General features: G+C 40.2%; 1 protein-coding gene and 1 non-coding gene across 2 annotated transcripts; both read right to left on the bottom strand.

Moving 5' to 3' along the window:
• Positions 1 to 3,089: 3,089 nt before the first annotated feature.
• LANCL2 (LanC like glutathione S-transferase 2) lies at positions 3,090 to 52,539 on the bottom strand. The gene is made up of 9 exons (XM_055301266.1): positions 52,143 to 52,539; positions 42,595 to 42,712; positions 20,444 to 20,651; positions 19,465 to 19,612; positions 18,010 to 18,156; positions 16,011 to 16,193; positions 8,225 to 8,401; positions 7,892 to 7,964; positions 3,090 to 5,738 (listed from the first exon to the last, which is right to left on the bottom strand). Exons 1-9 carry the CDS (start codon positions 52,344 to 52,346, stop codon positions 5,635 to 5,637), a joined length of 1,362 nt encoding a protein of 453 aa, XP_055157241.1. The 5' UTR covers positions 52,347 to 52,539; the 3' UTR covers positions 3,090 to 5,634.
• On the bottom strand, positions 32,435 to 32,540 carry LOC129494456 (U6 spliceosomal RNA). The gene has a single exon (XR_008661350.1). It is a non-coding gene; the product is annotated as a U6 spliceosomal RNA (small nuclear RNA).
• Positions 52,540 to 104,834: the final 52,295 nt, after the last annotated feature.

Here is a 104,834-nt window from a genome sequence, read left to right as displayed (position 1 = left end):
TTCGCTGAGAAGACTGAAGAAGTCGGACGAGGACTTCCACAGCTGCCACCACCTGCCACCCACGCACCAGCACCTGTGCTCCCCGTGGCCAAGCTCCTGTCCACAGGTACTGCGCTCAGGCACTCCCACCTCGTCCACCTCCTAAGGACATCACTCCAGTGCTGCCCCCGGTCTGTCCAGGGGCACTTTAAAAAAAAAAATCTACTCAATTATTCATACTCATCCACTCACAAAAATGCTATTATTTTTCTGAACTTAAAAGTTTTTTCTTGATCTTATTTCTCTAACCAACTATGGCCCCATTTCTTTCTTTTACAACAAAACTTCTTATTTATCTTAATTTTATTTATGAGAGAGAGAGAGAGAGAGAGAGAGAGAAAGAATGAGCCCAAGCAGGGGGGAGAGGGAGAAGCAGGCACCCCGCTGAGCAGGAAGCCCAACACAGGGCTCGACCCCAGGACCCTGAGATCATGACCTGAGCTGAAGGCAGACACTTGACCGACTGAGCCACCCAGGCACCCCTACAATAAAACTTCTTCAAAGTACTGTCTACACCGCTGACAAATTCACCAGTGACCTCTAACTAACGAGTTGCCTTGTTCCTTCTCCCCCTCCCCCCTCCCTGTTCCCCACAGCTGATACAGAATTTGAGAACTTCCTCTGTGAAGAAATGGTTTGAAAGGCCAGCCTATCCCTTCTGGGGACTGTGGGGAGTATTTACTTGGTTATGACGTGTGATGGCATTGCTCAGGACACGTTTTATTCTCTTATGGGCAATACTTTAAAGACTGGTGTGAACTCCCCATTGACATGTGATGGGCACTGCTCTGGTGGATGATCCTGTGAAGGCCACCACGGCCGACCGGGGACAGAACGGAAAGATCTCTGTGGGTCACTGAACAAAGAATAGGCCAGAGAAGTGGAAGACCCAATCTCTCTCAACTCTCAGAGTTTTTTTGTAGGCCTGAGATTGTGGCTTGGTTACTCCTTGCTCCTATGGTACCTCCTCCCCTTGGAAGACCTTGGGGCAGGGAGGTGTGCACTGCACGCGCACGCACACACACGGACACACACGCACACACGCACGCACGCGCATAGGTGGCCGGAAGCTCCAGGCTGCCAGGGGCAGCAGTGACACTGCATTGTCATGAAGCGCGGGATTCTGGAGCTGCACAGACCTGGGTTTCATTCCACTACCTCGGGGAGTGAGCCTGTTTCCTCGTGTAAAGCTACTACAGCTTCCTTCCCCCCGCCCCCCAGAGCACTTACATGTGACCACATTCTCAACTTAGCTCATTTTAACCCTCCCACCAACCAAATGAAGCTATCCTGATTATTGTCCTGATTTCCTGGGGAAAAAACACAAGAAACAACCTTGAGGCTCAGGAAATTTGTCTGAGTTCACACAAGTGATTGAATCAGAGGTAAACACAGGCGTTCAGGTTCGTAACCTCCACTACCTAAGCCCCTTGATGGTGGGGCTCGGCCTCTTCTTCACGCCAGAGGGCGCCACACTGCAAGGCTGGGTGGGCACTTACCTGGAAGCTTCACCCGGGAGGCTTACTGCCCCCGCCCCACCATTCAGAGGAGCTCTGTGGTGTCCCGCAAAGGGGGGGCCTCCTGTGCATCTGACCGCTCAAGGCTACTCACTCCCGACAGGTGTTCAGCAAGCAGGACTGTGAACTCAGAGGACTGTGCCCACGAGCGTCCGTCAGGTCACTCTCAGCACCTGGCACAATGCCTGGCACCCTGTAGGTGTGCGACAAACCTGTGCTGAACGAAGGATTCAAGCCTCCCATCTCCAAGTAGCGTTTGTGTACAGATCCCCAGCCCTCTGGGATCACTGCTGCTTCCAGTGACCTGACTCCGGGGAGTCAGTCTTGGTGAAACGGGGCCTCGAAGGAGCCTGCAACCTTGCTCTGATCGGGAAGGGCAATGATGCGACACTGACTTCCGGGGCCATGGGCCAGATGACTAGCAGGCTGATGGGCATCAGGAGGGGACAGTGATTTTGAATATTGACATCTGCTCTCCTTAAGTCAACATGCTATGGAAAAATTGAGACCTGCGGGTGGCATCTTCCACTGTGATTGGGGTTATCCGATGCCCTTGCCGGGCCAATCTTCCACAGCGTCCGTGTTTCGAAGCCCAGCTTGCAGACATGCTTTACTCCAGAACCTGAGTTCTCACCCTTTGGAGTCCAAGACCACGTCGAAGCTCTGAAGAAACTAGGAACCCTCTCTCCAGGTAAATATTCATAGGCAGATGCATATAAACCGTCACACACAATCCAGTGGGCTCCTGGCTCCCCCAAACTACCGTGGCCCCATCCCCACGGCAACCCAGCTGCAGGCTGGACTTGAGGCCCATGAAAGGGCCCCTCCAAACTGCAGCAGAGCCGGGGATGGAGGAAGGGCCGTCTGTCAAAACGTTTAGGGAACCTGACTCAGGTCAGATCACTGCTTTTGTGAATTCGGCAAATGAAGAAATAGATGCTAACAGCAGTACAGTTACACGGAGACCCCCCCACACCCCCGGCCTGGAGGTGGAGGGCAGGAGGCCGGAGCTGAGGACAGGACAGAGAAAGGGGCCCTGCTGCTCCTGTCCTCGTCACGTGCTGCTGCTCAAGGGCTCGCCCAGGTTTCAGTTCTTACTTTCGGGGGGCGGGGGGCACCTAGGGGAGGGGTAGTGGGTGCAAGGCGGAGTAGGACCACTGGCGAGAACTGTCTGGGTCTGTCCTCCATCCCAGCGCTAACCCTGGGCCAGGCTGTCCGCCTTCCCACAGCGCTGTGTGCCACCTCCAGCGGCGTGGTCGCCACGTGTCACCAGAAGGCCCATACTCTGCACCAGCTGAGCCTGTGCTGCTCTTACCATCACTGTCCAGCTTTCAGGGAGCCTTGGGGTTCACAGGGGCCGCACGTGCAGAGACCTTCAGTTACGGTTCCACTGAACGATCAGGACGTCGTAAGGACGGCAGCTGCCCTGTGTTTAAGTGGAGAATGAAATCTTCGCAACCGTGACGGATGCCCCTGGACAAACCTCACTCACATGCGCACAGAGGTGAGAACAAACGAGGAGCCCGCAAGTCATCATCGCAAAACTCTTTACTAACAAGACCAAAGAACCCCACACACTTTTTTGTGGCCATCGGCCTTTTTTTTTTCTTTCAAATTTTAAAATGGGATTGTGCATACATTTATTTTTAAAATTAAGACACATTTTGGAGGTCACAGACAAGTCAAGGGATCATCACTGTGAGAGGTTTCGAGATCTGAATTCCAAACACTTAGAACCGTGAGCCTAGCCGTCTGCTCCTTGAAGGGGCTGCCGTTTTCTGCCCTGCCTTCGGGGACAGACGCTGGGCCTGTCCTGCCGCAGCCACGGGGCAGGCGCTAGGAAGCGGGCCTTGGCACATTCGTCAGAAGGAGGCCTAACGCTTACTTGTCATACGTGGTGAGAGGCTCAGGGAAGTGGGTCACCTGCTGTTTCCGGTCTGGAGACACGTGTCCAGGATCAGGGCTTCCGCGCTCCGGGTGGGGCAGGTTGTACGGGGTGCGTCGGGGCGCACCCCATGTAGTCCCACCGGCTTCCCCTACGGAAGGAATGAGGTTGGGGCAAAGCTCTCAGCTGCAGCCCCAAGGCAGGCAAGGCCTTGGAGGTGGGCTGGCGTGTGTGCGTGGTTTGGGTGAGGCAGGTGCGGAGGGAGGGAGCAGTGCTGTTTGGCTGGGCCCTGGGGTCGGGTGAGCACTCCTGCCTGACAGCCCCCCTCAACACATTCAGGACGACGGGGGTGGGCTGCCCGAGAAGCACAGGAGCAGGTGCCGGGGCAGGCTAACAGGTGACCATGAGCGTTTATGCTCTGGAAGCCATCAGCCTACCTTGAGAGAAGGCAATCATCTTAGGAACAGTGTCTGGGGGCTGCCTGGGGGCCCAGCGGTTGAGCGGCTGCCTTTGCCCAGGGCATGATCCCGGGAGCCCAAGACTGGGTCCCGCATCGGGCTCCCTGCAGGGAGCCCGCGTCTCTGCCTCTTTCTTTGTGGGTCTCTCATGAATAAATAAAATCCTTAAAAAATAAAAAAACAAAAACAAAAACCCCAGTGTCTGCAATGAAGGGATCGTGAGGCATCATTTAGAGATGGAAGGTCACATGTTAGGGTGCCGGCCCCACAGACAGGGCTCAGCAGCAGCCTACGGATTGCATACGCGTGAGAAGATTTGTCTTTTACATCGATTTTCTTGCTCCTTTATGAAAGGAGTGGAAACAAGGGCTGACACATGATTAGACTGTCCCTCCTAGACAGGGACCACACTGCCAGAGAAGCCTGTCTGGGCTCCTAGGACCCATGCCTTAGCTCCCAAGAGGAAAAGCACATGGAAAGTCCTAGGCCACTTGTATCGTGATGACAAAATTTTCTAAAAAGTGAAATCCCCATGAGGGTGTGCTTACCCAAATTAATGTCCATCTTTTTACATAAAACATGTCAGACCCACAACTTTCTGGGTTCACGTTTTCCCTATGTATAAATGCAGACTAATCCCGTTTTGGCTTAATAGGTTTCAACAAACGTGAGATTTCAATCACCCAAAAGTAGACCAAAAAAACGACTGTATTCCTCCCAAATTTATAGTGTGATAACTCAGGAAACTTTGCAGTATGTTTAATTGTAGGGACGTGGGAACAGTTGACTATCTGCTTATCGCCATCTGGAATTGAATCCACTGAACTTATAATAAGTTATGATGTTGATAAAATTGAGGTGCTGTCCATTTTAATACCATAAACCAAATGTAGAATTCCAATGCTTCATCACTGCTGCTTGACTTACAATGTGGCCAGGAAAGGGCTTCCCTTGAACGTTCTCTGCCACCAAGCCCACTGCCCAGGGCGCTGGGACCGAAGGAGCCCTGGGAGCCCCACACAGGGGCCCGACACTTGTGCGAAGGACAGGGAGCCCCGGGAGAGCTGCCCTGCATGCCTGGTGGTCTCTTAAAAACACTAAGGGTGAACACAAGACACAAAGTGGGAGCGTTCAACTACCCTGTGCAACGGCCCAACCCGCACCCCCAGCCATTCCAGCAAAAGCCCTCTTATCTGTTCTGTTTCTTTTCAGCTTTTGGAACGGTCTCTGCCTTGTGCTTGTCTGAACGGTACTCACAGGAGCGCTGACAAAGTATCACCAGGACATCACCTTCGAGAAGCTTTCTGACAGGTAAGAGAGACACCATCTGACTAGTCGCTGCCAATACACAAGACACCTCACTTTAGGTATTATGTACAGAGAAGGGGTTGCCGCCGTGCTCTCGCGTACGGCCAGCTCAGGGCTCACGGCAAGAGCAGGGCTTTCTGTTTGGAACAACTTACACCTACAGACAACAAACACCAAGAAACATGCAAATGCTGCGGAAGGCTGGGTGTGAAGAATTCGTATTTTACACCAGTGAGGGGACACTGCTACAAAACGTTGATGGGATGGTTTCTGTCGTCCATGCTCGAACACGAGGGTCTCTGCAACACAGGGGCCCGGGAAGGTGTGTGCTTCTCCTTTTTCCTTCTTCAGGATTCACAGTTGGTTCTGTGTCAGGCACTGAGCAATCTGGCTTCTGGTCCGAACAGGTGTCTTAGGGGGGGTCACTTTATATCTTTCTGTCCCTCTGTGGAGGAGCAAGTTCAAAGGCCGGGAACCGTGAGGTCTCTGGTGCCAGGATGTCGGAGAGAAAGTGAATGGCACCGGCCATGCCTGCAACGTAAATGTGGATCCTCTTACTAAAGGGCACACAAGGATGGTCGGAAACACACTGACCTTCAATCATTCCTGTACCAGGGGCTGTGACGCTGATGGAAAAGGTGCTGAGGACTTTACGAATGACTTCATAAAAAAAAAAAAAAAAACAAACAGAAAATGGAACGAAGAAATTCTGATATTAGCACCCAGCAGATAACAGTAAATTTTCTTCCCTGTCTTATTTTTTTAAAAAAATCTGGGCTTTAATCTCCTAACAGAATGGCTCCCTAAATAGTTATGGGTGCTGCTATCCCTATTTCAACAAGAAACCTTCCTTTCTCAAAGCTTTATTCTTAGTCCACACAAAAGGCTGCATTTTGTATCTTCTTTAGATTTTAAGAATGCTACTTTAATTTTTGAGAAAGTTTGAGTTTTCATTCCAGTGTAGTTAACATACACCGTTAGCTCCAGGTACAATTCAGTGATGTGACACTTCATACATTACTCAGCGCTTGTCAAGTGGACCCTTCATCCCCAGCACCTGTTTCCCCCGCTCCTGCCCCTCCCTCTGGTGACCAGCATGTGTTCTCTATAGTTAAGAGTCTGTTTCTTGGTTTTTCTTTTTTCCCTTTGTTTTTTTTTCTGTTTCTTAAATTCCACATAGGAGTGAAATCACATGGTGTCTTTCTCTGACTGACTTACTCTGCTTCAGCAGAATTCACTTAGCTCCATCTATGTTGTTACAAATGTTAAGATTTCATTCTTTTTATGGTTGAATAGTATTCGATTATTCACACACACACACGAATGCTACTTTAAAATAAACTTTGTTTTTGGGGCGCCTGGGTGGATCAATAGGTTAAGCATCTGACTTCAGCTCAGGTCATGGTCTCAGAGTCCAGGGATCAAGCCCTGTGTTGAGCTGTGTTCAGTGGGGACTCTGCTTGTCTCTGCCCCTCCTCCTGCTCATGTGCTCATTCTCTCTCAAATAAATAAAATCTTAAAAAAAAAAAAAAAAGAAAATGAACTTTGTTTTCATCAAATCCCCATCTCAGGTCACTGCAGTCTGCATTAAGATCGGGCTTTAGAAACTGACCTACAGGAGGGTGGGCGAGGAAGCCTGTGAGCTGGCTCCAGCCTGCAGGCCTCTCATCTCCCTTTTCAATCAGAACAATTCTTCCCTTACTGGATTTTTGTTTATACTTTTTCTTTTCTTTTCTTTTTTTAAAAAAACCCTTGAAAAAAAAATTTTTAAGACTTAATTTATTCATGAGAGACACAGAGAGAGAAGGCAGAGACACACAGGCAGAGAGAGAAACGGGCTCCATGCAGGGAGCCCGATGTGGGACTCGATCCTGGGTCTCATGATCATGCGCTGGGCTGAAGGTGGCACTAAACTGCTGAGCCACCCGGGCTGCCCTATACTTTTTCTTTTGATGTAAAATTTACATGCAATGAGACACACAAGTCTTCAGGGGACTCCTCTGAGTTTTGACAAATACATACACTTGTGTAAAACAAACTCCTCTCAAGAGATAGGGAATATTTCCATCACCTCCCCCCAGAAGTTCCTGTGTGTTCCTCTGTAGCCTGCCTCCACCGCCATCCCCAGCAAGGATTAGTTTGGCTTGTTTCAGAATGTCCTTCGAATGGAACCCCATGATACACAGCCTGTTGTGTCTGGCTTCTTCCCTCAAAGATTTTGCAATTCATTCATATTTTGTGTGTGTCACTAGCTGTTTTCCTATATTTTGGTTGTTCCCAAAGTTCCCTATAACTTTTTGTTTGAAGAAAAGGTTCTAGTAGCTTAAGAAATCTGAAAACCACTGACTCATTAGAACCTATTAGAAATAGACAATGACTCATGACACCCTAGAGTGGTCTATGCTGAAATGACCTTTGTTTTCTTCTTTTGGTGGGGTGGAGCACGCATCCTCCACGAAAAGATTTAGAAATATTTGAAGGGCACTAACAGGTCCACAATATAGGTAAGGCAGAGAGACTCCATATAAGTTTCAGCAATAAACTACCTCGTTCACAGTTATTTTACAGTTGTGAAGTTATTACTCAAGTAAGAGCAGACGTAATTGACCCAGTGCCGAGAGACACAGAAGGACCAAATTCACTCAGGCAGAGAGTTAAACCTGGTGTTTTCTGCTCACTCTTACCTTCAAAGAGAGAATAGGGTCTGTCAGGAATGCGGCACCCGTGTGCTCCATATTCTAGACACCACTCTGCAAACTAAGAAGAAACATATTTAAGAGCAGAGATTTCACCTGGTGAAGAGGCAACAACGAATTCACCAAGAACCCAAGGAAGAAGATTCCTGAGCACCAGAGAGGGATCAACATGGCAAAGACAGGCCAGGGGTATGGCTGTGCCAAGAGACACAGGGGAGACCACAGAGGTGGGAAAAACAGATTAAGAGGAGAGAAGCTGTATTTTTGGATTTTGTGCATGCTCTGGAGTATTCAAAAGTTGGCTGGATAAAGACTCCTTACTTTGCAAGCTCGGTAGAGATACTTTTTATCCTGCGTGAGATGGTACAGGGACAGGAAAGAATAGCCATTCCCAGCTGTTCCGTGGCAGATCCCATAGCCCTTCCGAAGCAAACCTCGCTGCCAAATGACATCGCTACACTCCATGGCATCTTTCAAGTATTTCTCCTCCTTAAAGACCTGGGCAATGAAAAGCAAAGCAGTGTTAAAAAGAGGTTTTTAGGGACTTCAGGGACACCTGGGTGGCTCAGTGGATGAGCATCTGCCTTTGGCTCAGGGTGTGATCCCAGAGTCCCGGGATCGAGTCCCTGCATGGAGCCTGCTTCTCCCTCTGCCTATGTCTTTGCCTCTCTCTGTGTCTCATGAAAAAATACAATCTTTTTTTTTTTTTTTTTTTAAAAAAAAAGAGGTTTTCAGTGATGAGTTAGCAAATAGTTTCCCTTTCTGGTGAGTAAATGATACAACATTAAGAAACCTGAAATAGTTCCGGGGGTAAAACAAAAACTACCAGCAACACCACAGTACAGCACCTTACAATCTGCCCATCTCTTCTCCTTGTCCTCTTTGTTCAAGGTTTTGCAAGAGCAATTCTAAAATTCAGTTAAAAAATTAAAACAAGGGCGCCTGGGTGGCTCAGTCAGTTGAATGTCTGCCTTCGGCTCAGGTCATGATCTGGGGCCTGGGGTCAAGCCCCACATCAGGCTCCCCGCCCAGGGGAGAATCTGCTTCTCCTTCTGCCTACTGCTCTGCCTGCTTGTGCGCTCTTGTTCTCTCTTTCTCTGTCAAATAAAAAAATAAAATCTTAAAAAAAAAAATGAAAACAAAAGCTACCAGAAACTCTTTGGTTAAGATGTTACATCACAAATAACCATTCTGTGCTTCCTAGAGCAATATAACCTGTAGTGCTAAAACCTCTGCTTCTGGTCAACTTCTGAAGTCAACTGAGGGATTGATGATTCCGCAATATCCTGTCACCTAGGTCAAGAATCCTCCATATCCTGGGGCAGCCACATTATCAGTAAGACCCTGAGGGCCTGGCACTCTCCGGGTTGGGAGTTGTGTCATAATCCATCCCAGGGAAACCTGCACGCCGCCTCCTGCAGTTCCTGGAGCAGACTTGCTGGGCTGCAGGACTCACTGGCACTGCCTCCACTCAGTGCTTTACATGCAGAGACACAAATGAGCTCAGTGAAGACAACTACCTGGCAGGAGGAAGCGGCTTTCGCCTCCTCAAATTCCCTTTTAAATTTTCTTCTCTTTCTCCTCACATTTCATTTATTCTGTGTCTCTAGTCCTTCCTTCAGAATCTATCAGTAATCTCTACTTGCTTCCCTCATTCCATGCTAGTGTAAGTCAGTTTTGGACAATGAATTTGAGGCAAAAAGGTCACCAGAGATGATCTCCTTGGGGGTAACAAACAGGATTCATCTACCTGTGACTGATTAGTAGTGGCCAAAAAAAGAAAAAAAAAGGGATGAACTATGTGAATCAGTGTCTGCAGAGGGCAGGAGAAGGGGAAAGAGAGAGACATTTGCGTTTTACCCACTATTCCTGATGCAGAATCTATTCACCAGGGTGGGAAGCAACACTCTTAACTCATGAAAGCAACTGAGATGGGGACTCTGGGGTCAGAGCACCTGAGATTGAATCTCAGCTCTGTCACCTTTTAACTATGTGACCTGGCCCTGGACAAGTCGCTCAAGCTCTTATATCTCAGTGTTCTCAACTATAAGAGGATACTACTAGTTCTTCATCTCAGTGGCTTGTTATGAGTATTGATGACATCAAATCAATCAAATGGGGGAAAATAAAAATCTTTTCAATAAACAATGTAGGAACAATCAGATATCCTGATTAAAAAAAAAGAATCTCTCTTCTTACCTCACATATACCAACCTAATATATAAAATATACATATAATATACAAAACTTATTCAGAGTTCTGAATCTAAAACCATGCAGTGTGAAGAATATTAACTGTATAACCTGGGAGTGAGTAAAATTTTGTGACATATAAAGGGAAATCTCATTAAGATGGAGGTGGGAGGTTAGAAGGGAAAGCCCACCACTCTAGTCAATTCCAGAAAGACTTGTCAATTATAGACCCCAAGAGAAGAGGAAACAGAACAGAATTACCGATTATAGGCTCCAATAGGGAAAAAGGCCCACTGCATCTCCTACTAGTCGATTTGACTACCCCCTGCAACTCTGCCAATGAGAAACTGTCATGACCCTGAACTTTTTTCCAATGGACTTACATTCAAAACAATCTCTCCCCCCTTCCTCCTTCTCCATAAAATAAGGTTCGTCTCCTTTGTTTGTTGGATTTGCCTATGGTTTTGTCATAGTTTGTTTATCCCAAAATGTACTTCTCTGCTATTCTCGAAGAAAACTGTTTTGCTGGTAAAATAACTGGCTGTTTTATTATTTAGGCTAACAGCTTCTTAGACAAGATACTGAAAGAAATTACCATTAAAAACTTGATAAAACATAGACTTTATCAGAATTAAGAACTCTACCCATCGGAAGATACCATAAAGATTATAATTTGCCAAAACATATATGCAAAACAGATACCTCACAACTTAATAATAAAAAGATAAAAGAATAAAACAACATGGGTAAAAGAAATGAACAAACGTTCAACAAAGGAAGACATATAAATGACCCATGAACAGAAGCAAAATTGCTACCCATTAAAAACTACAATGAAATATCCACCAGAATAAAGTTAAAAAGCCTTTCAGTATCAAGTGCTGTCAAAGATATGAACTCTCTTACATTGCGGATAGAATGTAAAAGGTACAACAACTGTTACTCTTTAAAAAGTAAAAGCAGTTTCTTACAGTTAGTCTCTGATCCAGCAATTCCACTCCTAGATTTTGGCCCAAAAGAAATGAAAATGCACGTCTACAAAAAGACCTGTACAAGAATGTTCATAGCAGCTTATTCGTAAGAGTAAAAAATGAGAAACAACTGGAAAACAAATTGCTAGAGTGTGGTAGATTTATATAAAAGTGATGCTTAAACTTATTAGGAAGGCATCAAATCTGGAGGAAGAGGGGAAGAAAGCATAATTTGAAAGAATCTCTCCAGCTGATCCTGATATGCACTCCTAGAAAGACAGTCCATGCTTCAAATAATCAACTTACAAATGAGCTTTGGGAACACAGTTTATATGAAAACGTTTTCTGACATATGGTGAACGGCTAACCATCAGGGAGCATTTCTAATACAGCTCTCCTCTGGGGTTTTCAGCTTGGGCGTGTAGGTACAGGCGTGGGGAAGGCATGGTGGCTTCAGACATTAGCACAGAATCAAAAGATTACATCAGTAGCACTGTGGTTTGTCCGACATGGTTCTCCTGGGCAAGTAGGTTTGTAAATACCTTCCCAAACACAATTTTCACTTGACCAATGTTAGCATTTGTTTATAGTGCCTGAAGCCACAAAACCTGCTAATGCCAGAGGGCCCATAGTGTGCAGTTAGAAGAAGGTAGAATTTGTTATCATTACCTGTAGTTTACTGTCAGATAATCAAGAACTGCTCAGCAAAATAGCTTCCAGCCATACGGTCCGCAATGGACCTTGTTAGAAAATCATTTGCAATTGATAAAAGTCCTAAAATAGCATAGACTATTATTAAAACCTTGACATTTTTTCAAGGATCATTTAAAATCCCATATAATATTAAATGAACAAATAATATATGTTCGTACAAAGTAGAGTACACCTAACTACACGAATGATTAGCTATAGGAAGGGAAAACAAATTAAGTGAACCTAGACTCAATTTGCAGTTTTCTTTGTGAAGGATATTAGCATTCTTCCAAATACCTGAAAACCTATGCTTTCATAAAGATTCTTGAAGTACTCATGAGTTCACATGCCAGCAAGAGAAACTGTTGAAAACTTACTACATAAAATGTAAGTACTTTGTAATTCTGAGAGAGCTTCAATGAATGCAGATGCTTGTAATTTGAGTTAACAATACCCTGAGAGTTGGGACGCCTGGATGGCTCAGTGGTTGAGTGTCTGCCTTGAGCTCAGGGCGTGATCCCGGGGTCCTGGGATGGAGTCCTGCATTGGGCTCCTTGCAGGGAGCCTGCTTCTACCTCTGCCTGTGTCCCTGCCTCTTTCTGTGTCTCTCATGAATAAATAAAATCTTTAAACAAACAAACATAAAAAACCTCAATAACTTGAGAGAAAATGGAGCCTTGAGCTGTGTTTCTCTAGCTTTGCATTTCCACCTCTCCACCCACCAACCCTGCTCTGTTTCTGCCCGCACCAACCCTCTGCCTTGGTCAAACACGAATCTCACACTTCACTCACACCTCTGATTGTAAAACTATGCCATATATGCCCTTTCATTTTTTTTTTAAAGACTTTATTCATTCATTCATGAGAGACACAGAGAGAGAGGCAGAGACACAGGCAGAGGGAGAAGCCGGCTCCATGCAGGGAGCCCGATGTGGGACTCGATCCCAGGGCCTCAGGATCATGCCCCGGGCTGAAGGCAGGCACCAAACCACTGAGCCACCCAGGGATCCCCCATATATGCCTTTCCAAATTAAAATTGATGCCTTCTGCCCCCAGGGATTCTGGTGTTCCTTGCCTTCCTCATGTTTGAGAATCTGGATGTAAATGGACAGAACTGAGCTTTACTGGTCTTAGTATGTCTTTGTTCCATGCTTTCTAGGAGAGAACTTTCTGTTTTGGAGTGAACAGAGCAGGGACAGAGGTTCAAATGATATTCTGAGCCAAAGCTGGACAGGCAGCAGCTGGTCTGAGACATCTGTGGCATTGCTAATAGCAGAGCTCTGCTATGTTTGCTCCCGGCCTGACTAGCAGTGGTAGAAACAGATGGCAGTGCAGGTCAGCAGGCTAGTAGAAATGGACCTCCTTACACTGATGGCCCCACTGGAAGCCCCGGCTCCTGATTACCTGCTTACCACTGGCTCAGGGGTAGGGGTGGGGGAGACCCTCAGAAGGCAAGACTATTAGTCATGCAGGGTGCCTCCTTGTATTGCTTATCCTCTTCAGTGTGAAAGACAAAAATGAATCTGACAAAAGTTTTTACTTTTTATCAGTTATACAATCTTTTTTGAGTATCAAAGGGTCCTTTTTTGTCAACAGTACATTCCTATTATGGTTGGATATTTATGATATTATAGATTTATCTCTGTCGCTGAAATTACAACAATCACTCTAAAGCCTCTAAAAAGGGAGGCAGCAATTTGAACAGAATTCTCTTAATTTAAAAACTTAGGTGCTGTTAGGATGAATCATAAAGTTCTTCTGATTTGCAAAGAGTTTATTTCACTGTGTTTTGTTCTAACCGAATATCATAACTTTCTGAGTTATTTTCTTAAATGCTCATGCCTTTTATATTTGAATACTTTAGGTGTTACTGTTGTGGGGGGGGGGTGTGAAAAATTCTAAGAAATTAGCCTAAATCATGAGTGGTAATTCCCCACAATTTTTCTAAATAATTTATTATGGTTAGTCACAAAGGGAAAATAAAATTGATTCAGAAACTTTTGTTATTTCCAAGTAGAAATATGAATTCTGCTTCATTAATTCTGTCTATTTCTACAAAACAAAGAGACTTTGCCAAGACACTAATCATTCATTGTGGTTACTGTTAGGTACTACTGGGCAGAGGACTTGAAAAGACATTCTTGCAAAGAAGACCTACATACAGATGGCTAACAGGCAATGAGAAGACATTCAACGTCACTAATCACCAAGGAAATACAAATCAAAACTATAATGAAGTATCATCTCACACCTGTCAGAATGGCTAAACTCAGAAAGACAAGAAATCATAAGTGTTGGAGAGGATATGGAAAAAAGAAACCCTTGTGCATGATTGATGGGAACGTAAATTGGTTCAGCCACTGTGGAAAACAGTATGGAGGTTCCTCAAAAATTTAAAAATAGAGATAAGCATGTGGTCCAATAATTCCACTACTGGGTATTGACCCAAAGACAACATAAACACTAATTCAAAAGGATATATGCACCTCTGTTTACTGCAGCATTATTTATAATAGCTGAGATATGGAAGCAACTTAAATTTCCATTGACAGATGAATGGATAAGATGTGGTGTGTGTGTTTATATATATATATATATATATATATATATATATATATATTACTCAGCCATAAAAAAAGATGAGATCATGCTATTTGGGAAAACATGGATGGAGCAAGCAGATATTATGCTAAGTGAAATAAGTCAGACTGAGAAAGGGGCAAATAGCGTTAAGATTTCCCCCATATGTATTATCTAAAAAAGAAAAATGAATAAACAAACAAAAAGTAGAATCATACCTGTAAATACAGAGAACAAATTGACGGTTTTGGGAGATGGGCAAAATAGGTGAAGAGGAGTGGGTGGCACCGGCTTCCAGTTGTGGAATGAGTAAGTCATGGGAATAAAAGACACAGTGTAAGGAATGTAGTCAATGACACTGTGATAGCCTTGCATGGTGACAGACGGTGGCTACATTTGGGAGCACAGCATAACACAGAAGTTTGTGGAATCACTACACCGTATGCCTGAAACTAATAAAACACTGTGTGTTTAAAAATTTTTTTTAAGATTTTATTCATTTGGGAGCTGGAGTATACAAGTGGGGTGGGGGAAGGGCAGAGGGAGGGGTTGAGAAGCAGACTCCCTGCTGAGCACAGAGCCCAAGGATCATTAACTGAGTTGAAGGCCGACACTTAACTGACTGAGCCGCCCGAGGTGGGCTCAAATAAGAAATTTAAAAAATAAAATGTGGTAGTTTTCTTTTTTTTTTAATAAATTAATTTTTATTGGTGTTCAATTTACCAACATACAGAATAACACCCAGTGCTCATCCCGACTAGAGTCCCCCTCAGTGCCTGTCACCCATTCACCCCCACTCCCCGCCCTCCTCCCCCTCCACCACCCCTAGTTCATTTCCCAGAGTTAGAAGTCTTTATGTTCTGTCTCCCTTTCTGATATTTCAAATGTGGTAGTTTTCTAAAAAAACTTGAAAACATGTTTTCTCTTTACACATTCATTTTTTTCCAAGAAAGGATAAAAAAACTTAAATGTTACAGAATATAACAATAAGCCGTTTATAATTTCAACTCCTATGTAACATGTTAAGAAAACACTTAAAAACACATGAAAAAAACCCAGAAGCATTGTTTGCTTTCAACTTACAAGGTTAATTCTTAGTCCAGAAGAAAAATCAAAGTATTCTTAATATTGTGTCTAAATATTATCTTGAGACTACCAAAATTAATCAGTAAAGGTACTGCCTATTTTTCTATAACCCTTCATATGTGTAAAACTTTAAACATCACACTTATCCCTTATGAGTGATTTTATAACAATTTTAAACCCAAATTTAAAAGGCCCTGAATAAGCATCATCATCCAATAATAAAGTCTTGACTCAAGCAAGAAAATAAAATGATCTGAAGTCAAAAAAGCATTTGGTTATAAGAGTGCCTCTGCCTTATCGGACAGTCATACTCTGAATAAAATCATCACTATGCTGTCACCCAGGTTTTCTTTTACACATGAATATAATTCCCACTAACACACACACACACATACACTTACACTTACAGCTCCAACCACAGGGGTGATAAAGCGAAACAGGGAGACTTTGTTTTGTAAAAACATGAATTCTAGAAGGTTTTTAGTTTGCAATCAAATGTGCTGGCCAGGATCAAACTGCAAACCTAGTAGAGGAAAAAGTGGATTTCTAAACATAAAATGCTTATGATACGTGGAAGTTCTGACCTTGTAAGCTTGCATAAGCATGTGGATGACACCTGGGGCACCGTGACACCAGTGGACCAAGCGATCTGTTTCGTTGCTTAATGATGACGGATAATTCCCAGATCGGAATCTTTTGTGGCGCACATAATCAATACTAGGCTTCACCATTTCTGTCAAGGTTTCTTGGTCCACTTTTGCTGCTGGCTTTAAATAAATAAATAAAAACAGAACAATGAATTTATTTTTTCTTAAGTTTTTTTTTTAAGCCTTTGTATTATAGTTAATATAACAAAGCATCAATTACCTGGGCTACTTGAGAAGCATATAAAATTCAAATTAATTCAATTATCTGGGTATTTAAGACTTGGGCAGGCCTTTTTTTGTTTCAGCTTTTTTTGATGCTGAAGATAGAGACTGAAGGGCATCTGCTGGAGAACTGCCTTGCTCAGCGCAGGTCAGGAATTGCTCCGTCCCACTGCCAGGAGGCTGCACTGTGGACGGGCCCTAAGTGCTCAGCAGGGAAGAAGCTCGAATGAGTCTGCTCCAGCACACTACTGTCTAGTGGTCGCTACAAGAAAACTGACACTGATTTATATAGAGAATTTTGACTAAATAATACTTCCACGTTCTTCACTTTATTTTTTTTTAAATATTTTTAATTTTTTTTTAATTTATTTATGACAGTCACAGAGAGAGAGAGAGAGAGAGAGAGAGAGAGAGAGAGAGAGAGGCAGAGACACAGGCAGAGGGAGAAGCAGGCTCCATGCACCGGGAGCCCGACGTGGGATTCGATTCCGGGTCTCCAGGATCGTGCCCTGGGCCAAAGACTGGCGCCAAACCACTGCGCCACCCAGGGATCCCCGTTCTTCACTTTAAAAACAGATAAATGGGACAACCTCATGGGCGTTTCTCTCAGGGAAACCCCTAATATCTAACAAAATTAATGTCAACACCTACATCTAAACTAGGTTACATCTCACTGGTGTGGTTTCCGTATAGTTATGTTCCCCTAACATTATCATTTAAAAAGAAAGTTTCGAAAGCTAGTGGTAAAACATTTTCCTGGGGAAATAGAAAACACACACAAACCAACTTTCCAGAATAACAATGCTATTTCTAAATGAGATAAAGAATTCTAGTTACTTTGGAAACGTGTCTGCACTATAAGGAAAATGTCACAAATTGGAATATATTGTTTTACTGTCTACAACAATAAATAAAGACAACTAAGTACCAGAAAAGGGCACATTAGTCCTGTTTAGATATGAATTTCCTTTACTGACAGAATAGGTTTAAGAAGGGAATTTGAAATAAAAATTTTAAAAAGGAATATATGGGTTTTTAGTAAAAAAAGATCTAAATTCTAATCCATGCTTCTTGACCAGCTTTGTGATTCTGAACATTAACTACTCTGTTGTGGGTGTGGCAGATAAAGAAAGGTATAATTGAAAAAAAAAAAAAGTAGGCTACACATGTACAGAGCAGAGGAGGGAACCGCAGGCTACAAGGCTGGAAGCAGGGTGACGCGGTATTCGGGGTGGAGTCTATCTGCCGCACAGAACAGCAAAGACTCAACCCAGTAGATGTCAAGTATGATTAAGAGACGAGTATACGCACAACAATAAACTAGTAAAAATTTAGAATACAACTGATAGCAAGTTGGGGGTACCTGGATATGGAAAGTCTCTGCCCCTGTCTGGATTCTGGAGGCCCTTCTGCTCCCTGAAGGTTCCCCTCTATCCAGAGAGTAACTACTTCAATGAGCAGAAAAACATGGACAAAGAAAAATGTAGGCAACAGACACCTAACCCAGTACAAAGCTGCGTGTGAAATGTGCTCTGAGCACCTCCCTGCTTGGGGTTCATGAAGCAGAGCTAATAAGCATCTATGATTCGATGTAGGATCCTTAGTTTATTCCAGCCTGCTTGACTTATACTAAAATTTCAGTCCCCATTTCCTATTTGGTCAAACACTTCATGCTGCAGTCACTGTATTAGTATTTCAGAGCATTTGTACTTACCTGCATTAACATGTAGTAGATTCCAGCCATGCCATGGGCTGCTCCTACATACTGCTTCCTGTGCCACTGATACAGCAGCGGACAGCGCTCGGCCTTCCTTTCTTCCCTTGACAGAGTCTTGCCTGATTCAATAATAGCACAGACCACCTATGGAGATAATGAGACCGTGTCAATCTGGACACCATCCTGCTTTCATCTAATACTAACAATTCTATATAGATTACCTAATTTAAAAATCCTTAAAGCAGCCAGTAGCCACCACTGTTACTGTTAGTTTACAAACTAGTAAATAAAGGCAGAGAGAAATCAGAAGACAATCTCGGAGTAGAAAAAGAAATTAGGAAGTCAAATTAAAAGTTTTTTGTATGGGATCCCTGGGTGGCGCAGCAGTTCGGCGCCTGCCTTTGGCCCAGGGTGCGATCCTGGAGACTCGGGATCGAATCCCACGTCGGGCTCCCGGTACATGGAGCCTGCTTCTCCCTCTGCCTGTGTCTCTGCCTCCCTCTCTCTCTCTCTCTCTCTCTCTCTCTCTGTGACTATCATAAATAAATAAAATTTTTTAAAAAAAGTTTTTTGTATGAACAGTTTACTGGAATATAGAAAAACTTCCTTATAAAAATCAGACAGAGTTGCCTTGTCACTGCAACGCTTCCTCCAAGACTGGTCGTACATCTTCTAGGAGAGGCTGGAGGAACTGGCCTTATTTATGAAAGGCTAATGAAATGAGGTCTATCGAGGAAAGCGGATTTTAGTTAAATCAAAAGAATATCATATCTGTAATGACTATGTAGCAAAGACACAAATTGTTTCCTCCTATCCTTTCTCTCTTCATACTTCGGTAACCACGCTCCAAGTTCTAGCTGGGCATCGGGCTTCTTCGCTACAAACAGACACAGTACTTTGACTAAGTTCTGGAAATAGGATGTGAGCAGAAGCGAAGCAGACAACTAACTTCTGGATCACAGCCTTAAAAAAAGAAGGTGCTTATCCTCTATGTCCCCCCCAGTCTTGAGCGGAAAGGTGCTCAATTAGCTTTAGTCTTGCAGATAAGGGCATGCCCCTAGGATATGGGAGAGAACGAGAGAAGAACCCAGATCCTTAGGCATATTCACTGGGACAGCCTACCAATTCAGATACTTTATGAAAGAGAACTAAATATTCAATCTTTTTGAAGCTGCTGTTGTTTGGTTCTAGTTAAAACGGGTGAATTAACAGGCTGAGAGGACAGATTTTTATTTTTTATTATTTTGTTCTATTTTTTTTGAGGACAGATTTTTAAAGAACATTCCTAGAAAGGAAAAAAAAAAAGGGAGCTATTTATTGATTTTATGAGCTACCTTAAGAAATCACTCGTTCCCACCTAGATGCAGAGTCCAGCCACTAACATAGCTCTGTGCTAACAAACGGGTTGGAATGATAGGGATGGCCCCACAGTTGGCGGCAGCCCCACAGTACCTCTTTAATAGCTGACTCACACACCGTGCCTGGACCAATCTCCGTGTTCAGGTAGAGTAAGGCATACAGATAACCTGCCCGTCCATAAAGCAGCTCATCGGGAAGGTCTGAATCGCGGCACACGATGGTTCTCTGGAGCTGTAAAAGTCTACCCAACAAGAAAAATTCTGTTTTCCCAGAGAATGTCTGAAACACCTCTTCCTAAAGCTGTTGGTAACCTAACACTTTAGAAATTACCTGTTATTTGTTTTTAATTTAGAACTGACTTCAAGAAATACAAACAAAACCCAAACAACAAAAACCTATGACACTAGTTTCTTTCTCAGATGTCACATTAATAATACACCCTACTGTTCAAAATATCTATCTTTATATCAGTCTAAAGCATGTAAGAGATGATATTCAATTTTGAAACCCAGAATTAGAAGGAAGTGAATTAAAATTTAAAAGAAAACAGTACTAAAATGTAGTAAATACTTGGGAAATAGCTCGAGTCGCTCTGTCTTCCAGGCAACATCAACTGAGCAGCATGTGCCAGATACTCCGCCAAACCAAGGGAGTAGGCCCTGATTTCTACCCCTTAAAAAAAGAATGTAAACCAATGGGTGCAATACAAATTTTATACTTTCTAATTGTTCTAAAACAATAGAGCCTAAAAATAACTTGGTTATGGTACTGAATCTAAAGCATATGAGCTAATTTTCACGTGACGAAGGCAACCAAAAGTTACTTAGGGAAAAGATTAGAGTAACATCATGTTTATTTGTTCCAAAATTAAGGCCGACACAAGCTTGGATAGAAAGGGAGGCATATGATCTTATCATTATGTTTAAGGTTAATATACAAACCTCTTCACTTCTCAGAAAAACCTGTTTGCAACAGCAGATGAATTAAAAAATAAGTTCCTTTTTCAATGTCTTTCTACATAAGACCTTGAATAGAGAATTTAGACAAAATACTTCCAGTTTTAAAAACTCACTTTGTGATGCATTCCTGGGACTCGCAATCGCTTTTGAGTTTATGATATACCACAGCTCCTACAGCAAGGGGTCCAGCATCTCCACAGAGGAAAGTGACCCTGCGGCCGTTCAGATTCCGAAGTGTTCTCTTCACGTAATCCAGGGATCGGAGCAGGTAAGTCTGGTCGCATGTAACCCGGTACAACTGTAGGTACAAAAGAGCTATGCCTGCAAAATTCCCCCACCCCCAAACAAAAGCATTATTACCTTTCTTTTTCACTTTCAGGGCATTATTTTATGATCCTATGAAAAACTTAACCTAAACCCTATGTTTCTGAAGGAGCACCATCAAATAAATTACGTATGGTACAACTTTTAAAAACAGAAGGAAAAAAAAGAAAAAGAAAAAAAAACCCCTCAGGGTAGAAAAAGCTTAAACCATTTAAATTAAATCCATCACCTTGCCAACGGCTCTGATACAGTGACTCAGTACTTCCTAGACAAGGTAAAACTTAACACTTCCCACGCATTCCCATTTTCTGTACATTCAGTTCAAGATTTTATTCCTTCTCTGGATTGTAAACTAACTTGGATCCTTTTCCTTTTACTTCTCATATAATCATTTCCTCCTATCTTATCCAAGTTAAATAATTACTTTCTAAGTTTTACACCCTCTTTCTAATTTTTATATATTTCTCACAATTTTTCAATTTTTTTTAGTGACTAACCTATCCAAATGACCAACCAACCAGTGAGTCAACTCACTGCCTATGGAAATGCCATATGAGGCAGAGCAGGATAACAAACACACAAGGCAGTTTATCACCTATGCAACCTTCCTATCTCAAAGATTTTATTTATTTTTTATTTAGGGAGAGAAAAGACTCTGAAGACTCCGAGCTGAGTGTGAGCCCGACAGAGGGCTTGATCTCAAGACCCTAAGATCATGACCTGAGCTGAAACCAAGCGCCGGAGGCTTAACTGACTGAGCCATCTAGGCACCCCGCAACCTTCCTATTTTGAAGAACAAATCTGGACACCTAAGTGAACCAGAGAGATCTTTTTCCAAAAATCTACAGAGGATGACCTATATGGATTCTGAAAGAAGCCTATTATTCCTGGACTCCAGTTACTATGATGGTTACGTAAAAAATCCATCTGTATAAATATAAACTTAATAAAATATAAAGTATTGAAGGAAATGTTATGATGGTGAGAAGCGCAAACAGAACGTTTATTCATGTTTGAACTGGGATTCTCTAATATTATGTTGTCTAATATCCTACTCTCACTTCTATTATTTTTCATTTTGCTTTTTATTTTGTTTTGTTTCATTTGAGTATAATTGGCACACAACATTAGTTTCACATGTACAACATAGCATGTTGTACAACTGGTGAACAAGTCTGTGTTCTGCTACACATTTTGCTTTTTAAATTTCTCTAAATAGGTAGCTTCTTTTTTCATTAATTCTCCATTTCAGGGTATCCTCTTTCCCTTTCAGATGCTTAACATCTCTATCTCTCTCCATACATTTGGAAAGTCCTTTTTGCATTATCCATTTCCTGGAAGTTGTTAAGTCAGACAGATATAAAAGTACGCATTTGTAAGCCTTGGAAAAGTATCCTTCCATATGAATTACTATGGGCTCTTGTATTTGTTTTTGTATTCAAAAAATTCAAATTATATACATATAGAAAGCAAGTCAGGGGTGCCTAGGTGGCTCAGTTGGTTAAGCAGCTGCCTTCAGCCTAGGTCATGATCCCAGGGTCATGCACCCTGTGGGAAGCCTGCTTTCACTCTGCTTCTCCTCCTTGCTCCTGCTCTCTCAAATAAGTAAATAAAAATTTAAAAGTTTAAAAAAAGTAAGTTAAATACCTACAAATTTCAAATGTAGTCATTATAAAAGGTTTACAAATAAGTACTTCATGATTGACTCAGAAATCCCTAAAAAATAGAATGATGATGTGGGCAGCCTATGAACCTTAAAACCTATCGTTATGTATGTATCAAATCTTAGATATTTTAATTACCACATTAATTTTATAGAGGGAGCAAAGGCAGAGGGGAAGATAAGGAATATTAAGCAGGCTCCACATCCAGCACAGGGCCCAATGTGGGGCTTGATCTCACAACCCCGAGACTATGACCTGAGCCAAAAACAAGAGTTGGACACTTACTGACTGAACCATTCAGGCGCCCTATTTATTTTTTTAATGTTACAGTCAGGTCTTTTTTTTTTTTTTAATTAATTTGTTTATAAGTAATCTCCACACTCAACATGGGGCTCGAATTCTCAATCCTGAGATCAAGAGTCACATGCTCTTAGAACTGAGCCAGCAAGATGCTCCAATGCTCAAGTATTTTAAAGCAAATGATAGGCAAAATATTTTTTTGAAAGATTTTATTTATTCATGAGAGACACACACAAAGAGAGGCAGAGACACAGGCAGAGGGAGAAGCAGGCTCCATGCAGGGAGTCTGACGGAGGACTCGATCTTGGGTCTTTAGGATCAGGCCCTGGGCTGAAGGCGGCGCTAAACCATTGGGCCACTGGGGCTGCCCCAGCAAAATATTTTTATAAAAACTCATCCTAACATTTCACCTTTAAATACTTCAGTATGATTATCTAAAATATATAAACCTATTTCTATAAGTCAAAATAGCACTATAACTATCGAATGAATAATTGATAAGTGAAACTGAGCTTTGATTTTTTTTTTTTAAGTAAATCTTTGTCAGTTTTGGTACCACTATCATCCTTGCTTCATAAAAGTAACAGGAACTATTCCTTATTTTCCTAACCTCTGAAACAGTTTATTTTTTTATTTTCTTAAAGATTTTATTTATTCACAAGAGACACAGAGAGAGAGAATCAGAGACATAGAGAGAGGGAGAAACAGGCTCCCTGTGGGGAGCCTGGTGCAGGACCAAATCCCAGGACCCCGGAATCATTCCCTGAGCCAAAGGCAACCACTCAACCACTAAGCCACCAAGGCATCCCTGCCTGAAACAATTTAAAAGTAGCAAAGAAAAAAAGTAACACTGAGAGTTCCTGTTGTCAATTATTATTAAAAATTTTTTTAATTCAGTATAGCTAAGGTACAGTGTTATATTTGTTTCAGGTATACAAAACAGTGAGTCAACAATTTTATACATTACTCAGTGCTCATCACAAGTGCACTCCTTAATCTCTATCATCTGTTTCACCTACCCTCCCCCACCCACTTCCCTTCTGGACACATCATCTTTATTCATCAGTCAATGGACATTTGGGCTCTTTCCATAGTTTGGCTATTGTTGATATAGTGCTGCTACCAACATTGGGGGGTGCGTACTCCTTCAAATCTGTATTTTTGTATCGTTTGGGTAAATACCTAGTAGTACAATGGCTGGATCATAGGATAGCTCTATTTTTAACTTTTTGAGTATGGAGGATCCTCCATACTGTTTTCCAGAGTGGCTGCAACAGTTTGCATTCCCATCAACAGTGTAAGAAGATTCCCCTTTCTCCACATCCTTGCTAACATCTGTTGTTCCCTGAGTTATTTTAGCCATTCTGACTGCTGGGAGGTGGTATCTCATTGTGGTTCTGATTTGTATTTCCCTGATGCCGAGTGATGTTGAGCATTTTTACATGGGTCTGTTGGCCATCTGGATGTCTGCTGTGGATGTCTCTTCATGTCTTCCACCCATTTTTAATCGGATAATTTATTTGGTGTTGAGTTGCATAAGTTCTTGATAAATTCTATTCCTTTACAAGTAAGTTGTTTGCAAATATCTCCCACTCAGTACATTGTCTTTTAGTTTTGCTGTTTCCTTTGCCTGTAAAAGTTTTTTATTTTGATGTAGTCCCACAAAAAAAAGTGGCACGAGCATTTTCTGTTCTTTTAAAGAAATTGTCTCTTTTAATTAGTTTATTGTTTGTTTTCCCCTAGTTTTACTGAGGTATAATTGACAAAATTGTAGATACATGTGTACAAAAGGGCGATTTGATAGACTTATTCATGAAAACATTACCATAATCAGGCTGACACGTCTATTACTTCACATATCATTTTTTAAATGTGTGTGATGCGACCACCTAAGATCTACTCTCTTAGGGCAGTTCACCGGTTTAGCGCCATCTTCAGCCCAGGGTGTGATCCTGGACTTCCGGGGTTGAGTCCCACGTCAGGCTCTGTGCATGGAGCCTGCTTCTCCCTCTGTCTGTGTCTCTGCCTCTCTCTCTCTCTCATGAATAAATAAAATCTTTTTTTTTTGTTTTTTTAATTTTTTTTAAATTTTTATTTATTTATGATAGTCACACAGAGAGAGAGGCAGAGACATAGACAGAGGGAGAAGCAGGCTCCATGCACCGGGAGCCCGACGTGGGACTCGATCCCGGATCCCAGGATCGCGCCCTGGGCCAAAGGCAGGCGCCAAACCGCTGCGCCACCCAGGGATCCCCAATAAATAAAATCTTAAGAAAAAAAAGATCTACTCTCTTAGCAAATTTTAAGTATACAATACAGTATTATGAACTATAGTCACAATGCTGTACATTAGATCTAAAGAACTGGTATATCTTGTAACTGAAGGCTTGTACTCTATCTCTCCCATTTTTCCCACTCCACAACTCCTGGTAACCATGATTCAACTCTGTTTCTATGAGTTCAATTTTGTTTTTGTTTTTAGAATTCATATTTTTGTGAGATCATAGTCTGGTTTATTGCACATAGCATAATGTCCTCTAGACCCATTTTTGTTGTCACCAATGACAGGATTTTGTTTATTATTCATGTTAACATAGACAGAAATATATAAAAATACCACAACTTCTTTATTCATTCAACCATCATTGAATATTAAGGTTGTTTCCATATCTTGGCTATTGTGAATAATGCTGCAATGAACATAGGGGTGCATATATCTTTGTAAGTTAAGTTTTACTTCTTTGGAAAAAACCCAGAAGTGGAATTGCTGTATCATCTGGTAGTTCTATTTTAAACTTTTTACGTTTACATTTCCACCAAGAGTGTACTAGGGTTCCCCTTTCTCTGCATCCTTGCCAACATTGGCCATCTCTTCTATTTTTGATAAAAACCACCCTAGGGGATCCCTGGGTAGCTCAGCGGTTTAGCCCATGCCTTCGGCCTGAGGCGTGATCCTGGAGTCCTGGGATCGAGTCCCACATCGGGCTCCCTGCATGGAGCCTGCTTCTCCCTCTGCCTGTGTCTCTGCCTCTCTCTCACACATCTCTGTGTTTCTCATGAATAGATAAATAAAATCTTAAAAAATAAAAATAAAAACCACCCTAAAAGGATTAAGGTGATATCTCATTACGGTCTTGATTTGCATTTCTTGATTAGTTAGTGATGTTGAATATCTTTTCATGTATGTGTTAGCCATATGTATGCCTTCTTTGGGAAAATATCCAATTGGGTTGTTGGATATTTCTTACATATTTTGGATACTGACCTTTGAGCATAAATGTTTTGCAAATATGTTTTACCTTCTTTGGGAAAATATCCACTCACGTTGTTGGATATTTCTCATATATTTTGGATACTGACCCTTTAGCATAAATATGTTTTGCAAGTATTTTCTCCCATTCTATGAGCTACCTTTTTTGTTTTTTTTGTTTGTTTGTTTTGTTTTTTCCTACCTTTTTTGTTAACTGCTTTCTTGCTGTTCAGAACTTTTTAGTCTGATGTAGTCTCCCCTTGACTACTTTTTCTTTTGTTGCCTATGCTTTTGGTGTCATATACAAATAATCATTGCCAAAACCCAGGTCAAGGAGCTTTACCTCTATGTATTCTTTTAGGAGTTTCGTTGTTTCAGATGTTACATTTCAAGTCTCTGATCCATTTTGAGTTAATTTTTGAGAGTGGTGTAGGATAGGGGTCCAGTTTTATTCTTTTGCATGTAACTCTCCAATTTTCCCAAAATGATTTGGTGAAGAGATGACTTTTTCCCCACTGTGTGTTCTATTGCCTTTGTCAAGGATTATTAACCATTTATGCATGGATTTATTTCTGGGCTCTCTATTCTGTCCCATTTCAACTATTTTTCTGTTTTCATCCCACTACCATATTGTTTTGATTACTATACCTTTACTATATATTCTGAAATCAGAATTGTGATGTCTCCAGCTTTGTTCTTTCTCAAGACTGCTATTCTACTCTGGTTCTTTTGTAGTTTCATGCAAACTTTAGGAATTTTTTTCGATTTCTGTGAAAAATATCATAATTTTAAAACATTTTTATTTGAATTCAGTTCATTAACATATTATGTATTATTGGTTTCAGAGGTAGAGGTCAATGATTCTGTCTTATATAATACCTAATGCTAATTATATCACATGCCCTCCTTAATGCCCATCACCCAGTTACCCTGTCCCCCTCACCCCTCTCCCCTCCAGCGACCCTCAGTTTGTTTCCTATGATTAAGAATCTTATGGTTTCTCTGATTTTGTCTTGTTTCATTTTTTCTTCTCTTCCCCTACGATCCTCTGTTTTGTTTCTTAAATTCCACATAAGAGTGAGATCCATATGATAATTGTCTTTCTCTGATTGAATTTTCACTTAACATAATATCCTCTAGGTCCATCCATGTCATTGCAAATGGCAAGATGATTGATTGATTGATTGATTGATTTCTTCTCTTGTTTAATGGCTGGTAGTAGTCCATTGTGAATATTATATATATATAATATATACCACATCTTCATCTTCTTTATCTATTCATCTGTCGATGGACATCTGGGCTCTTTCTATGGTTTGGCTGCTGTGGACACTGCTGCTATAAACAGAGGAGTACAGGTGCCCTTCTGATCACTGTATTTGTATCTTTGGGGTAAATATCCAGTAGTGCAATTGCTGGGTTATAGGGTAGCCCTATATTCAACTTCTTGAGGAATCTCCAAACTGTTCTCCAGAGTGGCTGAACCAGCTTGCATTCCCACCAAGAATGCATAGGGTTCCCCTTTCTCCACATCCTTGCCAACATCTGTTGTTACCTGACTTGTTAATTTTAGTCATTCTGACTGCTGTGAGGTGGTGTCCCATGTGGTTTAGACTTATATTTCCCTGATGCCAAGTGATGTTGAGCATCTTTTCATGTGTCTGCTGACGATTTGTATGACTTCTTTGGAGAAATATCTGTTCATGTCTTCTGTCCATTTCTTAACTGGATTATTTGTTTTTTGGGTGTTGAATTTGATAGGTTCTTTATAGATTCTGGATACTAGCCCTTTATCTGATGTGTCATTTGCAAATATTTTCTCCCATCCTATAGGCTGCCTTTTGGTTTTGTTAACTTTCCTTTGCTGTGGAAAAGCTTTTTCTCTTGATGAAGTCCCAATGTTTCATTTTTGCCTTTGTTTCCCTTGCCTTTGGAGACATGTCCAGCAAGAAGCTGCTGAGAGTGAGGTCGAAGAGGTTGCCTCCTGTGTTCTCCTCTAGGATTTTGATGAATTCCTATCTCATATTTAGATCTTTCATCCATTTTGAGTCTATTTTTGTGTATGCTGTGAGGAAATGGTCCAGCTTCATTCTTCTGCATGTGGCTGTTCAATTTTCCCAACGCCATTTGCTAAAGAGACTTCTTCCATTGAATATTCTTTCCTGCTTTGTCGAAGATTCGTGGAACATGGCATTGAGGGTCCATTTCTGGGTTCTCTCTTCTGTTCCATTAATCTGTGTGTCTGTTTTTGTGCCAGTAGTATACTGTCTTGGTGATTACAGCTTTGTAATAGAGCTTGAAGTCTGGAATTGTGATGCTACCAGTTTTGGTTTTCTTTTTTAACATTCCTTTGGCTATTCAGGATCCTTTCTGGTTCCATACAAATTTTAGGATTATTTTTTCCAACTTTGTGAAATAAGTGGATGGAATTTTGATAGGGATTGCACTGAACATAAAGATTGCTCTAGGTAGCACAGACATTTTAACAATATTTGTTCTTCCAATCCATAAGCATGGAACGCTTTTCCATTTCTTTGTGTCCTCCTCAATTTCCTTCAGGAGTATTCTACAGTTTTCTGAGTATAGATCTTTTGCCTCTTTGGTTAGATTATTCCTAGGTATCTTATGGTTTGGGGTGCAATTGCAAATGGGACTGATTCCTTAATTTCTCTTTCTTCTGTCTCATTGTTAGTGTATAGAAATGAAACTGATTTCTTTGCATTGATTTGATATCCTGCCGCTTTGCTTAATTGCTGCATGAATTCTATCAATTTTGAGGTCGAGTCTTTTGGGTATTCCACATAGAGTATCACGTCATCTGCAAAAAGTGAGAATTTGACCTCTTTGCCAATTCGGATGCCTTTTATTTCTTTTTATTGTCTGATTGCTGAGGCTAGGACTTCTACTACTATGTTGGACAACAGTGGTGAAAGTGGACATCCCTGCTGTGTTTCTGCTTAGGGGAAAAGCTCTCAGTTTTTCCCCATTGACAATGATATTTGCTGTGGGCTTTTTGTACATGGCTTTTATGATATGGAGATATGTTCCCTCTATCCCTATACTGTGAAGGGTTTTAATCAAGAAAGGATGTCGTACTTTGTCAAATGCCTTTTCAGTGAGGTCTTCCACCTCATTGATTAAATTTATTCCTAAAAAAAAATAATAAATATAAATTTATTCCTAAAGATTTTTCTTTGATGCTATTATAAATGGAATTTTTTTTTTAGTTTCTTTCTCCAGTTTATTCTTAGTCTACAGAAACACAACTGATTTTTGCATATTAATTTTGTACCAAATTTGTTCATCACTTCTAACAACTTTTTGTTAGGATCTTTAGGGTGTTCTCTTATATAAGATCATGTTACCCTGCAAACAGAAAAATTTCACTTTTTCTTTCTGATTTGGATGGCTTTCTTTTTCTTGCCTAATTACTCTGGGTGCATGTATATATTTGTTATTTCTTCTTGATGAAGTAACTTTGGGGGGGAAAATGCCTGCTGTCAGCCCTGCTAAGGATTCTGAGGCTTTATCACAGCTTCCCTACAAATATGCCTACTCCGAACTTCTTGTTCCCTCTTAGGGGTGAATTCTTAGAACTGTACGCCTTCTCGTAATTCCATAAAGCCAGGCTATGTGCGGAGTCTCCTGTTTGCTCTCGCTAAAGAGCGCTGAATGCTCAAGTTTGTATGCTGTCTTCCAGTTCTACAGGGTTGAGCTGGCTTTCTACTTATTCTCAGTAACTGCCCACAAAGACTCGCACTCATTGCTCTCAGAGGCACACGCAACTATGGGGTGGAGTATCATGTGGGTAAGGAGAATAATGCTAGAAATGCTTGTGGTCAGCTGGAGGGATTCAAAGGCCAAGTGTCCCCAGCAGCTTGTGGTCAGGTTTCCTTTTTTTTTTTTTTTTTTTTTTTTTTTTTTTTTTTTTTTTTTTTTTTTTTTATGATAGGCACACAGCGAGAGAGAGAGAGGCAGAGACATACGCAGAGGGAGAAGCAGGCTCCATGCACCGGGAGCCTGATGTGGGATTCGATCCTGGGTCTCCAGGATCGCGCCCTGGGCCAAAGGCAGGCGCCAAACTGCTGCGCCACCCAGGGGTCCCCGTGGTCAGGTTTCCTAATGGAGTCTGTGAAGTGGTAAGACCTGTGTAACTTGAGTTTTGAGCACTGGCAGTTAAGCGTAACAGTGCAGAATCTCCCTGCCCCTCAGTCATGGAGATCATCCCCGTATTCTGAAAGAGTAGGAAAGAAGTGGGTGTCTTTGACAACATCCTTTATAGCTGGGGAAGTTGGAAACTCACTCACATGCTCTCACTTTACCCTGTGGGAAAAACTGCAGGCCAAGTTTGTCTCTTTTGGCACAGAGCTGTACCATCTTGGAGATGCAGTGACATAGGTGAAATGAAACTTTTCTGCTTACCCTCTTCACTCTTTCCAATCTCAGATTTTTTTTTGTCCTCCCAATGGTGTACTGAACTTCTCTACTGGATTCCTGGGTCCCATAAAGGTACTCACAAAAACTTATCAAAATCAGTGTTCTTTGGGGGGAAAGACGGTAGATTGCTGAATTGCTGATGCCATTCTCCTTGGATTTACTGTTCTTTCAAGGTTTGGTAAAATTTCCCAGTGAAATTTTGAGGGTAGATCTTTAACAATATTCTCAAGTTTTTATTTGGAAGTTTGTCTATTTTGATGTTCCATCTCTTCTAGGGTGAGGTTTGGTAGATTATGTATTCTCAAAGAATTATTCATTTTATTTACATTGTAAAATAAATTTATATACAGTGAAATGGAGTGTGGCTTCTAAATTTCCTGTTTCAATAGTTTCTCCGTCTCATTAATAGTGTTTCTGTGCCTTCCTCCCCTATCTGCAAACTTCTGTTTGGAACTTAATTACATAATTAAAAATAATCAATGTCACTATAAGCTTATGCTGGTTTCCCCAATCATATCTTGGCTATGGATTCCTCTACTGTGGGACTGGAATAGTATTTTTCCTTTTTTTTTTTTTTTTTTTTTTGGCGGAAAGGGCCAGATAGCAACTTTATATTAAAGTCCCCATTCAGGGATCCCTGGGTGGCGCAGCGGTTTAGCGCCTGCCTTTGGCCCAGGGCGCGATCCTGGAGACCCAGGATCGAATCCCACGTCGGGCTCCCGGTGCATGGAGCCTGCTTCTCCATCTGCCTGTGTCTCTGCCTCTCTCTCTGTCTCTCTGTGACTATTGTAAATAAATAAAAATTCAAAAAAAAAATAAAGTCCCCATTCAGGGCAGCCTGGGTGGCTCAGTGGTTTAGTGCCGCCTTCAGCCTGGGGCATGATCCTGGGGTCCTGGGGCTGAGTCTCACGTCGAGCTCCCTGAATGGAGCCTGCTTCTTCCTCTGCCTGTGTCTCTGCCTCTCTCATGAATAAATAAATAAAATCTTTAAAAAAATATAGAGTCCCCATCGTCTCATTGCATGCTCTTCTGTTTATTTCAAAATTCTTAATATAAATATATGCTAGAAGTAAGTGAGAGCTCTGGTTGCTCCACATTTTCACGAGGAATTGGTATTGTCAGTGTTTTGGATTTTGTCAATTCCCTAACAACATACGATGTTGACTACCTTGCATCTGTATTATCTTCTTTGGTGGGGGTCTTTTCAGGTATGTTGTGTATTTTTCAATAGGGGTTTTTTTCTTATTGAATTTTAAGAGTTCTTTGTATTTGTTCCATAAAACAGATTAAGTCTTTGCAAATATTTTTCTTTTAAAAAACTGTATTTATTTGAGACAGAGCACGAGCAAGAAAGAGAAAGAAAGCATGAGCAGGGAAGAGGGACAGAGAGAGGGAGAAGCAGGTTCCCCACTGAGCAGGGAGCTCAATGTGGGGCTTGATCCCAAGATCTGGGATCATGATCTGAGCCAAAGACAGATGCTTAACCAACAGAGCCACCCAGGCGCCCTACAAACATTTTCTTCTAATCTGTGACTTATCTTCCCATTCTCTTGACCTTATCTTTCACAGAGCAGTTTTTAATTTTAACATAGGCCAGATTACCATTTATTTCTTTGACTAATCGTGCCTTTGGTGTCATATGTAAAAAGTCATTACCATACCTAAGGGCATCTAGGCTTTCTTCTAGGTTATCTTCTAGTTTTATAGTTTTCCATTTTATATCTAGGCCTATGATCCACTTTATTACTTTTGAAAGGTGTCTAAATTAATTTTATTGCACGTGCATGCCCAATTTTCCAGCATCTTCCATTGTATTGCTTAACTCCATTGTCAAAAACCAATGGAGCATCTATAGCAGACTAGATTTAAGTGAGTCTATTTCTGGGCTCCCTATTCTATTCTCTCCATCTATTGGTCTGTTCTTGCACCAGTACCACACTGTTTTGATTACCACAATTTTATAATATAATTATTATACACATATGTGCACAAGCAGGGGGAGCAGCAGTGGGAGAGGGAGAAGCAGATTCCCCGCTGAACAGGGAGCCTGACCTGGAGCTTGATCCCAGGACCTGAGCCAAAGGCAGATGCCTAACTTACAGGTGCCCCTGTGTTGTGTTTTGTTTTGTTTTTTAATGGAACACTTCACGATTTGTGTGTCATCCTTGCAGAGGGACCATGCTAATCTTCTCTGTATACTTCCAATTTTAGTATATGTGCTGCCAAAACAAGCATAAATGGTATTGTGTTTTTAATTTCAAATCAAACTTACTCATTGCTGTTACATAGAAAAGTGACTTATTTTCCTGCTTATTAACTGATATTTTTGTTATTTCTGATTTTTGACATAGAAAGATCATGTCATCCACAAAGACAGTTTTATTTCTTCCTTCCCAATCTATATAACTTAAAAGCAAAAGACAAAAAAGTCTTTACTACAAGGGAAAACCCATAAGGCTAATAGGAGACTGTTCAACAGAAACATGGCAAGCCAGATAGGAGTGGAATGATACATTCCAAGTGTTGAAGGGAAAAAATATGCAAGGAGCTCGATGCGGGACTCAATCAGGTGATCAGGCCCTGGGCTAAAGGCAGCGCTAAACCGCTGAGCCACCCCAGCTGCCCCTAGACCCTTTTAACAGTAAGACCAAAACACACCCAGGATCTAGTTTTTTTGTTTCTGTTTTATCTTTTTTTCTTTCTGTTTCTTTTTTTTTTTCTTTCTTCTTTATTTTATGGACAAAACGACAAGATGGATAAATTCACTCCAAAGGAAAGAAAGTAGAACTCATGGCCAAGGGCTTAATCAATAAAGATAGAAGTAAGATGTCTGAACTAGAATTTAAAACAATGATTATGGGATGCCTGGGTGGCTAGTGGTTGAGCATCTGCCTTTGCCCCAGGGTGTGATCCTAGAGTCCAGGGATTGAGTCCCATATGGGGCTCCCTGTGTGGAGCCCGCTTCTCCCTCTGCCTGTGTCTCTGCCTCTCTCTGTGTGTCTCTCATGAATAAATAAATAAAATCTTAAAAATAAATAAATAAAATTTAAAAAACCCAATGATTATAAGGATACTAGCTAGGCTTGAAAAAAGCATAGAAGACACTAGAGAATCCTTTATTACAGACATAAAAGAACTAAAATCTAGTCAGGTCGAAATTAAAAATGCTATAACCAGGCTGCAATCCCAAATGGAGGTCATAAAAATGAGGATGGATGAAGCACAGGAATAATACTGATATAGATGATAAAATTATGAAAAATAATGAAGCTGAAAAAAAACAGGGAAAGAAAGGTAGTGGACCACCGAAAGTAGACTTAGGGAACTCAGCAGCGGATAAAAATGTAATAACATTTGTATGATAGTAGTCCCAGAAGATGAAGAGAGAGAAAAGGGGGCAGAATGTTCATTCAAACAATTGATAGCTGAAAACTTCCCTAACTGAGGGAATGACACTGATATCAAAATCCAAGAAGCACAGAAAACTCCCATGAAATTCAACAAAAGCTGACCATCAACAAGGCATATCATAGTCAAATTCACAAAATACACAAACAAGGAAAGAATCCTGGAAGCAACAAGGGAAAAAAAAGTTCTCTATCTACAAGGGGAGACGGATCAGGTTCATAGCAAATCTATCCACAAACAGGAGTGAATGTAAATGTATAACCCTATTCCGAATGGGAAAAATATGCAGCCAAGAAGAAGTCCTTATCCAGCAAGGCTATCATTCAGAATGGAAGGAGAGATAAAGACTTTTTCCCAGACAATCAAAAACTAATGGAGTTTGTGATCTCTAAAACAGCCCTGCAAGGAATTTTAAGGGGAATTCTTTTGAGTGGAAAAAACCAAAACCAAAACAAACAAACAAACAAACAAAAAAAAAACAAAAACAAGAAAAACTAGAAAGGATGTAGAGTATCACCAGAAACACCAACTTCACAGGTAACACAACACAATGGCACTAAATTCATCTTCCAATAATCACTCTGAATGTAGTAAGTGGACTTAATACTCCAATCAAAAGACACAGGACATCAGAATGAATAATAAAAAAAAGATCTCTTTATAAGCTGCCTACAAGAGACTTATTTTAGAACTAAAGAATCCTGCAGATGGAAAGAGGAGATGGAGAAATCATCTATCATGCTAAAGGATATCAGAAAGAAGCTGGGAGTGGCCAAACAAAAAGAAATAAAAGGCATTCAAATTACAAGGAAGGATAAAGCTTCCACTCTTTGCAGATGACATGATGTTCCATGTAGAAAATCCGAAAAACACCACCAAAAAATTGCTAGAATACGTGAATGCATCAAAGTTGCAGAATATGAAGTCAATATGCAGAAATCTACTGTATTTCTATACATCAATAATTAAGAAGCAGAAAAAAAACCCAAAGAATCATCCCATTTGCCCTGAAAACAATAAGAAACCTATCAACAAACCTAACTAAAGAGATGAAAGATATGTACTCTAAAAAATGATAGATTGCTTATGAAACAAATTGAGGAGGACACAAAGAAGGAAAAGGTTTCCATGGTCATGTATTGGAAGAACAAACACTTTTAACATGTCTGTGCTACCCAAAGTAATCTACACATTTAATGCAATCCCTATCAAAACACCATCAGCATTTTTCAGAGAGCTAGTACAAACAGTGCTGAAATGGATGTGGAACCAGAAAGGGCCCTGAATAGCCAAAGCAATTCTTAAAAAGAAAAACAAAACTAGAGGCATCATGTATTCCAGATTTCAAACTATACTACAATGCTGTAGACATTAAGATGGTACGGTAGTGGCACAAAAACATAGAGATACATAGATCAATGGGACAGAAGGGATCAGCTGGCTAGAGATGGGTGCTGGGTATTAAAGAGGGCAATTGTGATGATCGCTGGCTGTTGTATGTAAATGATGAATCACTGAAATCTACTCTAGAAACCAATATTGCACTCTATGTTAACTAAAATTGAAATTAAAAAAAGAGAAAGGGACTATATAATCATATATAAGGGGGACAATCCAATAAGAAGATATAACAATTGTAAATATTTATAAACTCAATATGGGAGCACTCAAATATATAAAACAATTAATAATAAACATAAAGGAGCTAATTGATAATAATACAATAATAGTAGGAAACTTTAACACCACACATACATCAATGGACAGATGATCTAAACAGAAAATCAAACAGAATTCAATGGCTTTGAATGATACACTGGGCCAGATGGATTTAACAGATATATTCAGAACACTGCATCCTAAATCAGAATACTCTGGTGCACACAGAACAGTCTCCAGAACAGATCGTGCATTAGGTCACACAATAAGCTTCAAGAAACACAAAAAGACTGAAGTCATACTATGCCTCTTTTCTCACCACAACACTATGATATTAGAGGTGAACCACAAGAAACTATCTGCAATGGCCATAAATACACAGAGGTTAAACATGCTACTAAGCAATGAATAAGGTGAACCAGTTAATCAAAGAAGATATTTAAAAATACATGGAATCAAATGAAAGTGAAAGCAAAACAGTCCAAAACCGTTGGGATGCAGCAAAAGCTGTCCTAAGAGAGAAGTATATGGCAATATAAGTCTACCTTAAAAAGGTAGAAAAACCTCAAAGAAACAACCTAACTTAACTGAAGGAAGTAGAAAAAGAACAACAAAGCCTAAAGCCAGCAGAAGGAAGGAAATAATAAAGATTTGAGCAGAAATAAATTATATAGAAATTCAAGAAACCAATAGGACAGATCAATGAAACCAGGAGCTGGTTCTTAGAAAATATTAATAAAATTGATAAACCCCTAGCCAGACTTATCAAAAAGAAAAGAGAAAGGACCCATATTAATAAAATCAGAAATGAGACAGGAGAAACAACAATGAATACCACATAAATACAAACTATTTTGAAAAACAGACAATCTGGAAGAAATGGATGAATTTCCAGGAACATATAAACTATCAAAACCCAAACAGGAGGAAATAGAACAATTTGAACAGACCAATAACCGGCAAAGAAGTTGAATCAGTGATCAAAAATCTTCTAAAAAGACTAGGACCAGATGGTTTCAAAGGAGAATTCTACTAAACTTTTAAAGAAAAGTTAATACTTATTTTTCTCAAACTATTCCAAACAATAGAAATGGAAGGAAAACTTCCAACTTCATTCTATGAGGCCAGCAATACCCTGCTACTAAAACCAGATAAGGATTCCACTACAAAAGAGAACTACAGGCCAATATCCCTGATGAACATGGATGCAAAAATTCTCAATAGAATAATAGCCAACTTAATCCAACCAAACATTAAAAAAATCATTCATCATCATCAAGTGGGATTTATTCCTGGGTTGTAAGGTAGTTGAATATTCACAAACCAATCAGCATGATAACATCACATTAATAAAAGAAAGGATAAGAACCGTAAGATCCTCTTAATAGATGCAAAAAAAGCATTTGACAAAGTACAGCCATTCATGATAAAAACTCTCCAGATAACAGGTTTAGAGGAAACATATCTCAATGTAATAAAGGCCATCTATGGAAAACTTACTGCAAACATCATCCATAATGGGGAAAAACTGAGAACTTCCTCTTAATGATCAGGAATAAGGCAAGGATGTCCACTCTCACCACTGTTATTTAACAGAGTACTGGAAGTCTTTGCCACTGCAATGGACAACAAAAAGAAATAAAAGGCATCCAAATCGGCAAGGGAGAAGTCTAACTTTCCCTGTTTTTATTTTATTTTTTTTTTAAGATTTTATTTATTTATTCATGAAAGACACAGAGAGAGAGACAGAGACAGAAGCAGGCTCCATGCAGAGAGCCGGACGCGGGACTCGATCCCAGGTCTCCAGGATCACACCCTGGGCTGAAGGCGGAGCTAAATCGCTGAGCCACCCAGGGATTCCCACTTTCCCTGTTTTTAGATGACACGATAATCTAGATAGAAAATCCGAAAGACCACCAGAAATTTGCTTGAACTGATACATGAATTCAGTAAAGTCGCAGGACACAAAATCAATGTACAGAAATCTGTTGCATTTCAATACACCAGTAATGAAGCAGCAAAAAGGGAAATTAAGGAATGAATCCCATTTACAATTGCACAATATCGAGGAATAAACTTAACCAATGTACTCTGAAGACTATAAAATACTGATGAAAGAAACCATGATGCAAAGAAACGGAAAGACAGTCCATGCTCATAGATTGGAAGAACAAATATTGAAAAAATGTCGATACTACCCAAAGCAATCTATATACACATTTAATGCAATTCCTATCAAAACATCAACAGTTTTTTTTTCAGAGCTAGAAAAACAATCTGTCAATTTGAATGGAATCAGGAAAGACACCAAATAGCCAAAGTAACTTTAAAAAGGAAAAACAAAGCTGGAGGCCTCACAATTCTGGACTTCTACTTATATTACAAAGCTGTAGTCATCAAAGCATGTAGTACTGGCACAAAAACAGATACACAGATCAATGGATCAGAATGTAAAACCAAGAAATAAACTCACAGTGGTCAATTAATCTTCGACAAAGCAGGAAAGAATATCCAATGGGAAAAAGACCATTTATTCAACAAATGATGCTTGGAGAACTAGACAGCAACATGCAAAAGAATGAAACCATAATAAACAATAGGATAAATGCAAAAGATGCAAAAGAATAAATGCAAAATGAATGAAAGACCTATATGTGAGAGCTGAAACCATAAGAATCCTGGAAGAGAACATAGGCAGTAAACTTGTGTGACATTAGCCATAGCACCTTCTTTCTAGATATGTTTCCTGAAGCAAGGACAAAAGCAAAAATTAACTATCGGGACTGTATCAAAATAAAAAGCTTCTGCACAGCAAAAGAAACAACCAACAAAACTAAAAGGCAACCTATGGAATGGGAAAAGATACTTGCAAATGAAATACCTGATAAAGGGTTAGTATTCAAAATATATAAAGAACTTATAAAACTTAACACCCAAAAAAACAAATAATCTAATTAAAACATGGGCAGAAGACACGAACAGGCATTTCTCCAAAGAAGACATGCAGACGGCCGACAGACACAGGAAAAGATGCTCTATGTCACTCATCATCAGGCAAATGCAAAACAAAACTACAAGATATCACCTCACACCTATCAGAATGGATAAAATTAACAACACAAGAACAACAGATACTGGCAAGGATGCGGAGAAAGGGGAACCCTCTTGCACTGTTGGTGGGAATGCAAAGTGGTGCAACCACTTTGGAAAACAGTATGGAGGTTCCTCAAACCTAGAATTATCCTATGATCCACAACTGCACTACTAGGTATTCACCCAAAGGATACAGGAACACTAATACAAAGGGATATGCGCACCCCAATATTGATAGATAGCAGTATTATCTACAACAGCCAAAACATGAAGACAGCCGAAGTGTCCATCCACTGAGGAACAGATAAAGAAGGTGTGGAGTACATATGTATAATGGAATATTATAAGAAAGAATGAAATCTTACCACTTGCATTGACATGGATGGAGCTAAAGATATGCTAACCCAAATAAGTCAGAGAAAGACAAATACTACATGATTTCACTCATGTGCAATTTATGGAAAAAAAAAAACAAGCAAAGTGGAAAAAAAGAGAGGAGGGCAAACAAAGAAATACTCTTAATTATGAAGAACAAACTGATGGTTACCAGTAGGAAAGTCGGCGGGGGTGTTGGTTAAACAGGTGATGGGGATTACGGAGTGAACTGCTTGTGATGAGCACTGGGTGTTTATGGAAATGTTGAATCACTATACTGTATACTTGAAAATAATATACTCACTGGAATTTATTAAATAGAGACTTAATAAGAAAAAACATTTCCATCTTTCTAGCTACATTATTAATGTATTCTTACATGTTTACTTTTTTCACTAAAACCCTTAGCATATTAATAATAGTATTTGAAAGTTCCTGGTTTGATAATTGCAACATTCCTGCCACAGCTGATTCTGGGTCTGATGTTTACTTAGTCACTTCAAACTGTTTTAATTCTATTTCTTTCTTCTTTCTTCTTTCTTTCTCTCTCTTTTTTTTTGCCTTTTCGTATTCCTTGTAAATTTTTATTGCAAGGTGGACATAATGTACTAGGTAAAAGAAACTTCAGTAACCAGTCCTTTAGTAACGTGGAGGTGAGGAATAGGGAAGTAGCAGCATCCTATGGTCCTATGATTAGGTCTCATCTCAGTCTTTTTGTGAAGCTGTGCCCCTGGACGATGACTTTTACTAGTGCTTCTCAGTGTTTTCCTCCCTGTAGGTTGGACAGGATAGTAGTTACAAGGGGCTGGAGTTGGGTTTTCCCCAGACCCAGCCAGAGCAGGGTGGAGTCAGGTATTTCCCTCCCCACAGGGATGTCTGGCTTCAATAAAATTCCACTAGGTTAGGCTCTGGTAAAACAGTTTTTCCTGAGGGTGGGTCTGGTGAAGAAAAACAGAATGCTCTGGCACATTCCAAAGGGTGCCTTTCCAGCCCCCTCCAGAAGCACAAAGGGATTCTCCCCAATACCAACAGTGAGAACCTGAGAGAACTTCTGGCATTAAACTTGCAAAAGTGAAGAAGCGTCCTTAACTGGGTATACCTAGAGGCATTTTATTCTCCTGCTTGTTCACACTCAGCCTCGAGCAATTCATCAATTAACCTTTAAATCTCTTATCCCCACACTGGTTCCCATGGACATTCCTTCTTGGGGATCTCTGCTCCAGGAAACTGTGATTTTCTCCAGTAAACTGCTGTGTTTTCTTTCTTCTAGTGTCAGTTCTTTCTTCAGCCCCTTGTCACTTAGAATTCATTTCTGAAGTGATTTTACCTTTTCCTTCAATTTCTTAGTTCTTTCAATTCTCATTTCACATCATCTTACTGTCTTGCCATCTCCTTTCTGGGCTCCTTTACTTCTGTTTTGTGATTCAACTGCTTAATTAAGTTCCAAAATTAATGTTGAAAATACTGCAATTCTTCCCCACATTGTAATGGCATTTTCCTGGTGATTTTTCTTCCATTGCCAAAATGTGATATTCTGTTTTTTTCTAATATTATGTATACAATTGAATTTTTTCTTAAGTTTGAATTAGGTGAATTTTTCTGAATTAACTATCAACAGGAAGACTCTCTAAAAGAGGGAAAGTGTTAGGTTTCTTAGTTTTTTTCATCTCAAGGGCATCCTTTTCTTATTAAGTGACAGTTTATTTGTGTATGGTGACTTGTGGTGACCAGATTTCCTTTGGTTCTCATATCCTTACTTGTTTCACGAGGGCTCCTACCACTGACGTTTCCTTCCTGATTATCTTCTTAGCCAGTGCCATAAGGGATGTAGTTCTGCCGCATACAATAATCCCCTTTTGTAGAAGGATGCTGTTTAAAAAAATTCTATGACCTCTTTTCCCGGAATGCTCTCCAAATCTTTTTTCTCTGCCTCTCTTGTCCACTTTATGCTCAGATATGCCCTCAAAAATTCCCCGAGTGTGTGTGTCATCCTTCTGAGAATTATTTATTGACTTGGAAAAGGGGGAATTGCAGAATACATTTTGCTACCTATGGGTCACTTGGTGGCTTTCCACAGTGTTTTGGATTTTATTTGTTTTTTATTATTATTTGGTATATTCTCTATCTCACAATTTTGCCAAAAAAAAAAAAAAAGTTGTGAGTGCTTCATTCATTCTTCTTGTATCGATCGCATGGTTTTAGGAAGAAAGGTAGGTGTGGGTGTAAGTAAATTCCATAGTGCTACCTGAATTCCAAAGCCCTAAATATTATTTTTAACCATTCACACAAAACACCTCCATGCTGGCTCTATCACTGATTTCAAAAGATGACAACAAATGGGGATTTTTAAGAAATAATGATTCTTGGACTCCTCTGCCAGAGATCCTCATGTAGTTATTCTGGGATGGCTGCTGATAATATGTTGTTTATTATAAAGCCCTCTGAGTGTTTCTGATGCACAGCTAATTTAGGACCTAATAATAATCATGGATTTAAATCCCCTATTTCAACAAGAAATGTTTTAAGTAAAATACTTTTTAGGGGAAATCTATGCTAATAATATCTATGTTATTTTTAATAATATCCATCCTGGGGTGCCTAGGTGGTTCAGTCAGACTGATCATCAGTCTTCGGCTCAAGTCATGATCTCTGGGTCCTGGGATCCAGTCCCATGTCCTGCTCCCTGGTCACTGGGGAATCTGCTCGTCCCTTTCTCTCTCCCTCTGCTTCTTCCCCCTAGCTTGTGCATTCTTTCTCTCTCTCAAATAAATAAAATCATAATAAATAATACATAAATATGTCTCTCTTTGCTTTTAACTTCAAGTTAGCTAAAATTATCTAAATTTACATTTAAGATAAATTTCTTTGGCTCTTTAAATTGAACTAGATCCATGTCTTTCTGGGTTTAATAGTTGGGAGAATTTAATTCTAATGTCTTTATGTAAATGTTGTATTCAAAATAGGCAAATACAAATAAAACATCACAGAAATAAATATAAAAATGAAACAAAAAAAGACCAAGGTTGTCATGTTTGGTTGTACACTGTGAAAGCAGGTACCAGTTCTCAGTGATTCTAACATGAAAATTTATGTCTATGCTGTTGATTGACTAAACCATAAAAACTTAACAAGGGCTATATATTGATATGTAAATTGTTAATAGCGGTAATCATCCTGAAGTCTAATCTCTCAGAAGAAGGTCTTTTATTTCTTTTATACTCTCTAAATAGTTATTACAATGTTCTGGTTACATGATAAAATAATAAGAGTAAAGATTAGTTATGGAAATCTAATTCTGAAATTAAGTTTTTTGACATAGGGTACGACAAGCTGCTTATTCAATTATCACTAAATTCAACATCTTTATGCGTACAAATGAGTCAAATGAGTACAAGCAATAGGTTAAACAGTTTATGCATAAAAGAGAAGTCATATCCTACAACTTGTTGCAAAGATCAAAGTAATAAAGGCAAACAAAAAACTGACCCCAGGGCAAGTTTCTCTTATTATGCATTTTCAGAGATACCCATATATTGGGCCAAATAAATAATGCTATAAAAATATATATACTTAATATCAAACTTCAAGCAGAAAAGATTTCCTTATAAATAAAACTCCGAAGCATCTTGTCACTGAAGAAGTTCAAGATTTCATTTAAAGAATATAAAATGTCACCATTTTAAAAGAAGAAAAATTTTAAATTCTTATAATCGCAAAATAGAGCATACCAATTACTTGTATCCCACATTCTTACCTGTCCAACCAGTATAAGCAGAGCAATCATGGGGATCAGCTGTTTTTAGCCCTTCCTCCATTTGCTGTAGAAGATCTTTGATTTTGGTCTGGATTCGCTTTGTGAAATTCTGAATAATCTGAGAACCAAAAGAACATAGATATTTAAATTGCATAACAATATGGCAATACTGTAATGAATACTTTAATAATCTAAATTGTTGGGCAACCCAGGTGGCTCAGTGGTTTAGCACTGCCTTCAGCTCAGGGCATGATCTTGGGGATCCAGGATCCAGTCCCATGTTGGGCTCCCTGCATGGGGCCTGCTTCTCCCTCTGCCTGTGTCTCTGCCTCTCTGTGTCTCTCATGAATAAATAAAATCTTTAAAAAAATAATCTAAGTTATCAGAATATGAGAGAAAAATTGTATTAACTGGCCCACCTCAATCTTTCATAGGTTAGAAGGTGTCTACCTTGTTTTTATATGGTAAGTTTTTAAATAAAATAATGCCCTATATAGACTATAAGGCATTGGCAGGATTACAAAAAATTATAGAACCCAAAGTAAAAAACCATTTTTTAAAGAAGATGGATTTGACTACACAAACATGTTAACTTCTGTAATTTAAAGAACATGAGAAAGATGACTTAAAAATTAATGACAAGGGAGAAATATCTGCAATATTAAACATTTTAAGTAAAAAAAAAAAAAAGACCACAATACCAAAATAGACCTAAAATTATTGATGTACCTTAAAAAAAGAAAAAATCAAGTAACATGCAAAAAAGGTTTACTTAGCAATTAATGATATGCAAATAAAAGTACCATAGTTTGCCTTATTAGAATAACAAATAATAAAAAAATTTAGAAATATCAAGTCCCAAGGCTGCTAAGAGCTAAGGAAACAAGTATTCTTATTCACTGGTAGTCTTTCTCAAGAGCAATTTAGCAATATCCTTAAATAAGTAGTTGATAGTGTTCAGATTTTTATGTATTTGATGATTTTTTAGAAATCTGCTGCCAATGAGCACTAGGTGTTGTTATATGTTGGCAAACTGAATTTAAATTTAAAAAAATGTAAAAAAAAAAATCTGCTGCCAGAGAAACTGCTAAAATATGTTAAAATCCATGACTATGATCACAGAATTTTCTATTTATCCCTTTAATGTCTATCTTTTGCTTTCCTGTATTTTGCACTTCTGTTATTAGCACAAATTTATGACTGAAGCATTTTACTGATGGACTAACTTGTTAAAATGAAATTTTCTCTGTAGTCTCATAGGGGGACATGTTTTTGCATTACTGCACAGCTAGAGCTGTCATGGAAGATTTTACTGAAATTTGGGATTTTAGACTAAACTAAAAGCAAGTATTAGAAATTAAGTTACAATTGTATATGCTATAAGAAGTCCAGAGAGGTTTACTGAACCCAGGAGGTTCGTGTTTATGTTTCAGGGGGATGAAGCTCTAGAACAGGGAGACATTTCAGAGTTGCAAAACTGAAGACAAACAGGCTTATCTTTTTCATAGAGAGATTTATTTACATTCCAAAGACTCAGAGTATAATATTTCCAATGAAACTCTCCCAGAAGGAAAGGAGAAGACAACTGCCTCTTTTCCATTTGTAAAAAGCAGAGAGAAGTCAATTTTCTTCATTATTTGCCTACAACACATAGACTTTGTATATGGAGAACATTTGACTTGGCTGCATTGTGTTGTCCCACAGGGAAGACCTGAGGCACATGGAGCCACTTACAGGTTATGGTCTGTCTGATAAATAATAAATCTCTGAACCAGAAACTTCTTGTGTACATCCAGGAAAAAATTAATAGATAAACATTAAAGACCTAAACCAGGGTGACATCAGCATCACTGCAGCATTAAGATTAGGTATCCCTTGTTTTTGCCCTCCCTTTAACAATAAAAATCAGGCATCCATCTACAAACAGAAGTGCTTTTGCATGAGCTGTCGAACCCAACACCTTACACCAAGGGACCTGTGGCAGGTCTAGCCCACCAGTCTATCTGGAAATAAGCAGAGATTCTGGTACTGGCTGTGGAACCTACAGGAGACTGTGGACTAGTTGTTTCCCCTGCCCCCTACCCCCATGAGCTGAGCAATCAATTTCAGATCAGAAAACCTTTGGGGAAGTGCAGATTTTCAAAGGAAAAGTTCAGTCTATTAAAGAGCAAAAAATGAGTTTGTATACATTAAATTGGGTAAGACCTTCTCTTTATCAGCATCATCTCTTCCCTAAGGTGGAACAGCATAGGGTTAAATAGATGGCCTACTGTTACCTCCATGGGGAAAAGGGAGAGAGCCCTTGAATGAATGCCCAGTTTTCAAATCTCTGCAGGACTCTGCTTGAAAAGACTCTTCTTTTTTTTTTTTTTCTCATGGCATCCAGAACATTATTGAGAGAGTTCCATGACTGGGGAAAAAAGGAAATTTGGGGCAGTGGCATACAAGATTCCTAGAGCAGAGGGCACAAAAGATTACAGTTCTTGCAAATGTGTTCTGGAGTCCATCAGGTTAATGAAAAATCAAGGAAACATGGCATAGCCAGAAGATCACAATAATCTTCCAATAACCACACCCAAACACATGAAAATGTATGATTTATCCAATAAGGAATTCAAAATGGCTGCTTAAGGAAATTTAGAGCTACAAGAAAATATAGAAAGGACAGAGGGGAGGCAAGAAGGTGGGAAGAGTAGGGGACCTTGCTTCATCTGGTACCTTAAATTTAGCTAGATAACTATCAAATAATTCTGAACACCTATGAATTCAACCTGAGATGTAAGAAAAGAATCGCTGCAATTTTACAAATAGAAAAGTGACACTTTTTGCAAGGTAGGAAGTGTGAAGAAGTGAATCTGAGGGGATATCAAAAGATAACTGACAGGGAGAGGGAGGGAACCTCCATAAGCTGGCTACCAGAAAGTGATGCAGCTGAGGAACATGAAATCAGAAACTTTTAGAAGTCTGCTCCAGTAGAGACATCCCAGCCTAAAAGGTGCTCAGGTGGTGAAGTGGGGCAGGATCCTAGGTAGGACAGTGTGGTCTCAGGATCCCTGGGGTCTCAGAAAGAACGGGGGTGCCTAAGCTGGCAGAAATCCCAAGCATTGAAACAGGGAAACCAGTTAAGGTCAGCAAGTAGGGGTCGGGAGAGGGGCCCTCTCAGCTCAGTTTGCCATAAACTGTGAACCAAGGCATGACTGAGCGACAGCTCTCCCTCCTAGAGCCCTGCAAAGAACAGAAACACTGCCACCCTTCACCTTCCCCCGGGGGGATCAGTGTGGGCATGCACCAGAAGTGAAGACTGCTTATCCCTGAGGGTTTACTGAAGAAAGGGGACCGTGACCTCTCAGCTCTGGGGCTGGAGATCAGGCCTGGCCATTTTTATTTTCATCCTCTAAAGAGGCTCAGAAAGTCTTCAGGGAACAAGAGCCACATAGAGCAACCAGTAGCAACTCACACAGAGCCTGGCCCCCTGGCAAGGGGCGGTGCAACTCTGCCCAGGCAGATACCTGAGAATCAGCACAGCAGGTCCCTCCCCGAGAAGACCAGCTGGAACAACAGGGAATATCAAGTTTACAGAGCACACAAGACTGTAAACTCCAGTGCTTGGGGAAAATACTATATAGAATTTGAAGATTTTTCTCATCATTTATTTATCTTTCAGATTAAAATTTTCCTTTTTCTCCTTATCAACTAGTTTATCAATTCTTTGTTTTTAAGTCTTAACTTTCATTTTTTTACATTTACATTTTATAAATTTATGTTTGGCTTCCTTTCACTGTATTCAACTTTATTTTTATATATATGTAAGTTTGCATTTTTTACAATTTTGGGATTTAATATCTTCTAACACACGGACCAAAATAAACCCAGGACCAAGTGGATCACCCTGTTTTGTCCACCTTTATTTCTTTTTCCTTTCTTTTTGGCTTCTGACCTCTTTGGATTTGTCTAGTGTGTATTTCACTTGAATCATGGTTGATAATTTTTATTTTGTCCTGTTGTTCATCCATTCCTCTCTGGGCAAAATGACTGGAAGGAGGAATTCACAACAAAAGAAAGAACCAGAGGTAATACTCTCTGCCACAGATCTAACTGATATGGATATAAGAAAATGTCAGAGATGGAATGCAGGATAGCAATTATAAAGTTACGAGCTGGGCTTGAAAAAAAGCATAAAAGACACCAGAGAATCTCTTAGTACAGAAATAAAACCTAATCAGGTCAAAATTAAAAATGCTTTGAGATGCAGTCTGAATTGGATGCTTTAACAGCTAGAGTAAATGAAGCAGAAAAGAAGTGACATAAAAGACAAGTTGATGGAAAGGCAGGAAGCTGAAGAAAAGAGGAAAAAGTAACTGACAGACCATGGGAAGAGGCTTCAAGAAATCAGCGATACCATAAGATGAAACAATATTAGCATTATTGGGGTCCTTGAGGAAAAAAAGAGAGAAGGACAGAAGGTATATTTAAGCAAATCACAGCTGAGAACTTCTCTAATCTGGGAAAGGAAACAGGCATTCAAGTCCAAGAGGTAGAGAAGACCCCCCCTAAAAAAAATCAATAAAAACAGATCAATACCCCAACATATAATAAGGAAGCTTCCAAATTTCAGATGTAGAGAAAATCCTAAAAGCAACTCATGGCAAGAGGTTCTGAACCTACAGGGGTAGAAACATTAGGCTGACAGAAGGCCTATCCACAGAGACCTGGCAGGCCTGAAAGGGCTGGCATGATATATTCAGGGCACTAAATGAGAAAAATATGTAATGAAGAATACTTTATCCAGCAAGGCTATCATTCAGAATAGAAGGAGAGATAAAGAACTTGCAGGACAAGCAGAAATTAAAAGAATTTGTGACCATTATACCAGCTCTGCATGATATATTAAAGGGGATCCTATAAGAGAAGAAAGAGCCCAAAAATAACACGGACCAGAAATAAACAGAAACAATCTGCAGAAACAGGGACTTTACAGGCTATACAATGGCACTAAATGCACATCTTTCAATAGTTACTCTGAATGTAAATGGGCTAAATGCTACAATCAAAAGACACGGAGTATCAAACTGGATTAAAAAAGCAAGACCCATCCAAATGCTGTCCATGAGAGATTCATTTTACACAAAAAGACACCTACAGATTTAAAGTGAGGAGGTGGAGAACCATTAATCATGCTAACGGACCTTAAAAGACAGCTAGGGTAGCAATCCTTATAAAAGAAAATTAGCTTTTAAACCAAAGACTGTAGTAAGGGATGAAGAGGGACACTATATCATACTTAAACGGTCTATCTAACAAGAAGACCTAACAATTGTAAATATTTATGCTCCTATGTTGGGATGGGTCAGTTACATCAACCAATTAACGACTAAATCAAAGAAACACAATAACAATACAATAATAGTAGGGGACTTCAACACCTCACTCACAGCAATAGACAGGTTATTTAAGCAGCAAGGAAACAAGGAGTTTAAATAACACACTGGACCAGACAGACTGCACAGATATATTCCATCCTAAAGCAACAGAATACCCATTGTTTTTGAATACACCTGGAACATTCTCCAGAATAGATAACATACTGGTCACAAATCAGGTCTCAACCAATATCAGAAGACTGGTATTATTCCATGCATAGTTTCAAACCATAATGCTTTGAAACCTGAACTCAGTAAGAAGAGGAAATTTGGAGGAATTTTGGAAGAAATTCAAATACTTGGAGGTTAAAGAGCATCTTACTAAAGAATGAATAGGTCAATCAGGAAAGACGTCCTCCTCCCAAACCCCTGTCACTAAGTGCCCCTGAATAAAACTCTATAAACTGTATGAAGTCGCCTGCTTTGTTTCCCAGTCTCAAAGTCTCTTCTCCACTTGGGAGATACTTTACTGTCCCTCTCTCACCTTCTAACACAACACAAAGAGAGAAAAGATTGTATATAACCTACAAAGGAACCCCCAGTAGGATATTAGTGAATTTCTCAGCAGAAATCTTAACAGGCTAGGAGACTAGGATGATATGTGCCAAGTGCTGAAACTCTTGAGACACTGATTACTGAACATACATTTATCTTTTGGCTTCTTATTACAAAGGAACTAAAGATACTTGGGGTCCATTGGTAAATAGGTTTGCCACACTGAAAAATCTACAATGAGGAAGAATTTACTTCTAGAAATTGTGAAATGTATTCGTTAAATAGCGAATTCACAGAATGTTTGTGGAACAGAATCCATAATTGTCTACTTCTTAGTTTTCACTAGAAATTAATGTCCCTATGGGTTAAGCATTCTTATCGATACATGTCATTAAGACAAATAGAACAAGGCTAAAAGGAAACAATTGTATTAAAAGTAGCCTAAGAAAAAGCACAATGTATTTTTTTTATAAGGAAAGATATGAAAAATAGGTTTTTTGTTAAAACCAGTTTGTGTGTGTCCTAAGGTAAAATGACAGGTTGTTCCAGAATAAGAAAGAGGTAAAACCTGAATGGATGAGAAGGTTGTGGAAAAGAAGTCTTGGGAAAGGAATTTTTTTCTGTAATCAAGTGGGCTAGGGCTGGAATGAATTTAAGTCTTTAAAGAAGGAGTCTAAATATCAAAAATACACATGCAAAATTAGAATTTAGTTTTCTCCCTGTTAAAAGGACATGCTTTCCTTGGACTGTTGGGTCTACAGAAAGGATGTGAAAGGTCTGTTTTCATGTTTTAAGTAATCTGTCCAGAAAGCAAAGACTCTGTGTCATACCAAAGTAATTTTTTGTGCTTAATGTTTATCTGTAGCAGGACTTTGATTACTTGCAAGAATTGAGTCTTCAATATTACAAGAGTGAAGTTTTGTTCCCCACTAGGTTACCTTCTGGATTTGCCTTTAAAATCGTCTGCTGTTCTTTGGTTATGTAAACCACTAAGTATTATTTCATAATGATCTGTGATCCTATTAGTCAATGTTCAAAAATTCTGACATTTTTATAACTTTCCAAAACCAAGTTCTAAATGGTGTCTTTGACATCAAAACAACTTAGATTTCTCTGAGGGTCCCTGGAAAATCTCAAAGGATTTGTCTCTCACCTTGTAGGAGAGGTAAAGGTAAATATTTTTACTTGTTATGTTAAATTACATGGGAAGCATTGACAAATAAATGATGATAAACCTTTTTAGGGTAGGTAGGGGCCAAGGGGAGGCAGCCCGAAAATGAGCCACTTTGGCATGATGAACATTTTGAGTTAAAAGTAACCAAAACTCAAAACTCAGGGGTGGCTGGGTGGCTCAGGTTTTGATCCCAGGGCCCTGGGATGCAGCCCCACCCTGGGCTCCCTGCTCAGCAGGCAGTCTGCTGCTGCTGCTTCTCCCCCTCTTCCCCTACCCTGCCATGCTCTCTAATAAAAAAGAAAAAAAAAAAAAGTAAGCAAAACCCAGCAGATACAGGAAAAGCTCTGCCTCCCTCACAATTGCCTACATTTTCATTGGAAAGGAGAGCCCATGGGGATCCCCTGGGTGGCTCATCAGTTTAGCGCCTGCCTTCAGCCTGGGGTGTGATCCTGGAGTCCCGGATAGAATCCCACATTGGGCTCCCAGCATGGAGCCTGCTTCTTCCTCTGCCTGTATCTCTCATGAACAAATAAAATCTTAAAAAACAGAAAAAAAAAAAAAAAAAAAAAAAAAGGAAAGGAGACCCAGTAACAGGAAGAGAGCTATGACGAGACCTCCCACCCTTTTACCTAAGGAACTTATCTGCCTAATAGGGCAACTTTGTTTTTCCAAATATCTCCTTTAGCTTTCTTGCAATGGCCTTTGTTCCCCTTGGTGTCCTCAGACCCCCCCTCCCCCAACCTCTGCTTATCTCATATAAGCTTCCATTGCCTCACCTGCCTTTGGAATCTCCTGTCTGCATGGATTCCCTGTAAGTACACCTGTGAAACTTGATTTCTTTCCTGTTAATCTCTCTCATGTCAATTTGATTCTAAATCCAGCTCGAAGGACCACAGGGCCAGGGAAGGTCTTCCTCCCCAACAGGTGTAGGTGTAGGGATATAAGGACCAGTATGCCCAGTTACCCTAAACTGCCTCACAGCACAGAAATAATCACATTTATCAAATGAGTTCTCGTCGCATCTTTTAACCATGGTCACTTTTTCAGTCTTTCGTCATTTACAGTCATGGATTTACTCTGATGCTTTTGCAAACGTGCTTCGTCTCCGGAGAAGGTCTGAGGGTACAAAGCCTGACGAGTCGTCCAGAACACAGATTGTACAGGACTTTAAGATCGTGGGATCCCTGGGTGGCGCAGCGATTTAGCGCCTGCCTTTGGCCCAGGGCGCGATCCTGGAGACCCGGGATCGAATCCCACATCGGGCTCCCAGTGCATGGAGCCTGCTTCTCCCTCTGCCTGTGTCTCTGCCTCTCTCTCTCTCTCTCTGTGACTGTCATGAAAAAAAAAAAAAAAAAAAAAAAAAAGATCGTAAAACTTAACTAGGTAAGAATTTCCAGAACTAATGGTGAAAAAAAAAAAAAAAACAGTATGCAGACAAAACAAGAATTAACAACACGGAACCAAATGAATAGAGAATGATTATAATTTTTTTTTTTTTCCGGGCCGCCCGAGTGGCCCAGCGGTTAAGCCCAGAGCGTGACCCCAGGGTCCCGGGATCGAGTCCCACGTCGGGCTCCCTGCGTGGAGCCTGCTTCTCCCTCTGCCTGTGTGTCTCATGAATAAATAAATAAAATCTTAAATAAATAAATAAATAAATAAATAAATAAATAAATAAATAAATTTTTTCCTTTGCGACTTTTTTCTTTGAAACATTGCTGATTCCTTTTTTTTTAAATTTTATTTTTTCCTCTCCAGATTTAAGAAAACCTCTTTCTTTACTCATAAGCTACTTGTGACTGCCGGTAAAAGTACAAAATACATAGGGAAGCGGGGAGAACTAGGATTTGGAACACCAAAAAAAAAAAAAAAAAAAAAGACTTGGAACACCGACGTTAGTGGGGGAAAAAAAAAAAAACAAGACAAAACCGAGCCCCCTGCAACCTAGCAGGTGATCGCGTGCCCTCACCGGAGCCGGGCCGTCGCCCGGACGGCCCCGGAGTGCCTCGGGCCCCACCCAGGGAGCGTCTGCTCCGACATCCCGCGGCCCCGTCGTCGGCGCCCACGGCCGCTCCGCACCACACGGCTGACGGGGCGCCGGTCCGCGGCCGCGACGCCGGAAGTCCCCGGGGGACGGCGCGCCCGGCCGCAGCTCCGGAGGCCGCGCCCCTCAGGCCCGCGCGCCCCCGGCGCCCCCCCCGCCCCGCTCTCCCCGCCGCGGGCCCGGGCCCCGAGCGCTCCTCCAGCGCGCGTCTCGACGGCAGGAGCGGCCGGCAGGCGGCGGGCGGAGGGACGCCGCGGACGCCACCCAGCCCGCCTCGGGGAGGAAGGGCCCGCGGGCGCCGAGCGCGGGGCGCGGACTGCTGACGTCACGCGCCTCGGGGGCGGGGCCGGCGGACGCGACCATCGGCAGCCCCCCCCGCGCCCCGCGCGGCCTGAGGCCCCACCACCCGCCGACTCACCTTTCCGTCGTCGTGAAAAGGGAGGCCGAGCTCGTCGGTCGCGGGCGGGGGGCGAGCGCAGCCCGCGTCCTCGGCCCCTCCGGTGGCGGGCCCCGCGGAGGCGGCGGCCTCGTAGTCCGGGAACGGGTTGCCGAACGCCCGCTCCTCCATCTCCGCCTCGCCGCCCAGATGGATCTTGAGTCTCCTGGACATGGTCTCGCCCATCTCAGCCGCGCGCCGCTTCCCCGGCCCCGGGGCCGCGCGGTACGGCGGGCGCGCGGGGACAAACCTCCCGCCGCCGCGCTCCGGCCCGAGCCCCGCGCCGGCCGCCGGGGAGCCCGCGCTCGGCGGGGCGGGCGCTCCCGCCTCGGAGGCCGCCAGCTGCGGGGGCGCCTCTGCGGGGGGCCGGCGTCGCGGCGGGGGCCCGGCACATCTGGCGGCGGCCCGCGCGCCCCCCGCCCCCGCCCCCGCCCCCGCCCCCGCGGCTGCCCCGCCCGCAGGGCCCGCCCGCTGCCGCTCCGGGGGCTCCGGGGGCTCCGGGGGCGCCGAGCCCGCCCTGCGCTTGCAGCCGCCGAGCGATCCGCCGCGTCCTCGGGCCCGGGCGCCGGCCGCCGGCCGCGCGAGCAGCAGCAGCAGCAGCAGCAGCAGCCCTTGGACGGATGTGGGGTGGGGGGGGGTGGGGTGGGGGAGTCTAGGAGAAAAAGATCATCCTAAAGGAAAGACTGTCAAAGCCGCCCACGACGCTGCAAGGATAGTGCCTCCCGGGGGCAGGGGGGAAACGCTGCGTCCTGTTCATCCCGGGCGGGGGGGTCGGAGGAGGAGCCACAGGCCGCTCCCCCCCCCCCCACCGCCACGTCTCGCTTCAGCCCCCTTGTTTCAATAGACGGATCCTTGGTAGCGGGAGGTGAACGTGGAAGCATCATCGACCTCAAAGATCCCCGCAACGTTGGTCGCGGGGGGGAGCGTCACCTGCCTCGTAAAAGGGCTCGAGCAAACAGACCTTGCGGTTTACGTAACTCTGGACCGAGCCCAGGCAATGATTTCTTTCTCCTGGAGGGGAATATCCTCCCCCCTTCCTCCCCCCCAACCACCACCACCCCTCCCCATTTAAATATCCGATGCAATGACAAATAGATAAGAAGAAGATAGTTTATGCCCTTCGGGTCACAAGTCAGTGCGGGAGAAAGGTCAGGGTTACGGTATAGGAGGATAAAGATTTTTTTTTTTTTTAATGGAACCAAGCAGTTTATACGTTAGTGTAATAAAGAGGAAGAGGGATGCGATGGAGGAAAACACTGTGTCCAACAGGAAAGGACACTGGCTCCCCCCCCCCCAGCTGCACAAGGCCCTGCAGGTGAAACACCCCCTGCAGATGGGAGGGAGGACCAGGGGCGAGTACAGTGTAGGAGGAAATCATTCCAATGGGGTTTTTTAAGCAGAAGGATCCTGGGAGTTCAAGGAAACAGTCGTCTAATAAAAGTGTGCCTGGGGGATCCCTGGGGGGCTCAGCGGTTTAGCGCCTGCCTTTGGCCCAGTTGGCCCAGGGGGTGACCCGGGCTCCCGCGGTGGAGCCTGCTTCTCCCCCTGCCTGTGTCTCTGCCTCTCTCTCTCTCTCTCTCTCTCTCATGAATAAATAAATGAATAAATAAAGTGTGCATGTACAGCTGCATCCCTGTCCACTTTGTGCTCCATCTCCCTGTCCTGGGGTCCCATCCCCGAGTAAGGGAAATCTTGCTGCTCCCGATTTTCATGCTTTCACCTGAAGTGACTGTAGCCCTCTAACTACTGATGCCCACCTGCCTTAGGGACCATAACCCTCCCACCTCAGGGACTTCAGTAGAGAAGATCATCCATGGCGCATGTTCCCCAAGGCCTGTGTCATTTAGACCAGAAGGCCACGGGCAGGTGTGGCAGAAACGGCCACTGCTGGCTTTGCCGTGGTAAGGCTGGTGACCTTTGCTCTCTCTCACCTATTTGCTGTCAGGTGAAAAGAGTTTTTCTTGACTCTTCTTAGAATTCGGTGCTTGCCTGGGGACAACCGTTGGCAAGTCCACAAACTCACCCCAAGGACGACCGATATATATTCAAGGACCAAAAAATTCAAAGGCAGTTTAAGGAACTGGCGTGTCGTCTTAAATATTGTCTGAGCTGCAGGTCTGCTGTTAGTGGAGATTTCACTTGCGCTATTTTGCAGAGTTGTGACAGTCCTTCCTTCACGCTCCTGTTTTTTCTGGAGGCTTTTTAAAAATAACAGGAGATGCGGGGACCCATTTTGCTGCCCTTCCAAGCTGCGGGAGTGTCTTCCTCTGGTGGCCACACTTTGGTAGCACGGACTTGGAGCAGTGCCTTGAAATGATGACTTCTTACTTGCTTAAGGCCAAACCGGATTCTTAGATAGGGTGTCCTTCCCTACTCATCTAGGTAAGTGAGCGGGGACAGTGCAAGGATTAATGTCAAAAACGAACAGCTAGGAGTGGTGAGGACAACTGGCAATTCCTAGCAAAAGAATCTAGCAGAGAGGGGAACGCCCCTGTTCACCCGGCCGAACCTTGGACAGCGCTCACGGCCGGAACTCCATGAGAGGGCCCAGGGAGTGAGTCTTCCCCCTGCAGGAGACAGGTTTTCCTGGGGCAGGGCTGCAGGACAGAAACTTCCAGGGCAGCGTGGATGTCGGCAGAGGGCCAGGTGAAGGAGATCTATTGGGTACATGTGAAGTCCCGAGGTTTTGTTTGCTTGCCTTTTGATTAATTAAATAGCTTTTTTAATTTATTCTTCACTTGTGTGTCATAGGACAAGCTTTTATTTATTTTTTTAAAGACTTTTATTTATTTATTCATGAGAGACACAGAGAGAGGCAGAGACGCAGGCAGAGGGAGAAGCAGGCTCCATGCAGGGAGCCCCACGTGGGACTAGACCCCGTACCCCAGGATCATGCCCTGGGCTGTAGGCAGTGCTAAACCGCTGAACCACCCGGGCTGCTCAGGACATATTTTAGATTTGTCTGCGTTCCTAAGCCACTGACTGAGTCCTCCTGTCCTATATGTGTTTGCCAGCACTGCCCAAGCCTCCGTGGAAGACCTTTCCTTTGGGAAGTACAAGGGGAAGCCCCAGTAAAGTCCCTTCTTCTTACACCGTAGTTCCCTTTTGAGGTTGCCCTATACTTTGTCCATCCATCAGCATCCAGGTCGTTGGCTCGTTGGGGAAGAAACAGGCTAGCCCAGGGGTACAGAGGAGAGATTTGCTTTACCCTCATTCTCTCTGATACGTAAGATGGCACCTTCCAGCTGCAAGCCTTATATGTGCTACAGCTCTAGTTTAGGATAAATTTGATCCCTTAAACCAGTAACTGGTGCTCCAAGTATCATCAGAGGCCTTTTGGGGCAGCTTTTCCTGATTTTTAATTTTGAGAGCAATTTAATATGTTAACTTCAACATACAACTATATTCTGATGTCATTATTTGAAATATAAGGAAACAGATCCTCACAGGACCAAACCAACTCACAGGCCACGAGGTTTTGTCCTTTTCCTTTTCTTTCAATTTAAACACATTTGTACTATGATGTAACAAACAAGGTGAATGCCATGAATGTGAAAGCTGCAGTTTTCACTCTACCCCATCTAGAACCCAGGGGAGTGCGTTAGAAGTGGTAGTCATCAGGATAGCGTAAAGAATATAGTCCATAATATTGTAATAACTGTATGGTGACAGATGGTAGCTGTACTTATCAGGCTAAGTGTTACATAATGTATACAATTGTCAAATCACTGTTCTGTGCACCTGAAACTAACATTGCATGTCAACTATACTTAAATAACAAAAAAAACCCCACAAAATCGATTAGGTAATATCATGAAAAATTGGTTTACAGTATCAAAACTGCCTAATTAAATTTCTTTTTTCTTAATTACCAGAAGTCTCATATTGTCTCCTGTTTCTTCATTGTATTTTATTTGAAATCCATCACCGAATGGGAAATTTTTGGACCATCAATAATGGTAGCACACATTGGGGCTGTCTTTCTGGGGGTGACGGTTTACTGTAGATTTGCTGCAATGATCTTTAACATAAAGTCTTTGTGAATTAGATAAGCAATTGCAGCTCTTTTAGCAGCATTGGTGACTCCTGACATCCACTAAGCTGGTACTCTGGAAGTCAGATTCACTGCTTGCAAGGTGTGCACACAGGACACTGAACACAAGTAGGCTTAGGTAGACAGACAGTGGAGACAAGATGTGAGAAGAGCTCCCATGTATTCTTTGCTTTTTTTCACTACCATTCTCCATGAGTGTACAGTGGGTTTTCTAAAGGCAACATGACATAAGATGTCATAGCAAGCAGATTTGATAGAGAAGTAAATATGAGGATTTAGCTATCTTCTCTTTGCCAGATATAGAAAAAATTTGTAAAAAATGTAAAACAATGCCACTTGTGCTTTTTTTTTGGTTTAAAAAATAGCTATCTTTCATAAAATATGTTGTTCACATTAACCTATAGCATGTAATTTGTTATGTTGCCAAATTTAAAAATAATTAAAAATTTTCAGTACTTCCAAATTGGTACATATTAATAGATATTGTCCATACAAAAATTCTTTAGGATTCTCAATATATTTTAAATGTAAAGGGATTCTGAGGCCAAAAGTTTAAGAATTACTGCCTTCACACCTATGGAATGGGAGAAGATATTTGCAAATGACATGTCAGATAAAGGGCTAGTGTTCAAAATCTATAAAGAACTTATTAAATTCAATACCCCAAAACCAAAAAATCCAATTAAGAAATGGGAAGAAAGCATGAGCAGACATTTCTCTAAAGAAGACGTACAAATGGCCAACAGATATGTGAAAAAATCTTCCACTTCACTTGGCATCAGAGAAATACAAATCAAAACCACAACGAAATACCACCTCACACCTGTCAGAATGGTTAAAATTAACAACACAGGAAACAACAGATGTTGACGAGGATGTGGAGAAAGGGAAAGCCTCTTCCACTTTTGGTGAGAATGCAAATAGGTCCAGCCACTCTGGAAAACAGTATGGAGGTTCCTTGAAAAGTAGAGCTACCCTATGACACAGCAGTAGCACTACTGGGTATTGATTCAAAGGATACAAAAGTAGTGATTTGAAGGATCACATGCACACCAATGTTTATGGCAGCAATGTCCACAATAGCCAAATTTGGAAAGAGCTGAGATGTCCATTGACAGATGAATGGGCAAAGGTGTGGTATATGTACATATACAATAGAATATTACTCAGCCATCAAAAAGAATGAAATTTTGCTGTTTGCAATAACATGGATGGAAGTAGAGGGTGTATGCTTAGCAAAATATATCAGTCAGAGAAAGACAAATACCATGTGATTTCACTTATAGGTGGAATTTGAGACAAAACAAATGAACATAGGGGAAGGAAAGGAAAAATAAGAGGGATGCCTGGGTTGGTCAGTGGTTTAGCGTCTGCCTTTGGCTCAGGGTGTGATCCTGGGGTCCTGGGATCTAGTCTCGCATTGGGGTCCCCACAGGGAGCCTGCTTCTCCCTCTGCCTGTGTCTCTGCCTCTCTCTGTGTCTCTGAAGAATAAATAAATAAAATCTTAAAAATGACAAAAGAAAAGAAAAAGAGGGAGGAAGGGAGGCAAACCATAAGAGACTCTCAACTCTAGGAAACAAACTGAGGTTCCCTGGAGGGGTGAAGGGTGGGAGAATGGGGTAATTGGGTGATGAGCAGTAAAGAGGGCGCTTGATGTAAAGAGCACTGGGTGTTATATGCAACTGAGGAATCACCAAATTCTACCCCTGACTAATAATACACTTAAAAAAAAAAAAGAATTGCTGTCTTCAGCAAGCTGTTCCATTAGGCATACTTCATTTCAGAGATACGGCGGATACTGCAAAGTGTACCTGGCAAAGAGCACTTTCCTCACCTGCTGTTGTCTGGTGTCATTTATACGGTGTCTCCCAATGGCAGCTCACTTATTTTGATATCATTTATATAATTATTTGCTTTATGGGACTCAATTTATGACTGAAAGGTGATGATCAAAGAAAGGCTAAGTGTCTTTTCACACATGTCAAAGGAGAGTTAGAGGATACTGACCCAAATTTTGTGCCTCATCATGGAAGTTTCAATAGATTTAAAGCTTGTGCTGAAATTCAGAATGTAAGTTGAATGCTGGTGCTTACACTATACTAGTAGAACCCAAAAGCATTTTAGATTTTAATCAAGTTTGGGTTCTGTAAACATTCCCAGGGAGAGTTGATGGCACACTGGAGAGTACCTGTTTCTGCTTTTGTCCCTTGGTGGCTGTCAACATGGGTTCTCTGCGACACTGTGCCTGGTCTAGTGGGGTCTGCTGAAGAGGTTCTTAACAGAGGAGGGCTTGGTCATCTCTTCATTTGATTTCTATAGGAAATCTAGTTTCTCTAAGAATTAGTGAGGATTTAACTTGTTTCAGACTGAGGGCCAACTATCACCACAACCAATTTGAAAATATTTTCACTGTTACAAAAAGACGCCTTGTACCTCCTAACCATCACTTCCTAATCTCCACTTGCCTAAGTCCCACACAACCACTAACCCATTTTCTTGCATGGACAGGAAGCCAAAAAGGAACCAGAAGTTGCTTAGATCCCAGGAAAGGTTATGAGGGAGCAGGAGGCATTGGTAAGGAGCAAGCGCACACGTTCTGCAGGACTCAGTCTGGGCACTGCATCTCACGTGGGCTTCTGTGGAACATGAGGTCAGGACCTAAGGTGGAATGAGGAGCTGAAATTAGAGCACTGTGCTTATGAAATGCTGGTAACTAGATTTCATACGGGAGACTTAGACTAAAGGTTTGTGGTGACACTATCACCTCTATCCTAGTGTCTTGCCGAGCATGTGTCTGTGGGGGCACCTTTCCTCTGCTGTCCTTCTGGAACCTGGCCTTCGGAGAAAGGCCATACTGAGAATGCTTTCCAGGCAAGGCCTACAAAGGCCATGCTTTCTAGGCAAGCTCATCTGGAGTGCCCCCAAATATAAGAGACATAAGGATTTACTCAGATAAGAATGTAAAGATACAGCAGGGATCTCACTGCTGGGGTTCAGATATCTCTGAGAAGGTCTGGGGACTTGCAGGCAGCCCCAACACGATGCTGTTTGCAAGAGTTTATCTTCTCTTTACCCTCTGAGAGCCAGATATAACCATCTGGCCCAGGAACAAAGCTTCAGTTGTTTGCAGGCAGGGTGTGATTCTGAGAACAATGTGGGATTGGGGCTTGTCCTCAGCTCAACCCGCGATGGGTGGTAGAAAAAGAGAAAGTCACATCGAAGGGAAAATGGGCTTTAGCAATCCTGTGCATTTCCAACTGCATTTTCTCCTTCTTGCTTCAGACCTGACATATAGCCAGTCAGGTGGCAGACACAGTGTGATGCCCTGCAAGGTAGAGGCAGCACTCTTGGGAGCTGATTTATTCATGAACATGGGAGACATACTATGACGACTCCCATATATTTGGGAGGGGTCAGTTTGCAGTTAATGAGCCAGTGAAATATGAATAACTACTGTTCATGTGACCTTATTCACAAGATGGGGGGATCTACCCTACATGGTACACAGAGCAATCACAGAGGTAAGGTCTTTCTGGGAAAAAATACAGTATTTTTTTGTTAATGAGTACTGCGAAATAACTTCTCTACTCAGGTGGTTGCTCTGCCTCTATATAGAAAATTTTTTCCTTAGCTCTTCTTCATGCAAGAAACAGGCCTCTCCTGATGCAAGCTGAACTTCATTTAAGACAGCCCTCCCCACCGTTTCATTTATGAAGAAAAAATTGACTAACTAGTTAACCCCCTGACTTCCTAAGCAGATAATGACATGTAAAGCTCTGCCTCCTACCCTACACATTGGATTGCATTTATATGAACTACTCAGGATAGACTAATCTATAAAGACAGAAAATGGGTTAGTGGTTGTGTGGGACTTAGGCAAGTGGAGATTAGAAAGTGATGGTTAGGAGGTACAAGGCGTCTTTTTGTAACAGTGAAAATATTTTCAAATTGGTTGTGGTGATAGTTGCAAAACTTTGTGATGTACTAAAAACCACTGAGTCGTACACTTTCAATGAGTGAATGATATGGCATATGCATTACATCTCAATAAAGCTGTTACACACCAAAAACAATGGAGGGACCGATAGCCAATTCCTAGTAGCAGAGTGCTATGATCCCACTCTCCAAAATTATAGGTGAAAAAGGACTGTTCTAACTTGCGCTTGTGGGGTAGGGAGACTCAAGACACCTGGGCTCCATGTTGGGACACAGATTTGTTATTGATCATTGCCCAAAGAGAAGGCTGTGAGAGCAGGCATTGCGCGGCATCAAAGTGCTCTGATGTGGCCCACATGAGATTTACCAGGGTGATGGATAACATAATACCTCCCTAGGTCCTTCCTCGGAATTTTCTAAGTTCCTCTTCCATCCTAGGATTGGTGAAGGCTGGCAGTGCCATCTGGGTGGGGAGACCCAAGCCCTGACAAAACATACAAGGGGCCACTCTCATTTCTTTTCTTCAGAGCCCTTCCCCTTGTAGGGTAAAGACCAGATGCCCCATGAGCTCCAGGAGTAGTAGCTGTGGTGTTTTCCTAGGGTCCCCATGCCTGACCCAGATTCTAAAAGAGTGGCCTAGAGAGTGATGAGACCACAAGAATGATGCTGATACACTGATGTGGGTGATTCAAATTGTTTATGTAAATTGTGACCCTGTAAAACACACCCTAAAGGTATACCCTCCCCAACCTCAGAAATAAAGTTAGCGGAGAAGGAGGAATGTCATGGGGCTCTGTCACAGACAATACATGCAGTCAACTGATCTTCAACAAGGGTGTCAAGAATATACAATTTCTCTTCCAGAAATGGTGTGGAAACATGATAGCCATATGCAAAAGCTAGATCCTAATCTTGTACCGTACACGAAAATCAACTCAAAATGATTGATGACTCAAACATAAGACCCAAACTGTAAAACTCCTCAAAGAGAACAGGTAAAGAGCTTTATGACATTGATCTTGGCAAGGATTTCACCAATGTGACACCCAAAACAGGCAACAATATAAAAAATAAGCAACTAAGGCTGTATCAAACTTAAAAGCTTCTGTACAGCAAAAGAAACAATCACCACGTAAAAAGGCAAACTATGGAATGGGAGAAAAATATTAGAAAACCATAAATCTGATAAGGGATTAATTTCTAAAATATACAAGAAACTCCCACAACTCAACAGTAAAAATTTAATAACTATTTTATTTTTTTAAAGATTTTATTTATTTATTAATGAGAGACACACACACACACAGAGGCAGAGACACAGGCAGAGGGAGAAGCAGGCTTCACACAGGGACCCCGATGTGGGACTTGATCCTGGGGACTCCAGGATCATACCCCGGGCTGAAGGCAGGCGCTAAACCGCTGGAGCCACCCAGGGATCCCAATAACTCTATTTTAAAAATGGACTAAGAACTTGAATAAAAGAGTCAAATTCATAAAATCAAAAAGTGGAATGGTGGTTGCCAGGGACTGAGGGAAGAGGGAAATGGAGAGTTAATAATGAACAGGCATCATGTTTTAGTCAAACAAAATGAATAAGCTCTAGAGATCTCCTGCACAACTTTGTACTTGTAGCCAAAAGTAATACATTGTACACTTAAAAATTTGTCCATAAGGTAGAGCTTGTTAAGTGCTTTTTTCACAATGAAATAAAAACAACAAACACATGGTATATAGTTCAGTTACATCCCCCCTATAATATGTGTTGTTAGCATGTTTACATCGTCTACATATGTTATAAACATCACAATGAAATGTTGATCTTCAAAAATACATCTTTAAAAGAAATTAATAAAATTAAAAAAAATTTAAATTCTGTTTCCTCTGCAGTGAGCAGCAGCTGAAATCTCTATCATTTTCATTTTCAGCTGTTAATTTTTGCTGGGCTCACTGGAGTCTCCCTAGGCATATATAGTTTAGCAAATCAGCCAAGACTTTGGGCTGAGTTTACAATCAGATTTTGAGGTTTATCCCTTCTGTCTACCTGTCATCCAAGATCCTTCAGGCCAGAAGCTGCATAACTGCAAATCTCTTACCTATTGGGCTTCCTTCCCAATTTCCAAAGAAAAGTTATGCTACAGCTTCTGCGTGCTTTGGGTCCTACTCCAATGCCTATACACATTTAAAAAGACAATTTTAGATTTTGTGCTCAGATTTTATAACAGTTAAAGAGTTGTAGTTTAGCAAAATCATTCCATTATAGCGGCCAGAACCGTTAAACATTCTATAGCATGATTTTACTGGCTGCATAAGATGCCACTGTAATGCCTACCTGAATTTATTTTACCAATCCACTGTTACTAGACATTCAGTTGTTCCTGTTTGTTTAATAAGTAATAAATAACAAGAAAATGTTAATGACTACCCAGGTGGCCACCAAAGTGATCATGTAGCAATACCACGGCATTGTCCAACTTTGGGCAAGGCCACTCACACTGTTTTATACTTGAACATCCCCTGGAGCACCACTTAGAATGTGTTTGGCACACTGTGCTGTGGCTATATCCAGAAGTCCCCAGGGCCCTGCCAGAGAAAAGGAGGATATGAAACACTTGGGGATCCCAGTGAAGTTGTGAGTTGAAGTCTTGGAACTAAATAATACCTTTGTTGTTAATCCTGAAATTACCAGGCCTGCCCTTGTTTGGCTGTCTAGGTCTTGTGCTGCTGCGGAAAGCATGGATTACATATGGTATCAGACTCACTGGATCCTTTCTTCTGTTACTCATACCTGCTTTGTGCTTAGGTTCTTTGGTCTCTCTGAATCTTTTCACCTTGTGTGACCCTTCAGCCCATTCCTTCTCCATTGTTCCCAGTCCTCAGCTCCAGGAGTTAGTGTGGATCTGTGTAAGCACAGAGAGTGGCACCTTGATAACAGGGCATTTTTGAAGACTTGCCTAGAAGAGAGCATTCTTTATTGCCAATTTACATTTAAGAATTCTCTTGCTGGGTAGTGCTTGGCTTAGAAAAGAAAGCATTATCACCAAAAAAAATGACATAATGAGAGTTTCTTTGCTGACCTGGATATTTTAAAGATTCTTATTTTGATTGAGAAGACTTAGAATGTAATGAGACTTTAAACATTGCACTTACTTTTCTTTATATTCCTTTCTAGAATAGTCTCTTGACTGACAATTTATATATAAGGCTACACAACTAAGATAATAAAAGAAGGAAGGAAGAAAGGAAAGTAGGAAGGAAGGAAGAAGGGGATGAGGGAGGGAGAGGAGAGAAGGGAAAAAACAAAAGAAGGATGGAGGGAAATGATGAACGTTGGGGGTGTTGCGTGTAGGTGATGAATCACTGATTTCTATACCTGAAACTGATATTACACTGTTTGTTAACTGGATTTAAATAAAAACTGAAGAAAAAAAGGAGGATGGAGGGAAGAAATGAAAGGAAAGTATGTGGATTTTTCAAATGAATAATGGTAAGGTCAATTGAGGAACCATAAACCAAATCTTTTCAAATGATGGTTAATATTATATTCCTACAAGTGACTAAATTTTAGAATGTTAATCCTACTATAGACACAGTTTTGAATCTTCCATCTCTCCATCTGTCAGAGAGAGAATTGGCAAGGGTAGGGCTGACTCACATGATGGCAACTTGTTCTAGTCTTGTATTATTTCCCTGGCCATAGGAATATCATGGGCATTCTATGTGCTTGAGCAGAAAGTCTCTCTATGCTCTTTTGTTATTATTTTTAGTAAACTCTACATACCCAGAATTCATATCACCACTGGAGATTCAGTTCTTAAAAGGAATTGAGGATTAACTAAGATTGTTTCCATCTGTTGAATTCCAAATGTGGAATTCATCCTCCTCCCAGTACCTGGTTAACAAAGACAGAGAGATAGCCCAATATAACCCAACATAATTAAAAGGTAAAAAAATTATAGATTGGCTATCATGGATCTCATTAATGTAAAGTTTATTGTTACCACTACCAAACATAACAACTCACAATTACCTTTTTGGAAACATGATTAGGAAGACAGGAAGATTGAGCCTACTAGTATGATTTTGACTTGATTTCTGAGATCCTCTTAATAAGTAACACTGAGATGCCTCCAGATGGACATGTATCCTACATGTCCTCCTCAGGTTCAGCATCAGTGTGTCAGTGAAATGCATACAATACATAAAGTGCAATAACTTTTTTCAAAGCAATCTACAGATTTAATGCAATCCCTATCAAAATATCACCAGCATTTTTCACAGAGCTAGAATAAGCAATCCTAAAATTTGTGTGAAACCACAAAAGACCTCGAATAGCCAAAGCAATCTTGAAAAAGAAAAACAAAGCTAGTGGCAGCACAATTCTGGACTTCAAGCTATATTACAAAGCTGCAATCATCAAGATAGTATGGTACTGGCACAAAAACAGACACATAGATCAATGGAACAGAATAGAAAACCCAGAAATGGGCTCGCAACTATATGGTAAACCAATCTTAACAAAGCAGGGAAGAAGATCCAAAGGAAAAAAGAGTCTCTTGAACGAATGGTGTTGGGAAAACTGGAGAGTGATGTGCTTCAGAAGAATGAAACCAGACCACTTTCTAATACCATACACAAAAATAAATTCAAAGTGGATGAAAGACCTAAATTGTGATAGGAAACCATTAAAATCCTAGAGGAGAACACAGGCAGAAACATCTTTGAGTTGGCTGTAGCAACTCTTACTAGACACATCTCCAAAGGCAAGGGGGAAAAAAAAGCCAAAATGAACTATTGGGACTTTATCAAGATAAAACCTTCTGCACAGCAAAGAAAACAATCAACAAAACTAAAAAGCAACCTACAAAATGGGAGAAGATATTTGCAAATGACATATCTGATAAAGGGTTAATATCCAAAATCTTATCAAACTCCAACACCCAAAAAACGAATAATCCAGTTACGAAATGGGCAAAAGACACGCATAGACATTTTTCAAAGAAAACTTCCAGATGGCTAACAGACATTATGTAAACATCTCCCATCATCAGGGAAAATACAAATCAAAACTATGATGAGATACCACCTCACACTTGTCAGAATTATTAAAATTAACAGCACAGGAAACAATAGGGGTTGGTAAAGATGCTGATAAAGGGGAACCCTCTTCCACTGTTGGTGGGAAAACAAACTAGTGCAGCCACTCTAGAAAACAGTACTGAGGTTCCTCAAAAAACTAAAAATAGAACTACCCTATGACACAGCAATTACACTACCAGGTATTTATCCAAAGGATACAAAAATTCTGATTCGAAGGGGCACATAAACCCTGATATTTATAGCAGTATTATCAACAATAGCCAAACTATGGAAAGAGCCTAAATGTCTACCAACTGATGAATGGATAAAGAAGGTGTGGTTTATATATATGTATATATATCCCAAATAGAACATTATCAGCATCAAAAAGAATGAAATCTTGCCATCTGCAGCAACATGGATGGAGCTAGAAGGTATTATGCAAAGAGAAATAAGTCAGAGGAAGACAAATACTGTATGATTTCGCTCATACAGAATTTAAGAAACAAAACAGATGAATAGAGGGGAAGAAGATTTAAAAAAAAAGAGAGGGAGGCAAACCATAAAACAGACTATTAACTATACAGAACAAACTGAGGGCTGATGGAAGGGAGGTGGGCAGGGGATGGGCTACATGGGTGACAAGTGTCAAGAAGGGCACTGGTTGTGATGAGCTCTAGGTGTTACAAGCAAATGATGAATCACTAAATTCTATTCCCAAAATGAATATTGCACTCTATATTAACTAACTAGAATTTAAAGAGACTCTTGAAACATTAAAAAAATCCAATACCTTAAATAGGGCTCAGGTGGAATCACTGAGTGTGGACTCTGGAGCTAGACTGCCTGGTTTGAACAGCATCTCTGTTCCTTACTAGCAGTAAAAATAATCTTGGGCAAAGTAAACTCTCTGGGCCTAAGTTTTCTCATCTGGAAAATAATTATAGCAATAGTAAGGGTCAAATGAGATAAGGCATTTGAAACCTGATAGGGTGCTTAGTATACAGTAAATGCTCAATAAATGGTCGAGATTGATATTATGAACCTATTACTATGCAGCGTATTTTTTCAAACTCTTTGATCACTTTAAGACATTAAAGCAATCCAGATGTTAAGGTGGTCCCATTATATTGCTGTTCAGGCTCTGTTTAGGAAGTTTTTGCCACCTCAAAGCCATGAGGCTATTTTCATGTTATATCACCTGGGAGCTTTATTCTTAAACCTTTCACATTTATGTCTGTAACCTACCTGAAATTATTAATGTCTGTACTATCATTAGGAACTATTTTTGATATTTTCCCATTTGGATATGAAACTGACCCACATTTTTGCCTTTACTCACTGTTCTAAACTGCCAATTTTGTCAGAAGTCAAGTATGCATGCATGTGTAAGTTTTTTCTTGGTCTTTATTCTTCTCTTTGGTTTAATTGCCTATCTTTTCCCCAATTCTGTTTTAATTATTCTCACTTTGTACTAAGTCTTAGAGTCAGGTAGACAAGTTCTTCGTTCTTCAAGATTGTCTTGGTATCGCAAATATCTAGGTCATATGAAATTCCAAACACATTTCAAACTCTCCTTGTCAATTAAAACAAATAAACTTCTAGGATTTTGATTGGTATTTTTGCTATTGCATAGACTTGTTTGGGTAGATTGACATTTTAATAATTCTGAGTCTCAAGTCCATCACATACATATATGTGCTTTATTTAGATCTTTTAAATTTTCTGTTAATACTACTCTGTGACTCTGTATAGAGATCTTATGTTTGTTTCATTAGATTTATTCCCAGGCATTGACTTTTTTGATGATATTGTTTTTATTTTTTTATTGAGGTGCAATTAGTGTACATTATATTAGTTTCATGTGTACAACATGATTCAGTATTTGTATGTGTAGTGAAATGATCATTACAATAAATCTGCTTACCATCTGTCACCATACATGTTACAAAATTTTCTTCTTGTGTTGAGAACTTATAAGAAGACATCACTAGGAGTGCAAAGTTAAGCCATAGGCTATAGTACATAAGCTATAGTACCTTAAACTGATAGAGGGTGTGTATCTAGAATATATAAAGAACTTCTATTTTTTTGAAAAAGGCAATATAGTGGATAAAATACACACAAGCATTAATTTTTACCTCCTTATTTTTTTATGTATATAATGTCATTGGTTTGCTTCCTTTTATTTTGCAAATCCTTTGGTTGATGTATAGATTTAATTGATTTTACTGTTTTTGTGCTTTAATCTCTATACTAGTTTTATATGAATAACCCTCTACTTTTATTATATTCGTATTTAACTATGAAATTTTTTCCCTTCCTAATTTTCTTACTCCTGATTATGGCCCTTCCTTTCCATTCAATGAATTTTCTTTAGTGTTTCTTGTAAGGCTGGTTTAGTAGTTTGTCTGGGAAATTGTTCTGTCTTTCTATTCTGAATGATGGCTTTGCTGGATAGAGTACTCTTGGTTGCAGGTTTTTATCCTTCAGCACTTTGAATATACCATGCCACTCTTTTCTGGCCTACAAAATTTCTGCTGAAAAATCAATTTCCCTTGCATGGAACTATTTTCTTTTCTCTTGTTACTTTTAAATTTCACTTTCCATTACTACATTTGTCATTTTATTTTATTTTTAAAATATTTTATTTATTTATTCATAAGAGACACACAGAGAGAGGCAGAGACCTAGACAGAGGGAGAATCAGGTTCCCCACAGGGAGCCGGATGTGGGACTTGATCTCAGGATCCCGGGATCATGACTTGAGCCAAAGGCTCAACTACCGAGCCCCAAGGTGCCCCTACTTTTTATTTTAATTTGTGTGTGTGTGTGTGTGTGTGTGTGTGTGTGTGTATACCATCTTGGGTTGATTTTGTTGGAGGCACTCTGTGGCTCTTGGATCTAGATATCTGTTTTCTGACCCAGATTAGGGAAGTTTCTAGCTATTATTTCTTCAGATAAATTTTCTGTCCCCTTACTCTCTCTTCTCCTTCTGAGAGTCATATAATGTGAATGTTATTAGGCTTGATGATGTTGTTGAGTTTCCTGTATCTATCCTCATTTTTTTTATTATTCTTTTTTTCTTTTTGCTGTTCAGCTTGTTTTCCATTACTAAGTCTTCCAGCTCATTGATCTGGTTTTTTTACCCCCCTCTAGTCCACTGATGATTCCTTCTAGTGTGTTTTTATTGTTTTAATTTTATAAAAAATATTTCTATAAAAAAAGAGAGTGTGCATGAATGGCAAGGGGAAGGGCAAAGAGAGAAGGAGAAGTAGGCTCCCTACTGAGTGGGGACCCCAAAGTGAGGCTCAATTCTAGGACCCTGGGATCATGATTTGAGCTGAAGGCAAATGCTTAACCAACTGAGCTACCCAGGCACTCTGTAGTGTATCTTTAATTCCAATTATTGAGTTCTTCATCTCTGATTAGTTCTTTTTAATTTGTTTTTACAGATTTATTTATTTATTAAAAGGAGAGAGAGAACACATACAGACAAGAGGGTTAGAGGAAAAGGGAGAGAACCTCAAGCAGACTCCCTGTTGAGTGTGGGGTCTAATGAGGGGGCTCTATCTCATGACCCTGAGATCATGACCTGAGCCAAAACTCAAGAGTTGGACACTCAACCAACTGAACCCCCCAGGTGCCCTAATATATTTTCTCTCTTTTGTAGGTCTCACTGGGATGCACCATTTTTTCCCTCAAGTCCAGTAAGTATCTTTATGACTATTACTTTGAATTCTCTATAAAGCATATTGCTTATCTCCATTTTATTTAGTTCATTTGTCCTTTTCTTTCATTTGTGACTATTCCTCTTTCTCCTTATTTTGTCTAACTCTTTGTATTTGTTGTTATGTATTAGGAAAGCCAGTTATGTTCCCTGATCTTTAAGGTAGTGCCTTTATGAAGAGTCCTGTTGTGCTAATGACCCCTGTTCACCCAGAACTAGATATTTCAGGGATAATATTTCAGCCTCCTATGTGGATTGTATGCACCCTAATGTTGTGGCTGGGCTTCATTTGTTTTTTGTTCAATCAGCTACCATAGCCCATTTTGCCTGTGGTGGGCAAGGTTTGGTCCCTGTGCTGTGGAAGGACCAATCTATAGCCATCATGGGCTTGCAGTTAAGCAGTGTTAGCAGTCATACCAGATTCCTGTCCTCAGACCCTTTGCTGAGGTTACCCAGTGCTCAGAACTACAGGGCACCCTCCCTGTTTTGTCCCTTGAGAAGCCTTAGTTAGTGGGTAGGATCTGAAGACAAACCAGAAAATTACCTCCAATCCATTGGCTCAGACTGCAATGATCCTGAACTTCAGGGTTCTCTCCCTGTGCTATCTCTGGAGAGGCTTTTGTTGGTGGGCAAGGCTGACAGGTCAGATGCCTGCCTCTGCATAGTCTCTGGGGCTGCAGACATAGTGATCAGTAGGGCACTCTCTGTACTGCCAGTTATAAGGTTTGCCTGTTGGGGCTACAGTGAAATTAGTGTGTGTAGTTATCTTCTCCTTTCTCCAGGGCAGAAGTCACTTTGGAGTGGTGCTGGTCCTGCTACGACTACTTGCAGAATGAGACAAGGAAGGAGCTACTTGAGAGGTACTCCTGCTGGGTGAAACTGGTTGGATAGGGTGGATCCACAGGACAAAGTAGTACTGGGTCATATGGTGTTAACAAGTTAGGTGGAGAGTGTTTGCACTGACTCCTGCAGGTATCCTGCTATCTAGTTTGGGGATCCAGGGAGGGTAATGGTGCCCGTAGATCTTTTGTTCTTGAAATCTTAAAGGTCCTTGCATCTCTAGTACCTCTTCTGATATTAGTAAATAAATCTTCAAGTATACTCTGGAAACTTTTCAAACTGCTACTTCTGTGCTATATCTCAGCAAATAGTTTTTTATGCTGTCTCTTTAAGCATGGCAACTCAAGTTCCTGTCATCTGTAGGCTCTTCCAGAGCCAAGCCTGCTGATTTTTTTTAAAAAAACACTTTATTAGGGGCACGGTGGCTCAACTGAGTGTCTGCCTTTGGCTCAGGTCATGATCCCAGGGTCTTGCATCGGGCTCCCTGCAGGCTCCCTGCCTGTGTCTCTGCCTTTCTCTCTGTGTCTCTCATGAATAAATAAATAAAATCTTAAAAATTATTTATTTACTTAATAAGTTTAAATAAATAATAAAGGCCTTCACCATCATTTAGCTACTATTATCTTTTTAAAATATACATCTACATATAGATATATATCCTGATTTTTAACATACATTTTATCATTAGCATTTTCCCAAGCTATGCTATAATCTGCCAAAATGTGATCTTAGTGGTTGTGTAATATTCCATCTGATGAAAACATCTTAACTTTTTTATTTTTTTATTTTTTAAGATTTTATTTATTTATTTATGATAGACATAGAGAGAGAAAGGCAGGCACCAAACAGCTGAGCCTCCCAGGGATCCCCGACATCTTAACTTTTTAAGTAGGCTCCAATTTTTAGACTAATTTATATTCAGTATTTCCATGTTATTACTAATATTTGGAGAATATTCTTATTTTTAAGAATATTCTCTCTGTATATCAAATTATTCCACTACAACTATTCCTGGATGTACAATCAGTGGATCAAATGATTAAAAAAAATTTAACTCTTAAATTATTTTCCCAAAAGATTTTCTTCAAGAAATGACTTGGATTTTGCTCAAACACAGAGAAGAGGAGAGAAAAACACCCAATGCTCTCTACATCATAGAATATTAAGTAACATTTGTACCCTGAAAAAATGGTTAGAGTGGATATAAGAAAATGCTCAAGTAAACCATTAAAAGAAAAATCAATGTAAACATTACAACAAATTCTCCTTAAAGTGGCTTTATTTTAGAATCCCTTCCACTCCTTTAAACTACTTTCTGGGTGAAGTTTTCCACTGTCCCCAGGTGAACCCTACATTTCATGGCTTATCTGCTCATTTATATGTGATCAAGAACCTTCAGGTCACTGCAAAACACAGCATCAATGGCATCCACTTTCAGTAAAATCATAAGCTAGATACTACATGAACCCACTTGCTTGAAAAATACTAAAAATCCTATATAAATTTGTGTTCACACTCCTTAAAAATTTCTTTGAGATGATTGGAAAGTTAGGCATTGTCAGACCAGTGTCCATTATAAGAACAGGCATCATTGCACCCAGTTTATGTGGCAAGGTTATTTGCCAAACCTGGAGAACTTGAGCTTTGTTTTTCACAGTCTAGTGGGGCATGAGCAGAACCACACACAGAACAACTTCAGTCATATCATGGAAAGGGAAAGAAAACCTCAGAGCCTGATCAGGCGTCAGATCCTTTCCCACAAAGCTAGACTTCTAATGCCTCCACTCTTAGTGTGAAGTACGTGTGTGTGTGTGCGTGTCTCCAAGACCAAGGCTAAAGAGATTTCAAATAATTGGAATAAAACAGATTTCATTAACTGACCACAGTGCAGTCAATAAATAATTAATAAATTAATAACAAAAAGAAAACTCCAAAATTTTATCTATCTAGAATCATAATGAAAATTAGGAAATAGTATGACTTGAATGGTAATGAAAAATTACATATAAAGACTTGTGAAATGCATCTAAAGCATTTTTAGAGGAAAATTATATACATTTAAAAGGAAGAAAACCTCAAACTTAGTGAAATCAGCCCTCAAATGGGCAAGAAAACAACTGTATAAAATCATTATAGTGTGAATTAAATGTAAAAAAAAATCTGTTTTTCCATCAGAAAAAATTATATGATCTCTCAGAAGGCCGTTGCTTTAGATTTGGAATTTCTCAGTAAAATTGAATGGTAGGTTATTTAAGAAAATGTAAAACAAAGTGACCTAGTACATAACCAATTTCCCCTGTTCATAGAGTCAAAGCCTCAAGATACATAAAAAAGCCCTTAAAATTACTTTATTCCTGAAAAATTTTCCTCAAGAAATGATCAAAGATTAAAACGCTTTCAACAGTGGAAATGAGTAGTTAGCTAAAGCTGCCTTGTTGTAAAATATTTGGTGAACAACTGGCCTACATTCTAATTGAAAAAATGAAAGTATCTGTGATGCAAAATGATCATCCGTCTTTAAAATAGCCATGGTTATGTAATCTGAAAGCCTGCTTCCCTCTCCTTCATCCCCCATTCACTCCAGTCCTCTTTTATTTTATTTTATTTTTATTTTTTTATTGGAGTTCAATTTGCCAACATATAGCATAACACTCAGTGCTCATCCCGCCAAGTGCCCCCCCTCAGTGCCAATCACTCAGTCACCCCAAACCCTGCCCACCTCCCTTTCCACTACCCCTTGTTCATTTCCCAGAGTTAGGAGTCTCTCATGTTTTGTTACCCTCACTGATATTTTCACTCATTTTCTCACTCCAGTCCTTCTGCACTGGTCCCCACCTCCCTCCAATACACTTGAGAAAGAAGGTTAGTTCTGAGTTTGCTCCTGAATTGTCCTCTCAGCTGTCATGGCCTCTGCATGTAACATGCTTCTTCCACCATTTCCTGCTAATGTGCTGGATGCCTCCCAAAGCCAGCGCTACCTGTGGCTCTGTCTAGCCTCATCAGGAGGGTGGGCGTGGAAGACTGTGTTCACCTACATGCTCTACTCTTCCATTTGTTCTAATTCCCTAATTCCTTTTTTTTCCTTTTAAGATTGTTAACCTTGCCCTCTCATTCCTATTTTTTTTTCTATAGCCCTATCACCATTTCAAAATACTATACATTCCCGTTTTTAGGTCTGTACATTGGAAATAGCTTAGAAGCAATAAACACATGTAAGACCCTAATCACGGTTTCTAAATCCCATTGCTTCAAAAAGGGAACCAGGGATCCCTGGGTGGCTCAGCGATTTGGCGCCTGCCTTTGACCCAGGGTGTGATCCTGGAGACCCGGGATCAAATCCCACATCGGGCTCCCTGCATGGAGCCTGCTTCTCCCTCCCTCTGCCTGTGTCTCTGCCTCTCTCTCTCTCTCTCTCTGTGTCTCTCGTGAATAAATAAATAAAATCTTTAAAAAATAAAACAAACAAACAAACAAACAAAAACCAAAAAGGGAACCAAGACTCCTTGAATAAATGTCTGACAGTAGGTCTGGGGGGTCTAAAATAAGCCTGGATATCATCTTATCCTATCAGAAATCAAGGAAGTATTTAAAGATGGGTGTATCAGGCCAAAAGGACACAGAATTTACTTTTCTGTTTTTATTGTATTCCTCAATGACATTCACAATAATTTTTAAAAATGGTCTGAAAGAGGCTCCCACTGTCCAAAAATTGGTCAGTTTGCCAAAAAGAATAATGAAAACAATGAGTTATAACAGAGGAAAGTATTACACGAGTCCATACAATATTCAAACAAAAAAAAGAAGGAGAAAAAGTAGAAGAGGGAAAGCTCTAATTAACAAATGCCAGCAAAGGAATAAGATAATTTATTTTATTTTTTTAAAGGTTTGTTTATTTATTTATGTATTTACATATTTATTTATTTGAGAGAGAGAGAGCCCGAACACTGGGCTTGGTCCCAAACCCTGAGATCATGAACTGAGCTGAAGGCAGATGTTTAACCAACTGAGATATCCAGGTGCCCCAAGAATGAAAGAATTTATACAGTCTCAAGGTGGTAATTGATTTAAACAATAATTATTAGAGAGATGATAAAACTGTGAGACAAAATATTGTGAGGACAAGATATTATACACAAAATACATCACCCCACAGATTATTTACAGATTACATAATTATTACTAATTATATCAAGAAAATGTAGTTTCAGAATTGAAGAATGGTTGATTCCTTATCCAAATGATTCAATTTAACACACCAGTGGCGGGAAAATCTGATGCTGAGGAATTCCTCATGTGATGCAATAAGAAATAGACTATATCTCCTAGGTTGTACTTTCATCAAAAATATTTGGCTTAAAAAATATATTTGGCTTAAAACTTTGGGGAAACCATCAGGCAAATGCAGAAGTTCATTTAGAAGTTAATTTATTTGACGGCTAACCTGAATTCTTTGGAAACAGTCAATTATTATTAAAAACAAACAAACAAATAAACCAGAAAACACATGGGGAAAGTTCTACACTAAAAGAAACTAACATTTAGCCAGGTTCAATGTGACTTAATTGGATACAGGAAAAAAGCTTTAAATGACACTTTTTAGACAATTGGGTAATTTGAATAGGGTTTCTCTTAGAAGCTATTCTTGAATTATCTTTGTAGCTATGAGAATGGTTATAGGTCATGTAGGAGAATGTCATTCTCAAGAGAAGCATGCTGGGTGAAGTGACAGTGTCTAGAGCTTACTTTCAAATCATTTAGAAGTTTTATATTATATAAATATATTTTATTACATAAATTATAAAAATTATATATAAACCACATATAAAATGTTTCTATCATATAATTATTACTATATTTGTATAATATAAAATATACACCTGTACACACATACAAATAAATACATACAGCTAATGAAAATGTGACAAAATATGAAAAGTAAATGAAGTCAGATAACTGTTATGTAAATGTTTGATGCTAGCAAGAGAATATTTAAATGTTGAGCACTGCTGGGAAATACAATTAATCTCATTGTTCTTGAGAAAATAAAGTATAAGATAAACTTACCTTAAGAGATTCTCTTAAAAAAAAAAAAAAGATTCTCTTAGTTTCCAGCCTAGCTCCCTGTCTTAAGAAATTGGCTTCCCTCAATAAACCTCTATAGTGTAAACTTCCACTTTAGAGAAACTCCATCCTTATCTCTAGAATTTGCTTATGTCTTGGGCTCATCAGATTTCCATCTTCAGTGTCTCCCAGGCTTTCTGCCTCAGGGCTTTCTATGAAGGCCAAAGAGGACCCTTGGCCCATGCTCCAGAGCAAAGTGTTAAAGTCCCTGGAGGCAACCCTTACCTCATGGAACATGGAAACGCATGGACACATGCCTCAGTCTTCCTGAGGCATTTTTGAAACATGTTCTACTTAGTTCCTCAAAGGCCTCCTGGATGGATTGAGCCCCACTTGCCTATAGCAACTGTGGCTCAAAAATACACCCTTTATTGACATTTCTCCCTTCCCTGTCTCCCCACTGTTGTACATCTGCTTCCTGAGATTGTCTTTCTAAATAAACTAACTGCACCTAAAAGACCCTGTATGTGGGGGAACCCATATTAAATTATCTACTCCAGGAGTTGGTGTCACCCTAGGAACTATTTTCTCACACACTACTATATTCTTATTGTGTGATAACCACATCAGCATGTTTTCTAAGTCTGTTTAATTAAATTATAGCAATATCAAGTTGCAAGGGAGGATCTTTCAGCAGAACATTGCTAAAACACATGAGCTTTGAGGATGCAGAGAAAGGGGAACCCTCTTACACTGTTGATGGGACTGCAAACTGGTGCAGCTACCCTGGAAAACAGTATAGACATTCCTCAAAAAGTGAAAAAGAGAATTACCCTATAATCCAGTAATTGCACTACTAGGTATTTATGCAAAGGATACAAAAAAAAATCATTCAAAGTTACCTACGTGTACTCTGATGTTTATAGCAGCATTCTTAACAATAGCTAAATTATAGAAAGAACTCAAATGTCCATCGACTGATAAATGGATAAAGACCCACGCACAGACACACACACACACACACACACACACACACACACACACAGTGGAATATTATTCAGCCATCAAAAAGAATGAATCTTGCCATTTCCAATGATGTGGATGGAGCTAGAGTCAGCCAGAGAAAGACAAATACCATATGATCTTACTCATATGTGGAATTTAAGAAATGAAACAGATGAACAAAGAAGGAAAAAAAGAGAAAGGCAAACAGAAAAACAGACTTAAGTATACAGAACACACTGAGTGATGCTGGAGGGGCAGTGGGTGGGGGTGATGGGTTAAACAGGTGATGGGGATTAAAGAGTGCACTGGTTGTGATGAGCACTGGTTGCTTTATGTAAGTGATGAATCACTAAATTCTATACCTGAAGCTAATATTACACTGTATGTTAACGAACTGGAATTTAAATAAACACCTGAAACTAAAGAAAAACAAAGAATGTGAGTTAGGACAAATTTTTTGAAAAAGAAAAAATTAAGCACATGGGCTTTGGTACTTAAGTCCAAGCCCTTTAAAAATTTTCTATTAGAGTGAAAGCCTTCCTGTCATTCTCAGTTGACTAATAGAAAATAATTTGCTTAAATACACGCACACACACACACACACACACACAATACATAATCTTCCAAAGACAAACATTAATTTTCAGAGACTTTATTCATATTAGAGAAGATAAATCATTTCCTAAATACAATAATCTGCAAAGACCCATGCTCACAATGTTTCAAACTGTCAGTGCCCTTGATCATCCTCCTGCTTTCATACTACACTCAGAAGCTTACAGTCCTAAGAAGCAGGGCCCGTTACCATAAATGTTTAAACAACAGAACATTTTGCTCATTGAATGGCAAATTTGAAATTACTGTTTATATCATTCAGGATTTGGTGTAGAAGACAGAAATCACTCCAAGTACTTTAATGAGTCAGAGATTTAATTCAGGAATTAGGTACTTAGAAAGTTGTTGGGAAGAGGCAGTTTCAAGGCCTCCTGGAATGATGGCTGGAAAAATCAGTCTTTGAATTTAAATTAAAAAAAAAAAAAAAAGATCTGAAGGGTGTTACTTCTGAGGCTGTCACTAAGGCTATGCCCCACTGCTTCTGCTGCTGCCCTAAGGCCTCTTAAACCAGGAAGCTGAAGAATGGCTATCCAGAGAATTTAACAGGGATTAGGAGTCATATTTACAGTGCCAATGCAAGATTGTGTGTAGCAGCTGCATTGATATGCACTCAAGACTGGAAACAACCCAAATATCCATCAATAGGAGAATGAATCAATAAATTGTGGTTTATGCATGCAATAGAACACCACTCAGCAAAAAGAAGGAATGAAATACTGGTAAATATAACTTAGATGAATCTCAGCACAGAGCCAAAGAAGTGAGACACAGTGGAGAATAATGTTGATTTTATTTACTTGAAGTTCAAAACAGGTCAAAGAAATTCTGTTTATAGAGGCCGGAGGAGTGGTTACTTCTGGAGTTTTCTGTATGTCAGGGTGTGAGGACAGAGTGGACACAGCAGGTCTGCTGCACTCAATTCTTCTCTCTGAGGACTCCTGGAATCCTGATGATGGCTCTTGGCCACACTCTGAGAACTACCCTCCTGGAATGGTCACACAGTCACTGCTTACTGATGCCATCTTCTATGACCAAGGCAGTGGGGGCAGAATGTTCCAGGCTGTCAGCAATGTCTGACATAAGCACCATGTTTCCTGTGCACCCAGGGCAGGCTATCCCAAGATGGGCCACTTTGGCATAAAGATTATTTTGTCTTAAAAGTAAGTAGAACCCAGCAGATGCAGGAAAAGCTCTCTGCCTCCTCCACAACTGCCTAAATTTACATTGGAAAGGAGAGCCTATAACAGGAGGAGAGCTGTTAACAGAGACCCTCCTTTTTTTTTTTTTTTTTTTTTAAGATTTTATTTACTTGTCTGACACAGAGAGACAGGGTGAGGAGGGGGAGGGCAAAGGCAAAGGGACAAGCAGATTCCCCACAGAGCACAGAGCTCAATGGATCCAGAGCCCAATCCCAGAACCTGAGCCAAAGTCAGATACTTGACCAACTGAGCCACCCAAAGGCCCCTAGAGACCCTCCTTTACCTAAGGAGCTCATCTACATGATAGGCAACCTTATTTTTACAAACATTTCCTTTCACCTTCTTGCTAATGAGCTTTCTCCCCCTCTGTATCCTCAGATCCTATCACTCTCCTTAACTCATGTCTACATGGAATCTTCCTAGATACACCTAGTAAATTTGATTTTCTCCTGTTAATCTACCTCTTGTCAATTTGATTCTAAGTCCAGCTAAGCAACCTAAGGGCAGAGGAAGGTCTTCCTTCCTGATAGCCCTTGTATCTGATCTGAGGCCCTTGGTTTCTATCAGAGCTGGTCATGTAACAGGCACATGTCTACGTGACTAGCTTCCTATAACGACTCTAGACTGCAAAATTCAAGTAAGCTTGCTTGGGCAGAGATTCATGTGTTTGTGGTTTGCAGTTGGAGAACAAGCAGCAGAGAGGATTTGGAAGCCTGTGCTTGACCTCTAGCTTTCTTGCAGTGGAATTTTTGCTATAATAAACTTTAACCATGATTATGACTTTATGTTGAACCAGTTGAGTCCTTCCAGCAAAACATCTAAGTAGTGAGTGGTAATGGACCCCTCAAAATAGAGGTAGAGGGAGCCTACTTGGATGCTGGTATAAGGATACATATAAATCTAAAAAATGGAATTTTTTTGGCACAAGAAGTGAAGAGACTCCCCCTACCTCCACTTTCCTTAGAACATTTACTTTAGGATACTGGTAATTTCTTTTCTGTCCTTTTAAAGGCATATGTAAAAAAACTAAATAACCTTTTCACCAGCTTTACAACCAAAGGATGCTTTTGTAAAAGGCTTGGGAGCTCTTTGGAACCTGAAAATCAAGAAAGATTCCACGGGAAGGTATAGCCTAACTTAAGTGGACATCTTCCCTAAGTTACAAACCTATCTCCTGTTGATGCAGGAAACAAAGGCAGAAGAAAAATTATTAAATTTCTTTACTACTTTCAGCCCATTTGCAAGTCCTTGAAACAGGCAGTGACATTCCTCTAGGGACTCAATTGCCTCGAAGTTGACACTTCGCTAAGGGCAAAAGGCAATTAGCCTGATCACCAGGATCCTGTAAGTCTCCTTTAACATATAAAGATTCCTTTGAAAACTTCATTTATCTCCTCTCCCCTCCAAGATATATGTTGGCAATCATCTTCCAAGCATATGACCCAGTGACATACATCTGAAGGGTCTCATGAGTAAGGTTTTATTAGACAGTAAAGAATGACCTTTTCCCAACAATAGCTATCCCCCTGAAAGGTCCTGGAAACCTTGCTTCCAAACTTCCTTAGAGACTTATGCTATTCCTAACCTTCTCCCAACTTGAAAGTTTATTAGACAACTCCTCGTGACCCCAGTGCAGCTCTTTCTGCCCACAAGTCCTGTCCTTGTACTTAATAAAATCACCTTTTTTGCATAAAAGATGTCTCAATAATTCTTTCTTGGCCATCGGCTCTGGACTTGACCAACATTCCAGAACTAGATCATTTGGCAACCCATTCGGGACCCCTCTCACCTCTAGAGAGCTCTCTTTCCATTCTCAGCTTCATTTAATAAACTATTACTTCACCCTTTTGTGTCTGCAAGATTCATTCTTTGGGGCAGCCCAGGTGGCTCAGTGGTTTATCGCCGCCTTCAGCCCAGGGCCTGATCCTGGAGACCAGGGATCGAGTCCCACATCCGGCTTCCTGCATGGAGCCTGCTCCTCCTTCTGCCTGTGTCTCTGCCTCTCTCTCTCTCTGCGTGTGTGTGTCAAAAATAAATAAAATTTAAAAAAAAGATTCATTCTTTGACTCCATGAGTCAAGAATCTTGCAATACTGCAACACTGTCATAAAAACAAGAGAAGTTTTCTTTTTCCTTTGGATAAAAGCAATTAATAAACACAGTGGCTATACCAATTACCAGGCGAATATAGGACGAACTGTGTGTGAAAAATGCTATAAAGTCTTCTTACTTGAAGACTAGTTATCATTTATCTTGAGAACAAATATGCAATGGAGTATATCTGCCTGATTATATAAAAGGATGGGATTTCCTTGTCTTTGCAATCTATTTAGTGGCTAGCTTGCGTACATATCATATCCTAGTTTCATGCTTATTCAATAATAAAACTGTTTACTTTCACTTCTAATCTCATGAAGAGGTTTTCTGAATTGCCAAGAGATTCCATTTTTATTTATATTTCCCCAATATTGGAAATGTTCTGTATCTTTGATGTAGGGAAGTTGTTAGGGTTTGAAGCTGAGGGCCAAGAAAGAATTCTGGATATCTGTTTGATGCAAATAGGTTATTTTATTTGCCCTTAGCAAGCATCCATCCAGGCAGTTGAGTCCCTAGAGGAATGTCACTCTGCTTGTTTTAAGGACTTGTCAAGGGGCTATAAATGTAAGGAAATTCAATTTTTCTTTGCCTTTGTTTTCCACATCATCTTGATCTAGGTGGTGGTTACATGAGCATATAAATATGTAAAAATTCTTTAGACTTCGTGTAGTATAGGTAAATTACACCCCAATTTAAAAAGAAAAAGAAAGAATATTGGGGAAAAATGGGATCATTAGAAGTACCATGAATCTGTCTCCCCACCTAAACAACTATTACACAGGCAAAACCAATTTGATGTAATATTTTGGAACTCTAGAGCCTACTGAAGACTTGCAACTTCCAGGGAAAGCTTTGGATAATAAGTTGTGAATTTTGGTAAATTTCAGCTCTTAACACAATACCATCTATCCATCCCCCTTACCCCTATAGCAGGCAGCCACACACATGTTCCAGGAGCAGCTTGACGCAGTCTGCAGGAGCAAGAACTGTCAAAAATTATCCTGTCCTCCAAATATTAGGGATCTGTGCTCTTATCACAGATGGATTCTTCCAATCACAGAGGTTCAGAAAAAGAGGAGCATTGTTACTGCACGTACCCTAATTGCTGCCAGTCCCTCCCCTCTGGATGAAATGCTTTCCAAGGGAATTTAAAAGGCTGCTGCCTTTTTCCTCCCCTTCATTTTTTCTTTTTCTTCTTTGGAGAGCCAGTCATAGAAAACTAGCATATTCAAAAGCAACCACACAGACAGCAAAAACTAGAAAGCCACCATGCATTCCTAGGTGAAAGTAGAGGTTCAGAAAAGATCTAAGAAGATGTTAAATTTATGCTTAAGACCATAGTTCGTACAGAGACAGCCTATAATAAATACACAAACAAAACAATAACAAAACTCAGCAAACCAGGGGAATAAGAAGACTGATTTTAAGAGTTACCACATTGCTAGATTCGAGTGTCCAGTGTTTAACAAAAAAAAAAAAAAAATCACAGGCCATATGTAGAAACAGGAAAATATGGCCCACTCAAAGGAAAAAATAAATCAATAGAAACTGTCCCTGAAAAAGATCTAATGGCATACACAGTAGACAAAGACTTTAAAGTAGGTCTCCTAAACATGCTCAAAGAAGTAAAGTAAACAAGTATGGAGAAAGTAAACAAACAAACAAAAAATGGTATGTGAACAAAATGGAAATATCAATTGAGTAATAGAAAGTTTTAAAAGAAACACAACCATTCTGGACCTTAAAGGTGCAATAACTGAAATGAAAAACTCACTACATGGATTCAAAGGCAGATTTGAACATTCTGAGAAAAGGATCAGCAAACTTGAAGATAAAACAATGGCAATTATCTAATCTGAGGAACAGAAAGAAAAAAAGATAAAAAAATAAGTGAACCAGGGACACCTGAGTGGCTCAGCCATTGAGCATCTGCCTTCAGCTCAGGGCATGATCCCGGGGGGTCCTGGGATGGAGTCCCACATCAGACTCTCTGCAAGGAGCCTGCTTCTCCCTCTGCCTATGTCTCTGCCTCTTTCTCTGTGTCTCTTGTGAATAAATATAGAAAATCTTAAAAAAAAAAATAAGTGAACCAGGCCTAAAAGTTTTTTGGACTGAATCTTAAAAGCAGCATGAAAGAAATGAATCATCACATGAAAGGAATCCTCAAGAAGATCAAAAGCATATTTCTCATTAGAAGCTTTGGAGGCCAGAATTCAGTGGGCCAATATATTCAAAGTGCTAAAAAATAAAAGATAAAAACTGCCAACCAAGAATCCTATATCTGACAAAACTACCTTTAAAGGTGAGGGAGAAATTAAGACATTTCCAGATAAACAAAAGCTGAAGGAGTTCATGACCAGCAGATCTGCCCTGAAGGAAATACTCAAGGGAATCATGCAAGATGAAACAAAAGTAGACAGTAGCTTGAAGCCATATGGAGAAATAAACATCTCAATAAAGGTAAATACTTGCCTTAGCAAGTATAAAGCTAGCATTATTGTAACAATGGTTTATAACCATTTTTGGTTTCTACATGATTTAAGAGACTAATACAATAAAAAAAGCAATTTGTACAAAAGCTAGCATTACTATAACATTGGTTTGCAACAACCCATCTTGTTTTCTACATATTTTTTTAAAGATTATTTATTTATTTATTCATGAGAGACACACACAGAGAGAGAGAGAGAGAGAGAGGCAGAGACACAGGCAGAGGGAGAAGCAGGCTCTATGCAAGGAGCCTGACGTGGGACTTGATCCTGGGTCTCCAGGATCACACCCTGGGCTGCAGGCAGCACTAAACCGCTGAGCCACCAGGGCTAAGGAATTAATGCATTTAAAAGAATTACTAGTTTATGTTTTGGGGCACACAATGTAAAGATGTAATTTTGTGACATCAACAATCAAAATAAGTGGGAACATATCTGTAAAGAAGCAGAGTTTTTGCAAGTTCTTGAAGTTAAGATGGTATAATTAGAGTGTTATAATGTTAGGCTACTAAATGTAATCCCCATGGTAACCACAAAGAATATAGCTGTAGAATATTCATAAAAGAAAATGAAAAAGACTTGTAAACATTTCACAACAAAAAAAAAAGTGAACTGAATACAAAAGACGATAGTAGTGTAGGAAGTAAGGGTCAAAAATACTGTAAGGCACATAGAAAACAAATAGCAAAATGACAGAAATAAGTACCTCTCTATTAGTAATTCTTTATATGCAAATGGACTAAACTTTCTAATTAAAAGACAGAAATTGCCAGAATGGGTAAAAACATGATTCAACTACAAGTTGTCTACAAGAAATTCACTTTATATCCAAAGGCACAAAGAGGTTGAAAATGAAAGGATGCGCAGAGATCGCCCACATAAATAGTAACCAAAGGAGGGCAGGCACAGCTCTGCTGATATCAGACAAAATAGAATTTAAATCAAAAAAGTTTATGAGACAAAGAAAGAAATCATGCATTAATAAAGGTTTTAAGACAGCAAGAAGATATAACAATTATAAACAGTTATGCACCCAGTGACAGACCATGAAAATATATGAAGCAAAAACTGACAGAATCAAAAGAAAAAATTAGTAGCTCTACAATAATAGTGAAAGATTTAAGATCCTACTTACAATAACGAATAGAACAACCAGAGAGATATAAATAAGGAAATGGAGGACTTGAACAGCACAATAAACCAATGTCCGTAGTAGAACACAGACCCAACAACAGCAGCATAAACATTCTTCTCAAGGGTATATAGGACATTTTCCAAGATTTACCATATGTCAGGTCACAAGGGAAGTCTTAATATATTTTTAAGAAGTAGATATCACACAAGGTGTATGCTCTGATCACAGCAATATCAAGATAGAAATCAAAACCAGAATAAGAACTGAAAAATTCACAAAACTGTGGAAATTAAGTAACACACTTTTAAACAACTAATGGGTCAGAGAAGAAATCACAGGGAGATTAAAAAATACTTAAAGATGAATGAACACAAAAACACAATACATCAAAATCTAGGGACGCTGCAAAAGCAGTGCTAAGGGGGACATTTATAGCTATAAACACACTAAAAAACAACAATGGTCTGGATCAAGATGGAGATGTCATAGGATCCTGAACTCCCTTCCTCCTACAGACATATTGAATCTAAAGTTACATATTAAAAAAACTTCTCAGAAACAACAACAACAACAATCACAACTAACTGAACAACTTCTACACATCAAGCAAATGAGAAACAAAAATGCACCTCATACTGGGTAGCAGACGCTGAGACACAACCTTGTCATAAATCCCAAGCCTGGCGCAGCAACCCATAATTGGGGAACTTAAAACCCCAAGATTTTACCTGAGGAGTGAAGGGTTTGAACTTCACATTGAACACTCCAAATTCTAAGACCTGCAACTGAAAGACAGGCTTCAAACCATCTAGCTTTGAAAACCAAAGGGTTCATGTCCATGAGACCCACGAGGCTATAGAAAACTGAGAAACAGTTCTCACAGGGTTTCTGCGCATGAGCTTCCCCACTCCCAGGGCCCAGGGCAGAGGCAACTGGCTAAAAAGCACCCAGCTCTTCTGCAAAAGGGTGCTTTTGCTTAACGTAAAGCTTATTTGCTTAACTTAAAGCATCAACCTGAGGGCAGGCATTTAATTTCACACACACTTAGGGGTGGAGGCTGGCGGTTACCAGCTTTGTGTTCTCCCTCTGCTTCACTCCAGCTTGCTGATATTGCCCAAAAAGGAACACATACCCTTCTCTGTCCCCTTGATTTGGGCAGCTGCCTCCCAGCAGACACCTCTGGATCACCTGGCTCTGGTGTCAAGCAAAGCTGTAACATATGGAGAAAAAGGTCTTAACTGGCTACGAACCCTCAGGGCACACAGGAGGCAACTGACTGAGGAGCCCAGTCCTTTTGTGAAAGGGGTCTCTTAGCTCATCTTAGCAGCTATGGTTTTTAGAAGCAGGCTTCTCACTAAACCTACATCTAGGGACTGATTGTAATCCTCTCCAGAGACCTTGGAGCCTGGGTGCTATCTTCATCTTCTCCCCAGCTGTGCTCCAGAGCATGTATATCTTCAAGGGAAGTTTTACATGCATCTGGGCTCCTGGTTTTTATGTCTGGTGCACCAATTTTTGTGTCTACCACCTAGAGGACACTCTGATTGGCTGGCTTTGGTGGCCAACAGGGCTTGTGTTTCTCAGTTTCATGGGGCTGTACCAATTAGGGAAACAGTTTTTGCCCAGCCACTAACCTCAGGGCAGTGCAAACAGACCAGAAAACAACCTCAGTCATCTTGTGAAAAAGAGGCTATTTGCTTGTTCTGGATCTTTGGTCTGAGGGTCAGGCTTCTGGTTTAGCTCACACCTAAGAGTCTAGTGGGCTCTCTGGGGACAGAGGCCAGTGCAGGCCATTTTTGTGTTTGCCCTCTGCCTTGCCTCAGGTTTCTGGTATCTATCAGGAAGCAGTCTGTACCTTCACCTATCACCCTGATCTTTGTGCTGCTGCCAAGGGGACACCTCTAGATCACCTGGTTCTGTGGCCTGTAGAACTTATGTTTGCTGTCCCATGAGACACTATATATTTGCATACTTTAAAAACTGCTGTGTGAGAATTCAAGCTTATAATCAGCCTAATCTAGATGCTGACTGAAATCATCTGCTTTAAGGTACTCACAGATCTTGCACACTCTTACATACTGGAGGCCATGAAAAGTAAGTTAGGCTGCTTGGACAATAACAAATATTTGAGACAATTATAAATTAGGGTAGGATTGAGAAATATGGTTCATCTCCTAAATAAGTTCATTCCTTCAAGATTGAAAGAGGAGGCTGTTTTATGTATTGCTTGGAAACCAACACAGAGAGTCAAGCAAAATAAAGAAACAGCAATAGGTTTCAAACAAAAGAACAAGGTGAAACCTCAAAGACTTTAATGAAACGGAGATAAGTAATTTACCTGATAAAGAGTTCCAAATAATGCTGCTGGAGCTAGGAAAAAGATGTCACAAACATACTGAGGACTATAGAAAATATTTTTAAAAATTTTAAAAACAGAAGTTACATAGCTGATGAATTTAATAACTGAACGAAAGATAAGATAGAAGACTTCAACAGCAGAGGAAGGATCTAAATGAAACAGAGGAAAGGATCAGTAAATTTGAGTACAGAGCAGTAAAACTCACCCAATCAGAGCAGGAAAAAAAAAAAAAGGATATAGAGAGTAAAGATAATATAAGGAATTTATGGGACATTTGCATGATAGAGGTCCCATAAGGAAAAGAGCAGAAAATTACTTGAAGAGATAATGACAGGAAAATTCCCTAACCTAGGAAAGGAAACAGACATCAGTTCCAGGAAGTCCACAGAGTTCTAAAAAACATGGACCCAAAGAGACCCAAACCAGGATACAACCATAAAGCAAAAACCTACAGTAGACACATGAAAATTAAAGATAATGTAATCTAAACATGCATGCTAATAGAGAAAATTATCAAATCAGAAAGGAAGAGAGCAAGAGAAGAAAGTGGCTGAATGAATAAAAAAAAATGAGACTAACCTATATGCTTCCTATAAGGAACTCACTTCAGACTTAAGGAACACACAGCCAAGACACAGAAGCAACCTAAGTGGCAATCAATGAATGAATGGATAAAGACAATGTGGTGCACACACACACACACGGTATATATATATGTATATATGTATGTATGTATATATATATACAAATAAATATACCATGTGTGTATACACACATGCACACACAATAAAATATTATTGTGGCATTAAAAGGAAGAAAACTTGCCTGTTTGGGACAATATAGATGAGACTCAAGGGCATTATGCTAAGTGAAATAAGTAAATAAAGTAAGACAAATACCATATAATCTCATTTATGTGGAACCTAAAACAAAAACAAAACCCAAGCGGATAGAAAAAGGAACCCTCTTGCACTGTTCATGGGAATGCAGACTAGTGCAGCAACTGTAGAAAACATTATAGAGTTTCCTCAAAAAGTTGAAATAGAACCACCCCATAATCTAGTAATTGCACCACTAGGTATTTACAAAAACACTAATTCAAAGGGATAATTGTGCCCTTATGATTATAGCAGCATTATTTACAATAGCCAAATTATTGAAGAAGCCCTAGTGTCCATCAATAGTCATGAATGATCAAAGAAGATTCATATATAATGGAATCTAATTCAGCCATTAAAAATAAATAAATGTTGCCATTTGCAATGACATAGATGAAGCTAGAGAGTATACTACTAAAAGAAATGTCAGTCAGAGAAAGACAAATACCATATTATTTCACTCATAGTTAGAATTTAAGAAACAACACAAATAAGCAAAGGGGAAAAAAGAGAGAGGAAGAGAGAGGGAGAGAGAAGCCAGAAACAGATTCTCAACTATTGAAAATAAACTGATGGTTACCAGGGGGGAGGTAGGTGGGGGGGGGGGGAGTGAAACAGGCGATGGGGACTGTGATGAGCACCTGGTGATGTATGGAATTGTGGAATTGCTATATTGTACACTTGAAACTAATATAACACTGTATGTTAACTATACAGTGGAATTAAATAAAATTAAAAAACAAAACATTAAAATCCAAAAAGTTCAGGTTACAAACAGAGAAAAAAAATCCATGGGAACCAAAACCAAAAAACCAAGCTCAGATTTAAAGAACAGATTGGTAGTTGTCAAAGGCAGGGGCTGGTGAGTGGGTGAAATAGATAAAAGGGGTCAAAAGTTTCAAAATTTTAGTTATGAAATTAAGAAGTCATGAGGATGTAGTGTATAGCATGGTGACTGTAGCTAATAATATTCTGTCATATATTTGAGTTTCTGGGAGAATAGATCTTAAAAGTTTTCATCACAAGAAAAAAATGTAACTAGATATGGTGATGGATGTTAACTAGACTTGTGGTGAATATTTCACATCCTCTACAAGTATTGAATCATTATGTTGTACACCTGCAATGAGTATAGTGTTATAAGTCAATTATATCTCAATAAAAAAGAAGAAACAAAACAAAAACAATGTCAAATCAAAAATATAACTTTACAACACCAATCCTCTAACGCCTCCAAAAAATTACACGGGAGGAAACACTCATTCTACAAGGCCAGCATTAGGGTGATACCAAAGCCAGACGAAGACACTACAAGAAAACGACAGACCAATAACTCCTTAAGCACTGATGAACAGATCTTCAACAAAATAGTAGCAAACAGAATTAAGCAGAATTAATTAAAAACAATCAATCGCTATGATCAATTGGAACTTAACTTCTGTAACGCAAAGATGATTCAACTTACAACTGATGACTGTAAGATGTATATCAAAATGGGAGGAATAAATCCTACACGTGTTTATCTTCATTGATGCAAGAAAAGCATTTGACAAAATTTAACATGCTTCATCGTAAAAACACTCTACATACTAGGAATAGAAGGAAACAACCTTAACATAATAAAAGCCATATATATAAAAAACCCACATTGAACATCATACCTGATGGTGAAAGAGGAAACGCTTTTCTACTATGATTAGGAGCAAGGGGAAGATGCCTACTTTTGCCACTTTCATTCAATCGTAGTACTGGAAGTTCTAACCAGAGCTACAGGCATTGATCAATGATTAGATAGATGATAGATAGATAGATAGATAGATAGATAGATAGATAGATAAAATAATGGCATCCAATTAATTATACATTAACTCAAGTGTGAACCACTTGGGCGGAAATAGAAATAAAATCACATCTATTTTATGGCTACAAAGAACAGAAGATCTCACTGTCACATTAAAGACAAAGTGCCACATTCTGGTGGCCTGTGGATTTGCATACCAAAGATATCCAAGGCCCCTTTAACCGGAAACTACCCTTCTTGAGAGGACAGGACCAGCGGCACTGAACTCCGTGACTAACCTTCCCCAGAAGATATAAATTTGCTGAATCGCCCTCTTCCTGGAGTAAAGGGCTGACCTTAAGTCTCAGGGGTCACTGACGGGTTGCCCTCAGCCTCTAAACACTTGTGGGCCTAAGCCTCCAGCACCTGACCACACCAGCTCCATCTTCACTGAGAGAGAGTTGAAGTGGACGCCTCTGGATCCAGACATACACAAGGACAACATTAGGACACGTTCAAGACCATTCTGAGTTGCAGTTTGATTTTTCTCCTACTGAATCCATCCCCTCTCCTCAGCCTGCAGGAAAAATGACTGATACCTGAGGTGTCTGTCTTCAGACATAACTTTTCAGTCAATCTATACTTATGAATTAAAGGGTTAAACTATACCATCAGAGAGAAGTAATAGGTTGACATATTCACGCTAGATGGAAATCACTCAGGTAAATAAGTACACTGACGGATGAACGCATCAGCTTTTATCTCTTACTGAATTAGACGAACATGATTTTAAAGCCGAAAAAAAACAGGCAGTCTTTTCAAAGGACTTGGTCTGTGCCAATCTGATTTCTACTCCAGGGATGTCAAATTTGAGACTGAAAGATCTGACAGCTTCTCTGGGAAATAAGACTAAGTTTAATTTATCCTTTGGGGCCGAAGTGGCCATTTTTACACGTTTGCAAGAGGAAGAAATAGAAAACTCAGGCGGGGAGGACAGAGACACAGAAGGAAGCAAACAGAGGCAAGTCAATGCTTAAGAGAGGGGATAGAGAGCAACCCTGCTTTGCCTCTGTATCCCTGGTTGCCTTCCCAGTTTTCTTCTCTGGTTCCCTATGAGTTAGTTCTACGTGTGTTTCCCTTTCCTTACATCTCTATGAGATTTCTGTTTATTAACCCCACCGTCCTCTACATGCTTACTGTGACTGGGTCTCTGATGCTATCAGTAGGGTCTTCAAATAAATATGCTCACGGATTGGATTTGAGTCCTCTTATGAATTTATTGGTGGCCTCCAATGATCCAGGCAATCAAGGAGACAATGTCAGCAAGGTCACTCATTAGCTTAGGGACATTCTCCCAGACACCAAAGTAACATCTGTACCCAGTGCAACTTAGAGTGACTTGTGAATCACTGAGGTTGCAAATGTTTAACTCATGAGCACCAGGATTTCAGCATCTTTGTATGTGCATGTCTGTGCGCACATGTATGTATGTATGTACTAAATTCAGTGTTCCGGTAATCACTTAATAGGATTATGATCTATTCTGATTTTTTATTTCTAGAACTGTTGATAATAAGCATGTGTTATTATTACATTTGCCAAAACAACTGCTCTATTCTTCAAGAACAAAAAGCACACAATTGACAATTCTATATGATGAATGTTTAGAACCTGGACTGATTAAGAAAATGTGTACCTGTAATTTACTTAAAATGTGTCTATGATTTTACTCTGAAGTTGCATACAATGTCATATGATAGCTTTACCTATGTGTATGTTGTCCTGGAGAGATCTTGGGAGAGCAGGAACAGAAGAGAAGAGCAATAGCCAGGAGCAAACTTCTTGGAGGTGTCCCCCCATGCATTCCTCCTACCATGGAAAAAGCTAAACATACAGGATCGTCTTTCAGGCACAGGATGTCCACATGCTGGCTTGGTTTACTCTGGAACCTTTTTTTTTTTTTTAACACTTATGCTGATATGTTATGTATCACAGCACAAAATAATGAGAACTATCATCACGGGGAATTCTTCCTTATATTGGGGATCAGGAACTCTCCTCTATAACTCCATTCTTGGCAATTTACTAAGAATAGTGGAAACAACATGGTATCCACCTGCCCCCCCTACTCTAGGTTATCTTGGAAAAATTCCCTCTACCTCTTGTGTTATGCTTTGTAAATCAAATCCAGAGGAAAATAAAATCACAAAATACTTTATTTTTGCATCTGACTTTTTTGGCTCAAAGTCAGTGGAGACCCTGAGCAGATGTCCCATTAGGCCCTAAGACAATGGCTTCATAGCTGTCTGTCTGTGAAGACTTACACCCTGGCTTAGGTGGATGATCACTTGACAATTGTTTTAATAGTATGATTGTGAATGAAGAAAACCCCACTAGCTACTGTTTTATATTAAATGTTCAAGCAACTTGAAGTTCAAGCAACAAGCATAACTTAACTTGTTTTCTTGACCACTCGTCTCAGAAAGGACAACAGAGCGAAGAGGGATGAACCTTCCTTCTCCTTGGTAACAAAACCAACATTTATTGGAACCTCAGGCATCCCTCCTTCTGTCATCTTGTTTCTTGATAAAGCAAGAGGAGATGGAGCTGGGGGTGTGGGTGTCCACAAACTATTCTTGTTGCCTAAAGAGTGTTTCAGAATTCTTAGATTCCTACTGATTATGGGTTCCTGAAATTTGCTGCCAGCACTGCTTGAAACCCATCTGATACCTGCTGTGTGTGCTGAATTGCTGCTGCTGCCCTCTCTCAGGGTCCTCCCATTCTGACAACACTGTTTGCCTTAGCAGAACACCAATATCCTCATACTCCAGCACTATCTCTATGCCACATCACCTGATTAGAGATCTGCTCAGCTACCACACAGGCTGAGTCACGACAGCTCTATTCCTTCAGAAATATTTTTTATTTTAGAATTCTGAAGAGTATAGTTAACATAATTCTTGTATCACGTTAGCTAATACTGTTGAGTCAGAGGTTTATCAGTGGCCAGAGGGGACAAAGTGTGATTTCCTCAGCTTGCCAAGTGCTGACCAATCTGTTTATTTCATTGCTGTGGCCAAGCTTTCTGCCATTACAGTATGTTCATCTGAGTAATTTTGATCTATATTGGTTGACAAAAGGCATTCAGATGATGTTGCGATGGGCGCCTACAGGTGCAAATGTTAGGCCACTTGAAATGCAAGTTAGGATGTAAGTTTCATGGCGTCTTTAAGGAATTACCGGAGTAAAATCTGGCATGTAGGATTACTGGAAGTTAACCTTTTTTAAAAGCATAGGTGACATATAGTGTTACATTAGTTTTCAGTGTATACCATGGTGATTCAATAACTCTGTATGTTATGCTGCCCTCATCACAAGAAAGTTGTTTAACTTTGGAGAGGGATTTTTATCATTATGCAAATGGTGAAGAAGAGACCAGAAGCTGTATGGATAGTAGCTGGAAGAAGCTGTAGGGTGATGTCATGACTGCAGGGTATTTCAAGCGAAAAAAATATTGGGGAAACCCCCATTCTCTTACAGACCAATTTAGGAAGCATTCTCACTTCCAGCAGAACAACCCTTGAAAGGATATTGCCTGTATTCAGAATATGTCTATTGTTTGTTCTTGTTGAGACTCCAGGTATGCCACATACCTCTCTTGGCCACCAGGTTAGCATTTGCCTTGTTCAGCAGAGCTCCAATTTAGATGTTCTTTAGACTAGTGAATTCCCTCTCTTTTTTCCTATCTCTTTCATGCTTCCATAAAAAAGATCTGGAAGGGGATCCCTGGGTGGCGCAGCGGTTTGGCGCCTGCCTTTGGCCCAGGGCACGATCCTGGAGACCCAGGATCGAATCCCACATCGGGCTCCCGGTGCATGGAGCCTGCTTCTCCCTCTGCCTATGTCTCTGCCTCTCTCTCTCTCTCTCTCTCTCTCTCTCTCTCTGCGACTATCATAAATAAATAATAAATAAAAAATAAATAAATAAAAAGATCTGGAAAAAATTCACCCATGCCTTTAGGTTGACATCTAATATTTTTCAGCTTGGGCTTAAATAGTTTTAAAGAAAGTTCCTTACATATTGCAAATACTGTCTTATGATCTATCGACTCTTTGATCCATGATCAAATAGATGTGTTGTTGATCTTCCAACTACAAGATATCTTTTTGTTATTTATTATTAACCCAGTTGCATTGAAGTCAAAGAATGATATCAATTCTTCCACATTTGTTAAGATTTGCTTTCTGGATTTTAGGCAAACCCATAGAGACAAAAAGTAAATTAGTGGTTACCTGGGGATGTGGGGAAGAAGAGTTGAGCATGATTGCTAATAGTTCTAGGGTTTCCTTTTGGGGTTGTAAAAAGATTCTGGAATTTTATAGGGGTGGTGGTTGCATAATTTTATAAATATAATAAAAACAACTGAATTATATACTTTAAAAGGATGAATTTTATCTCTCAATTAAAAATATATTTTCTTCAATTATTAATGCAAGCTTGTTAATTATGTTTCAAATCTCCTATAACCTGATATTATTTCTCCTTGATTTATCAAATACATTTAAATCCATGATCATCATGGGGCACCTGGCTATCTCAGTCAGAAGAGCATGTGACTCTTGATCTTGGGATTGTGAGTTTGAGCCCCATGTTTGGTATAGAGATTAGTAGGTTAAAAACAAGTCCATGGCCATGATGATACACACACAAAAGAAACTTCACTCATTACTATTGGAGAACACTAGTAGATCAAAACATTATTTTGAAGTGATATGTAAAGAAAATATTCAAATATTTAACTTACCTTTCTCCTATGAACTATACCAGTGGGTAACTAGATAGAAGGGGTAGTTGTGTGTATGTGTGTGTATGTACTTTAGCTAATAGATGAAAAAGGGAAGACTGAATTAGAATAACACCTTTTCACAACTGATAATAAATTAAGAGATATAGGCTTTGAATATTTGAACAGTAAATGACAGATAGAAAGAAAGAGAGAGAGAGGAGAGAGAACCATACACCTCCTTCTTGAAGTAGACAGTACCACCAGTGAAGAATTGAAAAACATTGAGGGGAGGCAAGATGGCAGAAGAGCAGCCGACCTCATTTCATCGGTCCCTTGAATTCAGCTAGATAACTACAAAATTAGTCTAACATCCATGAATTCAACCTAAGACATATATAAGAAACAAATATCTGGAACTCTACAAGTAGGAAAGCGACCACTTTTTGCAAGACAGCAGGTGGGGAGAAGTGAATCTGAGGGGAGATATCAGAAGGTAAACAGAGTGGTGATGGGGGAGCCTCCTGAAAGCTGGCTACTGGAAAGTGATATAGCCCCAAAGGGCTAAATCAGAACCCTTAGAAATCTGCTCCAGTGAGAGACGTCCTTGCCAGAAACATGCTCAAGTGGTGAAATGGGCATAATTCTAGGTGGGACAATGAGGTCTCAGGATCCTAGAAGTCACAGAGTTAGCAGGGGGTCTGAGCTGATAGAAATTCTGAAAAGTGATCTGGGAAACTGGTTGGGGTCAGCAACCCAGGAAGGAACTCTCAGCCTAACACCATAAACCAGGAGCTGGGCCTGATCAGGGGACTGCTCTCCACCCGGGGACCCTGCAGAAGACTGGAACCCAGGTACCCTCTGCCATCCCCAAGGAGGGGCAGAGGGCTACATGGACAACCAGGCAACAGCTCCCAGGATGGGGGCCCTGTAGAAGACAGTACCAGATGATCCTCTGCTTTCCCCTGGGAGGAGCAGAGCAGATCCGCACAGCATCTTGCAACAGCTCTCAGTGCCAGGGCCTACAAAGGGCAGTAACGTGGGACCCTCTGACTTCCCCTGGAAGGATTGGTGTGGACACCACCACCAAAGTCTGTGGAGTTTGGCATATGTAAAAGTGAAGGCCGTTTATCCCTGAGATTTTACTGAAGAGACAGGATCTCAATCTTTTGGCTCTAGGGCTGGAGATTGGCACAGCCATTTTTATTTTGATCTCTAAAGAGACATGGAAAGCCTTCAGGAACAAAATCCACACAGAAGACCAGCTTACACTGAGCCCAGCTCCCTGGCAAGGGGTGGTGCAACTCTGCCCGGGCAAAGACATCTGAGAAGCAGCACAGTAGGCCTCTCTCGAAAAGACCAACTGGAAGAACAGGTGCACAGCAAGAAATATTAAGGGGGATTTTATAGACAAAGTGAGAGCCTAAGAGTAACATAGACCAGAAAGAAACAGAAACAGAGACTGTACAGGTAACACAATGGCACTAAATGCACATCTTTCAATAGTTACTCTGAATGTAAATGAACTAAATGCTCCAATCAAAAGACACAGGGTACCAGACTGGATTAAAAAAACAAGACCCATCTATATGCTGTCTACCAAGAGACTCATTTTAGACCTAAAGACAACTCAAGACTGAAAAGGAGAGGATGGAGAACCATTTATCATGCTAATGAACCTCAAAAGACAGCTGGGGTAGCAATCTTCATATCAGACAAGCTATATTTTAAACCAAAGACTGTAGTAAGGGACAAAGAGGAACACTATACTGCACCTAGAGGGTCTATCCAACAAGATCTAACAATTGTAAATATTTGGCTCCTAAGTTGGGAGCAGCCAATTTATAAACCAGTTAATAACTAAAGTAAAGAACCACTTAGATAATAATACATTAGTTGTAGGGGACTTCAATGCCCCACTCACAGTAATGGACAGATCATCGAAGCAGAAGAACAACAAAGAAACAAGGGCTTTGAATGACACACTGGGCCAGATGGACTTCACAGATATACACAGATAATTCCATCCTAAAGCAACAGAATACGAATTGTTCTTCATACACATGAAACATTCTCCAGAATAGATAACATACTGGTCACAAATCAGGTCTCAACCGATATCAAAAGACTGGTATTATTCCGTGTGTAGTTCCAAACTATAATGCTTTGAAACTTGAACTCAATCAGAAGAGGAAATTTGAAAGGAACTCAAAGTATGTTTCAATACCAGATTCTTTCAAAAAATTAGAAAAATATAAAATACATAAGTTAAACTTATACCTAAGGAGCTGGAGAAAGAATAGCAAATTAGGCCTAAGCCAAGTGGGAGAAGAGAAATAAATAAAGGTTAAAGCAAAAATCAATGAAACGGAAGAATGATAGAACAGCTCAATGCAACTAGAAGCTGATTCTTTGAAAGAATTAATAAGACCAATAGATCCCTGCCCAGACTTATCAAAAAGAAAAGAGAAAAGGCCCAAATTAGTAAAATCATGAATGAAAGTGGAGAGATCACGACCAACATCAAGGAAATACAAACAATTTTAAAAACATACCATGAAAACTATATGCCAACAAATTAGGCCATCTGGAAGAAATAGATACATTCCTGGAAACTTAGAAACTACCAAAAGTGAAACAGGAAGAAGTAGAAAATCTGAACAGACCCATAACCAGCAAGGAAATTGAAGCAATAATCAATAACTTCCCCAAAATCAAGAGTCCAGGGCAGAGAGCTTCCCAGGGGAATTCTATCAAACATTTAAAGAAGGCATAATACATATTCTTCTGAAGCTGTTTCAAAAAATAAAAATGGAAGGAACACTTCCAAACTTTTTCTACAAGGCAAGCATTACCCTGACCCAAAACCAGACAAAGACCCATCAAAAAGGAGAATTACAGACCAATATCTCTGATGAACATGGGTGTCAAAATACTCAGCAAGATACTAGCCAATAGGATCCAACAGTACTTTAAAAGGATTATTCACCATGACCAAGTGGGATTTATTCCTGAGATACAAAGGTGGTTCGACATTCACAAATCAATCAACGTGATAGATCACATTAAAAAAAGAAAAGAGCCATATACGATCCTCTCAATTGATGCAGAAAAAGCATCTGATAAAATAGAGCATCCTTTCTGAATTAAAATTCTTCAAAGTGTAGGGATTGAGGGAACATAACTCAATATCATAAAAGCCATGTACAAAAAGCCCACAGTGAATATCCTTCTCAGTGGGAAAAAACTGAGAACTTTCCCCTAAGGTAAGGAGCATGAGAGGGATGCACACTGTTACTTCTGTTCTTTAACATAGTACTAGAATTCATAGCCTCAGCAACCAAACTACAAAAAGAAATAAAAGGCATCCAAATTGGCAAAGAAATCAAACTCTCAGTATTCCCAGATGACATGATACTTTATGTGGAAAACCCAAAAGACTCCATCCTAAAATTGCTCGGACTCATACAACAAATCAGCAACATGGTAGGATATGAAATCAATGCACAGAAACCATTTGCATTTCTATACACTAACAACAGACAGAAGAAAGAGAAATTTAGAAATTGGTCCCATTTGCAATTGCACCAAAATGCATAAGATAGTTAGGAATAAACCTAACCAAAAACGTAAAGGACGTGTGTCTGAAAAACTACAGAACACTTCTGAAAGAAATTGAGGAAGACACAAAGAGATGGAAAAAACATTCTGTGCTCATGGATTGGAAGAATTAATATTGTTAAAATGTTTATGCTACCCAGAGCAACCTACACATTCAATGCAAACCTATCAAAATATCTACATTTTTCACAGACCTGGAACAAATCATCCTAAAATTCATCTGGAACCAAAAAAGATTCGAATAGCCACAGGCATGTTGAAGAAGAAAACCAAAGCTGGGGCCATCACAATGACTTGACTGACTTCAAACTGTATTACAAAGCTGTGATCATCAAGACAGCAAGGTACTGGCACAAACACACACACCTAGATCAATGGAACAGAATAGAGAACCCAGAAATGGACCCTCAACTCTGGTCAACTAATCTTCAACAAAGTAGGAAAGAATATCCAATGGAAAAAAGACAGTCTCTTCAATAAATCATGTTGGGAAAATTGGACAGCCACATGGAAAAGAATGAAACTAGATCATTCTCTTACACCAGACACACAGATAAACTCAAAATAGATGAAGATGTAAATATGAGACAGGAATTCATCAAAATCCTAGAGGATAACAAGGGCAACAACCTTTTTGAACTTTGCCACAGTAACTTCTTGCAAGACACATCTATGGAGGCAAGAGAAACAAAAGCAAAAATGAACTACTGGGACTTCATCGAGGAGGGCACATGATGTGATGAGCACTGAGTGTTATACGCAAATGATGGATTATTGAACACTGCATCTGAAACTAATGATGTACTATATGTTGGCTGATTTTATTTTTTAAAAAGACTTTATTTATTCATGAGAGACACACAGAGAGAGGCAAAGACACAGGCAGAGGGAGAAGCAGGCTCTCTGCAGAGAGCCTGATGTGAGACTTGATCCCAGGACCCCAGGATCACAACCTGAGCCAAAGGGAGAGGCTCAACCACTGAGCCACTCAGGTGGCCCTGGCTAATTGAATAAAATAAAATAAAATAAAATAAAATAAAATAAAATAAAATGGCAAAAAAAAAAGAATTGATTAAAGTGGATCGAGTCCTCATTACCAATTTGCAGGAAATGAGGATAAAGAGGTATGTTAAATGGCACCTCAGGGATTCCACTAGAATAATCCATAGTATGATAAACTCAATCTGACAAAAAATCTGACTTGGTTTCTTCAACAAACAAATGCAAAGAAACAAAATACACAGGGGTGGGGGTGCTTATAGATATAAGAGATATATTAATCTGAATAGAATATGTATGGATCCTAATTCAAATAAACTAATAATAAATTTATGACATTTATGAGATCATTGGACATTTGAACATGGATATTTGAGGCTATTAAAGAAATTAATTTTTTCTTAGGTATAAAATTAGTAATGTAGCTATGTTAAAAAAGAGTTCTTATCTTTCAGAGACTCATACTAAATCATTTCTGGTTGAAATGATAAAATGACTACAATTTGCTTTAAAATAATGTGGGAGAGGAGAAAGTGGGTGATGAAATAAGAGGGGCCACGAACTGATAATGGTTGTAGCTGATTGATGGGTTCATAGAGGTTCACTCTATTATTCTCTCCACTTTGTATATGTTTAGACTTTTAAATAGTATTTTTTAAAAAATTAAAAGGAAAACATTTTGTATGTAGGAGTCTTATTAGTAGTAAGACTCTCTGGCCTGATCTTCAGTAAACTTAGTTCCTCTATTATAGAAAGAAAAGTAATGTTTACACCCACTTATCACATTTATTGCAGTGAATCATAAAAATTATTCCTGCAGTAATGGCCTTGAAGAGCTCTGTGCCATCTGGAATAGGCTAGCTGAGTGATTTCTGTACTTAAAACGGAGGCTTTTCTAATGAGTGACTAAAGATGGGATCCTAGGGTTGGCAACTGCTACAGATCTTTAGGCTAGAGTCAGATCAGGTGTTGTGAAGGCCTCCAAAGACCCTGCCTTTGACCGTCCACGGGGACAGTAAATCCTGCTTTTCATGTCCCTGCCCCTCTTCCTTCCCAGCAAGACCAAGTAGAGTTGAGACCTGGAAAGATAACTTTTTGGTGGCACTTCTTACCCCAGAATTTCTACCAGTTTCTAAACTTTCAAAGAGCTGAGCCTGGGGGTATGGTCAGCCCCATTGAAAGAGTGAGCGTGTTAGCATGGCACTGCTTTCAATCAACCTCTCTCTTTCTCCCTCCCTTTCTCGCTCCGTCTCTTTCTCGATTGTATTCCTACTTCTCCAAAGTCTTCCTCATAGTCTAGTTGTCATGATGGAATATAACTTTTAAAAAGACGTCATTGTCTGAGTGTCGCCTTACCTTGCTCTACTTCTGACCTAAGTGGAATCAGTTCAGATTGCTGGTTCCTTGTCACACTGAGTATGTCTGACAGAACCACTGAGTGTTTGAAGGACAGCCCCTCTTGACTTACCAGGAACCCCTGCTTAGGATCAGAATGAATGGGGGGACTATGTGGGAAGTGAGGAGTGTGGCTTTTTCTCTAGGATTAAAGGGTAGAGGGTAAGGAGGAAGGCTATAGGTGAGACAGATCTCCTTGACCATCATCATGCTTGGTATAAGTTCAACTCCAGCTTTATGATGAGAAAATAGGTGTCCTGAGCAGAGAGAGCCCAGGGATGAAAGGACGTTCAGGAGGAATCATGTGAGGGTGTCAGCTGGCTCTCAAAACTGGAGCTGTCATTCCCTCCCTGGGGTTTAACAACGTGGGGGAGAAGACAATGGTTGATGATCTTTTCTTCATTATAAAGAGTAAACGGACCATAACTGGCAACTTTTATTGCCAGGAAGACACATCTCTATTTAGCTACTTCAAATCTTCTCTGGAACTAGAAAGGACCTATTAAACAAGTGATTAAATATATTTGGCATATCTCTTTTAGGAGGCTGAAGGTCAAATTTCATAGTGTTCCATACTAAGTTTTTCAGATTTAATAATAAAAATGCATGATGTCCAGTCAAATTTGAATTTCATATAAACAATGCATAATTTTTTAGTGTGAGTATGTCTTATGCAATATTTGAAACATAATTATACTAACAGCTTGTTCGTTGTTCATCTGATATTTAAATTTAACTGAATGTCCTGTGTTTTATTTGACAACCCTACTCCACACACAACTTTTCATTTTTTTTTTAACTTTTTAATTAAATTGTGACCAAGAGACAGGAGACAGTGTATAGCATAATTTTTTGGATTGATGAAAAGGAATGAGATATACTTTTGGTTAAAAATGAGGGAGAACAAGCTGCATTTTTATTCTTAGGAATTTTTTAACTGAGGCACCTGGGTGGTTCAGTCAGTTAAGCATCTGACTCTTGATTTTAGCCCAGGTCATGATCTCAGGGTCATGAAACTGAGCCCCACATATGGCTCCAAACTGAGCGCGTAATCTCCTTAAGTTTCTCTCTCCGTCTGTCTCTCTATCTCCCTCTCCTTCTGCTCCACTCCAGCTCACATGTGAGCTCTCCCTCTCTTAAAAAAAAAAATCAATGGAACAGAAGAGAACCCAGAAATGGACCCTCAACACTATGGTCAACTAATGTACAACAAAGCAAGAAGGAATGTCCAAAGGAGAAAAGACAATCTCTTCAATAAATCATGTTGGGAAAATTGGACAGCCACATGCAGAAAAATATAACTGGATACTTTCTTACCCAATACACAAAAATAAATTCAAAATGGATGAAAGACCTAAATGTGAGACAGGAATCCGTCCAAATCCTAGAGGAGAACACAGGAGGTGACCTCTTTGTCCTCATCTGCAGCAACTTCTTGCTAGACATGTCTCCAAAGGCAACAGAAACAAAAGCAAAAATGAGCCACTGGGACTTCATCAGGATAAAAAGCTTATGTGCAGGGAAAGAAACAGTCAACAAAACTAAGGGAAACCTATGGAATAGGAAAAGAGGGCATCTCTGTCACAAAAGAAAGAAACAGAAGGACTTCAGGGAGGCCCAGGCAGTACATGTGCTAATGAGATGCAGAAGCTCACCTGGAATAATAATCTTGTGAGTATAATGCTGCACGTGACACCAGCTTTCCAGGCTGCTTGAATAGCTGTTTCTGCAGAAACAGAGGAGATAATCTGCCCCGGCATCTGGGAGTACCTGCTGTCATTTTCACAGTTGTGCTGCGAAAGGAGTGAATCAGGCATTCAACTTCCCCATCTGGACCTTGGCTGGTTACCGTGGAGACTTCAAGTCCCTGTTTCAAACGAAGTGACTTACCAGTCAGAAATGGACCAGGGAGGTGTGGACATACTTGAAATGTAGTAAATAGCAGCACAGAATGCAGAACTCAGTGATTGAAGAGAAAGGTCATTTGAGAGATCGTCGCTGGGGGGCACTGGGTGGCTCAGGGGTTGAGCATCTGCCTTTGGCTCAGGTCGTGATCTGGGCCCTTGCGGAGAGCCTGCTTCTCCCTTTGCCTGTGTCTCTGCCTCTCTCTGTGTGTCTCTCATGAATAAATAAATAAAATCTTAAGAAAAGAAAAGAAAGATCATCGTTCGGACCAGACTTCCCTTTCTTAACAGATGGGGTTTCTGGGAGCCTGGAATCAGCTGACTGAAGGTGCTTGTCTCTACCACTCCTGGAACTCACCATTCCTAACCCCAAATTAGGTTTATATCTTTCCACCAAATTCAGTTCTCACCCTGGAGTCTCTATCTAAATGAATGGTCCCATATTTACTTGAACAACTGTTTGGGAAAACATTGAACATGTCCTGGTATCGGTACTTGCTGCTCAAGCAGAGGGCATCTTGGAGTAGTCCCTCTTCAAGTCTTGAGGCATCATCCTCAGCAGAATCTCTCAAACTCATGTGATCCACATTTTCAGTCTCTTAGTTGTAGCCCTTATTTCAGCTGCTTCGTATATTTCTGCATATATTATCTTTCCTTAGGCTGCACATTTTCACATTTGCTTTCCTCTTTCTTTCTTTACCCCTGACTAGTTTATTTTAATCCAGTCTTTAAAACATAATCCAATCTTCAGTGTCTTTGAGAAGCCATCCTTGGCCTCTCTCTCTCCAATTAGGTCTGGTTGCCTCTCCGTGTGCATCCAACTCATATGAGCATAACTAAGGGAGTATTTAACCCAGTGCACTACAATTGTTCATGTATTTGTCAGTCTCTCTTTCTAGACTCTTTCTAGGCCTTTCAAAAAACTCCTGGAAGACAAGGGCCTTATTTTGTTTTTCTTTGTATTCCTTGGAGGAATTAAGAGGCACTATAAACTCTACACACCCAAAATGGAACTTTTTATGTTTTCTTTCAAATCTAGTCTTTTTTTTTTTTCATATTTTCCACCTGTGGGTGGCCATGCCATCCATCAGTAGCTCAATTAGAGTCATTTCCATCCTTTTTCAAGTCTATCATTAATTTCTTTTGATAGATCTTGAATCTCTTCACATCTCTTCACCTCCCTTGTCATCACATTAGTCTAAACCAGCGGTTCTCAGCTGGGGATGATTTTGCTCCCAAGGGACATTTGACAATGTGTGGACACATTTGGTTGTCATGACTGGGAGAAGGCATTACTGGTATCTAGTGGCTGGGACTCTTGCTAAACATCTGCAAACAGCCCTAAAACAGAGAAGTATCTGCTGTAGAATGTCAACAGTGCTGCTGGTGAGAAACTCAGCTCTAAACCAGCACTTCTTACCTGCCCCAGTGAGTTTGCAAAATACCTGAATCCCTGTATATGTTCTTCTACATCTCTGACCTTTTTTCACATGACCGCACACTGACCTTTATAAAGGCTAATTTGATCATTTTCATGCTTGAAATCCTAGTGCTTTTAGGATAAATCTCAAATTCTTTAAATAGTTCACCAGCCTTACATGGTGTAACCTTTGCCACGGTCTCTGATCCTACTCCACACCTCCCTGCCCTCAGTGTTTATTCTCCATGTGTGCTGGCTACTGGCCTTTCTCAATTCCTTGAAATCAGGGACCTCTTCCTTCCTTAGGTCCTTGGCCCCTTTTCACTTACTTAATTTCACCTAACTCCTCCAAACTCCTACAGATTTCAGCTCAAAAATTGTCTCACTCGGGAAGCTTTTCCTTATTTCCCAGACTAGTGGCTGGAATTAGATTTTGTTTGCTTGTTTGTTTCTACTGTCAGGTGTAGAAGTTAGTGAAGTGCCCTTCTTTACACCCATCACCCATTTAGCCCACCCCCTGCCAGCAACCCTCAGTTTGTTTTTCATAGTTAAGAGTCTCTTATGGTTTGTTTCCCTCTCTCTTTTTTTTCTTCCCATATGTTCATCTGTTTTGTTTCTTAAATTCCATATGTAAGTGAAATTATATGGTATTTGTCTTTCTCTGACTTATTTCGCTTAGCATAATACCTTCTAGTTCCATCCACATCATTGTAAATGGCAAGATTTCATTCTTTTTGATGGCTGAGTAATATTCCATACCATATCTTCTTTATCCATTCATTGGTCAATGGACATTTGGGCTCTTTCCATAGTTTGGCTATTGTTGATAGTGCTGTTTTAAACATCAGGGTGCATGTGTCATTTTGAATTTGTATTTTTATATCATTTGGATAAACAAATACCTAGTAGTGCAATTACTGGGTTTTAGAGTAGCTCTATTTCTTACTTTTTGAGGAACCTCCATACTGTTTTCCAGAGTGGCTGCACCAGTTTGCATTCCCACCAACAGTGCAAGAGAGGGAGCTAGAAGTTTGGGAACACCTAGGTTAGAAAGCTGCATTTTCTTTTTGCAATACTTATAATGATAATTAACTAGTTGTATAATGGTTGAAAGTCTGGCTTTTCTGCTAATACATAGGCTGTAAGGGCAGAGACTACATCCTCAAAGCCTAGTGTGATGTTTGTACCTCATAGGCCCACAAATGGCTACTAGTGAAGGATGAAACCCCTGATAACTACTTGGCATGGTTTCTGGTGCACAGTACACAGTTAGTACATGCTTGATGAATTGCCGACTACATAGATATCCTTGAACTTAAATGCTATCCAGCTTGACTAGGTGAGATTTTAGGAGATTGTGTAGTTGCTGCCCTATAATTCAAGTCAAAGACGTGCTCTTTTGAAAGGTGTTCCTTCACTTTCCTTCAATTTCAAGTTTATTTATAATGACAAGTAAAAGTGCTGAGAACACTTACTCACTACCAGATTGCAGCTGGTGATCCTCTAAGGCTCTGACTTCAGAAAGTAAATTTAGATACTCCCTGACTCATAAGAAATAATTACAGTTCTCATTGAACAGAAGTGTGGAAAAGACAATTACCTTTGGGCAAGCTGACTGCTTTGAGCCTGTGTCCTCACCTGTAAAATGAGGGCAATAACAGCACCTCCCACGCAGGGCTGTTGTGAGTGTGAACTGAACTGTTAGTTCAGTGTCTGGCACCTGGTAGGTGCTATGTAGGCATTTGCCATTTCTTTCTCCTTACATTTTGCATCTTCATTCTCATTTGGGGATTATCAACTTCAAACTAGGAAGGTTGTAACTGGAAGCAGGATATTGAGCCCAGGATAAATGATGAAACTAAGCTGGGAATCACAAAGTCTGCCCAGAAAGGATCCAGGAGGCCAGTATAAAGGGGTCATGTGAGCCAGGTGGGATGAGAAACCTAGAAATTCAGGGTGCCCCAGGATATCTGGCATCACACATGGAAATTGGAAAATCAGAGCTTCCAAATTTTCAAAAGAGATAAGGAATCCTGATTTTTTGTGGTGTCTTCAATGTTCAACATTGGCAAATAACTCAAAGTATCAAAACCCTTATTGAACAAAACAAAATACAGTTGTGTTCTGAATATGGGCAATATCTGCTGGTTGATGACCTCTCCTGAGAGATTATCTAGTTGCTCTATAGGGCTGGAACAAAGCAACATCAGACATCAAACAGGTGAACTCACCAATGATGAGTAGTAGTCTTTCAAAATCACAGGCAGTTGGAGTTAAGGTACATGCTACATACTATAG

The sequence above is a fragment of the Nyctereutes procyonoides genome, unplaced genomic scaffold (assembly GCF_905146905.1).
Source record: "Nyctereutes procyonoides isolate TBG_1078 unplaced genomic scaffold, NYPRO_anot_genome, whole genome shotgun sequence".
NCBI lineage: Eukaryota > Metazoa > Chordata > Mammalia > Carnivora > Canidae > Nyctereutes > Nyctereutes procyonoides.
The sequence above is the reverse complement of the archived record's forward strand: the minus strand, read 5'-3'. Positions and strand labels throughout refer to the sequence as shown.

What these genes read in the sequence shown, in the direction of transcription:
- LANCL2 (XM_055301266.1), bottom strand. Translation starts at nt 52,346, where the DNA reads ATGGGCGAGACCATGTCCAGGAGACTCAAGATCCATCTGGGCGGCGAG. An exon ending in TCCCAGGAATGCATCACAAA is followed by an intron (nt 19,613 to 20,443) that starts GTGAGTTTTTAA and finishes CTTGTTGGGTAG; the next exon opens with ACTTTTACAGCTCCAGAGAA. An exon ending in ACCCTATTCTCTCTTTGAAG is followed by an intron (nt 5,739 to 7,891) that starts GTAAGAGTGAGC and finishes TTTACGTTGCAG; the next exon opens with GCATGGCCGGTGCCATTCAC.